Genomic DNA, 121,896 nt, shown 5'->3' with positions numbered 1-121,896 from the left:
TTATCATCTCATTTTTATCTTCACTACACGACAGGATTAAGCTGAGATATGTTTCAAGACTTTCGTTATATGATTTTCTCTCTATATAGGCCTCACCTATAACACCCAGTGAATGACTAAATACCAAGTTGTAGTACCCCAAAGTTAAGTCAGGCATCATGATAAGTTGAATTTTAAAATCTATGCAACATGCAAGCAAGTCACTGCCTGGCCACATGAATTTGCAACACTGTTTCAAAGTACGGTGCAAAGTCAGTTACTCTCATATAGTTAATATTCAGATGGCTGAAAAGTCCATTTCTCAAGTTATATGCAAAATCAGCTGAAAACTATTTAGCTAACACTTGCAAGCAATAAAAATGCTTACTACTCTAATAGAACAATCATTAAGTGTTCAGTGAAGAGAAAGTTTAGATCACAGGTGTTCGGGTTACTGATGTTCCACTATAAGTGGTTATGTTAATTCAGCATTCACCCCAAGTAGGTAGATCATACTGAAGTGCATTTCCCAACTTTTTACCGTTTGCAAACACCTGTATAAAACCTCATGTGATGAATGGCTCTTTAAAATTGTACCTTAATTATACTAGCTGCATGGTGGTGTCAATTAGGTCCTGAAGCATAGATACCCCATATGTATACCCTCATATGGGGAATCTTACACTATAGTGAGGTCAGGTTTGTATAACAGGTGCTGCACATGGCCTGGTATAGCTAATGGAAAACTGTTGTGCTTAGCTGGAATCCATACATGCACTATTATACATTGTAAACATCATATGCACAAAATGTGCATGTACATATTTTAACTTTCTGTATGTGCACATTTTTTGTGTATGAAAGGTTTTTTATCATTGCTATCCCACACAATAATGGCTGTAATAGAGTGAGTCATAATTCTGACTGACACTGAAATTCTAATGAATGCAGAATAAATCCCTAGTCTGACTATATGACTTCTCTTTTGATTCCCTTGTTTACTGAGGGACTTTTCTTATTCATCAAAAAGGGCTTCTCATTTATGAATATACACCAGTGGTAGCTGTTGCATATATGAATTTGAGGGCAGTATTTTTACCGTTTTTGTAGATATACCACAGGTGTCCTAACTTATAGCTCTGGGACCTATCATTCAAGTTTGTTAATAGTGAGTATATAGGTGTCATTACGCTTTGTTGTTCAGGTACACATGTTGTTAAACCCTCAAAACTATAGTGTAGCTATATTGAAATTTTCATGTTTGAATTTTCATATTAGCAATACTTCAAGTTTTGGTATATACTCTTACGTATCAATGCCTTTTGTAAGTTGAAAAAGTAGTCTATTTGCACTTATTCATAATAATGTATAATATAACAGAATGCCATAATGTTAAGTTATAGTCTGGCATTGTAGCAAGCTAGAAACAATGCACATTGGCTATACTGAGTTATGCTGCATGTTATCTGACTTGCATTGCACTCTGACCCTTGCCATCCTGGTTGTCTGTGTTGCAAGCATGGGTTTAATTTGCCTTTGAAAAAGTCTACCTTCTGGGATTCCCTCTGTTTGCAGTGTGGATGGCTTTCCTCTTGTTTGCCCACTCTAGTGTGTGTTGTAAGGGCTTTACAGTTGATCATGCAATGAGCCGCCTTATATATATACTGGCTATACCTTCTGCCATGGCAAGTTATGAGATATTGCAGCTTCCATCCTTACTGAATTATGTGCTGATATGAGAGTTAACCCTCAGCCTCTTACTAGTGAACATCTTGCATTTGTCAATGCTATATAATGTTGAGGATGTTGCCTGTGTTGTTGCATTGGGATTCTGCACCGTCAGAAGGCTTTTTTGATGTAAAAGTATTTTAGTACATATTCTCAACTGTGAGGCAAGACTGATAGATATGCTCATTTGGACTAATTGCTCTGTTAGCAAGGATTGTTCCTTTGTTCACTTTATCCCTAATGAATTAACGTACGACTACTCTATCAGAGTTGGGACAGATTGCAAAAAAATGTGTGCGATTGTGCAATATAAACATTTCAGGGTAGTTATAGTGTTACCAGCCAAATTAACTGTAATCACAAGACCATTCCAATCACAGACAAGGCCTGCAAGGTCAAGCCCCACTTCCTTCCTGGCTCCTCACATACACATTATAGTGGTTAGAGCTTGCACTTTAAACAGGCTGTAAGGCTGTCCTCATTTGCTGGACACCAAGGAAACAAGCCTCTTAATGATGCATTGGCAGCACGGCCCATATACAGGCTAACAACTGTGACACAAGGGGGTGAACAAGCTCATTTCAAATTTTCTAATGCATTGTCCATAATTTTCCAATCAAAGTAATGATAGCTACAAGGAAAAGACTCTATGGCAGGGGGAGGGGGATGGGTAAGTCTATCCTTGCAAGCAATAAGCTAGAAAGTAGGTAGCTAGGCTTGCCCTTTCATTTGTATCATTGGGAAACACCCTTGAATGAGTCGGTGTAGCCAGACAATTTAAATTAGACTAACATAATAAACTGATTAAATGCTAGGCATCTACTGATTAAATGCTAGGCATCTATATATGGTAATTCGTTCACTTAATTGAGTTGCCGCTCCAATAATTCAAGTGCTAGCTATCAGTTACTCAGTTAGCTACTACCCATCAGTCAAGATGGACAATAGTGTCAAAGCAGCAAACAGAGAACACGTTCAAGAGAGAATTGTGAGTGATTATTGCGGCTCAGTGTGTGTTTTGTACGAGGTTTTGAAGTAATTAAGGACCATAAAGCTAAGTCTGCTTCGCAAGTGCCATAGAAGCTTGGAAAGTCAATGTTAGCCTACATTTATTAGTCTACGATATGCCCGGCTTGACTCGAGATCAGGGATTTAATTTTGATAGCTATATGCCGGCCGTGTACTACCATAGATAGTAGAGTATGTTTTCAAATTCCGGACACCACATATTAACGGACTGCATCTAATTCCGGACACTACTACCTAAGCACCGTTGGGTATCTATTCACAGTGTGGGTGGGAGGTGACACATAATTGTCTAGCTAATAATCACGCATGATGCAGCGCTACAGTGTCGACAAGTGTAACTCATTAGGGCCTTAACTTACGGCAAAAATTGTTTGCTAAGGAGTGGTCGTCGTACACATTGGAGTGAGCTGGTTTAGCCTTTGAAGCAAATAAAACAATAGCTGTGACATTTAGGAGTGGAAGCCTACAAAAATTTTACAGAATTGCAGTCAACTATGCATGTGATTAGCTAGCTAATGCAGCTATTGTACTAATATGTATGCATTATGAAATCTTGCTTATTAAAATGTATTATTGATGAATTCAAATGCCATAACAAGCCATTTACCAAAGTTATGTTCAGGAATTTGTGCATTTTGTAGCTGGCTATAGTCCGTGCATTGAGGGTTAACTACTTGGTACCTTTATGGCTGCATTAAAGAGGAGGGAGGGGCTGACTACCCCTTGCCAACCACAGGGGCTGACTATATAGAATGATGTGCATGGATTGACATGTAGTTAGCTAAAAGGATAACGTTTCTTTACAATGTGGAAGTAATTCCTTTGTCGTCCAGTATATGCATCACTGCTCCGTTAATTGATGGTCTGGAAGGCCTTGAAAAGTGCAGCTCTATAATCTACAGTGGCTGCGCTATGCTCCTATAATTTTTAAGTAAGAACAAGTAATGCAAGTACTTCAAAGTAGTGCAGTTTCAATTGCAGCTAGTAGCCTGGTCCGGCTGATATAACGATGTCCATGTGATGGTGTCCATTGAATGACCAGTTACTCTATATACCTACGTACTATCTATGGAATGACTGAGTCACTGAATGTATGCGGTAAAATGTGTCGGGAAAACAGTGCTGCACAGCTGCATGCAGTTCGATACTATCAGTATAATAACTATAGTAGCTATTTTACTTTTTTAATAACGAGCTTAATAAGCAAATGGACACTTTACCAGACGGCATGTTCATGGTAGCATGTGGTAGTAAACAAATAGTCTCGCGTGGCCAGATCGCTTTTTCTCCCACACAAGTCATTGATACGCAAGGTGTTGATAAAGGTGCTGAGAATGACTTGCTGATGCAAACTGGACCGGACCCCTTTTCGGAGCAGACGCTTATATATTTCCAATCGATACTTTGGAACCCTCGCGTGCCAGACAGTTTGTGTGGGAGCGACAAATAAACTGTCTGATCACTGCATGTTGCACACTTTCTGTGAACTCACTGGAATGATTACATCACGGTATTGTTTTGTGTCAAGGATGATGTAATAATAGTTCCAATCACCTCAGAGAGCAGACTAAGACGAAAATTGTACTGGTAGTGTCCTGTTGATGTATTTGAAACATTGCTAATGTCTTCCTTGACAATTCCGCCATTTCACAAATCCATAGCGAACCATAATCATACACTTTTGAAGATCCTAAGCCCATGGCATTGTTAAACTTTCAAAAAAGTGATCTGTATTCTAGATTCAGTTCTTTATTACACTAAGAATTTGAATAATTGGTGTTTGTTTTGTCACAGAGTCCGCAAAGCGATCTGATTGGCTCTGCCAACATTCCGGCAGTGGTCATGAAATGTGTGCAACAGTGACCAGATGGTTTATTTACCACCCCCACACAAACTGTCTGACACACGAGACTACCCCCTCCCCACCTGCATAGTTAATTCCCCTTCCCTGGATAATTTTGTGATAACTTAAGTAATTATATCTGTGCGTTACTATAATAATTTGGGATTTCTGCACAGTAAAAACAAATAATAATAAATGATAAGCGCCGTGGGAGAAAAAGCGGTCTGGCCACGCGAGACTAGTAAACAGTGTGATGTAGTGAATTACATTAAAATTGTGTTGTCAATAAACTAGCTAGACTATGCCTGGGTTGCAATAAATGAAGCCCATTGTATCCACTGATGAGTGATGATGAGCTGCTGGGTGGCTATGCTTTTCTTTGTGACAAATGACCAATGCCTAAAAAACTATTTTTAGGGATTCGTACTGTGCTGTTGATTTATGTTTGTCCAGCTATCTTTCTACCCTCCATAGTACCTCTGATTTAGTATCCTCCATCCTATCACCTTTGGGCATCTCTGCTGAATCTCCTTTTCTGCATGAGGCTCTAGAACAATGGTCCACTGAGTTTCCTATGCCCCGTGAGAGCCACAGACATCTGCAACATGGCTGAGTCTGGTGCATGGCTCGGCGCACCAGACTCAGCCATGTTGCACTAAGCTAGATAATGAGTCCAGCTTAGTGCAACTCCTATTCCTTCTTTCGGCACTAAGCTGGATAATGAGTCTTTGAGGATTGCTCTTGGTCTGCATCTTGGTGTTCCCATTGTTGTTGAGCATACTTTTGTTTATGGTGGTAACGTTGATGTAGCTATATGGTACTCATGGTTTGTCATGCAGAGTGTCTATCACCTTCAAGCATCTCTACTGAATCTCCTTTTCTGCATGAGGCTCTAGAACAACGGTCCACTGAGTTTCCCATGTATGCCCCCTGAAAACCACAGACATCTGCAACATTGCTGGGATGAACTGTGCTTTTTGACTCTTTTGAACTCTGCTTCTGATGCTAAAGCAAATTAAGGCTTGCTTACTATCAGTTGTGTCCTCTGAGTCTGGTGCATGGCTTTGGTGCTCTCCCTGTTGCTTCTTTGGGCACTAAGCTGGATAGTGAGTTTTTGAGGATTGCTCTTGGTCTGCACCTTGGTGTTCCCATTGTTGTTAAGCATACTTGTGTTTGTGTTGGTAACGTTGATGTATATATATATAGGGTACTCATGGTTTGTCATGCAGGCGTAGCTTCCCCAACATGTTGCAGTAAATAAAACAATTCATCGTGCTTTGGTGTCTGGAGGTGTACCTGCTGTTTTGGAGCCAGTTTGTGTATGCCATGATGATGGGAAGAGACCAGATGGAATGTCCTTGATTACTTGGTGGAGGGGTTTACTTTCTTCGGGACTTTACTTGTTCAAACACCCTTGCTCCTTCAAATGTGTCTACCTCTTCTGGTGGCTGGCAAACTCTGCTTAAATTGCGAAGCAGAGGAAATATTCTACTTTGACTATTTCTTTTCACTTCTCTCCCTTAGTGTCGAGACCTGGGAGCTAGGGGTTCTTGTGCACGTTCGTTGGTGCGGCGGATAGATTCCAGGTCATGGAGCAGACTGGAGACAATAGGGCTATATACACAATTTTTAATTCAGAAGATTTCGATTGATGTGCAATGCGGTAACGCTGCTTCAGTGATGACGACCATTCCATCGTCTCAGGATTGGGCAGAGTTTGCTTCTTTGCCCACAGATCGGTAGTTGGCATGAATTGCAAATGATGACCTACCAATGTAGTGTTTAACCGCCTAGTTATTAGTGATTCTAATGATTTTTTTTTTATAAGAGGTAGGAGGGCAGGGAAATTTTCTGCACATGTGTAGACACTAAAGTGGTACAATGAGCTGTTGTGTAGTCAGCTTAGGTAGCACAAGATGGTGCTTTTCTCTTGAGCTTTGAAGTCATCATCAAGGCAACAAGGAATATGTTCAAGTATAACTTGTTTCCCTACACAATATTGGAAGGATTTGCTCCTTACCACAGAAGCATATCTTTTTGATACTTTTTTTTATTCTGGTACCACTTGCCTCTTCGCTTAAAAGGAAGCTCTGGTAAAACACAAATCGCTTTCAGTTCTAGAACAGAAATCTGCTCTGTAGGAACGTGACGATGCCAGGGTTGAAACTGGATCACTCTGATGACCCACTGACCTGGATAGCAATTTATAACTAACGATAGATTAGTGAGTATGGTTCCATGTAGGCATACAGACAGCAAACATAGGTGGGCACTGCTTCATGCATTCTACAGACTGACCCACTTTATAGAATATCTAGAGGAGCATCATAATCCTATGACATATCGCTACGCGTGATATTACACAACCAAACATAGCATTTGAAATTATTATCAATAGTTATGAAGTCCTTTGTCACATTCACAAGAAGTATGCATAATGTAGTGTTTGTTTCTTAGCTAGAAAAGCCATGCAAAGTGTTGGATGGTTGAAATAAGGGCTGTGGGAGATCAAATTCAGTTTCTGCATTAGAATACTTCACATTGATACTGAGGTGCCTGGGTTAAATGGGTTGAAGTCTTATTTCGATGGTTGATGATGCCAGAGCAACCTTCTCTGAGCTAGGTCAGACCCGGCTTGAATCACATGTGAATTAGCTTGACAGTATGGAACAGTGTGGATGTGTATGCATGTGTCATACATAATCAGTTTTGCAGCAGTGCAGCTACTTTGATGAGTCATGCTCACTTGTGCTACTGTCTGTAGGCATATGTTATTTATCAGCAAGCTGTCTGTAGTCAAATTTGATTGACATAAACAAAATGTGATGCAGTTGACCCAAATGACATGACCTGATTTCAACTGGATTCAACCTGCTTGAATCACGTGCTAGTAGGATGATTTCATTCCTGCAGAACTTCTATGGGACCAGTATTCACTAGACCCTTTGTTTTGTGCAAAGGGGCAGGCTAACTGTCTAAGTGCTCTACATTCTTGCAGGAAAGTTATGGTTCTGTCTTGCTTGCACAGCACTGTGAATCATTAAAGCATATTATATGCACAGTAGTGTGTCATATGGCAGTATGTCACACTTACACAGATATGAGTTTTAAAAGTAATGTTTGGCACACTCTAATAGAACAGTCATACATTTCGCAATTGTCAGGTATATACATCAGGTGTAACGACTCAACACACCAAAATTAATGTTAGTCAGTGGTGGATCCACAGGGGGGCACATCTCCCCTCCCTCCCAAACAATACAAGCAGAGAACTCGAGATGATCTCATAGAGCAATCAATCAAATACTCTAATAGAACAGTCACTGCATTAAGAATCCTACACAGTTGCTGAGTATATATGAAAACTGGAATCTGCAGCACCATCCCATAGGCACATTCAATGGGCACATTTAACCTGCTAGGAATTTTGCAGATAAAGTGCACATGGTCCTTGTATGCCATTCTATATGACAATAGGCTAATAGCTAAACTATCATTGATCTCTACAACTCTACATGCAGACCACTTAGAAAGCATAAATTGTGACCAAATTTAACAAAACAAGGCTTCCACACACATCCAATTTTCTGACTTTGAACAACTGTAACTTGACTACTTGGACCTAAAATTTTCACACAATTCTTCCATAGCATTGTAAAATACCAGGTCAAAATTTGAAATTAATGGCGTACTCATATATTGAGTTATAGTGCTTCTAAGTGATAAAATGGATGTGTGTGAAAGCCTTGTTTTGTCAAATTAAGTCACATAATATATTATATATTTTTTATTAATAAAACTTGCTCTACTCAAAAATTTCATTCCCGAAACATTTAAAGTATCTTTTGACTAACCATTACATACTATTTTATCGTAATTTCGCATAATACTCTCGCTCTTACTGTGTTCTTAGGATTAGTAACAGCATCCCTAGAGTTAGAAAACACCCCTAGGATTAGGAACAGCACCCTTAGGATTAGGAAGAAGTGTGAGTAGGATTAGGATAATGTTGTAAACCATTAGGTTAGAGTTAGTTTTCTTTTTCTTTTTTTTTTTTCGTTTTTTGCACCTTTTCATATTTTTTAATGGTAACATACTGTACATAACGGCTTTTGTATCTTTTGCCTTTGGGGGCTCTGGGGGCTGTGCCCCCCAGAGGCCCTCCTCCATATGCCAACCACCCTTTGTGAACCCCCTTGCCCGATCCACCCCTGAGACTATTTTTCTTATCAAAGAGCACCATGCAGCTGAGTTACATAGACTATATTAAAAAATTCATTTATGGAGTGCAAATGAGCAGGCTGTAGGACCAGGTGTCCTACAGACCTTCAGCACTTGTGCTGTAAAGCATTAATAAAAAAATAAATAAATAATTTCACAATATACCAATACAGGAACAACCAATGGAGGTATATGAAAGTTATGAGGAGTCTCCAGTCAACCTGCTAAAACTTCCTACAGAATTGTTAGTTTTTATCATCTCATTTCTATCTTTGCTACATGACAGGATAAAACTGAGATATGTTTCAAGATGGTTGAGGTGTGTTACTGAAGGAACACCATCACTGTGGGCAGAGTTTGTGTGGCCTTATTATGACAGTCGTGAGGAATGTAGTGTCAAGGAGGTGTTGAAGGTGTGTGGGCAACATATCAAATTATTGTCCCTTCCTAACTGTAGAGTGTCATCAATACCACTACAGTATTGTAGTAATGTACAACATCTTAGTCTACCATCAACCAAGTTAGATCCTGATCAACTAAGAAACACAATACATCATATGGGATGTCTGCAAACACTAGAACTTAAGGTGGAAGATGACAGTAACATTGAACATTTACTTTTGATAACTTCAAACCTGAGAGAAATGGTAATTCACATTCACCCTTGTTCTGATCTTGTACGCTACTTGAAGTTTTGGAAGGAAGGAAAGCATAAGCCACCAAATTTTGGAGTTGTCGTATGTTCCCAAAATATGATCACAAGTGTGGTTGACTATGTTGTTAATCTTAACTGGCCTACCACTATTCCAACTGCTGCCACTGCTAACTTCAGAGTGTATAATAGATCTAGTATAGTACCTTTGAAGTTTTCTCCAACATTTAAATATCTTCAACTGCAGGTTAAAGAATCTAGTCAAGTGGCCATTCCATGTGTGAAACTTAGTGACTTTGGTATATTGGGGTTGAGAAATGATTTATCAGTGATGACTGATTATAAACTTGATGGAAGGACGATGTATGCATTTACGTATGGAACAAATATTGCACTCAACCTGAGCTCATTGCAAATTGCCAAATTTAGCAATCTTAGTTGTGCTACTCATTTTGATCTTTCTCGCTGTAACTTGCTTCATTCTAGTCACTTGGAAAAACTAGCTATTGCTTGTCCTAATCTTAGGAGACTCAACTTGGGTTATTGTGATTGCTGTTTGCAAAGCCTACAAGGTCTGCAGGCCATTGCCAGCCACTGTCATAACCTACATGGACTAAACTTACTTGGTATACATGTTTCAAAAGTGAAGAATCATATCCTATTGTGGGAAATATTGAGTGATATGAAGTTGACCCACTTGGCAGTAGATGTTTGTATCTTAAAAACAAAAAAAACAAAAAGTAATAAACTTGTATCAAAAGTGTCGGCCTTTAATAGCATTAGAGACTAGATGTGATCGTTGTGTCTGTTCACCTTGTGACAATCTACGTGGTGAAGATGATGTGCATGCATTTCTGTTATCCTATTTTCCATCACTCAGCTATTACAAAATAAATTCCTACTGGAAGTTACCCACTGTTGTGCAGGATGTGCTTAATAAATGCAAGAAGCTCAAGTGTGTTAGGTTTGATGATTGTGAATGTATGGTACCCAAATATGGCAGATCTGAATCTGTTGGTAGTAATTTCAATACATATTTCTTGTCACCCAACCTAGCCCCTATTCACCACTTAGAACAGTTATGCATCAGTTCACCACACACTTATGTTTGTGATGACTTTATGACCTCAGTTTCAGTTCATGGTGGACTGGTACATGTTGTGATGGATGTAGAGTCATTGACAATTAAAGGTATAATGTGTCTTGTGGCAAATTCTCCTAAATTAATCACGTTTCATGCTTATACTCAAAATTTATGTGATTCGAGTACAAAGTGCTGTAATATACCAGACTTTAATGCTGCATTGGAAAAGATGTTTAGTTACAGGAAGCTATTCACAGATGTTGGTAGCTATTTTTTAGACAGTACATTAATGACAAATGCAAGGCCACATAGCAGCATGGCAGCAGCGTATGGCTGGCAAAACATAGAAGAACAGAATGACAGATTAAGAATGGAAGAAGTACTTTACCAGACAGATCTAGTTAGTTTATTTTAATAGAGCTATATAAATCACTGTTCAAACATTAGCCTATAGATCACATAGAATAACGCATATCCTATTTTCTTTACCTTGATGTTACATACACACATGCACACACAAACAATTGTCGTATTTACCTGCAGTATGTGTATATAAGGGTATGTACGTTTGCTTGTTGTATGCATGCACGTGCATAATATGTCACCATTTATAAGGTACTCTCGTGTGCTGAAATGAGCATGTATTCAATAGTATTATCAATTAAGTTTTCACGATAGTTATGTGCATGACATGCTTTCTAACTGGCATCAACACTGAACAGTGGGCATCCACTGTATAATTCCAAGAGTGTATACTTGTATGAACAAGTTAGGGGCAGAAGTTTCTGAGGTTTCCAGAAACTGGTCAAGTATATTCAGGCAATATAGCAATGATTTTCAAAGATTACTATAATAGAGCAGTCAACTACCCTAACAGAACAGTCAAATTTTGTGTTTTTAAAAAGTTACTTAGTTTACCTGTACCAACACAGTCAAAAATAGTCTAAAATAATATCTCTATTCAGGGGCGTAGGAAGATATTTAACTTATGGGTGCCAAGTGGTAAAGCTGAAGACCAAAAAAAAAAGAAAAAGTCACGACTGCTTTATTAGAGTCATTGACTGCTCTATTAGAGTATCTCAATCTTCTCAGTACTATATGTGCTACAGTGTACTGACACCCGTTTACGCAACTGGAAATATTTATGGGTGCCCAAGCACCCATGGCACCCATGCTTCCTACGCCCCTGCTATTAATACTTGAAATTTTCCTGGGGGCATGCCCACAGAATGGCATCCATGTCTTGTACACTTCAACTTCACATAGCTAATTTTAGCCTGCTCCTGATATACTATATGATAGCTATCAGAAGTAAGCATAATTCCTAACATATGTTTAAAGTGCTAAGATTTCTAATACCAGATTCAATCTCAGAATACATAACTCTCAAAAATTTCCTGGGGGAGTATATGGCTAACTCAGGTGTGCAGAGTGCATGCAACAAAAAAAATTTGGAAACCTGTCATCAAAATTCCTGGAGATGCCCTTGAGCAAGAAATACCATGAGTGTAATCTATTCAGTTAGATTAAGCAAGTTTCTAGTGAGAATTTAATTGCGTGACTATATACATGCACAAAATGCTATGCATGCTCTTCCTAATCTGGTATATTTTACTAATGGGAACTACAACATTGAAAATGTAGATGGTATGACAATCACATGAAAATTCATATTTCACACACATACATTCTAAATCATCCTGTCTTCTACATATGTGTGTACAGGAATTTTGATGAAATTGCTAATGTTTCCCTTTCTAATTCACTGCATGCATAGCTTATTCACCAAAGGACTTGTCATTTTACAAATATCATGCATGAATTTGAGCAGATTTTTGTATAGCAATTATCTAGCTAATGACCTAAGCATCATTTCACTGCAAACTCTCTTTGTACACACTGTTTCACAACAGGTTTTCCTTAGAACATTTGGTGTTTTATATGGTCTTTTTAGGAAATTGTGGCAGTGGTGGCATGCATAGGAATTATAATGCTTAAATCAGCAACTTAGTTATAGACCACAAGCTGCGTGCTATTATTGTTGCAGCATACATATCAAAACTATATGATCTAGGTACAATAAATTATAATGATGCATTCATGCACCCCACTGGCTCTATAACGACACAATAAGGACTGCCACGTAGCTGCTACTAGGCACCCTGTGACCCCAGGATTTATTGCCACTTTTTTTTGCAATTGCACGTACCTGTAGCTTCTACTAAGAATTGATCTCGGTCATAAGTAGGGAGTAGGGATGTAGCTTGGGAACACTAATACATGCATATATGTGTGCACAGGAATCAGACTAGCATTTTAGTATTTTGTTCCTCTAAAGCTAGGGTTCATCAGGGAATTTCAATTAATTGTGGACCTATCTTTTCAGATACAAAAATTCATCAGTATGGTGTAATCCTTACCTGTGACCTCCTTGAGGTTGCTTGTAGGACATGATGTATAAGAGTGTTATGACTGCTAGTGAGTTAAGACACTCTGGGGACAGGTAGGACTGCAACACCTACTGTATCCCATTATATTACATTATGTGCTTGTTGCACAGCATTAAAATCCAAGGACAGTAGAAGGAATCCATAACCTGTTCCGAAGGGTCATACAGTAAATGATACGGTAGATGGTAAGCTATAGTGGTGCCCTTGGAGTTGATACATAAATTATTTGTTCACATAATTCTATGCTTATAGTGATGCTGTTCCCAGTAATAAACTACAGGGGAAGGATACGAAGAAAACTAGCCAGTGTATTTTGGGTATCTGGCTTTTCTAACGGTAGTAGAAATCCTCCTACAGCCCCTAAGCTGGGGAGTTAGGGGTTAAGTTCAACAGTTGTTAGATAACGTACTATTTTTTAAAAGCCATCATAAATAATGTCTTGAAGTCTACAGGCTATTGTTAATCATAGTCACAACATAAAAGTATTAAATTAATGTGGTATTTCTGTTCCACTGTAGGAAATATTGAATTGACCTAGAGTAGCTACTGTGTTTTAAGATCACTTTCCAAAGCTTTAGTTACCAGAAATTTCGAACCATTAGCGAATTACAATATAGCAAGGGCCTGGATTGTTGTGAAGCTTTAAAATGTTATTGTTGTCTCATTTCCCATCCCTTTGCTTTGGTGAATTATATGTCAGTTTGTTTGCTGTCTGATTAATATCTGAAAGGAGTTAACAAGCTGCAGTTTCAGACTTTTTCACCCGTTATACATTATACAATATCGTACAAAGCATAGTGGAGCATTTACACATAGTAAGTGGCTCCTCTTAATTCTAAAAGTTTGGCATGCTCACGATCACATTTTAATTACTGTTCCAAAATAAGACTAGCATTTATTTTGTTCCTTTAAAGGCTTCATCAGGGAATTTTCAATTAATTATGGACCTCCCTTTGCACAGCATTAAAAGCCAAGGACTGCAGTATAAAGGAATGGGGGCAGCCCCAGATGCTGACAAGCTTTAATATTGCAAAGATTAAAAACTAACAAATCTATGCTCAATCTTAGCATTGTGTATACACAACCTTTTGCTCAACTAAACAATTTCAGTTATAATAGCACTGATTGTCGTGCTCATGGGTATACCATTTTTTCTCAGTCTTCATCAGCAACTTTGAGCTTACGAAGTGCATCTATAGCAATGATGATATTATCATCACATGGAAGCATCCTATATTTTTAGAAAGCGTTAACCCAGTTTTAACTATACTTCTTGGAAAAAGCCCCATAAAGAGTAAATAAGATAACAGTTTATGCCCATACAATTTAAAGTTGCATAGCTATATGCACGTATGGCGACATGACCAACTTCACTATTATGTTTCTCCACCATTTAACATATTTTTAATTTCACATTGCTGGAAGATCAAAAATGTGACTGATTTTTTCAGCTCACTTTCTGTAAGGGTTTTTCTTCATGGGATTTGGATGTTAGATGTACTAAGACTATTCTGTAAGAGAATAATTTTCATCGTGTGTATTTCTATATGATGGTTATAAACAGCAACATTTCAGCAGGTGCCCTTTATCATACCAGTTTCCAGGGGAATTACCCTACTAAACAGTTTTACCATAGTGTTTGATATAGCAGTCCTGAGTTCTATATCCCTTGTTGTCATTGCTTATAATCCTCAAGTAATTCTGTTAGCCTTGCAATGTGATATATTGATTATTCAGCAATTTATGTACTTTTGATACTTGTAAAATAATTTATGGATACGTTATGAATATATGGGGCAAGACTATAATAGCCTGCAGGAGGCCATGTCTCACAGGTGAAGATGTGGGCACCCGAAGTCCAGAGAAGCTTTAGTGAATGCAATGAATGTATAGTTTTAACTCTTAATCGCTCAAAGTAAGCTTGTATTGGAGGGGAAGAATTTGATAATGTCGATTTGATAATGTCGATATGATAATTATAGCACTACATAACTTCAGTAAATTCCTATAAGGGGTAACCATTTAACAATGCGATTTTACGCATATTTTTTTAAAGATTATAGCTACTTGCTGGATTCAATTGATCGTAACATAGCTTTTGTCAGAGATTGATAAATGATACATATTTGTTCATGATTTCCTATTTGTGAACACATGTGTGTAGCTAGCTTCATGTACATAGCTACACACAATAAATGATACATATTAAATTGGTTCATGATTTTCTATGTGTGAACACACGTGTATAGCTATGTACATAGTGCATGAATGAAAATTAAGTTATTAGTATATTCTTGTTGGTATGACTGACTTATGCATTTCTTAATTATTCTTAATTCACAATTTACAAGTTTTGTGATCTTTTAAAACACATGTCATATTTTAGAATTAGATTGGAGGCATGCAAGGTATAATTACTAAATAGAAATGCACACTGATTATATAAGCTTGACAGCTGTCCTAATATGAAGTAATACTTGATGGGCAATGAATGCATGACTGACAACACACATGCATCACACAAACCAGTAGCACATGCAATACTATACTGAGACACAACAAATGACTGTGTAACATATATACATCTACGCAACATATGTGGCCCGTATATGGTAATTGTTACATGCTTAATACACACATAATACTGTGCATATTGTTATGGTGTAAATTATGTTTACCGATCATGTGTTTCTTTGTAGCTCCCACAACTGACAAATGGGGCATGAAGGCTATACTGCTAATAGTTGTCATTAATTAAAATACCTGTGACTTAAAACTGGTGCTGTAATTGCTAGAGTAGAATCTTTGTTCAGTTCCAGGGCTAATTCCGGCCCTCCTTCATCCAGTATTTATTCATTAAATTAAAATATGTAATACACACTAATTATAGCTAAAGTATTTACAGAATGACAGGCCCAGCCTGTTCACCCTGATACATGTTCTAAGGATACGAAAAAATAAAAATCATAGAACATAGCTACATTGGATTACATAAAAACATAAGAGCTTAACTATAAAACTACACACAGGTATAAAAATGCACAATAACACACTATTTTAAAATTATAATTCTTATAATTCAGTTTCTTCTAACTGTTTTACTGATTTGTGAGGAAGGGTAACTGCACCAGCAGCAAATCTCTGGCCAGGAAGATTCGTGGATAGCTTCCACTCATGATCGATAAGACTGTATACTTCTGTGCTGTCCAGGTAATCTGACCCATCGGAGCCCCCCATCACATAAATTTGAGTACCCAGCGAAGCTATGCATAAACCAACTCGTGGAACATTCAGCTTAGCTTTGAGGCTCTCCCAGAGATTTTCCTCGGCATTGTAAACCTCCATGCTATCAAGAATGGCATCATGGCTTTGCCCCCCGCAAACATAAATGTCTTGTCCAACTAAAATGGCACCTGCCCCCGCCCTTGCGACAGTCATACTGGCAACCATCTCCCACTGCTTGTTAAGTAAGTCATACCTCTCCACTGTCTTATGCTTGGTCTTGGAATCCATGCCGCCTATAGCATATAATCTCTTGTCTAAGAATACAGCTGTGAGTTCTGACCGGGCAGACTTCATTGCTAACTGGTGGGACCAACTATCTTCTTCTGGGTCATACAATTCAACAGAACGAAGGTACACTGACCCGTCAAAACCTCCCATGGCAAGCAGCTTATTGCCAGCCACTACTACTGCACAACTTCTGCGTGGACTATGCATGGATGCAATAGGGATCCACCTGTTGTGTCTAGGACTGTACTTCTCGGCAGTGTCAAGACAGCCATCAACTCCAGATCCTCCCAGGACATACAACTCATGGTTCATCATTACAGTGGTGACGTGACCTCGATGGGTGCTCATCTTGGCACCATCACGCCAAGCTTGGTCATGTGGACTATAAAACAATACTGAATCTAGTGGCTCACTAGAGTCGCCCAGACCTCCAAGAAGACAGATCGTACCGATGACACAACTCCTTGGCTGAGTTTTGGATACATCAGACAATATTAAATTACTAGGATCGTGGTGGTATCTGATTGCCTCTGCAAACATTAGCTTGCATGACTCTGAGTTCATGTAAGAAGACTTAGCGACCACTTCATTAAGGTATGAAAGTGAAATTACAGGAAATTTAACACCAGCGAACAAATCTGCAGCACAGTCACATCTTGTGGACGGCGCCACATCCAGCCAACGGATAATGGCTTCAAATACATCCTCCTCTTGATTAATGTTGATCTGTTCGTCTAACATGAACTCCAACAAATCTATCTTTTTCAGTGTCAGGAACTCTTCTGATTCTTTAGCAACCTCAACAAAGTTGTCCTTGGCAAATTTTAAGGCAGCTTCCTCTAGATCATAAACATTGGAGGCTTGGGCAAACTTGTATATCCCTACACAGTTCATTACATTGAGCTGCTTCAAAATGAAGTTGACCGCAACTGTAATAACCCCAGGTAGCTGCAAAAAACTGGCGGCCGACAAGATGTTTTGTGCAGTTTCAGGTGTAATCACCAAATGGCCTGTATAGGCAAACTTTACCATTTCGTATAAGCTATCAGGGTGTATGCTTTTAAGATGAACTTTGAAAGTTGTCGACTCATTCATGCCAGACAGGAACATGGCTTTAAAGTAGGGAATGTTTGCAGCAAGCACAAGTCTGTGTGCTGGAACAACTCGCTTTGTTTCATTTGGATATTGGGCAACCAGTTCAACGTCGCACAGCAGCTCTCCCTGCCAGAATTGCTCCAAGGCAGCGCAACAGTTGTCTGTGAATTGCTCTTGTTTGTACACGCATGGCTGGTCCGTATCGTTGTCCAGATTAGGATGGTTTGCAACCCTGCTTACTTCATGACCAGGCTGAACACTGAGCATCTATAGAAAAAGGACACACTTTTATGAAAATGGAAAGTTTGATTCGTGTACAAGCAAATTAACAAATGTGAGATTTGTTTCAGTCACATGCATTCATGACATATTCACGCTTTGATAGTCTGAAACTAGCAAAACGAAATGAGTTATGTACAAATACTACTCAAACACTTTAACATTACTTACAGTCTTACGGTTAAATTGTAATGAGCCAACAGCGGTACAAGAAGATCGACTGGAAGCAAGGAAGCCCAAGACCTCACCTACTCTTAATCAAATCACGTGATCAACACGTGATTGGTGCTTTAAGTGTAGACATAGGTAATATACCCCGGCGCAGGGGTATGGTGTAGACTATGTAGTGCACTTCACGGTAGAAACGTGTGAGAGAGCAAACCGATATATCTACGATTTGACCTTGTGTAGTTGACGAGGTTAATTATGATCACGTGATTCATTTAATGTTGCAGTAGTCTCGTGCCCATCCGGGCTCGCGCTAATGCGCAGCGTGAGCCCGGCTGGGCACGAGACTATGTTGCAGTGCTTAATATAAGCGCCTGCGCGAATCTGTTCTACGCTAAGCTCGGCGTGTAGATACTGTAATCAGCCTACCCTGTGCTCGGAGTTTCAGCAGTAGATCTACTTGTTCATAGATAATAGACACCCAGAACGAGAGAGAGTTTTGGAGGTTCGTAACCTGGGTGCCAGTCGGTATAACCATAGATCCTTTATGGTATAACGATGGTTAAAACTCTCTATGACTGGTGTTTGCAGTGTATTGCGAGCAATTTGAAGATGCTAAATAGTCCAGGAGATCATCTGACACATTGTCAAAAGGAGAAATTACTGGAGCGGATGTACTGGAAAGACCAGTTTACTGAAGATAACTTACAAATTATTAGAGACAATTTGCTGTCAGATAATCTGAACAGAAACTGTTTGCCTTGCCTTGACGGTCAAGTAATGAAACTACTGTGTCCTAATTGGTCAAGCACTGTGAAAAAAGGACAACATGGCAGTCACAAAATAACCAAAGGTGGAGTATTTAACTTGTTAATCATTCTTAGGCTCTCAACTGTTACTGTGGGTGGGGCATTTGCCCACTGTTTACAGCTATAGAGTCACTATATCCTGTACCCCAATCTTTGTCCTCAGTCAAAGTGAAAGTCAAAGAAATTTGCAGTTGGTCAAAAGACAATCATTGCTTGAAAGGTGTATACCACTATCAGTACTTTTTAAGAATAGCAACGTAAACATGAATACAAAATTTTGGTCAAGAGTCGAATGCAATTTTTAGTGAAAGTCAAAAGCCAATGCTTATTTTTCAAATTTAACCACTTTGACCAAGGACAAATATTGGTGGAATACAGTATATTAGAGTGCCACCACCTTGCTATGCATGTGTTGTAAGTGCTGCAAATGGTTAGTGTTCATATTCTATGCTGTCATGCTGGCTATAACTGGTCTCTAAACAATTCATATTTGGTCCCTGGCTACTGAAAGTGGTGCCCTTGAACTATTTGCAGTACAGTCCTCTCCCTGCTCCTACTTGATGGTCAACCACTTCCATAGCAGGTCCCCATATAGTACAGCAATATTTTGTCTGCTCTATTAGTTTGTTTATCGTCATTATGACTTCTATATAATTATTTCAGTTGTTCTTGGCTAAGCCTGCTGCTGCTACTAGCTATTGTTGTTGCCAATTTCTGTTGCCACTTGCTGCCAATTTCTGTTGCCACTTGCTGCCAATTTCTGTTGCCACTTGCTGCCAGTTTTTGTTGCTGCTGATTCTGTATGCTACTGTTTGCTACTTCTGCTGCTGCTGTTGCTGTTGTTGCTGCTGCTGCTACCACTGCTGTGTGCCGCTCCCTTCCTTCTCCTCTTCCTCCTCCTGGTGATGCTTTGGCTCCAGATATTATTATTACATTAACTTCATACTTGAAAATTTTTATCTGTGCAAAAGCATTCTATCTTGGATTGAACAGGCAACAAAACACTACTAATGTTAATATTTTATTATTTATAGTGCTCAATTTTATTGATACAAGTAACTAGAGTATTTGATCATTTTATTAGAGTATCTTAATGTTATCACAGTGAAGTGATGTAGGCTAATTCTAAGAACTGTTTGACATAGAATATTGGGGGCAAAGGAGAACCACCTGTGGCAGCTGTAGATGGTCCTGCAGTGCAGACCATCTATGGTGTGATAGTGCACATAAGTTTCTTTGGGTAGTAAAACATTGGTGTACCTATTGAGCAGCACACAGCACTAACATGCATAGGGATTCCAATGTAGAAGGTCTTGGGAGAGTGTTTTCTATGGATGGAGGAAAGAGATAATATGACAATTGATTTACTGACAGTAATTAATGCAGCCTGACAGCCAGTTTGTTAATTAGAAGGCGTGAAAGTGTATATGTTGTATTTATTGGTTACGTCTGGTAGGAATCGACTTTGGGTATAGTGAGAGCCACACAGGTGAGCATCATTTTTCAGATGAGCTAAACCTGGTAGTGACATTAAAAATGTGTACAGTTGGTAATGTCAAAAAATGTTATTATGGTTGGTACATACAGCTATACTGAGCTCTTTCTAGTCACCGTTACTAATGTGATAGTTGTCCTAGTTGTGCCCTAGCATACAGGTTGACTGGCCATATTACATTTTGTAGGTAATGAACCTATCCTCACCAAGTGGCTTTATCAAGTTGATACACTGAAGTTAAGATTGTATGAAAGTCTGGATGATACAGTTTTCAGCTACTTTGGTCAGTGTGTTGGTAGAAGACTAACACATCTTGACCTGTACGGATGTTTAACAGTCACTGATACTGGACTGATAAGTGTTCTTAAGCATTGCCCAAACATCAGCATCCTTGATGTTTCATATATTAGAAAGCTAACAGACAGAGGAATGCAAGCAGTTGCTTATTGCCTCAAAAAGAAACTTGTTAGTTTGTGTTGTTATCTTTTACTTTAGTGTGTATATGTTTTGTTTCAGATAGAGTTAGAGGCTAGAAGTTTGTCCATTACTTGTGCTTCAACAAAGACAATTGCAGATTACTGTCCTAAATTGACCTCGTAAGAAATTAGAATATTTCCTGTTGCTAAGTAAATGTCTTTTCACAGAGCAAATTTTTCTCAGTGTCGTGACTTGGATGGTACAGGGATATATGAAGTTAGTGTATACTTGGTCACATGTGTTTGCATGTATGTGAACAGGTACAGCCTTGAAAAATATTAAAAGGGGAGATCCTTAGTTGCGGACATAACAGATTGGTGATGATAGCACTGTTAGTAGTGACATGCCTTGTTTAATAATGACATCATACAGGCTGGAATTGGTGGCAGAAAAGGGGAGGGTACTAGGGGCTGAATTCCTTCTCAGAATGAGATCTGGCCAAATTATATTCTAGGAGTAGAGTGAAGAAAGTGTCCAGGGAAGCATATTGTGGAAGGTCATTTGTTAAATGGAGCTATTCTAATAAAGCATGTACATTCTCTAGTATAATTTAACCCATTTTTGGTATTTTGATAATTGACCATTTAGTTAATCAATACATTACAGCATTCTATCAACCACCTCTCGGTCTACAGCTTGTGTATTTTACTACCATCACAATACCGTGCCAAGTGTTACGTATGCACTGCCTTCAAATGTTGTATAAGACTCTTTGTCCTAAGCTACTAAACTTTGTTTTTTGTCAGGTTCATGAATATTATCAGTGAAAATTTTTACCATGCACATCTACAAGTCTGGTGTACTTTAGTATAGCCAACTTGAGATTCATTGAGGACCTCTGAAAAGTATACTGCATGTATTATTTTGCATGCATCTACAGTATTGTCTGATGTTAGTTGCAGCACTAGTTGTCATACAGATTTCTCAACATTGTATATACTGATTTCACTACAGATGGCTCAAAAGTGCAGTCTGAAAGTGTTAAAGGTTTCTGATTTAAAGCTTCAATCTCTACTGTGCTTAGATAAACTGCAACATAATCTGATAGAATTAGAGATCAACTCAGTATGTAGCAGTATTGATCGTAGTACTCTGTTACATGTGGGAAAATTTAAAGTTATTTCAGAGCTGACATTGTATTCAGTGACACTGCTAAATGATGACATAGTTGCTAAGGTACCTGCCTATATATGTACATGTACATGTTGATATAATGTTCATGTATATTGACTAGATCTTTAGTTCTATTGGACATCAACTCACGAAATTGCACCTCTTAAATTGTCCGGAACTAAAAGATATATCAGAATCATTAGTGAAGTACTGTACCAGTCTGCAAGATCTGCTAATAACAGGAGATTGTTTATCTATCCAACTTACTTCCTTGTTCACTGACAAAAGGAAAGCTAGTTTGTTCAAAGCTATCCAGCTCTACAACGACACAGTATGATTAATGCTATTATGTTCAACAGGGTGTATTGCTTAATTTGCATGTTAGGTGCCCATTGAGGTGGTAGAAGCTGTTGCTGCAAGTTGTCACAATTTAGAGCATCTGTATTGTGAAATTGAGATCAATGATGTGATAGTGTTCTCAGTTGCAAGGCACTGTTCTAAATTGAAGGTGTTACATCTTAGTAATTTGACAGATGCCAATGTTTGTGAGATAGCCACACATTGTCACAAACTGACACTTTTGTGCTGTCGCTCTGATGGTCCATCAGCATTAACTGACAAAAGTGTGATAGCGTTGGCTGGAAATTGTCCCAACCTCGAGAAGCTTGTTCTACCAAAACATCACAAGATTACAGCTGTTGCTATCAAGTATCTTAAAGTAGGTTACAAATAGAGTTACATGGTTGATATTTGTGAGGGAAAACAATCCAAATCGCACATTAGAAGTTTCGAGATAAATGGTTTTAAAGAATTCAAGTCAGCATAACTTGCCAAGGATAGCAAACATGCATATGAAATTTATACAAAGGATGCATCGATCTGTTATCTTTCAGACCAATTCCAGTACTTATAGCTGCTTGTAGAGTTTCCTGCCAAATAAGAGAAAATCTGAGCAGTTAGACAAGCGAAGTAGTATCACGACTGCTCACAAAGGGGTGGAGGGTGGTGGGGTAGGCAAGAGATAGACTTCAAAATGGAGGCAGACCACGATTTGGAGTCCAGACACGAGATTACAGGGCTGCGCTGGCTCCTTAGTGGCTGATATGTAGCAAAATCAACAGAAAAAAGTGTGGCCAACATTATCAGGCCATCCACCAGTAAACCACTGATTCTTACCAAGCCAGGCCTTTCACAATGCCTTTTGAGATCTCTACACTACCCAGAAAAGAAGTCTGTTAAAACAAGCCTCGAGTAGTTTGAGTGTCAAAACTAGTAGTATGATAGTGTAGCTAATCCACTGGTGGTGTTAGTGTGATTTTGCCTGATGTGAAATGTGGATCGGTTTTGTAAAATCTGGTCACATTTATCAATATCTCTTCATATTGCTTACTACATTCATGTAAGAAATGATTATTTTAAAATATTTTAAATTATTATTGTTTTCTACGTTTATGCATGTAAGAAACTAGTAATGAACAAAGCACATTCACTGTGAATTGCTATGCTCCTAACAACTAAGTTTCGTACATTATTGTGTAAAGGTTTTGTCAATTATCATGAAACATTATTTTCTGTGATTAATGAAGTCCGCACATTTTGTATGGGAGTTTTATAGTTTACATTGAGTGTCTTGCCTCCTACAATAAATTTGATTACCAAATATTCATAATTTCAATGCACATGTTTGTTGGTCAGTCCATCAAAGTTTGTACCCCTTGAATAATTCTGTGTTGAAAAATAGCATGGAGCACAAGCTGCAACCCTAGTAGCTATATACTGTGTGTCTGATCTTACAGTGAACCTCTCTTAGCAAACTCCAAATTAAGGACACAACAGAAAAACATACATAATAAGGACCAAGTTTCTGGTCCCAACAGATCTGACTACACACATTTTTTTGACGTCTCAAAAAATTATTGCAGCAAAAATTAATGTGGTATAAAATTCTAAGTCATAAAGTGTTTGTGAGGTTCCAGTATAGTTGTATGTGTATGCATTATAAGCATTCAATTCACTGATCAGTGGATGCCTCCAATTAGCCTCCAAACGGTGATCAGGTGTTTTGTTTTCCAATGACTGTCAAGTATCTTATTTTTGTAATCTATTGAAAGATTTCCGATTGTTGTGTAATGCACTTTAATACATATATTTTTATATTTCTGTTTAGAATTCTACTGTAAGAAGAACCAGGGTGTTTACTTCAGTTCATATTTGTGGTAATCAGGAACTATAGTGTACAAGTAAAGTTGAATTATTTTTTCTGTGGTAAATGAGTTATACAAGTGTTCAACAAAGTACACATTATAAAAATTCCTGTGTTAAATCGTTCTTATAACTGTAGGAATTCATTCGTCAAAGCATGTACAATGGATAGGAATACCAGGGGAATTTAGTTCCTCTGGAATAAAACGTTTTGCAGAGATTCAGATAATACTTGTACTGAAAGACCCATTGTAAAAATACTTAACTAGAAGACGAGAATACATGTATTAGTTGTTTATTTCAAGGTTTATTTATATTTCAAGGGTTATTTATATACAGGATGCAACCTTTTAATGAATTGGATGCAAGCCGACAAAGCTGTACATGCATATTAGGGGTTCCATGCATAGTTGTGTCATACAGTAAAACCTCAGTTACCCAAACTTTCAGTTACGTAGCCAAACTCAGAAAATGATTGTTCTAATAGAGTAGTGAGTGTTCTATTAGAGTAGCCAAAATTTCATTGTCAATAACATCCATTTTAGGGATGATTTAAGGTGGGATTTTTCAGCTATCTGGACACAAAGTATTCCTCATGCAGGGTTGTGGACAACTGACATTGTACCACAAGTATGTAGCACCTAATTAATTATACATGATGGTGATTTTTAGTGAAGTCTATACCAGCTAACTAACTCATTTTGCCTGTATGTTCCACTGAAAATAGAGTTCTGTTCTATGGATTTGCAATGATATATATATATATATATATTACATCTAAATTAGCAATAAAATATACACTCTAGCTATAGTGTGTCTGGAACAAAAAAAGCTCATGGGTAGCACAATTTCTGAGTACAATATTGGAAGTTGCAAATGGAGTATGTTAGGTGTAATTTTTGTACATTTATATTTAATGAGGAAATTAGTTAGGGGAGGTCAGAATACACTAGTTATTACATTGCTCCTCAAAAGATTTGCTAAACCTTAGCAATAATTCAGTACCTAAAATCAAGTCTATATATTCCTAAACTATGTGTGCACATATCAACACTGTGAAAAAGGTGCATTGTATATGTATGCTTCTACATACACGCATTAATATATGTTTCATGCAACAAGTCAACAACTGCAGTTGTAGCTGATATCTTCATACATTTACACGTTAAATGTGTCTGTGTCAATTCCAATACAAAGAAAACCAGCCCAGTCATACCAGTGGTAGTTTTCTTTTTGCAATTTTCTTTTAGCAGCTTGTAAAGCAACAGATACTTGCATGCCACACTCAAAGACATAGTGGTAGAAGTGTAAGGCCATCTTGTGTCCTACTTCATCAGATACAGGCCACAGGGTAGCTACTACAGTAGATGATCCCGCAATACGAAATCCTTGAGCCAAACTACTGAGTGCTTCTCCACGTCCAATAAATCCATATGAAGATCTGCAACATGATAAGTAGACTAATTGTGTGCCTGTTAGCTTCATTCCACAAGCAGCCAAGGCAGTTAACTCTCCGGTACCGGCTTCATCAGTGATCAATGTGTATTTTTCTTTCTTTTCTTAGCACCAGCAAGAAGTAGTCCTGATTTAGTGTCGGACCAGAAGTTGTGATACTGATAATGAAAATCAGGGCTGGAAAACCCATGGGTGGCAAAATGCAAGACTAGGGGAGACTGTACACGGAGAACTTTGAACAGTGTTGCATCATTACCTATGGAAACATTGATGTTTAATGATTCGCCCCTGGCCTGTGCAGAAGTTACAAGAAGCTGTTAAATTTCATGTGCCTCAATTTCAGAGTTTGGAAGAGAAGCAGCAGTATTATTAGCTTTTGTCTCAGAGAACAAAGATGACATAAAGAAACTCAGCAACCCCCAATGGCTTTCACTTTGGCTAGCCACTCTTTCTAAATTAAAATTAGGATTGGCAAATATCGCACATTCAGGCTTAGCCGTGTTGTGATTAGATGCACTCAAAGAAAGAGAAGAAACATATGATTCTCTTAAAAGTTACCTGGCTGAAGAGAGATATGTTATAGCAACCTTTTCACCAAGTAGTTGACCATTTTTCAAAGGCAAGATTTCTATTGGAAATTTTGATAAAACTTGGTCAGGGCAAAAATATATACGTTTTATTGTAGTATCATTTATGAGCATTTGAAGGTCACCTGGAAGCATGTGTTGTAACAGATCACTTGCTTTCCTGTCAACAGTTTGCTGTAGTTCCTTCCAAGGTTTTCCAGAGTCCTTTGCACTTACCACTTTCATTAACATATTATGACATTCTACAGCCATGTCTTGAATGCAGCCAAAATCCACAATTCTAACATTGGGAAGACCATCACTTCTTATCCCCACAACAACTCCTTTCAAACTCAAAACCTTTGGTGGAATGGGCACAGGAAAGTAGTTAGTGTCATATAAAGGTGACATGCAGTACTGCAGGAGAATTAAATTGATCAGGTGCAAGTGATTTCTGAACACTTGTCCAAGACTGTTCCAATAAAGCACTAATAGCCTTTCCACCCCATTCCTGTGTTACCTTCATACATTCCCTCTGATGCTCATCTTGAATATTCAAAAGTGTTTTTTCACTTTGTCTCTTCCCAGCAATCTTAAAAGCCTCTATCTTGTTGAATGTAGTCATGAGATTCTCACTTAGTCCCAGTCTGGCAAGTAATGCATACAATTCAGTAGCAAGACATTTCCATTGGATGAACACATCAGCTAGCAGACTATCATCAATACCAGCCAAGAACAAAGCATTGCACAACATCATCGTCTGAGGGTGGAAGAAGCATTCAGCAGCATCATCAATTGGAAGTAGCTTATTATCCAGTAAATGTGTAATCGCTGCTTGATACAATAACCCACTTTCCTTCAAAGCCATCTTAGCACTCTCAATTTCACCAACATGCACCAATCCACCTATATAATAGAAACACACTAAGTGTATTTATTGAACACAGGGTATCAAATCTTATACTAGTGATCCTCTGACATAAATGGGTAACACATTAACACATACAGTGGTACCTGTTGCTAGTACAAGAGAATCCATGTCTCTGATGTGAAGTGAGCCGTTTTCCTTCAACTTCACTTTTAGAGCCTCGAGTTCTTTTGTCACCGCATGTTTTAGCATTTCAGAATCCTCTTTGGTCAACCTTTTAGATTCAGCAGGTGCACCATCAGAAGAAAACAAGAGACGCATTACTAATAACTTCTTGGGTAGATCTCTTCACTTCTGCATAATCAGCTGAAGAAGGGTTGTAATGACTAAGTAGAACTTGAAGCTTTTGTGAAATTGTTTTTATTTCTGTAGCCTCATCCTTTTTGTTACCTACAGCATGGCCGCTCTCCATACAATACGAATTTAGTAATAACTGCATAGCATGGATTTGAATCTTGATGTACTCTTCAGTACAAAGAAGTGACTCAGTATAGAAAACTAAACATGCCTTTGTCAAAATTTGTATGTGATTTCGAAAAGACAGTACGTGACCAAGGTTTGAAGCACAAGTTAACATCGCCACAGTGAAAAGAGCAACAATGGGGCAAAGCATTGGATACAATATGTGGTCCACTTCTGTATCAAGCCATTTAACCAACTCTTTCAACTTTGTTTCTTGCAATTCAGTAATCATCTTGGAAGCTGCGTGTGTACGAGGATCCACTTTAAGGGACTCTAATAAAGCAGTCACCCATTCACTCATATGGCTTGAAAGAACATGACCAAACTTTTCTAATAACCATTTAAGCTCTTCAATAAAACTAAACATGTAGGTTTGAAGAAATTCTACTGTTACTCCACCAGAGCTTGAATTTTGTTGTTGTAGTGTGCATAGTAACTCCATGCATTTCTTTGTTACAGGGGAAGTACCTTGGGGAATGTCATCCATTTTATCTACTTCTGGTTTCAACACTGCTGAGGATGCTATCAGCCATTCATCAATGCAATCTTTGCAAATACGGTCACTGGCACGTAACTTATATCCTTCTTCAGCCGATGGCATAGCTTTACTGTACATTTTTAGTCCATTAAGAGCTGCAGCCCTCCTTAAATGCCCTCTTGCAAATTTTGGCTCCAGAGTGACGCATTGGTCAGCATCAGCTAATGCCTCTTGATACTGTTTCAGTTTTATGAAGGCAGCACTTCGGTTACTAAAAAGCACATGGTTTTGTGGCTGCAGAGCTATTGCCTCTGTATAACAGGCAACTGCTTGGTCATAAGCACTGCTTGAAAAGTGTTTGTTGCCTTTCTCTTTTAAATCTAGGAATGACATGGAAATAATTCCTCTAGTCTCGTGCCCAGACCGCTTTTTTTCTTTTTGTGTGGGGGCGGAGAAAAAAAGGGTCTGGTGGATCTCCAATACATTTTTTGTGCAGCCGAATCTACAACTTTTGGGGATCGTTGATTAGTGGTGATGAACAGCAAAGGCCTGTTAACAAAGCAACAATAGGAATACGGCGCGCGTCTGCTTGGCAAGGCTACATCCTTGGGTACACGCGCCGTATTTCCTATTGTTGCTTCGTTAACAGGCCTTTGCTGTTCATCACCACTAATCAATGATCCCAAAAGTTGTAGATCCGGCTGCACAAAAAATGTATTGGAGATCCACCAGACCCTTTTTTCTCCGCCCCCACACAAAAAGAAAAAAAAGCGGTCTGGGCACGAGACTATAATTCCTCCGTTGAGAAAAGATCATAGAGCGATAAAATAAACGGTTGACCTTTGGTAGTGGTGAACGCCCTCTCCTTTCGCAGTAAACAGATGAAAAGCTGAGCACTTTCTATTCACGTGATTGAGTTCAGTAAACCCTGAGCGAGAACAGCGTCCGTGAAACACACTACAAGCACCCAGTAAAACGATTACGTAGTTAGACGCACATAAGTAATTGTTTCTTGGTGCTTAAAATCTTCAATTTAAACGCACTTCAAAATACATTATATTTATGATCTTTACCAGCTGACCAGTTGGGCACTGGAGGGCGAGCACGGTCTGCGATGGTTAAAACTCTTTATGATTGTTGTTTGCAATGTGTTGCGAACAACTTAAGGGCACTGAATCGTCCAGGAAGTTATCTAACGCGTACACAAAAGGAGGACCTGCTAGAACGGATGTGCTGGCACGAGCTATTTACTATAGAAAATCTACGAGCCATTTCTTACAACCTGTTGTCAGACGAGTTAAACAGAATCCACATGTCTTATTCTGAGCAAGTAAACGACGAGTTACTAAAACTGTTGTCTTCATGTAAATGTTCTCCTAAATGGCTGACCATTCACAAGTGCAAGGCAGTCACAAGTGAGTTAGTATGTAACAATTATTGTTTATGATACGCTCGTCTACATTTGCCCTTATGACACAGGTAAAGGGTTAGTTCATATTACTGGGATGCTTAGCCAAGTGGAGACTCTACAGTTGAGGAAACTGCCTGGGTTGATTGATTCTGTCACGGTTTGTTTCAATGTTGGAGAGTTGCTAACTCATCTTGATCTGCGTGAGTGCGAAGCAGTGACAGATGTTGGATTAATGGCCTTGCTAAAACGATGTCCGAACATCAGCATTCTCAATGTAGCGTATTTGTCACAGCTTACCAACAAAAGTCTGCAAACAGCAGCTTCATGTCTTGGAAAAAATCTGGTTAGCAATGTCATGTGTGTTTAGGCTGTATCTTTAATTGCTCTTGTATTGTATGGGCCTGACCATTCTATTGATAGTGAAGCACTAGAAGGATTTCAATCATCAGTGTACTATTGCTCTAGCATAAACTTAGGAAATGGCATGGAAGTAGCAAAGAAAATTGCCAACTATGAGTATGGCTTTCTCCATGATTCCACGTACAACCAAATGCTACACTTTAGTGGTCAAACCTTCTTGTGCTAACCTCTATATGCTATTATATAGCCTGAGGTAGAAATTTTTTGGTGACTTCAAGATTGGGGGTAGCAGTGAAAATTTAATATTTAGACCTCCATATAGTCTAATACATTTTGGGATTGTTTGCGAATCCGCGAAATATTTAAATGAGGTAACATTGCTCAGCCTTGAAAGATTTTCCCCTTAGGCTATATATATGATATCATTTTCAAACTATAATACCCACACACAACAGGTGTTATGTTCCTAGTGTGTTTATTTTCTAACTTAAGATTATATCTGAACATGTTGTCTTAATACCACTCCAAGTCATACCTTGGTTTCCTAGGTAACAAAAGTATGTAGGCAGGTGGATGATCAGGACTTCGGGACACTCGTAATTTTGCACCAATTATTCCTAGAACTCGCAGAATATTCTTAATTCTTTCTGCCACTAGCATTTTCAAAATTATTCTGTCATAATAGATGCATGCCTACCAATGTCTCACCATTGCATCATAACACAGCATAATGCGTAGGTAAATGGTTTGTAGATGACATTAGGGTGACCCCCTGAACCATATTAGAGCACATATACTTTCACAATCTCCCGACTGGTAATCTAAAATCACCATCTACAGTGATCTGAAGTGGCATCTTGTTTAACCTAAGAGTTTATATGCCAGGAGTGAGAGTTTACAAATTTGAAGCTAAGGAAGAAAAAAATTAATGGATGCTAGCTTCTTCTGAAGTAGGAAAAAAGTTGGTGGCAAATCCTTCTATGAATAGGAGAATATCATACTCATACATAAGTATGTATTCCAGTGAGACTACACTACTATTGGAAAGGTATTTTGTAGTATGAATGTGATTTCCACAGTTGGAGTTGGATGCTGCCAAAGTGTACCATATTACTAATGTTGCAACTGAGGCGATTGCTGACAACTGTCCCAACTTAACAATGTAAGTTAACATTACATTTTGTAGATAACAAATGTTCTTAATTTCAGGGCTAATTTTGATGACTGTTTAAAACTTGATGGATTAGGTATTTGCAAAGTAAGTAAGATATAAAATTAGTCTGTGTGTTGGTACAGTACGTGGTTTATTTTTTAGATGGCTCGACAGTGTAATTTAAAGGTGTTACAGATATCATATTGCTTCGGCATCAAATCTCAAGCTCTTGGACAAATACTGCAATCAGATCGACTGCAGGAGAATCTGGTGGAATTAGTATTATTTCGTTTAATATTTGATCCTAGTGTTGCAACGCATCTTGAAATGTTTAGCTCTTTATCAGAGTTGTCATTGTGTGGAATGATATATCGCACCAGTGTGGTGGCTATGAATGTAAGTGTGTATTTCTCACAGCTTATATTAATGTAGAATGTGGATAGATATTTACAGCGATTGGACATCAACTGAGCAAGGTAGATCTCTCAAATTGTACCCAATTAACCGACGACGTATGGGATGTGCTGGTCAAATGCTGCACCAGCTTGGAAACTTTGTGTATGAAGGCTATTCGTGATTTATCATCGCCCAAACTTGCAGCTTTGTTTACGGACAAGAAAAGAGCCAGTCTCTTCAGGTGCATTGACTTCTCAGTCTGCAAAAATGTAATTTGGTAATTAAGTATATTTTGAATTATGTATTAGTGTTTAGCATATTTATAATTTTGTGATGACTGAGTATATTTCTAATTATGTATTGTATTTATAATTACTTTGTCTATTTACAATTCTTTTGTTAGCTTCCCATTGAAGTGATAGATGCTATTGTTACTAACTGTCACAATCTAGAAACTTTGATGTTGGCTTATTGTAAGGAAGTGGATGATACCGTGGTACTCTCCATAGCTAAGCATTGTCCAAAATTGAAGAGGCTTAGTCTCAGGCGCTGTAAAGTGACAGACTCAAGTGTCTGTGAAGTAGCCATCCACTGTCATGATTTATTGCTACTGGAGTTGGCTCGTATCCACAAGTTAACCGACAAATGTGTGATTGCTTTGGCAGGAAATTGTCCTTACCTGGAGGAACTGTATATATCTGGCTGTACTATGATTACATCTGCCGCAACAAGATACTTGCAAGTGAGTCAAGTAGAAACAATATAGTGGAAGGAACTATACATAATTTAAGCTCCATATTTTATGTGGTATTAGCACATCATGAAGAGGTTCAGGCCAGTTTTTAGTACACATTTCCATGCATGTCTTTAATGCTCTTTATACCTACCCTGTTTTCTCTTCCTTTAGGATTGTAGTGTTAGGAAAATATTCATCCTCCATAGTGCCGCCAATTTGCCACCCAATGCTATAATGGCCAAGGATCTTGACACTGGAGAATACACATGTATGGATAATTCTAATTATACCACCTTTGTATAGGTATTGTTTTACATATTTCTGTATATAATAATTATTCCCAATTCTGTAAATACAATGCAAATATTCCAAATAAAAATATATGATTTACATGGTCATGTCAATCTTATGGTGTTGGTGGTGCTTCATTAAACAGTGTCTTCATATCCAGTTCCACAAAAGGTCTATATAGCAATGGAAGGTAATAAAAATGTTGTATACGTGGTACTAGTTATGTACCTGTCGTAAGCCATGTCTGGTCCGGTCTCCTTGTCAGCTCGAGCATTGGACACATACATTAGCTCATTCTGCAGATCATACACAGCAATATGGAGATCACCTGACTGGACTACTGGTAGGATATCATGGATGGTGACATCAGGTGTGAGTTGTCCATGATAGTTGTCCAGCTGTTTTGCCAGTACTGAACTATAGCCAGGACACAACCAGTCCATCCCTAAATGATGCATGGAAAAGGTTGTTGTACAGTAGGAATTTTGGTAGGGGTCAGCATTTGTTGTGTTAATGGTGATAGCACCTATTGAAGGGCTAAATTTTGGGTTCCCCACCAAAATGTCCAGCACTTTCATACCCCAGTATACTATTCCAGGTATTCTTGGGTGCCAGTCAGCTGTTGGCTGTAAGTTCTCTGGTGTGAAGTAGTTTGCCACAGATGCAGAATATTCAACTCCACGGAAGCTATCCATCTACACAGTACCATCATTACATGTAATATATTTTAACAACTTGCCCACTTTCCCATCACCCACACCAAGAATGAGGTTACACGTACGATGAGCATTAGTCATTCTCGTCATTGAGTCAGTAAGTGTGTTATCAAATTGTAGAATATCCCTTAGTAGGTACTGAGAACACACATGTATAGATGTATTGCAATGTACCATCAACTACTTACAGTAAATGGTACACCAAATCGTGACTCATGACCAAACGTGTCATCAGGAAATGATACACCAATCTCACTAATTGCCATCTGAACTGAAGACATGCCTAAAGAAAAGGATTAGGTTGACACTAGTAACTTGGAATAGTGACCACTCACCAGTGATTGATCCGATCCAGCCAGTCCAGCCAACATTTGCAAATGTATGACCATTACCCTTGTTGGGGTGGTAGATAGTGACTTGCGGGTAGTTCTTAAATGGACCTACACACAATTAATTGATCACACACACACAAAAGCAAAGCCTTCAGCTGCTGCTATGCGGTCACGCTACCCAGTGGCCAACACTGGGGCAATACTCAGGTGCTATGAGTCAGTGCAGGAATGCCCTCCTGGGGCAGGACTACTAACCTGCAGGAGGCTGTACCATGTCTCACAGGTGAAGGTATGGGCACCCAAAGTCCTACCTGGACCTTCAACTGCTATAATTATGAGACATGGGCTAGTGCCTAACATGGACAGTTGAGCATTTGCTTCCCCAGTTGACACCAGCCACCAACTCCTCATTTTAACACACACACATGTGTACAGTCGCACACACAAACGTTGCCTTACCGTCTATATCCCAGTCCAGAGCTCTGAGTTGTAGTGTCCCACCTGCAGCTGTAGCAGTCTTGTTAGCACCAAACATGGAACACTGTCCCTTACTATTACAGTTACAACAAAATCTATACATACGTTTAGCTCAATTGTCACAGACACATTCACGTAAGTTCCCCAAGCATATGAATCCTTTTAATTTTCTATAGAAATATTTATATTAATTTGTACCATTTCAGTTTAATTTCATACTATTTCTTCCAGTCCTGTGGCTTCTGCCATGCCCTTTATTTCTTCATTGAAGTAATCACCAGAATATTTTGCTGTTATTGCAATCTCAATGTCCAGTGCTGCATCAAGCCTAGCAGTGAATTTTATACTGTTTAAATTAAGCAATTAACAAACAAACGGTTTAAGTAATGGTAATACAGGAAAGTTGTCAGAATGAACAGAACTGAACTATGAGCTTCTTATTTTTTTCCATCCATTACTAGTCTATCTCAAATATGCCAAATTATTTTTTGGTCTGTAACTTCTATCATGAATTGACCAAGATTCACTCTGCAAAATTTTTTCCCCAATTTAAAATATTAAAAGAACTTACCCCATGTCTTACCCCCTAGTGCTGGTTCGTTTTGCAGCAATAAATGTGTTTCGCACGGCTGCTAGAGGCTTTACTGTGTGTGTGGGTGCATGCGTACATGTTAGTGTAATGTGTGTACATGTAACGTGCGTGCACGCACATGCAATGCCTCTGTATACATATGTATGTATGCACATAGAAATATACATGGGTGCAATACAAATATACTCTCTGTGTGGCATTGTTGTTTTATGTGTCCTGTTAGCTATCATGTGTGCCTAGACATTATCCCTTTGCATTGGTATTGTTAAGTGTTGAACTGTCAAGTGTTAATATTGTTTGTCTTATTTTAGAATTTCTGGACATCACTAGTTAGCAGATAGACTGATCGAGTGTCAATATGAGTTATCTGATAAGTTATCATTCTTTCTGTGTAATCGAAAGCCACAACATAATATTGGGGAGCACTACCTGATACCCAAACCTGATAAACCATTTTCACCACCAGCCCAGAGTGCCAATGATGCTCTTATCAAACTAAAAGAGGTGTGTATGTGTGTATGCTTGTGTGGGCAATGTTGCTATGTGTATCTGTGTATAGTAGTGTTTTATTGTACGGTGGTAGGATTTTATGGACAATCAGGAAATGTTAATTCACATGCAAGGTGACACCTTAGTGTGCTAAATTAAAGATTAATAGTTGACCAATTTAGCAATTTGTTGAGTAGTTTGTCTGTCAACTGAACTACTTAAGCTACAAGAAGTGAATTTGATAATAGTGTCCGTATTCTATTATGTGAAACTTTTTGGAACCAAAATTGTCTTACACGGTGAACCTCTAGTACAGTGAGCCCAGGGACCCAGACTCCATTTACCAGCTACATTTGTGTGGAGACTTAGTAATGTGAAAATTTACTTCAAATACTACATGATACTGGTGAAAGAGAGGGATCTAACAAACTAGCCTAGACTAAGCGTTTGGTGTTTATGTACATAGTGTTCACTTTGCTATTTGTATTATCCAATGAAAAAGGGAGAAAACATGTCTGATTGTGCGAGAGTTGTTTTGTTTAATTTTCTTGGATTTGTGTTTAAACAAATATCGTGGTCTTAAGCATTGACTGTAAACATATACCTGTTACGCGGTAGGATTCGGCTTCAAGCGGTGGATCAACGCTAGCTGGCACTTCACTCGTGTTATCACTTATTAAGACTCTAATACGCATGCGCAAAATACCATGCTATAACACTCCCCCCCCTACAAAGCTCCCCCCACATGCATGCAACATATCACACATACACACATAAATACAAAAAGGAGGTAGCTACTAAAATACTGAGGGAATGCAAGGTAAAGCCTACAATAAACAAGTTACCAAATAGTTCAAAAGTTCAAGCACGGTGTGATCAAACGGCCCGAGACAAGGCATCGGCAATAACATTGTCTCTACCTTTAATATGCTCAATGTCTAAGCTATACTCCTGCAAGGCCAAGCTCCAGCGAACCAAACATTGGTTGTGATTCTTCATCTTGTTAATAAACACCAATGGATTATGGTCAGTGAAAACTTTAACAGGAGTAACAGTTGACCCAACATAAACTTCAAAATGTTGTAGAGACAGCAAAAGTGCAAGAGTTTCCTTTTCACTTGTTGAATAATTCCTTTGGTGGCAGTTCAACTTCTTCGAATAATAGCACACAGGATGGTCCACTCCAGAAGGGTCTTCTTGAAGCAGCACAGCTCCAATACCAACATCGCTGGCGTCCACAAACAATTTAAACTGCTTCTGAAAGTCAGGTGCCTTTAGAACAGGACCAGAAAGTAGTATTAACCTAATCTTCTCAAAAGCACTTCTACACTCAGGAGACCAATGGAACTTCTTGCCCTTCTTCAGCAATGCAGTGAGTGGCTCAGCAATAGTAGAGAAGTTGTGGCAAAGCTTCCGGTAATAACCAGCCATCCCTAGAAATCGTGTCAGCTGGCGCTGGTCAGTAGAAACTGGAAATTTAGCAATAGCTTCCACCTTGGCAGTAACTGGAGTTATCCAGCCTTGTCCTACAACATGTCCAAGGAACTCTACACGAGCACGACAAAACTCTGTCTTCACTAGATTCACAGTCAGTTTGGCCTCTCTCAAACGGCACAAAAACTCACGAAGTTGCTTTACATGATGGTCCCAATCATTACTATACACAATAATGTCGTCAATGTAGGCCTGGCAACCTTCCAAACCACCAATAACACGATTAATCATGCGCTGGAAAGTGGCAGGAGCATTCTTCATTCCAAATGGCATGACTGTGTACTGATATAAACCATCAGGAGTAACAAATGTAGATATCTCTCTTGCTCTCTCAGTAAGTGGCATCTACCAATAACCCTTCAGTAGGTCAAACTTGGTGATATAACGGGAGTGACCAACAGAGTCAATACAGTCTTCCACTCTAGGTAATGGAAAGGAGTCTGACTTGGTTACTGTATTTACCTTCCTAAAATCGGTACAGAACCGATAGCTGCCATCTGCTTTCGGGACCAGCACACATGAGGAACTCCATTCACTCTGGCTTCGTTCTACAATACCACGTTTTAGCATATACTGCACTTCCTTCCTCAAGGCTGCTAGTTTACTTGGGTGGAGTCTGTAAGGGTGTTGTTTAATAGGAGGGTGGAGGGTGTCTATCTTCAGGTAGGTCTTGATATCAGTTGGGAGACAGTTCTTGAATTCCTCCATTAGCACTAATTGCCTCAGTTTACCAAATTCCTTCTGAACTTCCTTGGATACACACCAACGGTCAAATAATGTCTCCTTAGATCGTGCAAACTCAACATAAGTCTGGGAGTCATTCTTCCTGCTGTTCCTAAACTTCTGTCTGTAGGCCTCCGGTACTAATTCATAGGCTCTGAGGACAGCACTCTTCACAGTGTCATATTCTGAACTTTGATCCACTGATAAGGCTGAATAAGCTTCACGTGCTTTACCAAGCAGAGCACTTTGGAGCAGGAGTGTCCATACTTCTCTGGGCCAAGACAGGCTTGAAGCCACCTTCTCAAAGTGTAAGAAGTATTTATCCACTTCTGTTTCTTGAAAGGGAGGCACAAAACGAACATGCTTACTCACGTCAAAATCACTACGACGGGGGGTGGGGCTTGCTGTGGCAGTAGCTGCCGCTAACTCTAACTCCTTTATCTTTAATTGTATCGTCAAGTCACGCTCTTTTAGCTCCATTTTCTTCAGCTTTAGTTGGCTCTCGCGTTCCTTTTCCTTATCTTTCAGTTCGAGTTTCTTCAGCTCTACCACATTAGCACTAGTTAGCGAATCTTCATCGTCGGAAACGATTTCTTCTTCCACTAAATGCTCTACAAGCAGTCTTCGAATATCGCTCTTCTTCATAGTACTAGTAATTTCCAGCTTATAATGTTGAGCAAGAGCGGATAAGTCTGCTTTCTTCAGTGGTACTAAGGTTGACAATTTAGGAGAGTCCACAAAAGATTCGACGCTAAACGACATGATAACTCGTAGATACAACAAGGTAATAGTAGTGAAAATACGAAACAGTTTCGTCAACCAGCAATTCTAGTAATGTAATAATACAATTCCAAAAGTTGCCCACCGCCGCTGGTAACAATCCGATCCCTAACAAACGAGAACACAGAAAGAAACAACGCCAAATAACAAAATTCACACCTGTTCGGGCACCATTCAACCCGGTGCCAAGGAATTCAAGTTTGGGGTTAGAAGTGTGAAGTGGTACTAAGTGGCGTAAACTGGCCACGACAATTGGCGATAATTCAACAGCAAATACAACTTCTGTACTCCAAGATCTTCAAAAGATCAAGCTTCTGGTTCTCCCGGACAAGCCCCCAAGTTGTTACGCCGTAGGATTCGGCTTCAAGCAGTGGATCAACGCTAGCTGGCACTTCATTCGTGTTATCACTTATTAAGACTCTAATACGCATGCGCAAAATACCATGCTATAACATACCTCATACTGAAAACTTCAAGTAGTTAGCATGTATGGTGTATTAACCAGTTTACAGTGACTTGGCTTTAATGCACTCGCTTTTCATTTTCATATTGTCCAATCTGTACATTGCTGCACAGAATTTTTATTGGCCATTATTTTTTGGTGGTCCAGATATCTAATGGACAACCACTTCACTCTCCATTCAGTGACCAATTCAAAGTCAACAATTTGGGGCTTACTTCATGTCTAATGGCTTACAAGGTGTACTCAGAGGCCATATGACGTGTGCGCTATTGTTAGGACTATAAATTTCATGGATGGGTAAAGCCAAATTGTTAAAGGAATATACATTACAGCATAACCTAATGCATTTTACATTGATTTTAAGGATGGCCAGTTTGTTACTGTAAATTGAAGCCCATTAAATCCACTAGTTAAACGTGTATACTCATACTTTTGTGTGTACATGTAAAAGCAGGTAGGAATGTATGTACTAGTTTTTCTCCTCCTTTTAGTTGAGTAATAAACTGTTTGAGGAACTGGTTGCTGATATTTATGATGAAGTGGATCGTAGAGAAACAGATTCCTGTAAGAGATTTTTCCATTAAGCACCTTAATATTACTTGTATATCTGCTGCACTTTATATAATCTAAAGAAGTTGTGTGAGTATGCAAAGTTCAATTGACTATTTCTAAGTAAATTCTTTGCTGACTGCTCTGTATTTGAAAAATACATGGCTAATCATTTCCATGTAGCTATGCTTTATCATTTTTTAAATGTTGTTTTAGTAATTTCCTTTTCTGTCATTTAAATTTCATTTGTTGAACTTTAGGTGCACAGTCTGCTATTGTGTAACAATACAGTTGTGCCATTGAGTTGACTGGGTGTTGATGTATTTTTTGTCTATTGTTATAGTGTGGCTGACTACACAGCAACAACAAAGTTCTGTAGCATTTCTTCCTGTTAATCCATTACTAACACCGTTGAGAAATCAGGGCAGACAGAAACTTGCCACTTTAGATGCATCAGACTTTCGGCAGTTGTTAATTGATCTACTGAGTGATACTAAGAGATGGCAAACATTAAGTGCATCTAATGCTGGTATGTTCAGTGTGTGTATTGTGCATGCATGCACATGTGACATGTGCACACAAGTTGGTACTAGCAAGCCCATGTGATAGTATCAAGCTTTTCAAAAATTATATGTTAATGACCTCTATCCGAAATGACGTCACAAACATAAAATGGCCACCAATAGTAGGGGGACTTTAATATTTTCGAGTACAGATGCCTATGGAGAAAAAATTTAATCGGTCATATTTCAGACGAGAAAAGAGATACGGAGCTACAGCCAACAAGTATGGTTATAAGACATTAGAATGAATCATTTATGCATCTTTTGGAAGCTTTTTGATCGTAAATTTCGACTATAGTGTAAGTTCATCCTTACATTATTTATAACCATACCTGATAGTTAGAGCTCCGTATCTTCTATCTCGGCAGAAATATGATCGATCAAAAAATTTTCTCCATAGGCGCCTGTACTCGAAAATATTAAAGTCCCCCTACTATTGGCGGCCGTTTTATTCCATGATGTCATTTCGGATAGAGGTCATAGTTGTTGGAGGATCCAGTCCATCTTCCTTGTTGAATCTCCCATTGTTGTTACTGAACTTATTTATATACCACAGCACATGACAAGTGATTGTGGGATTTAGTTTATACATCGTTAAACATGTTCATTTCTTTTGTCAGTGCTAAATTCTTATTAGTTAGTTTTGACTTGACATGAATTTCATCAGTAGTTGCCTTGCTAAGATAGGCTATAGTGTCAATGTACACATTAGTGTGTTTAAAGTAATGTAATTTTTTTTGTGTACCCGTAATTTCCCTTCGTTACATGGAACAATTTTACAAAGCTGGCACTCCACATATCAAGTTAGCCCAAATCATTCCTACTACAATAACATAAGCACTGCCTACGTTTGTGTGTATGTGCAAAGAATTATAGCACTCAGGGGTGTCTCAGGACTATTACAGCACTTGGCTTCACCTCATGTTGTATTAGTCTCTTGACATACACTGTTGTGGTGAGTCACTTTGTTGTAACTCTTCTCTAATTTCATTTTATGTACATAAATAGAAGTTCAACATTACCTTCATGACCAAAAGTTGAGTTGGTTGGACGTACAGTATCTACAGGTAGGTAACCAACCGTCTTAAGGAAAAGTTGTGTTTTAGCAAAAATTTTAGTGGTACAAAGCCTTATGCTAAAGCTATATAGTGCAAGACCATCATAACTTTCCAAAAACGTAACGTGTTATATAATTTGGTTGACCGCTACATAAATAAACAAAGTGTTGTAATTTTCATAGTATTGGTCCTATTACTACGCAATTAGCATCACTTTACTCGTGATGTAATAAGGATTAAAATGATACCTAGGGATTTACCCTACAATGAAAGTATGAAGACCAAAACAATGTTGATGAGTACTACACAGATGGATCTTGTAAAATTGTGTACAGTGAAGATAATGGACAAGTGGTATATGAAACAGTTGATCTCAATAGGACGCAGTGGCTACCCTGTTCTAAAAGAGCTAGGAAATTCGTTCCTCTTGAGACAGATCCGGTCACCAGTAAAGCTAAATGGAGGCCTTCATTGAAAGTAGTTAACTCCAGTGAGCATTCAGTGATGGGTTATGCTGATGATGTTGCGTTGGTTTCTGATAACTTTGATATACATGTTAGTGTTCTTCAAACAGTTGACCGTAGAGCATGTGACCTGGATCTATCTTTCAAACCTGTGAAGTGTATATCGTACCTATTCGACGGCTCTAAGTGTTTGCAGAAAGGAATAGTTCTATCTAAAGGTGTTACAAGGTCAATTACTGAAGGCGGCACAAAGTTTTTGGGAAAGCTCATTGGTGTATCATTAAGTGCTACAAAGAGATCTGCTAATAAACGTATGGTAGGCCGGATAACAGAATTACTATCAGCTACTGACACCCTGCGCATACGTGGAGAATACAAACTTTGGATTTATCGAAACTACATTTTATCACTGTTGCGTTTCCACCTTAGTGTGGATGCAGTTACACCTACTGCCATATCGAAGATGGAGTCTATGGCTACTCGCTACTTGAAAAGATGGCTACATCTACCAAGAAGTGCAACACGTGTAGTCCTTTATTACCCGGGGATATGCTGTCCAAGTGTATCTAATGTTACAAGGGCGGCCAAGATTAGCTTGTTGTCATGTATCAGTGCTTCCTCAGACCCTAAGCTCCAAGAGCTAGGTGTGCATCTACATTTAGGGCAAGAATTTCTGCAATTTCAGGATTGTGATTATTCCATCCTATCTACAGCCAGGAAGCAACTCTCTTCATTACCTACTGCAAGATCATTGTATGTGACAGCTAAGACTCAGCTACTTAGCGAGGTTAAATCTACCTCTGAGGATCACCTTCAAACACTTTCTGTTCAGTGCAAGTTTGCAGACTCTGCCGAGCTTGAGACCTCTTGTCGAACTTGGAACCGATTGCTATCCAGTATGCATCCTGGTCAGCTGTCGTTTCTTTTGCGGGCGGCTTCGGACACTCTGCCAACTGCCATGAATTTGCGAAGGTGGAATATACAATGTCATGCAAAATGTGTACTTTGTGATTCCTCACGTCCGACTACTGCTCATGTCTTGGGGGGTTGCCCGGTTGCGTTATCTCAGGAAAGGTACACTTATCGACATAATTTAGTCATTCAGTCTTTGGTCGACAGTTTCATCAGGGTTTACATTGACTTGCCCTATATCCGGGTTTATGCTGACCTTCCTAACTTGCGAGCCAGTGAGTCACCCCCATCTACACTTCCACCTAATGTGATTGTGACCCCCTTTAGACCAGACATTGTTATCCATAATACCGTCACTTCTAGTATACTTTTATTTGAACTGACATGTCCATTGGACAGTGCCCACCATCTTGAGCAGGCTAGATCCCGCAAACAAAATAAGGCTGAATACCACCAAATTCTATCAGAGCTAGATCGGTTAAATGTTACCAACTTTTATGAGGCTCTTGAGATCAGCGTTTTAGGTCACTTCCAGCAATTTTCAGTCACTAACACTTACAATGTACTACATTTTATTGATAAGGACATCAATATCACAAGGTCACTGGTTCGACGGATGCTGGATGATGCCTCGAAGGTTTGTATGACTGCATCCCAGAGGATTTTTATGGCAAGGGATTGCCGAGAGTGGTTGTGATAATGTACTTGTAATTTAATATTTTTGTTTTGTTTTGTAATTGTTGTTTTTGTTTGTAATTGTAATTACTTTTCTCTCTTGCCATGCCCACGTTGGTATCACTTGATCACCAGCCTTGTGGTCGCATGTGACCGAGGGTTACTGAATTTGTAAATGTATATACATGTCTCATTTATCATGATGGTTTCAACAACATGCTGTGAAAATACATTTCTGTTTATAAGCACGCAAATCCCCTACACACCTTTAGAAAATCATCCATAAGTCATCGCCAGTTGATCCTATTCATCCCAAATCACTGTTGGCTGATTCGCCATTCAATGGCGAGAAAGGCCATATACAGCTCACGTGACTGAAATGTTAATTAACATGGCGGACGAAACGTGGAATGTAGCGTTGCGATAAAACCAGTCGCCATTCTTTATCGCTCTAACAAGTAAGCCTCTGTTGTTACAGTGTGTATTTAGCCTTCCCTTAGTAGCCCAATGAATAAGCTTTCTTTTAATGTCTGGTATTAGGCTAATGGAGTTAGACAGGCCAAGTTACCTGGCCATATACTTAAGCCCGTTTGAATAAACATGCATTCATCAAATATTTTTGTGTGGCTTAAAGGTTAAGGCCGGTTCCTCTGTGTTTTAAAAGCTATAATTCCTGAACAAATTCGTTTTTTAAAAATCTGTCTTACAAATTTTTTGCATATGCAGCATTGTATGTGTGTACCAAATTTCATGAGTATTGCTGGCTGTCTCACTGAGAAAAGTTGTCCTGTGTGTTATGCTTCAATTCACAATAGCATCAAAATAAATGAAGATATCAAAAATCTGTCTTACAAAAAGTTGGAGCTATAACTGTTCTCCTATCCCACTAAGATTTAGCTTTGTGGTGTACAGCTACAGGGAGAAAAGTTGAAATATGTAAAATGTTGAATCTGCTTGGTTATTACATCATTGTGCGAATAATTCACATTGGTATGGCTTCAACTTCCTGTTGTGTAACCACAATGGTTACATGCTCCACCTGTCCAAATTTCAATGACATAGACCAAACCCACAAAAAGTTATGACATTGCAAACTCAGAATACATGTTTTGAAAACTTATGATGTCTTGCACTATATAGCACTATATAGCACTATACAGCAATAAAAAAAGAAACACTCAGTCTAATGGCTGTTCACAAAATGGTTCTAAAAGTGCTTCTTGAGATGGTTTGATGTAGTAGTAGAATACAAAAGCTATATAGTGGAAGAAAATGTATCTTAACTACTTGTTTGGATGTGCTTAAACTGCTCTATTAGAGTATGTCATCTTTAGCAACCTAAACTGATTAGCTCTACTTATGTGCATCAGTATTGGATTGATACCATGCAGCTGTGAATAGAAATACACACGTGTTAAAAAAGGAACAGATTTTCGTACATGTGATATTACTCACTGGTATTGAAATGATTCTCAGCTATTTTGTCAGTACAGAAAGTTTTATATGCGATAGAATTGTGCGAATTGAAACAGTCAGTGTAGGCTTGCAAAAAGCATCTCAGTATTTATTTTGGTGGTGTAAAACTCGTATATTGATATATTGTATATAGCATAAAACATTTTAAATTGGAAAAGTAAACAATACAGCTGATCCCCTCCCCTCTTCCGTTTGTCAGAAATATAGCAATTGCTCAGCTAGAGCCTTTGTAAGTATACAGGCTCTGCCTTTACCAGGTACTTTAATCATAATAGAGTATTGGGAGTATAGGTATTTTGAATTGTAACTCTGCATGTAAAATAACTGGTTTAAAACAGTTCACTTTTGCTTGAGTTTGGATAACTTGAGGGTCTACTACTGTAATAGTGACTGCTGTGTTAGGGAGTTTAGGGACTATAGCCACATACAGTACATGATGGTAATTGTTGAACACTGATAGATTAACAAATGATTTTACTTCCTTATACTGTGTTTTTCATGAGTTCTATCTCACAGTAACAACTATCTATGCATAGTGTTCATATAATATAGAAATCTTTATGTATTGTTAAATATGTGAATTCTTGGATTTCTTGGTTGACATATTGACTGGTTATTATCACATCTTCTCCTCAGGTGATGAGACTGGTACTAAGGTACCCAGTTATGATACAGAGATGTCACAACATAATTATGATGAGGTGGCTATAGATAAGGTGGCAACATTGTCCCCTCCTGCAGCTGTTCCTCCTCCTGACACTGATGTGTGTGTGTGTGTGTGTGTGCGTGCGTGTGTGTGTGTGTGTGTGTGTGTGTGTGTATCAGTGATGTGCAATACATACATATCAAATGTGTGAGACTACTACAGTGGATTATTCCTTGACAAAACATTACAGAATACTTTCTTTTGTCGGTTGGAACATTGTTAGCATTGCTGCATAGCCTTTGTAGGCAGCCTGGACACAATTTGCACTTTGAGCAATGTTCAAATACATGTGCAATCAAAACAGTCTTGTGTTTAGCCAGTGCACCATCTGAGAGGTGATTCACTTGCCACGTCTGTGTGCTGCATGGGCATGAGAGCATCATCACAAGAAATTACTTGTGCATGAGTAGTCCTAAAAGCCTTGGTACGATTAGCTGGCTAAAGTTATGATGACCATACTGCGTTTACCAATATTTTTTTTGCCAAGTTTATTAATCACACAGTAATTCGTCAAAGTTTTTTTTGTCAAAATTTCCCATCTCCGTTTTTGTTATCACATAATTACTGTTACTTATACATTGGTACAACAGTTACAACTCGCTACAACTAGTTCACACATAGAAGATAGAGTATAATTGTCTTTCCCAGTCACTAATTCTCCTATTGACCATGTTTCCTGTTCAACTGGTACTACAATAGTCTCAGTACATTTCATGGACATGTTATTGTTCCTGCAACTGTGTGTTGTTGTGTACATATGGTCCTAATGGTACCTCCCTGAACTGGTAAATAGAAATTGGTGGAATGATCGGTTGAGAATAGTCTGCAACTTGTACTGGACTACTTTTTTCTGTCATCAATGACGAAGCATTAACAATCAAAAGATTTATAAGTACATATAATTGCTACGGTAGAACAATAATTGACATGTAAAGATGTGTACACACAATTTATAAAGTGTCATACACAATTTTCAGACCTCAGACCTCTATGGTAGTACCTGTTATCTTAACAAGAGATGATTACTTGCACACTTCAATTCATCTACACATAGGCACCAACTGATACAGTCCAGTAATGTAATGATGATAAATACTCACTCAAAATTATGATAGAGTGAAATAATAAGTTATATTAAGTATTACTAAAATGGTTAAATGGAAACCAAAATGGTTAGAGGGAAATCATGCCGGATAGAGTGAAATGGTTAAAATGGAGACCAAAATGGTTAAAATGGAGGAAACCATGCCTGGTTAACATTAGTCTCGTGCCCAGACCCCACCCACTGTGTTGAGTAGGGTCTGGTGACTTACATTATGTTTTTGGGCCCGCCGCCATATTGTTTACGTATTTGTATCCATAGCTATAGTCGGCCCTTTTCCTAGTTCCACCCTATGAAATCACGTTGTACCTGAATCAAGGCGTCCGATTGGTCAGAAAAAGAAAAATGGCGTAGGGCCCAAAGCTCCTGCAAATGTCACCAGACCCTATTCAACGCAGTGAGTGGGGTCTGGGCACGAGACTAGGTTAACATAAGCCATGAAGGGGAATAATGAGGGTAATACCGGACTTTCCATTTTACTTCGTATAATTATGAATTACCTTATTGGTTTGAATTGTGCAAAGTACAGGAGTAAACTATATAGTAAGGCACTTTTTTTGGTACACTTTTTTGCTTGCTGCCTGGTTGGCCAGTACTAGGATGTATGTGCATCCTTGTGCACTCAGTGTGATGCACCTGGAGCAATGTGATTAAAGTTTCTTGCTCAAGGGAACACAAGCACAGAAGCTTGCCTTAACCGGGAATTGAACCTGGAACCTTTCAATTACCAGGCCGATGCTCTAGCCACTTCCCTATTTTACCTTCCTTAGAATACATAGAGAAGTTGCATTTTTTACCCTTCACATGTGCAAGGAGTAAAGTTATCAAGTTGTGTCTGTTGTCATCTGCACAAAAATTCCCTGTTTCCAAAACCTACGCAACTAACACACTCATAAATTTTATAATGAATACCTTTCCCAGAAATATAAAGTTTTGCTATCTTAAAGTAGTCTCAGAATCCTCAGTGTTTTCTACAAACAATATAGGGTTTATTGTTCTACCATAAATGACTAAACTTCAGCAACATTAAATAATTGTGAATCAGTATCACATAAATGTGCCAACAGTTGTGGATCTGAGAAGAGACCCAAAGCCTTCGCTTAGGCTTCTTGGACGACATGGAACTTAACTTGAAACAGTAGAAGCTTATATACAGCCATTGGAAAAGAAGTTCAATGTTGATATCCCTGAAAGGCCATTAGTACCGTCAGCCATATCCAACTAGAAGAGCAGGTACCATTCCACAGAGTTGTCATCACTGTTAAGCTAGTATTTCAGTAACTAAAGAGGTTCAACATTTTATTCAATACAAAACCATTAAGTTCACATGCACACTTCCAACCTCAAACAATCAATACTCACACACTTTACCTGTTAATTGATTTTCAGAGTAGCAAGCAAAATATGTAACAATAAGAAATAAGTGACTTGCACAAAAGTTTCTACTACACATTTATATTGTATGTAGTGATGCCATACAATTACAAGTGAGTGTCCCCACTAATTTATATGAACATGTGGAAAGGAAATAGTGTAATCTTCTCATCCGTTAATACATACAGTTTGGGTAATTGAAGCCACACCAATCACAGTTAACAGGGTTCTGTTGCTGCCCGTTTCTTATTCTTCCTCTTGTCAGTCATACTGTTTGTGTGGCTGCTATACCTACCCCCACAGCTGGTATATGTTTGCCAACCAGAGTATGTGCATACTACTTGTTAGTGTTATGTGTTTGCATATTTGATGTAGCATTTTTTGTTAACAGTTACCATACCAAGAGCCGATACCCTCACCAGTACTTGGTTCAGAGGAAGGATACACCACTCTACTTGAGAAATACCAGGAGAGAGGAAGAGAGATAAAAGCTTTGAGAAAAATCAACAACCAACTAGAAGTGGAGCTCAAACAAGCCAAAGCTGAAGTAAACACCAAATATGGCAATGTGTTACTATGTATAGAACATACTGTGTCTAATTGTAGTTAGAAACACTTAGAGCTGGTAAGAGAGTACCAAAAGTTAGTGACTCTGGATATGCGTAAGTTGAACCATTCATCTTCTAACTAGACTTAATTTTACCACTGTTTGTAGTGCCATTACTGACAAGGACACGGCAGATTATGCAGAAGTCAATACATTAGAGGAAAGATCACCAACACCAGTAAATCACCAAATATATAACCTTTTTATTCCCTGTTACTATTTTTAGCAACAAGATGAGGTGCGTATAACTTCAGAACACTGTAGCAGTCCTTCTGATAATGAAAGTTTACCAACTAGTCCCATAAAACGAAACAGTCTACTGAGTCCTACATCAGAAACTACTGCTATTCATCTTCCTTATGCTCGTGTTGACCTAGCAAAGAAAGCATACGAGAGACAGAAGAAAGAAGAGCTAGAAAGGAGATGGAGACTAAACAGTAGTATGTTGATATGATGAATTAAGTTAAACTACACATGATTGTTTCCAGTCCCCACTACGAGAACTTAAAAAAGATTTTTGAACTTGCAGATTTTAAATCTTGGATTTGCTAACATGATGTGACTGGAGGTGGATGTTTTTTAGTAGACCATTGCTACTCATTAAGTAGTCATGAAATTAAAAAAACTTAGACAAAAAGGGTCCCAATCGAAAAAGAAATGCAACACTTTCAAGGATCGAACCTGAGACTTCCTACATTAGGCTACAGTCCTACCACTATGTTACACCACTACTAGCTACTCATCTTTCTTAATTTGTACCGTATAAATGTGAACCAATAAGAATGTACATGTACACCCCCTTGTATATTAGCTAGCTACACCTGGTAAAACCTCAAAACTGAATCCAACCCTAACGCTGGCTTTAAGTTTGCCTGTTAAGCATAATGATGTCTTTCAATGTCAAGTTTTTGGTGAGTTCAAGGGTAGGCCTGGCTTCCGCATCTTCCAACTCTAGCTCTTGAACTCACTAAAAGCTTTCCTTCATACAACTAGTGTGTTTGGTTTTAGAGTTATGATGGATGAATGCCGTACAATATTAAAAAAAAAACAAAAACATCTCTATGGTAATGGAATACCACTCCATGTTTTGCATGCCTTTTATGGATATTGAGAAACTAACTGCTTATTTAGTATTTTATTAGCTTTCTTTTTGTGATTAGCGGATGAACCAAACAAGGAGGAACTTAACGCATGTGTGAAAAAGATCACTACAAATATATATGCTTTGTTGGAAGCTTCCAAGGGTCAAGACAAGTAAGTTATTTAGGTGATAATTATGATACATGTGTCGTCAATAATTTACAAGTGTTATCATGATGCAATTTTGTTAATTTATAGTTCCAGTGACTTGCATGAAATTGTTCGATCAAATTGTGTGTACTGTTTTACAAACTACCAGCCTATGATCATGTCCTTAATCACAAGTGACCTATAGGGCGGGGCACCAGTACCAATCTATTACAATACCTGAATGTATGAAATACTAGCATAACTCCTGTGCCGTACAGTGCTAGAAGTTTGTCCATTACTTGTGCTTCAACAAAGACAATTGCAGATTACTATCCTAAATTGACCTCGTAAGAAATTAGAATATTTCCTGTTGCTTATTAAATGTCTTTTCACAGAGCAAATTTTTCTCAGTGTCGTGACTTGGATGGTACAGGGATATATGAAGTTAGTGTATACTTGGTCACATGTGTTTGCATGTATGTGAACAGGTACAGCCATGAAAAATATTAAAAGGGGAGACCCTTAGTTGCGGACATAACAGATTGGTGATGATAGCACTGCTAGTAGTGACATGCCTTGTTTAATAATGACATCATACAGGCTGGAATTGGTGGCAGAAAAGGGGAGGGTACTAGGGGCTGAATCCCTTCTCAGAATGAGATCTGGCCAAATTATATTCTAGGAGTAGAGTGAAGAAAGTGTCCAGGGAAACATATTGTTGAAGGTCATTTGTTAAATGGAGTTATGTTCAGCTATTCTAATAAAGCATGTACATTCTCTAGTATAATTTAACCCATTTTTGGTATTCTGATAATTGACCATTTAGTTAATCAATACATTACAGCATTCTATCAACCAGGATAGACCCACTAACCTCTCGGTCTACAGCTTGTGTATTTTACTACCATGTCAATACCGTGCCAAGTGTTACGTATGCACTGCCTTTAAATGTTGTAAAAGACTCTTTGTCCTAAGCTACTAAACTTTGTTTTTTGTCAGGTTCATGAATATTATCAGTGAAAATTTTTACCATGCACATCTACAAGTCTGATGTACTTTAGTATAGCCAACTTGAGATACATTGAGGACCTCTGAAAAGTATACTGCATGTATTATTTTGCATGCATCAACAGTATTGTCTGATGTTAGTTGCAGCACTAGTTGTCATACAGATTTCTCAACATTGTATATACTGATTTCACTACAGATGGCTCAAAAGTGCAGTCTGAAAGTGTTAAAGGTTTCTGATTTAAAGCTTCAATCTCTACTGTGCTTAGATAAACTGCAACATAATCTGATAGAATTAGAGATCAACTCAGTATGTAGCAGTATTGATCGTAGTACTCTGTTACATGTGGGAAAATTTAAAGTTATTTCAGAGCTGACATTGTATTCAGTGACATTGCTAAATGATGACATAGTTGCTAAGGTACCTGCCTATATATGTACACGTACATGTTGATGTAATGTTCATGTATATTGACTAGATCTTTAGTTCTATTGGACATCAACTCACGAAATTGCACCTCTTAAATTGTCCGGAACTAAAAGATATATCAGAATCATTAGTGAAGTACTGTACCAGTCTGCAAGATCTGCTAATAACAGGAGATTGTTTATCTATCCAACTTACTTCCTTGTTCACTGACAAATGGAAAGCTAGTTTGTTTAAAGCTATCCAGCTCTACAATGACACAGTATGATTAATGCTATTATATTCAACAGGGTGTATTGCTTAATTTGCATGTTAGGTGCCCATTGAGGTGGTAGAAGCTGTTGCTGCAAGTTGTCACAATTTAGAGCGTCTGTATTGTGAAATTGAGATCAATGATGTGAGTTGCAAGGCACTGTTCTAAATAGAAGGTGTTTCATCTTAGTAATTTGACAGATGCCAATGTTTGTGAGATAGCCACACATTGTCACAAACTGACACTTTTTGTGCTGTCGCTCTGATGGTTCATCAGCATTAACTGGCAAAAGTGTGATAGCGTTGGCTGGAAATTGTCCCAACCTCGAGAAGCTTGTTCTAACAAAACATCACAAGATTACAGCTGTTGCTATCAAGTATCTTAAAGTAGGTTACAAATAGAGTTACATGGTTGATATTTGTGAGGGAAAACAATCCAAATCGCACATTAGAAGTTTCAAGATAAATGGTTTTAAAGAATTCAAGTCAGCATAACTTGCCAAGGATAGCAAGCATGCATATGAAATTTATACAAAGGATGCATCAATCTGTTATCTTTCAGACCAATTCCAGTACTTATAGCTGCTTGTAGAGTTTCCTGCCAAATAAGAGAAAATCTGAGCAGTTAGACAAGCGAAGTAGTATCACGACTGCTCACAAAGGGGTGGAGGGTGGTGGGGTAGGCAAGAGATAGACTTCAAAATGGAGGCAGACCACGATTTGGAGTCCAGACACGAGATTACAGGGCTGCGCTGGCTCCTTAGTGGCTGATATGTAGCAAAATCAACAGAAAAAAGTGTGGCCAACATTATCAGGCCATCCACCAGTAAACCACTGATTCTTACCAAGCCAGGCCTTTCACAAGGCCTTTTGAGATCTCTACACCACCCAGAAAAGAAGTCTGTTAAAACAAGCCTCGAGTAGTTTGAGTGTCAAAACCAGTAGTATGATAGTGTGGCTATCATGGTGGTGTTAGTTTGATTTTGCCTGATGTGAAATGTGGATCGGTTTTGTAAAATCTGGTCACATTTATCAATATCTCTTCATATTGTTTACTACATTCATGTAAGAAATGATTATTTTAAAATATTTTAAATTATTATTGTTTACTACGTTTATGCATGTAAGAAACTAGTAATGAACAAAGCACATCACTGTGAATTGCTATGCTCCTAACAACTAAGTTTCGTACATTATTGTGTAAAGGTTTTGTCAATTATCATGAAACATTATTTTCTGTGATTAATGAAGTCCGCACATTTTGTATGGGAGTTTTATAGTTTACATTGGGTATTTTTCCTCCTACAATAAATTGGATTACCAAATATTCATAATTTCAATGCACATGTTTGTTGGTCAGTCCATCAGAGTTCGTACCCCTTGAATAATTCTGTGTTGAAAAATTACATGGAGCACATGTCAAGCTACAACCGTAGTAGCTATGTATATACTGTGTGTCTGATCTTACAGTGGAACCTCTCATAGCAACTCCAAATTAAGGACACACAGAAAAAACATACATAATAAGGACAAAGTTTCTGGTCCCAACAAATCTGACTACACACATTTTTTTTTAACGTCTGAAATGGGAAACCTTATTATTGCAGCAAAAATTAATGTGATATAAAATTCTAAGTCATAAAGTGTTGTGAGGTTCCAGTATAGTTAAGCATTCAATTCACTGATCAGTGGGTGCCTCCAAACGGTGATCAGGTATTGTTTTTTTTCCGATGACTGTCAAGTATCTTATATTGCAATCTATTGAAAGATTTCCGATTGTTGTGTAATGCACTTTAATACATATATTTTATATTTCTGTTTAGAATTCTACTGTAAGAAGAACCTGGGTGTTTACTTCAGTTCATATTTGTGGTGATCAGGAACTATAGTGTACAAGTAAAGTTGAATTATTTTTTCTGTGGTAAATGAGTTATACAAGTGTTCAACAAAGTACACATTATAAAAATTCCTGTGTTAAATCATTCTTATAACTGTAGGAATTCATTCGTCAAAGCATGTACAATGGATAGGAATACCTGGGGAATTTAGTTCCTCTGGAATAAAACATTTTGCAGAGATTCATATAATACTTGTACTGAAAGACCCATATACTTAACTAGAAGACGAGAATACATGTATTAGTTGTTTATTTCAAGGCTTATTTATATTTCAAGGGTTATTTATATACAGGATGCAACCTTTTAATGAATTGGATGCAAGCCGACAAAGCTGTACATGCATATTAGGGGTTCCATGCATAGTTGTGTCATACAGTAAAACCTCAGTTATCCAAACTTTCAGTTACGTAGCCAAACTCAGAAAATGATTGTTCTAATAGAGTAGTGAGTGTTCTATTAGAGTAGCCAAAATTTCATTGTCCATTTTAGGGATGATTTAAGGTGGGATTTTTCAGCTATCCGGACACAAAGTATTCCTCATACAGGGTTTTGGACAACTGACATTGTACCACAAGTATGTAGTACTTACATGATGGTGATTTTTAGTGAAGTCTATACCAGCTAACTAACTCATTTTGCCTGTATGTTCCACTGAAAATAGAGTTCTGTTCTATGGATTTGCAATGATATATATATATATATTACATCTAAATTAGCAATAAAATATACACTCTAGCTATAGTGTGTCTGGAACAAAAAAAGTTCATGGGTAGCACAATTTCTGAGTACAATATTGGAAGTTGCAAATGGAGTATGTTAGGTGGTGTAATTTTTGTACATTTATATTTAATGAGGAAATTAGTTAGGGGAGGTCAGAATACACTAGTTATTATACTGCTCCTCAATAGATTTGCTAAACCTTAGCAATAATTCAGTACCTAAAAATCAAGTCTATACATTCCTAAACTATGTGTGCACATATCAACTGTAAATTAACACTGTGAAAAAGGTGCATTGTATATGTATGCTTCTACATACACACATTAATATATGTTTCATGCAACAAGTCAACAACTGCAGTTGTAGCTGATATCTTCATACATTTACACGTTAAATGTGTCAATTCCAATACAAAGAAAACCAGCCCAGTCATACCAGTGGTAGTTTTCTTTTTGCAATTTTCTTTTAGCAGCTTGTAAAGCAACAGATACTTGCATGCCACACTCAAAGACATAGTGGTAGAAGTGTAAGGCCATCTTGTGTCCTACTTCATCAGATACAGGCCACAGGGTAGCTACTACAGTAGATGATCCCGCAATACGAAATCCTTGAGCCAAACTACTGAGTGCTTCTCCACGTCCAATAAATCCATATGAAGATCTGCAACATGATAAGTAGACTAATTGTGTGCCTGTTAGCTTCATTCCACAAGCAGCCAAGGCAGTTAACTCTCCGGTACCGGCTTCATCAGTGATCAATGTGTATTTTTCTTGATGATATGTATTAGCACCAGCAAGAAGTAGTCCTGATTTAGTGTCGGACCAGAAGTTGTGATACTGATAATGAAAATCAGGGCTGGAAAACCCATGGGTGGCAAAATGCAAGACTAGGGGAGACTGTACACGGAGTACTTTGAACAGTGTTGCATCATTACCTATGGAAACATTGATGTTTAATGATTCGCCCCTGGCCTGTGCAGAAGTTACAAGAAGCTGTTCAATTTCATGTGCCTCAATTTCAGAGTTTGGAAGAGAAGCAGCAGTATTAGTAGCTTTTGTCTCAGAGAACAAAGATGACATAAAGGAACTCAGCAACCCCCAATGGCTTTCACTTTGGCTAGCCACTCTTTCTAAATTAAAATTAGGATTGGCAAATATCGCACATTCAGGCTTAGCTGTGTTGTGATTGGATGCACTCAAAGAAAGAGAAGAAACATATGATTCTCTTAAAAGTTCCCTGGCTGAAGAGAGATATGTTACAGCAACCTTTTCACCAAGTAGTTGACCATTTTTCAAAGGCAAGATTTCTATTGGAAATTTTGATAAAACTTGGTCAGGGCAAAAATATATACGTTTTATTGTAGTATCATTTATGAGCATTTGAAGGTCACCTGGAAGCATGTGTTGTAACAGATCACTTGCTTTCCTGTCAGCAGTTTGCTGTAGTTCCTTCCAAGGTTTTCCAGAGTCCTTTGCACTTACCACTTTCATTAACATATTATGACATTCTACAGCCATATCTTGAATGCAGCCAAAATCCACAATTCTAACATTGGGAAGACCATCACTTCTTATCCCCACAACAACTCCTTTCAAACTCAAAACCTTTGGTGGAATGGGCACAGGAAAGTAGTTAGTGTCATATAAAGGTGACATGCAGTACTGCAGGAGAATTTGATCAGGTGCAAGTGATTTCTGAACACTTGTCCAAGACTGTTGCAATAAAGCACTAATAGCCTTTCCACCCCATTCTTGTGTTACCTTCATACATTCCCTCTGATGCTCATCTTGAATATTCAAAAGTGTTTTTTCACTTTGTCTCTTCCCAGCAATCTTAAAAGCCTCTATCTTGTTGAATGTACTCATGAGATTCTCACTTAGTCCCAGTCTGGCAAGTAATGCATACAGTTCAGTAGCAAGACATTTCCATTGGATGAACACATCAGCTAGCAGACTATCATCAACACCAGCCAAGAACAAAGCATTGCACAACATCATCGTCTGAGGGTGGAAGAAGCATTCAGCAGCATCATCAATTGGAAGTAGCTTATTATCCAGTAAATGTGTAATCGCTGTTTGATACAATAACCCACTTTCCTTCAAAGCCATCTTAGCACTCTCAATTTCACCAACATGCACCAATCCACCTATATAATAGAAACACACTAAGTGTATTTATTGAACACAGGGTATCAAATCTTATACTAGTGATCCTCTGACATAAATGGGTAACACATTAACACATACAGTGGTACCTGTTGCTAGTACAAGAGAATCCATGTCTCTGATGTGAAGTGAGCCGTTTTCCTTCAACTTCACTTTTAGAGCCTCGAGTTCTTTTGTCACTGCATGTTTTAGCATTTCAGAATCCTCTTTGGTCAACCTTTTAGATTCAGTAGGGGCACCATCAGAAGAAAACAAAAGAGACGCATTACTAATAACTTCTTGGGTAGATCTCTTCACTTCTGCATAATCAGCTGAAGAAGGGTTGTAATGATTAAGTAGAACTTGAAGCTTTTGTGAAATTGTTTTTATTTCTGTAGCCTCATCCTTTTTGTTACCTCCAGCATGGCCGCTCTCCATACAATATGAATTTAGTAATAACTGCATAGCATGGATTTGAATCTTGATGTACTCTTCAGTACAAAGAAGTGACTCAGTATAGAAAACTAAACATGCCTTTGTCAAAATTTGTATGTGATTTCGAAAAGACAGTACATGACCAAGGTTTGAAGCACAAGTTAACATTGCCAAAGTGAAAAGAGCAAAAATGGGACAAAGCACTGGATACAATATGTGGTCCACTTCTGTATCAAGCCATTTAACCAACTCTTTCAACTTTGTTTCTTGCAATTCAGTAATCATCTTGGAAGCTGCATGCGTACGAGGATCCACTTTAAGGGACTCTAATAAAGCAGTCACCCATTCACTCATATGGCTTGAAAGAACATGACCAAACTTTTCTAATAACCATTTAAGCTCTTCAATTACATTAAACATGTAGGTTTGAAGAAATTCCACTGTTACTCCACCAGAGCTTGAATTTTGTTGTTGTAGTGTGCATAGTAACTCCATGCATTTCTTTGTTACAGGGGAAGTACCTTGGGGAATGTCATCCATTTTATCTACTTCTGGTTTCAACACTGCTGAGGATGCTATCAGCCATTCATCAATGCAATCTTTGCAAATACGGTCACTGGCACGTAACTTATATCCTTCTTCAGCCGATGGCATAGCTTTACTGTACATTTTTAGTCCATTAAGAGCTGCAGCCCTCCTTAAATGCCCTCTTGCAAATTTTGGTTCCAGAGTGACGCATTGGTCAGCATCAGCTAATGCCTCTTGATACTGTTTCAGTTTTATGAAGGCAGCACTTCGGTTACTAAAAAGCACATGGTTTTGTGGCTGCAGAGCTATTGCCTCTGTATAACAGGCAACTGCTTGGTCATAAGCACTGCTTGAAAAATATTTGTTGCCTTTCTCTTTTAAATCTAGGAATGACATGGAAATAATTCCTCCGTTGAGAAAAGATCAGATGTGATCATAGAGCGATAAAATAAGCGGTTGACCTTTGGTAGTGGTGAACGCCCTCTCCTTTCGCAGTAAACAGATGAAAAGCTGAGCACTTTCTATTCACGTGATTGAGTTCAGTAAACAGCGAGAACAGCGTCCGTGAAACAAAACACACTACAAGCACCCAGTAAACGATTACGTAGTTAGACGCACATAAGTAATTGTTTCTTGGTGCTTAAAATATTCGGGATTCACTAATCGTCGGAGATCTGATGTCATGACGTCAGAGAGGTTTCTAAACTGCAGTATCGATAAATGTCGGCGCCCCCCTCTGTGAGGACTTCCGGCGCCGTTTAGCTCTGGCTATCTGAGTTGTTTCCTTTTAAAGTGTGAAACGCAATCCCATGTCTTGACTCTAGCTCTCCATACAAAAAGTTAACCCAGTCATCAATACTCTACATCCCCCCAATGAAAAATGATCTTTCTCCTTGTTTGACTAAAGTAAGGTGTATATGTCCCCTCAGTTCCCTCCCCAAACATGTAGCTACATGCACACAAATTAAACTCAAAACACACTAAGAATTAAATGCTGCAAAAGTAATGCATGAAGCTTGAAAAATTAAATCATTACCATATTATTATTATGAACAGTTAACACTTTGAACAAAACCAAAATCTGTTTTTTTGTTTGAAAACATAGTCTGGCACTGAAATGCAACTTCTGTGATACCACTGATGACACCGATCACATTCTGCCATCTGAAGTTCCCTGACTTCATCATCACTTTCAAAGTATGGCATTCTACACACACAATATACAGGAATTTCTATCAGTAGCTTGCATGGTAGGTTATGCTCATGTTCACCTTCTACCTTTGGGAAAGGGTGATCAAACTTTCTGCTCCTAAGACAACAATGTAGGTATGATCTCATTTCCCAACATCGAACATGACAGCAGTGGGATCGCCATCAAAGAGAAGTTCGACAAGGAACGCAATTGCAAATACACCACAGTCACTGGTATTCATCTGTTGTTGGACAGACTGCACAGAGAATATAATTTTATCAACTGATGTACGAAGAATTGATGCTGTTTGTTTCTGAACACTTGATGATATTTTACCATGATAGTTACTATCAAACAACTTGACAGCTGGGTGAGGAGAACCAAAAGTGGACACAAGGACCCAGTGATTAGAGTCATGTAAAATCTGGTGGAAAACCTCAGCTTTTGGGTAGGATAAATGAGGGCCTAGAGATGTGTCATACAACCCAGGTAATTCAAACTGGGTGTGCAAGCAGTTCTGGGCAGTATTGATAATAGTATCATTCAGCCAATTTGAGCTTAGTATTATCTCAAAATCACGATCAGTCATTATTCGCCTCTTATAAGGATCGACAGTACACTGCATGTAAATACCAACAATTTGAATATCTTCTGTAACTTTTTTCTCCTTTTTTTTCACTGCTGCATCCTTCATTGAATCCTTTTTATTCCCTGGCTTTTCTTTCTGCATATTCTGATACTTTTTCACAATTGTTTTTCTTTTAACCTGTTTCGCTTTAGATTCAGGTATAGAAATATGAGAACTAGCTTTCACAGTATCAGCAAATTTACCAACACGATTTTTGTATCGATCAAACAAACTTAGTCTTTTCTTGCGTTTACGAGAAGGAAGACATCGTAGCTTGTTTGCTTTTTGTTTGCTCACTTTCCTTCGTTTTTCAGGTGTGGGTTGTAGAATAAGCCCACCTTCTCTTTTTAGAAAAGAGTTTGCAGTGTGTAAAGCAGATTCAATGCAATTATTAACAGTTGTAAGAGATGCTTTTTCTTTGCATAAATAAGAAAAATCTTGAAGACATTGAAGGTTAGACCTAAGCGATACTGCCAGTGAATTTATAGCCTTAGAATTCCTTTCATCTTGTGGCAGTGCAATCTGAGGTGTGTGAGGTGATGATACTTCTAGATCTATTATGTCTTCTGTACACATGATATCCATTGTGTGATCTTCACCAGTAGCATTAGTCTGATCATTCAACTGATCACTCAATCCAACAGAATTTTTCTGATTGACTGGAGTAGTCTGACTGACTGGAGTAGAAAGATTGTATACCAGATCTTGTTTCTGGTCTGCAGAAAACACCGATTCATCAATATTGTAAAGTGGACTAGTACTAAAACAAACAGGTAAGGACTCCCATGAATAGCCTGGAACTACTGTTAAGATAGCAAACATGTGCTTACAAGGTAAGCAGTGTAGCTTGAAATCTACACATTCACAGGTTGGGTACTCATCATCAGACCCTAGGAACACCTTATAAGAATTTCTTTCATTTGAATCTTGCTGCTGTTTGAAACTCTGACCCCTGACAATGAACGTAGATGCAGTTAGTATCTGAATATCTTCACCAATGAATCCTGTAGCAGCATGTAGCCGCCGCATACAGTGCTTTACAAACCACTGTGGTCGATTGTGTAAATATGGAGGAATACTTTCATCATAAAGCTTGAAATCTGAAGAAAATTTCACATTGTCAATGGTATATCTGTGAATAGTATCGGGAAGAAAACTATCCCGCATGATTTGGCAAAGACCAGTAACTGTTTTGTCTGTGCGCAAATTGTTGTAACAGTGCTTAAACAACTTATTTAACGATTCAACCCCATTGTTGGTCTTCACACTGGAGTGGTATCCTGGTCTGCGAAAAGCATCACACCATCTCTGTAAATAAAATGTTGATATAACATACACATCTCGTCTCAGTTTTATTAGTTGAAGAGCCTGATGAATTAGTTTAAACAAATAGTAAATTGCTAAAGATGGCTAATGATTTTGTAGGATGAAAATTTCACCTTGCCATTACTCAAAACCGTATTACATTGTCTTAAAACGAAACGGAAATAGTTAATTGATGATTTATTTATTTACAAATTAATTAATTAATTAAGCTTGAAATGACACTCACTTGTTGTCCTTAGTAGGCCACTAATTATAAAAAGATTTTAGGACATTCTCACTGTTTGTATTACATATACGTATGCAAGCCTTTGCCACTTTCAACTGGATAAAAGGATCATTTACAACACAATTCATACAACATGAAGCTTGTATATACATACATACACAACATACACACAGGAAATGTCAGGTATGATGGAAAACCCAAACAACCTGAACCAGCACAGTAATGATACAGTTATAACCAATATCATCATTTAATACTGAGCTACATTTGGATATGGTAAAACAATGTACAAATTGCACTAATGATTATCTGGCAACAAGCACTAGACCATATTATATACAGTATATAGCTAAAACTCAAGGAATACACCAAAAGTTGGATCACATAAAAGCACTTCAAGGTGGGAATTTATTTTTGAAGAACACCCAGACATGGGAATTTACTGTCAAAGAAAAGGGCCTCTTCGAAATATCCAAAAGTAAAAAATAAAACCTTCAAAAATTACCAGCTAATGGTACACAAAAGTATTGTATGTGTGTATGTATATATAGATATACCTATATAATTTTGCTAACCGTTGTACAACCAAGCCACTTGGTTGTTAAATAGCGTTGAACACGGGAATTATTTTTGTATACACTACTGGCCAATAGAGCATCCAAAGTTGCCTGATACTGCCTTTGTGTTCCAGCAAAAGCTACTTCTCGTAGCAAATGTAAAAGTTGCTCTCTTTCATCATCCAGAAGGCAGTTCTTTCCTATACATAGGCAGAGTAACAATGCAATTCATGCACATTCAATATTATTACCACTTCTTATCCATCGACTCCAAGCCTGTTCACGGTGGAATTCACAAAGATACACTTCAGCTTATGGAAACACAGTGGTGATGGCGTTCAACTCAGAATCACTGTAATCAATCATAAAGTATGGTGGAACCCAACCACTATTCCAATGTGATATGATCTTTAGAGCTTCAGCAATATGGAAGGCACTTTCTTGTTCGACAATAAAATGTGCCACGGGTATGTAACCACAGTTGCTTCTCACACATAAAAGAAAGAGTGGTAAAGCATACTTAGTGGTTTTGTACGTTGCGTCCATCAGAGTTAGTATATTTCCATACTTCAGAAGTAATTTCTACTGCCATGGTTCTTGATATACAAAAAGAAAAGTACTGCCTGTTGTAGAAGCTTGAGAAAGATCAGTCTCATTTTCCTCATCTTCACTTTCTGTGTCATGATCAATATCACCACTAAACCCTTGTTTCGAAACATCTGCTATGTCTCTATAGTTCCTATAACAGCTTCAACAGACGACAAAGCATCACCTTCAAATTCTGTGCTGGACTTCCTATAGTATACTTTAGTCCTCTCTTCAATTGGTTTAGTTGTATCACTAACTATCCAGTCTGTGACTATCTTCTCCAAATTTAATTGATCTAAATGGGAATATTTACCAGCTGACATGATACTGTGTACACAGTTGGTAATGTCCCGCTCATGTGGATAATAGGAACGGTCTGTGACATGTGGCTTTACAACATCTGACGAATACTGGCGTTGCACGTACTTTCTTAAAAGTCTTTTAATGAGTTTGGTATTAGTGATATTGTCAGATACGAACTCTTGGACTTTATTTCTGATGTCAGAATTCATGCGCCTTGTTGCCCCTATCAGTTTGTGGTTATGTACTGACTCCATAGGAAGAGTAACAAAATAAGTGGGCAATCCCTCCACTGATTTGCTTGCCAGCTTTTCTTTCAAGTCATTAATAACCCGCTGCTTTTCACTTCTTTTAGATTCTACTGGAATGGTATGTGAAGGGAACCTATAAAGACAAACCTTCTATAAAATGCAAAACTAAAGCTACAGCTGTGTGATTATATCAATTATGCAATTAATCAATTGTAGCACTAATCATGATAAGTAATAATCACAAAAAACTGAAATAATTGAATAATTGAAAATGATATATATAGTCAAGAGCCACATTAGCTAATAAACTCCAAACCAATTTCTATCACCCTAGAGTCTACCTGTATCACAAGTAATGCTAGTAAAGGAAGCCTCAGGTCACAAAATAGAGACGAGTGACTGTTAAACCTTTCTAAATGAAGGCACACAACTCAGAATACACAGAATGCAATTAATTGCATAATCGTGATTACTGGGCAGTATAATCACTTGCAATTGTAGTCATAGTCGTACAGCATTAAAAATATAAGTACATAACATTAGTGATGCATTGATACAGATACTAGCATTGCTTTCGGCCCTACTTTGGCAGTACCAGACTTCCTGTGTATGCAGTAGGTAAAGCTATAAATGCCTGATACCACCCAATACTTCATATGATGTAATTAAATTGGTTTTCAAGATGGTGGCATATGTAGCATGTCAAATGGAAACCTAATAGTTAGATAGGTATGAATTCTAGAAGACAGCTATTATAGTACAGTGGAAAAAGCAGTAAGCCACGAAATAAGATTTATTGGTTAAGTTGGTGCTGTAACTGTTTCTTGTGAGTAATGTCATTGTGGCAAAGTATTGGTAACAGATCAGTATCTGCCATTTCCACCTAAAATGTATTTGGTATCAGATCAGTAGTAAGAAAAGTGATATTACTACACTACATACTGTATGTAGAATTTTGGACAGTCTTATTATATCAATAATACCTCTCACTTCAAGAGCTTTTTAACACATCCTGTGGCTGGGCATCCTTCTTTTCTTCCTTTCTGCAAATGAGTTCTTGGTTTCTTATCATACACATGATCACTGCGTTCTTCCTGCACAAAAATGTACAAAAACTAGCTAATCATGTTAGTACAGTTAAGGTATTAATTAGCATACTTCTTTGACATGATACTTTTTTGGTTGACCACGTTGACACTGGAGCTCTTGCGAACTGATCACAATAAATGGAGTGCCATCGGCTGGTATTGTGCCATAACTCCAAAGTAATCTAGATGACTCACCTCGGTTCTTGTGCCGTTTTTCAAAGTTGTCAACATGACTAAAACAACAATGGTAAATGGCCATTCAATATATGCCACACTGGAACCATAGATAGGTGACAAAAATCAAATTCCGGCACTATGATCCCCAATCTATCATACCTATATCTATACACATGACTCACACTTTAGAAACATATGAGGTATACTTAACCCACATGTTCATGCAATCAAATATAAGTCACAAAGCTCACACAGACAAATTACTACCTATAATTACAAAGAAGCTTAAATGTGTCTTTAGCTTTGAATACAAACAGTGTGGTTAACTACATAGTTATGGAATGTGTATGCACAAATATTTTACTATCACCATACTGTAGGTAATTTAGAGTAGCGTAGAGGATTTGTGGCACAGAGGAAAAATGCTTATGATAAACTGTGACCATGCAGTGCACATTGTATGTATTAAGCGAACTGAAGGCTATTCAGACAGTATGGAATTTCTCTATTACACCAGTTGTTAGCTATTACACATTTTAATCTGGAAATTAATTTGGAATGGGTAGGCTGTACAACCAGGTTAAGACGGTTCCAATACTGTGTATGAAGTGTAGCCCAATTTAGACAGGGGAAATAGCTCTGCCAATAGAAGGACTGTTTTCAGCTGTGTGTCAACAAACAGTAATAATATGTGACCGGGCCTGCGAAAATAGGGCATGTGGGCACAAACTACATCCAGTCACTCTACAGGTCATATCTCAATACCGGAACAGAATATTAGCATTCTGGAACTTGCATCATAAAGCCAATTAAATGCTTACTAAGAGCTGAAAATTACATTGCCATAGCACAATGGTGCAAAAAGCTATGTACAATGAAAGTTTGAAAAAGTAGGCAAAAATCATGTGCCCACATGCCCTATAATCGCAGGCCCAGTCACATATCATGATGTCATAAACATAATGTGACAATGCGACATCAGATCTCCGACAATTATTAGTGAATCCCATATCATATCATGGTTATATATACAAATTGGTTACATATGTAGTAGAGGGTGCAATGCGCCTTCTACTACCTAAGAAACCAGTTTTCACAATTCTGTTAGTCTAAAGTTAGGGTTTGACCATTAAATTTTATTTGTAATATCGGCTATACTACCATAAGATTTAACTATATCTCAGATTCAGGGTTTCAGCAGCTAGCAGCACTGGTACAGTGGTTAGAACTGACCAAGAGTTCATAATATAAAGTAGTAAGAGATTGAGTACCTTAATATTGTATATTATAAACTCTTGAACTGACGCATTACAAAAAATGACGAGATTAAGTACAGAAATCTACTACTTGCTTTTTCTAAAGGCATCAGCTTCCCATGATCATGAATGTCTTTGCAGTAATGTGCCTATCATTTGGAACCCCCCGTATGGGATTCACTATATGGGATTAACTTACAAATTATGCCCAAGTAGTGGGGCTTTTAACGCAACTGTTTAAAATTTTAAGAACAATTGAATTACATGTACTGTATTACTACGTATGCATAGCCCCTCTGAGCACCATGACATCACTTTGTACATACTTCATGCATGCTTGTCATAAAGTGGCAGAATACTTAAGGGGTTGGTAAGGAATTAGATAAGTGCTTGTTCCCCAGTTGTGGGGCTTTCGCTCTAGCAAAATTGTCAAATCCCTACATAGCCGGTACTGGGAACGGGGGGGGGCTTAACATTGATAGGAGCATCAACACACACACACACACACACACACACACACACACACACACACACACACACACACCCACCCACCCACCCACCCACACCCACACCCACACACAAACACACACACACACACACACACACACACACACACAAAATACAATGCAATATAAAGTCCTTAACAGTTAAATAGTCGCAGCTAGCTACATGCTGAATTGTTACTTAGTTTAGCTGTTCCATTAAACATTTACCTCTTCACATAATCCGTCAGACATGCCCGCCCATGCAGATCAAGTACTTTGTCAATGTCAGCCTCCGATAGAAATCCATTGACGAAACCATCTTTTACGTGCACATCATTTAAGAACAAGCCCCAAGCAGGAAGAGTTGCGGGAAGAGTTGACCTCGTGGTTGACATAACACCGAATCGCGTGGTACCGCACGTGATTGGTGGCGGATATCGATCACAGTGGTTTTGACGTCATGACATCAGATCTCCGACGATTAGTGAATCCCAAAATATTCACTTTAAACGCACTTCAAAATATATTATATTTATAATCTTTACCAGCTGACCAGTTAGGCACTGGAGGGCGAGCACGGTCTGCGATGGTTAAAACTCTTTATGATTGTTGTTTGCAATGTGTTGCGAACAACTTAAGGACACTGAATCGTCCAGGAAGTTATCTAACGCGTACACAAAAGGAGGTACTGCTAGAACGGATGTGCTGGTACGAGCTATTTACTATAGAAAATCTACGAGCCATTTCTTACAACCTGTTGTCAGACGAGTTAAACAGAATCCACATGTCTTATTCTGAGCAAGTAAACGACGAGTTACTAAAACTGTTGTCTTCATGTAAATGTTCTCCTAAATGGCTGACCATTCACAAGTGCAAGGCAGTCACAAGTGAGTTAGTATGTAACAATTATTGTTTATGATACGCTCGTCTACATTTGCCCTTATGACACAGGTAAAGGGTTAGTTCATATTAATGGGATACTTAGCCAAGTGGAGACTCTACAGTTGAGGAAACTGCCTGGGTTGATTGATTCTGTCATGGTCTGTTTCAATGTTGGAGAGTTGCTAACTCATCTTGATCTGCGTGAGTGCGAAGCAGTGACAGATGTTGGATTAATGGCCTTGCTAAAACGATGTCCGAACATCAGCATTCTCAATGTAGCGTATTTGTCACAGCTTACCAACAAAAGTCTGCAAACAGCAGCTTCATGTCTTGGAAAAAATCTGGTTAGCAATGTCATGTGTGTTTAGGCTGTATCTTTAATTGCTCTTGTATTGTATGGGCCTGACCATTCTATTGATAGTGAAGCACTGGAAGGATTTCAATCATCAGTGTACTATTGCTCTAGCATAAACTTAGGAAATGGCATGGAAGTAGCAAAGAAAATTGCCAACTATGAGTGTGGCTTTCTCCATTAGTGGTCAAACCTATTATGTTGCTTGTGCTAACCTCTATATGCTACTATATAGCCTGAGGAAGAAATTTTTTGGTGATTTCAAGATTGGGGGTAGCAGTGAAAATTTAATATTTAGATCTCCATATAGTCTAATACATTTTGGGATTGTTTGCGAATCCGCGAAATATTTAAATGAGGTAACATTGCTCAGCCTTGAAAGATTTTCCCCTTAGGCTATATATATGATATCGTTTTCAAACTACAATACCCACACACAACAGGTGTTATGTTCCTAGTGTGTTTATTTTCTAACTTAAGATTATACCTGAACATGTTGTCTTAATACCACTCCAAGTCATACCTTGGTTTCCTAGGTAACAAAAGTATGTAGGCAGGTGGATGATCAGGACTTCGGGACACTCGTAATTTTGCACCAATTATTCCTAGAACTCACAGAATATTCTTAATTCTTTTTATTTTCAAAATTATTCTGTCATAATAGATGCATGCCTACCAATGTCTCACCATTGCATCATAACACAGCATAATGCGTAGGTAAATGGTTTGTAGATGACATTAGGGTGACCCCCTGAACCATATTAGAGCACATATACTTTCACAATCTCCCGACTGGTAATCTAAAATCACCATCTACAGTGATCTGAAGTGGCATCTTGTTTAACCTAAGAGTTTATATGCCAGGAGTGAGAGTTTACAAATTTGAAGCTAAGGAAGAAAAAAATAATGGATGCTAGCTTCTTCTGAAGTAGGAAAAAAGTTGGTGGCAAATCTTTCTATGAATAGGAGAATATCATACTCGTACATAAGTATGTATTCCAGTGAGACTACACTACTATTGGAAAGGTATTTTGTAGTATGAATGTGATTTCCACAGTTGGAGTTGGATGCTGCCAAAGTGTACCATATTACTAATGTTGCAACTGAGGCGATTGCTGACAACTGTCCCAACTTAACAATGTAAGTTAACATTACATTTTGTAGATAACAAATGTTCTTAATTTCAGGGCTAATTTTGATGGCTGTTTAAAACTTGATGGATTAGGTATTTGCAAAGTAAGTAAGATATGAAATTAGTCTGTGTGTTGGTACAGTACGTGGTTTATTTTTTAGATGGCTCGACAGTGTAATTTAAAGGTGTTACAGATATCATTTTGCTACGGCATCAAATCTCAAGCTCTTGGACAAATACTGCAATCAGATCGACTGCAGGAGAATCTGGTGGAATTAGAATTATTTGGTGCAACATTTGATCCCAGTGTTGCAACGCATCTTGAAATGTTTAGCTCTTTATCAGAGTTGTCATTGTGTGGAGTGGTACATCTCACCAATGTGATGGCTATGAATGTAAGTGTGTATTTCTCACAGCTTATATTAATGTAAGATGTGGATAGATATTTAAAGCGATTGGACATCAACTGAGCAAGGTAGATCTCTCAAATTGTGCCCAATTAACCAACGACGTATGGGGTGTGCTGGTCAAATGCTGCACCAGCTTAGAAACTTTGTGTATGAAGGCTATTCCTGATTTATCATCGCCCAAACTTGCAGCTTTGTTTACGGACAAGAAAAGAGCCAGTCTCTTCAGGTGCATTGTCTTCTCAGCCTGCAAAAATGTAATTTGGTAATTAAGTATATTTTGAATTATGTATTGGTGTTTAGCATATTTATAATTTTGTGATGACTGAGTATATTTCTAATTATGTATTGTATTTATAATTACTTTGTCTATTTACAATTCTTTTGTTAGCTTCCAGTTGAAGTGATAGATGCCATTGTTACTAACTGTCACAATCTAGAAACTTTGATGTTGGCTGCTTGTAAGGAAGTGGATGATACCGTGGTACTCTCCATAGCTAAGCATTGTCCAAAATTGAAGAGGCTTAGTCTCAGGGGCTGTAGAGTGACAGACTCAAGTGTCTGTGAAGTAGCCATCCACTGTCATGATTTATTGCTACTGGCTTTGGCTGGTCTCCACAAGTTAACCGACAAATGTGTGATTGCTTTGGCAGGAAATTGTCCTTACCTGGAGGAACTGTATATATCTGGCTGTAGTATGATTACATCTGCCGCAACAAGATACTTGCAAGTGAGTCAAGTAGAAACAATATAGTGGAAGGAACTATACATAAGTTAAGCTCCATATTTTATGTAGTGTTAGCATATTATCTATCATGAAGAGGGTCAGGCCAGTTTTAGTACACATTTCCATGCATGTCTTTAATGCTCTTTATACCTACCCTGTTTTCTCTTCCTTTAGGATTGTAGTGTTAGGAAAATATTCATCCACCATGTCACCCCCAATGTGCCACCCAATGCTATAATGGCCAAGGATCTTGACACTGGAGAATACACTCGTATGGATAATTCTAATTATACCACCTGTGTATAGGTATTGTTTTACATATTTCTGTATATAATAATTATTCACAATTCTGTAAATACAATGCAAATATTCCAAATAAAAATATGATATACATGGTCATGTCAATCTTATGGTGTTGGTGGTGCTTCATTAAACAGTGTCTTCATATCCAGTTCCACAAAAGGTCTATATAGCAATGGAAGGTAATAAAAATGTTGTATACGTGGTACTAGTTATGTACCTGTCGTAAGCCATGTCTGGTCCGGTCTCCTTGTCAGCTCGAGCATTGGACACATACATTAGCTCATTCTGCAGATCATACACAGCAATATGGAGATCACCTGACTGGACTACTGGTAGGATATCATGGATGGTGACATCAGGTGTGAGTTGTCCATGATAGTTGTCCAGCTGTTTTGCCAGTACTGAACTATAGCCAGGACACAACCAGTCCATCCCTAAATGATGCATGGAATGTTTCTGAAAAGATTGTTGTACAGTAGGAATTTTGGTAGGGGCCAACATTTGTTGTGTTAATGGTGATAGCACCTATTGAAGGGCTAAATTTTGGGTTCCCCACCAAAATGTCCAGCACTTTCATACCCCAGTATACTATTCCAGGTATTCTTGGGTGCCAGTCAACTGTTGGCTGTAAGTTCTCTGGTGTGAAGTAGTTTGCCACAGATGCAGAATATTCAACTCCACGGAAGCTATCCATCTACACAGTACCATCATTACATGTAATATATTTTAACAACTTGCCCACTTTCCCATCACCCACACCAAGAATGAGATTACACGTACGATGAGCATTAGTCATTCTCGTCATTGAGTCAGTAAGTGTGTTATCAAATTGTAGAATATCCCTTAGTAGGTACTGAGAACACACATGTATAGATGTATTGCAATGTACCATCAACTACTTACAGTAAATGGTACACCAAATCGTGACTCATGACCAAACGTGTCATCAGGAAATGATACACCAATCTCACTAATTGCCATCTGAACTGAAGACATGCCTAAAGAAAAGGATTAGGTTGACACTAGTACCACGGAATAGTGACCACTCACCAGTGATTGATCCGATCCAGCCAGTCCAGCCAACATTTGCAAATGTATGACCATTACCCTTGTTGGGGTGGTAGATAGTGACTTGCGGGTAGTTCTTAAATGGACCTACACACAATTAATTGATCACACACACACAAAAGCAAAGCCTTCAGCTGCCGCTATGCGGTCACGCTACCCAGTGGCCAACACTGGGGCAATACTCAGGTGCTATGAGTAAGTGCAGGAATGCCCTCCTGGGGCAGGACTACTAACCTGCAGGAGGCTGTACCATATCTCACAGGTGAAGGTGTGGGCACCCAAAGTCCTACCTGGACTTTTTAACACACACACACCCACCCATGTGCACAGTCACACACAAAAACATTGCCTTACCGTCTACATCCCAGTCCAGAGCTCTGAGTTGTAGTGTCCCACCTGTAGCTGTAGCAGTCTTGTTAGCACCAAACATGGAACACTGTCCCTTACTATTACAGTTACAACAAAATTTATACATACGTTTAGCTCAATTGTCATAGACACACTCACGTAAGTTCTCCAAGCATATGAATCCTTTTAATTTTCTATAGAAATATTTATATTAATTTGTACCATTTCAGTTTAATTTCATACTATTTCTTCCAGTCCTGTGGCTTCTGCCATGCCCTTTATTTCTTCATTGAAGTAATCACCAGAATATTTTGCTGTTATTGCAATCTCAATGTCCAGTGCTGCATCAAGCCTAGCAGTGAATTTTATACTGTTTAAATTAAGCAATTAACAAACAAACAGTTTAAGTAATGGTAATACAGTAAAGTTGTCAGAATGAACAGAACTAAACTATGAGCTTCTTATTTTTTTCCATCCATTACTAGTCTATCTCAAAATTGCCAAATTATTTTTTTGGTCTGTAACTTCTATCATGAATTGACCAAGATTCACTCTGCAAAATTTTTTCCCCAATTTAAAATGTTAAAAGAGCATGTTTGGTAAACAACTTACCCCATGTCTGCAACATCCTTGAGAAACCAATCTGGAAACTGTAGGTTTGTGTTTGAGCCATTAATAAACTGCTCCTGAAAATCAAAACACACGTGAGTCTATAGCCAATCAGTGAAACATCCTTTAACAGGGTTGGGGAACATGTGCTATTTAGACAAATTGTATAAAATTGAAGAAAAGGGCTAGGTTGGTACATGCCTTATGGCTGCCGGCTAGGCTGCTTCATGGTGCATTATTTTGAAAATGTTGTGATAAATCCTTACCACTTGAGACTCCATATATGACCACACGTCATTAATCAGACCTCTTGCTTCGTTCACCATAAGTGAGCCATGGGCGTGTCCCATTTCATATGGTGTACCTACAATGTGTAATGTAGACGAGGATGTTACTTGGAGGAGTGGCTCTGCAGCTCACCCCATACGTGCACAATCGGGATCGCTTCTTCTCCAGATCCAGCCGTGTATAGCTTTCCGTTCTTCAAGCTTTTGACGAACTGTGGAGTACCAGTTTGTATCGGGTTCGCGTTTGGCTTTGCATTCGGATCAGGCTACAGGAATAAAGTAGCCATGAATGTAATGCGCCATATCGATTAATTTAATCACCTTCCCATGACATTCGGCAGCATCAGAGACGCGCAGAATGAGAAGAACAACTAATACCACGAACTTCATTTTTTGTATGGCATTTCATTGAATCATGTGACCTCTCGTAATAGATACCACGTGCACGTGATAGCATACGCGTGCGCAAAAAGGATGGTGTGTTTTGTTTGAAGTAAAAAGATTCGTCAACAAGAATGTTCAAGAGGGCCAGTATTGTACAGATTTTGGGTGGGGAGTTGATATGTGCCGACTGTAGTGCGTCGGGTGAGTATTTTGTGTGAGTTAACAAACCGTTTCACTGGTCCGTTATGACAATGGCAGACCCTACATGGGCGTCCATTAATCGTGGCGTTCTGGTATGTGACGAATGCTGCAGCGTCCACCGCAGCCTAGGCAGACACATATCACATATACGATCAATGCACAGCAGCTGGCCGCCTTCTCAGAAAGAGGTATACATTTAACGGAACTTTGCACATGTGTTTATAAACATATCCGTTCACCCTCTAGATGGTAAACACACTAGTACAAAAAGGAGCAAATTCTATATGGGAGCATGCACTTCATGATCCCAGCATTAACTTAAAATCCAAGCCAAAGAAACCAGTCCCAAAAGATAAAATACGGTTAGTTGATTTCATGTATACAACTGTTTTGTAGAACTTTCAATGTTTTTACATTGGAATTTTTAATTTGGGTGTGTTAATGTCTCTCTATGTTCATAGTAGTGGAACACTTGTTCTCATAGTTGGTTGTAGTACTATTGTTTAGTGTTATGGTTAGTTGAACTGTGTGGCTTAACTTGACATTGTTCCTTGTTTGAAATTAATCATTCTCACTTTACCAGCCCCACAAAACATGATTTCATTGTTGCAAAATATCAACATCTTTTGTACATTCCCCGTCTAACTCGGGAGAAAGACGACGACGATTCAAGGAATGATTTAAACAAAGTATTTACCTAACCAATTGTGTATTTTTGGTTGTAATATTGTACATTACAGCAACTACATGCTAGTGCTAGGACGAGCAACTTGGAGACATGTTTGCGGCTATTATCACTTGGTGCTGATCCTAACTTTTATAATATAGACAAGGGGAGTACCCCACTACATGTTGCCAGTCAGGCTGGGCAATCAATGCAGGTATTTGTGTGGGAGGCAACTCATGTTGTATTACCATAGTGATGTGGTGTGTAGGTGGAGCTACTGGTAGCACATGGTACAGACCCTTGTACTCTTGATAGGCTTGGTCACATGGCAGATGAGTGTGCCAGGTTAGGTGTTAACTGTTGGTTGATTGGTGATCAATTAGCTAAATCATTAACTGTTGTAACGCCTTATGGGATAAAGTGTTTGTGCGTGCGTGCGTGTGTGCGCTGCTTTGCTTTTTTTGTTTTGTGCGCTGTGTAGAGTGTACGTAGTATGTGTGTGTGCTTAGTGTGTGTTTGTGTGTGTTTGTGTGTGTACATAGTGTATATGTGTGTGCATGTGTGTGTGTTGTGAGGAATTTGGGTTTGAGGGTTATAAATATAATATGTACATGTATATAATGCATGTGTATACATGTGGGAGTATGTGTAGCATATGCTATGAATGATGTTGGTACATGTCAGTTGTCAATATAAGGGACACAATGATATTCTAGCTGTATCAATAATGAAATATGATACAAGGGATTAATTTATAATGTTTGTATATTGATACTCTGATGGCGTATGACTACACAATAGTGTGAGAAGCTAGGTTCATGTCTTATAGCTATGCAATGAACTAAAATAAATTATTTATTGTACCGCCCAAATGCAATGTTGCGAGCACTAATTGTGGGCAATTAAAAAGCTCGCTCGAAATATGCAATTGTTACTCGCGATGTTGTGTTTGGTCATATAGTTTCAGCTATAAAACAGTGTGTTTAGCAAGCTGTGTCTATCACCTGCTGTCATAAATTTTTGTTGGTGTTCAGTGACCGTGGTTACCAGGCCATTTGACTGTTGCTGCCTCAAATAAACCACACCACACTACAGGCATGCAACTGCACTACACATGTGCATACCTTTGTACATGTGATCTGTTATTTTGGCACCTTTACCAATAGTAAACAAAGTATACAATGTTGATTTTGCTGACTAGTCTACTTCATTATTCCTGTTTACCCAATTACTATACTGGCAGTAAATACCAAGCTGTCCTCATGTAGTGGAAGTTCACCTTTATCCGTGAGACTCAGCGATCAGTACATTCTAGCACGTGTTGCAGGTAGAAGGCGTTTGACTCCTAGAACCTGAATTAAGTGTTTCAGTGTGCTCTAGAGAGTGATGTTGTTTGACTTGACTGCTCAGGCCTTGCTGGTCTACATGCGCGCGTGTGTATGTGTGTGTGCATGCATGCACATATGTGCGTGAGTTTGTGTGTGTATGTGGTGTGGGTGTTGTGTAGCAGCATAGCCCAAGTGGCTAAAGCAGCAGCCTGATGATTGAAAGGTTCCAGGTCTGATGCCTGTTTATGCCAAGTTGGTGTTGTTGTTTTCTTGAGCAAGAAACTTGACTCTAGTCTACCCAGCTATACAATGAGAACCTGGTAGTCAGGTGTCAGGTGTCAACTGGGAAAGGGGAAGCAAATGCCCAACTACTGTATCCTGGTCTTGCTAAGCAGTGTTACACAACCAACCTCCATGGTACCTGGACAGTGCTCCTGAGAGTTGCTAGTTCTGTCCCAGGAGGATTTTCCTGCATAACACTCGAGTGTCTAAGTGGTGCACAGGCATCCTAGTGCTGGTTTGCTTTGCAGCAATAAATGTGTTTTGCATGGTTGCTAGAGGCTTTTCTGTGTGTGATTGTGTGGGTGCATGCGTACATGTTAGTGTAATGTGTGTGCATGTAACGTGCGTACACGCACATGCAATGCCTCTGTATGCATATGTAATATGTATGTATGCACATAGAAATATGCATGAGTGCAAACTCTCTGTGTGGCATTATTGTTTTATGTGTCCTGTTAGCTATCATGTGTGCCTAGACATTATCCCTTTGCATTGGTATTGTTAAGTGTTGTACTGTCAAGTGTTAATATTGTTTGTCTTATTTTAGAATTGCCGGACATCACCAGTTAGCAGATAGACTGATCGAGTGTCAATATGAGTTATCTGATAAGTTGTCATTCTTTCTGTGTAATCGAAAGCCACAACATAATATCGGGGAGCACTACCTGATACCCAAACCTGATAAACCATTTTCACCACCAGCCCAGAGTGCCATTGATGCTCTTATCAAACTAAAAGAGGTGTGTAAGTGTGTATGCTTGTGTGGGCAATGTTGCTATGTGTATCTGTGTATAGTAGTGTTTTATTGTACGGTGGTATGCTATTGGGGATTTCAAGGACAATCAGGAAATGTTAATTCACATGCAAGGTGACAACTTAGTGCGCTAAATTAAAGATTAATAGTTGACCAATTTAGCAATTTGTTGAGTAGTTTGTCTGTCAACTGAACTACTTAAGCTACAAGAAGTGAATTTGATAATAGTGTCTGTATTCTATTATGTGAAACTTTTTGGGACCAAAATTATCTTGCATGGTGAACCTCTAGTACAGTGAGCCCAGGGACCCAGACTCCATTGACCAGCTACATTTGTGTGGAGACTTAGTGATGTGAAAATTTACTTCAAATACTACATGAGACTGGTGAAAGAGAGGGATCCAACAAACTAGCCTAGACTAAGCGTTTGGTGTTTATGTACATAGTGTTCACTTTGCTATTTGTATTATCCAATGAAAAAGGGAGAAAACTCTGATTGTGCGAGAGTTGTTTTGTTTAATTTTCTCGGATTTGTGTTTAAACAAATATCGTGGTCTTAAGCATTCACTGTAAACATATACCTCATACTGAAAACTTCAAGTAGTTAGCATGTGTGGTGTATTAACCAGTTTACAGTGACTTGGCTTTAATGCACTTGCTTGTCATTTTCATATTGTCCAATCTGTATATTGCTGCAGAATTTTTATTGGCCATTATTTTTTGGTGGTCCAGATATCTAATGGACAACCACTTCACTCTCCATTCAGTGACCAATTCAAAGTCAACAATTTTGGGCTTACTTCATGTCTAATGGCTTACAAGGTGTACTCAGAGGCCATATGACGTGTGCGCTATTGTTAGGACTATAAATTTCATGGATGGGTAAAGCCAAATTGTTAAAGGAATATACATTACAGCATAACCTAATGCATTTTACATTGATTTTAAGGATGGCCAGTTTGTTACTGTAAATTGAAGCCCATTAAATCCACTAGTAAACGTGTATACTCATACTTTTGTGTGTACATGTAAAAGCAGGTAGGAATGTATGTACTAGTTTTTCTCCTCCTTTTAGTTGAGTAATAAACTGTTTGAGGAACTGGTTGCTGATATTTATGATGAAGTGGATCGTAGAGAAACAGATTCCTGTAAGAGATTTTTCCATTAAGCACCTTAACATTACTTGTTTATCTGCTACACTCTATACAATCTAAAGTTGTGTGAGTATGCAAAGTTCAATTGACTATTTCTAAGTAAATTCTTTGCTGACTACTCTGTATTTGAAAAATACATGGCTAATCATTTCCATGTAGCTATGCTTTATCATCTTTTAAATGTTGTTTTAGTAATTTCCTTTTCTGTCATTTAAGGTATATTTCATTTGTTGAACTTTAGGTGCACAGTCTGCTATTATGTAACAATACAGTTGTGCCATTGAGTTGACTGGGTGTTGATGTATTTTTTGTCTATTGTTATAGTGTGGCTGACTACGCAGCAACAACAAAGTTCTGTAGCATTTCTTCCTGTTAATCCATTACTAACACCGTTGAGAAATCAGGGCAGACAGAAACTTGCCACTTTAGATGCATCAGACTTTCGGCAGTTGTTAATTGATATACTGAGTGATACTAAGAGACGGCAAACATTAAGTGCATCTAATGCTGGTATGTTCAGTGTGTGTATTGTGCATGCATGCACATGTGACATGTGCACACAAACAAGTTGGTACTAGCAAGCCCATGTGATAGTATCAAGCTTTTCAAAAATTATATGTTAATGACCTCTATCCGAAATGACGTCACAAACATAAAATGGCCGCCAATAGTAGGGGGACTTTAATATTTTCGAGTACAGACGCCTATGGAGAAAAAAATTTAATCGGTCATATTTCAGCCGAGAAAAGAGATACGGAGCTACAGCCAACAAGTATGGTTATAAGACATTAGAATGAATCATTTACGCATCTTTTGGAAGCTTTTTGATCGTAAATTTCGACTATAGTGTAAGTTCATCCTTATATTATTTATAACCATACCTGATAGTTAGAGCTCCGTATCTTCTATCTCGGCAGAAATATGATCGATCAAAAAATTTTCTCCATAGGCACCTGTACTCGAAAATATTAAAGTCCCCCTACTATTGGCGGCCATTTTATTCCGTGATGTCATTTCAGATAGAGGTCATAGTTGTTGGAGGATCCAGTCCATCTTCCTTGTTGAATCTCCCATTGTTGTTACCGAACTTATTTATATACCACAGCACATGACAAGTGATTGTGGGATTTAGTTTATACATCGTTAAACATGTTTATTTCTTTGTCAGTGCTAAACTCTTATTAGTTAGTTTTGACTTGACATGAATTTCATCAGTAGTTGCCTTGCTAAGATAGACTATAGTGTCAGTATACACATTAGTGTGTTTAAAGTAATGTAATTTTTTTGTGTACCCGTAATTTCCCTTCGTTACATGGAACAATTTTACAAAGCTGGCACTCCACATATCAAGTTAGCCCAAATCATTCCTACTACAATAGCATAAGCACTACCTACGTTTGTGTGTATGTGCAAAGAATTATAGCACTCAGGGGTATTACAGCACTTGGCTTCACCTCATGCTGTATTAGTCTCTTGACACACACTGTTGTGGTGAGTCACTTTGTTGTAGCTCTTCTCTAATTTCATTTTATGTACATAAATAGAAGTTCAACATTACCTTCATGACCAAAAGTTGAGTTGGTTGGACGTACAGTATCTACAGGTAGGTAACCAACCGTCTTAAGGAAAGGTTGGTTTTAGCAAAAAAGTTTAGTGGTACAAAGCCTTATGCTAAAGCTATATAGCACTATACAGCAATAAAAAAAGAAACAGTCTAATGGCTGTTCACAAAACGGTCCTAAAAGTGCTTCTTGAGATGGCTTGATGCAGTAGTAGAATACAAAAGCTATATAGTGGAAGAAAATGTATCTTAACTACTTGTTTGGATGTGCTTAAACTGCTCTATTAGAGTATGTCATCTTTAGCAACCTAAACTGATTAGCTCTACTTATGTGCATCAGTATTGGATTGATACCATGCAGCTGTGAATAGAAATACACACATGTTATAAGTGTTAAAAAAAGGAACAGATTCTCGTACATGTGATATTACTCACTGGTGTTGAAATGATTCTCAGCTATTTTGTCAGCACAGAAAGTTTTATGTGATTGAATTGTGCAAATTGAAGCAGTCAGTGTAGGCTTGTAAAAAGCACATCAGTATTTATTTTGGTGGTGTAAAACTCATATATTGATATACTGTATACAGCGTAAAACATTTTGAACTGGATAAACAAACAATACAGCTGACGTACCCTCCCCTCTTCCGTTTATCACAAGTACAGTAATTGTCCAGATAGAGTATTGGGAGTATAGGTATTTTGAATTGTAACTCTACATATAAAATAACTGGTTTAAAACAGTTCACTTTTGCTTGAGTTTGGATAACTTGAGGGTCTACTACTGTAATAGTGACTGCTGTGTTAGGGAGTTTAGGGACTATAGCCACATACAGTACATGATGGTAACTGTTGAACACTGATAGATTAACAAATGATTTTACTTCCTTATACTGTGTTTTTCATGAGTTCTATCTCACAGTAACAACTATCTATGCATAGTGTTCATATAATATAGAAATCTTTATGTATTGTTAAATATGTGAATTCTTGAATTTCTTGTCTGACATATTGATTGGTTGTTATCACATCTTCTCCTCAGGTGATGAGACTGGTACTAAGGTACCCAGTTATGATACAGAGATGCCACAACATGATTATGATGAGGTGGCTATAGATAAGGCGGCAACATTGTCCCCTCCTGCAGCCGTTCCTCCTCCTGACACTGAGGTATGTTGTGTGTGCGTGCATGCGTGTGTGTTGATCAGTGATGTGCGATACATGTATATCAAATGTATGAGACTACTACAGTGGATTATTCCATTCAGTTCTCCAACAAAACATTACAGAATACTTCCTTTTGTCAGTTGGAACATGTCTAGTGTTGTTAATAGCCTTTGTAGGCAGCCTGGACACAATTTACACTCTGAGCAATGTTCAAATGATGTTCAATCAAAAGTAGTCTTGTGTTTTGCACCATCTGAGAGGTGATTCACTTGTCACGTCTGTGTGCTGCATGGGCATGAGAGCATCATCACTGTAAGAAATTACTTGTGCATGAGTAATCGCAAAGCCTTGGTACGATTAGCTGGCTAAAGTTATGATTACCATACTGTGTTTACCGAATTTTTTTGCCAAGTTTATTAATCACACAGTGATTCGCCAAGGTTTTTTTTTTCATCAAAATTTCCCATCTCCGTTTTTGTTATCACATAATTACTGTTATTTATGCATTGGTACAACAGTTACAACTATTTCACACATAGAAGATAGAGTAGTTATATAGTTGTCTTTCCCAGTCACTAATTCTCCTATTGAGCATGTTTCCTGTTCAACTGGTACTACAATAGTCTCAGTACACTTCATGGACATGTTATGTTCCTCCAACTGTGATGAGTTGTTGTGTATATGTGGTCCTAATGGTACCTCCCTGAACTGGTAAATGGAAATTGGTGAACTGATCAGTTGAGAATAGTCTGATACAGTACCCAAGGTAACATGGATACAAGTGACATATATACATACAATGACATAAAATTCCTACAGAAACGGATGTGTATCATGTAGTCAGTACATAGTGTAAACACATCACATGGTATTGTATTTCACTGTAATACATTTATAGAAATTCACCAGGTGAGTTCATTTGTAAGTTTACACACAGAGAATCACACTAACCTCTTCTCTTCCAATTTCTGGTTGATCCATTCTTGGAACTTGTAATGGAATACTTTTTGTTGTCATCAGTGAAGAAGCATCAGCAATCAAAAGATTTAATAAGTGCATATAGTTGCTACAGTAGAACAATAATTGACATGTAAAGATGTGTACACACAATTTATAAAGTGTCATACACGATTTTTAGACCTCAGACCTCTATAGTAGTACCTGTTATCTTAACAAGAGATGATTACTTTGCACACTTCAATTCAACTACACATAGGCACCAACTGATACAGTCCAGTAATGTAATGATGATAAATACTCAACATTGTAATATGATTATACTCAAAATTATGATAGTGGTAATTAGTTGTTATAACCAAAAAATGACAATGGTAGTAAATTATGAGTTATTAAAATTATGAAATATCAAATGGTTGATATACATAATTTGTGGTTTTAATGGTAGTTATGAAATATCAAATGGTTGATATACATAATTTGTGGTTTTAATGGTAGTTATGAAATATCAAATGGTTTATATACATAATTTGTGGTTTTTCATTAATTTAAAAAAATGTTTATACATAATTTTTTTTTCTTGCTGTAGTTTATATTTTTGTTTTTTTTTTGCTTGCTGTCCCATTGGCCAGTGCTGTGTGCATCCTTGTACATAGCATATCCTCCTAGGGCATAACTGGTAAGCCACAGGAGGATGTCTGTGCACTTAATGTGATGCAGCTGGAACAATGTGATTAAAGTTTCTTGCTCAAGGAAACACAAGCACAGAAACTTGGCTTAACCGGGAATCGAACCTGGAACCGTTCAAGTACTAGGCCGATGCTCTAGCCACTTCCCTACACTACCTTTTTAGAACACATAGAGAAGTTGCATTTTTATCCCTCACATGTGCAAGGGGTAAAGTAATCAAGTTGTGTCTGTTGTCATCCACACAAAAATGTCCTGTTTCCAAAACCAATACTACTAACACTCATAAATTTCTTAATGAATGCCTTTCCCAAAAATATAAATTTTGCTATTTCAGAATCCTCAGTGTTTTCTACAAATAATATAGGGTTTATTGTTCTACCATAAATAACTACACTTCAGCAACTTTAAATATTTGTGAATCAATATCACATAAATGCCAATCGAAAAAGAAATGCAACACTTTCAAGGATCGAACCTGAGACTTCCTACATTAGGCTACAGTCCTACCACTACGTTACACCACTACTAGCTACCCATCTTTCTTAATTTGTACCGTATAAATGTGAACCAATAAGAATGTACATGTACACCCCCCTGTATATTAGCTAGCTACACCTGGTAAAACCTCAACAGTTATGGATCTGAGAAGAGACCCAAAGCCTTCGCTTAAGCTTCTTGGATGACATGAAACAATAGAAGCTTATATATAGCCATTGGAAAAGAAGTTCAATGGTGATATCCCTGAAAGGCCATTAGTACCGTCAGCCATGTCCAACTAGAAGAGCAGGTACCATTCCACAGAGTTGTCATCACTGTTAAGCTAGTATTTCAGTAACTAAAGAGGTTCAACATTTTATTCAATACAAAACCATTGGGTTCACTTGCACACTTCCAACCTCAAACAATCAATACTCACACACTTTACCTGTTAATTGATTTTCAGAGTAGCAAGCAAAGTATGTAACAATAAGAAATAAGTGACTTGCACAAAAGTTTCTACTACACATTTATATGATATGCAGTGATGCCATACAGTTACAGGTGAGTGTCTCCACGAATTTATATGAACATGTAGAAAGGAAATCGTGTAATCTTCTCATCAGTTAATACATACAGTTTGGGTAATTGAAGCCACACCAATCACAGTTAACAGGGTTCTGTTGCTGCCCGTTTCTTATTCCTCCTCTTGTCAGTCATACTGTTTGTGTGGCTGCTATACCTACCCCCACAGCTGGTATATGTATGCCAACCAGAGTATGTGCATACTACTTGTTAGTGTTATGTGTTTGCATATTTGATGTAGCATTTTTTGTTAACAGTTACCATACCAAGAGCCGATACCCTCACCAGTACTTGGTTCAGAGGAAGGATACACCACTCTACTTGAGAAATACCAGGAGAGAGGAAGAGAGATAAAAGCTTTGAGAAAAATCAACAACCAACTAGAAGTGGAGCTCAAACAAGCCAAAGCTGAAGTAAACACCAAATATGGCAATGTGTTACTATGTATAGAACATATTGTGTCTAATTGTAGTTAGAAGCACTTAGAGCTGGTAAGAGAGTACCAAAAGTTAGTGACTCTGGATATGCGTAAGTTGAACCATTCATCTTCTAACTAGACTTAATTTTACCACTGTTTGTAGTGCCATTACTGACAAGGACACGGCAGATTATGCAGAAGTCAATACATTAGAGGAAAGATCACCAACACCAGTAAATCACCAAATATATAACCTTTTTATTCCCTGTTACTATTTTTAGCAACAAGATGAGGTGCGTATAACTTCAGAACACTGTAGCAGTCCTTCTGATAATGAAAGTTTACCAACTAGTCCCATAAAACGAAACAGTCTACTGAGTCCTACATCAGAAACTACTGCTATTCATCTTCCTTATGCTCGTGTTGACCTAGCAAAGAAAGCATACGAGAGACAGAAGAAAGAAGAGCTAGAAAGGAGATGGAGACTAAACAGTAGTATGTTGATATGATGAATTAAGTTAAACTACACATGATTGTTTCCAGTCCCCACTATGAGAACTTAAAAAGATTTTTGAACTTGCAGATTTTAAATCTTGGATTTGCTAACACGATGTGACTGGAGGTGGATGTTTTTTAGTAGGCCACTGCTACTCATACAGTAGTCATGAAATTAAAAATATGACTTAGAAGGGTCCCAATCGAAAAAGAAATGCAACACTTTCAAGGATCGAACCTGAGACTTCCTACATTAGGCTACAGTCCTACCACTATGTTACACCACTACTAGCTACCCATCTTTCTTAATTTGTACCATATAAATGTGAACCAATAAGAATGTACATGTACACCCCCCTGTATATTAGCTAGCTACACCTGGTAAAACCTCAAAACTGAATCCAACCCTAACGCTGGCTTTAAGTTTGCCTGTTAAGCATAATGATGTCTTTCAATGTCAAGTTTTTGGTGAGTTCAAGGGTTGGCCTGGCTTCCGCGTCTTCCAACTCTAGCTTGGCTTGAACTCACTAAAAGCTTTCCTAAGCTTTCCTTCATACAACTAGTGTGTTTGGTTTTAGAGTTATGATGGATGAATGCCGTACAATATTTTAAAAAAACAACATATCTCTATGGTAATGGAATACCACTCCATGTTTTGCATGCCTTTTATGATATTGAGAAACTAACTGCTTGTTTAGTATTTTATTAGCTTTCTTTTTGTGATTAGCGGATGAACCAAACAAGGAGGAACTTAACGCATGTGTGAAAAAGATCACTACAAATATATATGCTTTGTTGGAAGCTTCCAAGGGTCAAGACAAGTAAGTTATTTAAGTGGTAATTATGTTACATGTGTCATCAATAATTTACAAGTGTTATCATGATGCAATTTTGTTAATTTATAATTCCAGTGACTTGCATGAAATTGTTCGATCAAATTGTGTGTACTGTTTTACAAACTACCAGCCTATGATCATGTCCTTAATCACAAGTGACCTATAGGGCGGGGCACCAGTACCAATCTATTACAATACCTGAATGTATGAAATACTAGCATAACTCCTGCGCCGTACAGTGCTAGTATTGGATAAACTGATAAATGTAGTTGATCCGATATGTGCAGATGCGTACTTGTGCTTCTATAAATTTCTGGATAAATTTGGTTGTAAAGGCCAGTTCAGCATGTTTGCAGTGGCAGTAGTACAACAAAAACGACATTTTAACATTAATGGTAGTGTTGAAATCTAATCTATGACAAGGTGCACACTAGATTGTATTGTATCTGCTGCTGTTTTGCTTCATGCCAATGCTGATATGCTAAAGTACAGCTGATGTAGGGTTTCTGATAACTGTTCACATTATCGATGTACCACTATCACAGATCAGCTTTGTAATCTAGCTACAGTGAAATGCTTTACTTAGTACAAAGCTAAGCTTTAAAGTTTATACTAGGGGTGGGAAATATACCAATTTTTAGTTGTTGTGCAATACCGTATAAGCAGAAATTTTGGCGAGCAGAATGTTTGGTGTTTGCTTAATAATTTGTATTTGGCAAGAGTTTAATTTGATGAAATGCAAAGTGAAGTCCCGCGTGGTAGCAAATTGTATAGTTGACTTCTCGTTTACAAAGATGTATGTATGTTTACTTCATTAGCCTGCATACTGGAGAGACTTTCATGGAGAATCTCCACGATAGTGTAACAAAAGGAAATGAAATGATTGTCCATGCCAAGTAGCTAGTTATGATCTTCGTTGCGTGTTTCTCAAGGTGTATCTTCCGTAAGCGGTATCTTTGCTTCACTATACTTGTATAAGACCTCCTTAATCTGTGTTATTTATACAGGCAGTCGTAGAATTGTTTGGTTATAACCGTAGGCTGACCTCCAGTACATATAGATACACCACCTTGCTCCTTGCTTAAAGTTGCACCTGTTCAATCCGTTAAAATATTAGAAACACTAATGGCAAGATTATAATTTGGTGATTTTGTAAGCATCCGCCAATTTTAATTCCACGCCAAAATTTCTCATATGGTGTATTTTTAAAACTGAATCACTAAATATTTAACATTTAGTAATACCGCATACCGACATACCAAGAATACCGGGAGAATACCAGAAATCACCAGTTTTCAAATTATTTAAACAGTATTATGGCAGAACTTGTTAGCGAGCGTGGAGCAAAGAGCATAACATGGGAGTACTAGAAAGGTACTAATGGGAGACCAGTCAAATATGGAGTGCTATTTGTCACCCTGTCCAATTTGTTTTCCCACTTGAAGAGTAAGCATTACAATGAGGTTATTGATGCAATGGAAGCTTATACATATGTAGTGGGTATTTAGTAACACCGCAATATTTATAATTAAACTACTGTGGTATGATATTGATCAACGCCACCCACCCCTAGTTTATACTAAAGGATAGTAATGTACTAAAACAATACCTACACTCCTGCACACTAACCTACAAGCTAGTGCTATGCAGTTTAGTGGGCGATGCAACACTAATTCGTGAGTATTTTCACCTTCCATAATTTTGGATCATACGGTATCTGATACCTATTCAGATTCATGAAATTTTTGTCCACTAAGTTTTTCACTGCTAGCTTGTTACAGTGTCACATTTGTTATGGAGGAATTAGTATAGTTAGTGCAACTGTATTGTGTCTTGTGTAGGAATCAGATTGTACTGAAGTTTGAAGAATACACATTTGGAGTAGCACAAGCTGTCAGTGAACTAGCGACATTGTTCCCTGAGGTCAGTGTGTTTGTAATTGTTGTATGAAAACTGTTTTTGTCTTACAGTATATATGGAGTTTATAATAATTGTACTTTGTTCATTGGAGTAGTGGGTCGGGTCAATTGGGTCACATGTTGTCAGGTCTACAGAGTTATACAGTGGATTGGATCATGTGTAATATGAATTAATCATGTAAAAATGTAGAAGTCTATTTATGGTTATAGTCCAGTCCTGCTGTAGCCCAGCTTGTTTTGTGAGCCCCACCCACTTATCAGAATTGCTGCCTGTGGCATTTGAGCTAGATTTGTATAAATCCATGTCTGTTGTTGTCTGTAGGCTTATGTGGAGCCACTCCCATAATCAATTGTTATTGTATGTGTCATAGTCTTCTTTTATGAGTCATTCCCACTTTAATATTGGTAATGTGTGAGGTACCACGCTAATTAGCAGTGCAGTGTGCAAAAAAATGTGTCGTACTGTCTGTGGAACCACGGATCGTTAATTGGGGGTGAGCCTGAGCAAGCCCCACACTGGCGGTAGTTGATTCGACCGTGAATTGTGGACCGTCACGTAACAAAGAACACAGAAATCCATCAACTGCCATGTACGGTTCTCATGCACGTGGCATGTGGCATGTTCTCGTGTAATCGGTAGCAATGTACCAAGAAGTATTGAAACTGCAAGTGAAAGAAAGAGGAGAGGCTCAGAAAAAGAAGAAAGTGTGACAGACTTAGGAAACCAATGAAGAAAGATAAGCAATTGCAAGGTTTGTAAGTGTGTGCACGGTGGATCATCACACCTCAATTTACACAGCTTCCGCCAACCATAGTATTTGTTTCATTTAATAGTTTAAAGGGTTCAAGTAATATTTTTAAATTTTAATATTGATTTGATCAGAACCATTCATTTCATTTAACTGTCATTGTATGTTTGGTTGGTTGCATTAAATAGCTAGCTATTTGTAATTACTTTAATATCAGGCTCGCCCCACAATGCTTTCAGCATCTGTCTAGTTATAAAACTTACCTGATTAGTTTCTATATGGTTACTTGTGTAGCTACTTAACTAAGCGTGCTAGTTGAGCACCCAAAGCGTATCTCTTGGCGCATGCCTCAGTTTTAATTAATCTACTAAATCTGGGTCAGTGGGCCATCCAGGTCAGTAGTAGTGACCCGGTTTCAATGCTGGTATCATGGTCTTTGTATGTTGCTTATTACATATGGTCCAGGAATGAAAGCTAAACGTTACTATCTAGGATGACAAACTTGCTGTGACACTATGCATTACTTGAAAGAGGTGCCATTTGCATAACTTCACCATCTGGCTTAAAAATGGGTCGGATCATCCTGGTCACTTTTTTGTGTGTGGGTAATCTGGGTCTGACCCGCTTTATGGAATATTCGGATCAAGTGTGAATTGCATATATAGAAATGTATTAAAGTGGATTTACAAAAGTTAGCTGAGCAGGATGTTTGTAGTCATGCACAAACAAACTGGAAAGCCATAAAGCTTATCGAGCCTTAGTAGAGATTCTGACTGAGACTCTGAATTCACTTTTAGAAGGCTTCAGTTTGTCAAAGCTTCAGTATATTTACTGGCAAATAGATGATGATGTCATGTGACTAGTGCTTAAGTATGTCCTTGCTAGTTACTAATATATCTTCAAAATTATGTGACATATATACTACTTATCTCATAATCATTGTGCAACACGAGCTTGATAACTCTTCAACCATGAAAACTGCAAAAACTTGAGGTGCCATTTGCATAACTTCACCATCAGGCTTAAAATTGGGTCGGGTCATCCTGGTCACTTTTTTGTGTGTGGGTAATCTGGGTCTGACCCGCTTTATGGAATATTCGGATCAAGTGTGAATTGCATATATAGAAATGTATTAAAGTGGATTTACAAAAGTTAGCTGAGCAGGATGTTTGTAGTCATGCACAAACAAACTGGAAAGCCATAAAGCTTATCGAGCCTTAGTAGAGATTCTGACTGAGACTCTGAATTCACTTTTAGAAGGCTTCAGTTTGTCAAAGCTTCAGTATATTTACTGGCAAATAGATGATGATGTCATGTGACTAGTGCTTAAGTATGTCCTTGCTAGTTACTAATATATCTTCAAAATTATGTGACATATATACTACTTATCTCATAATCATTGTGCAACACGAGCTTGATAACTCTTCAACCATGAAAACTGCAAAAACTTGAGGTCCGTGATCTGTGAAAATTCAATTGTGAAAAATCCTGTTTTGGTAATATAACTGTGAAAGTTTCATACTGTGAAAATTTGCCTGCATATTGTGGTAGCAAAACAGGTTTATTTTATTTGATGAGTTAGCATGGTTCCACAATATACAGACAGCAAAAACATGTTTCCTGTTAGTACTGTACAAACATTTCCTTTGTACAGTGGGGATGGCTCCACTTAATCCATAGACAGGGATTCAGGCATACCTACAGACGGCAACATACCTACTGATAAATGTGCATAGTTCCACATACGGAGTAACTTACTATTCGATAAGTGGGTGTGGCTCATGGAGTTGCTATAAGACTAGACTGTGGTGCTAAGGTGGTTTCTAAAGAAGCCATACAATTCCCATTTAGCGAGTGCCTGCTTTCACCCATGCACTTAATTGAAGTTTTTAAATCATTCTATATATTATATATATGTGACCGGATCTGCAAAAACCCGACACATACTTACAGTGAGTGCCCGTGTGTCACCCCTTGAGAACAGTTCAGCACAACACTCATGATAGTGCAGGAAAACAGCAACATGCATGATAGTGACTCTTTGTTGGATAGTCATTCTAGTAACACCAAGGTCGCTTTAACTTTGCTGTCTGATCATCCTAGAGGAAAGCGTTTGCACCTGGTGGATACGACTGGCAAAATTGTGTGACGTATTTGTTTATGTCCCGTCGAAGCAATCGTACGCTATTGATTTTTCTTCACAAATTCCGCCTTTGTATCCAGTGAAGAAAGGCAATAAAAGAACAAACTTACCCAGTAAATGATTCCCCTATTCATGGCAAACACGATGGTGAAACTTTCAGCCCAGTACGTCCATCCTTTCGTAAGTTACAACCGTTTTAGTAAGCACCTGTAATTTATTTTCCAAATACTTGCTGTACAAATCGATTTTTCTGTTGTTGCTACTTTGTAAGGCTGTAACTCCGAAAGTTATTGGCATGTGAGGCTGAAACTTTGCTACAGAATGCACTTGGCTAAGTAGATTATAAATATTTAAACAGGAATTTGTAAAATGCGCTTAATGAGGTACAATTTACACTACTGGTGCCTTTACTAGCTGTCAAATTCAGTGCAAGGATTGTTGTTATACACTTAACTGCATTATTAGAGTATTTACTTGACTGCTCTTAGAGTATCTGGATAACCCGCCCACGTACAATAATCACGGAGCGAATTTTAGCACAGATTAAGTTTCCTGACCTATACTGAGTTTAATAAAGACTGATTCTATTAGCCACAAGCAGCACACACCAAAAAACTTAACTCTGAGCATGATCTTGTATGGCTTCTCATGCATAATGGTGTTTTGGCAAGAAGAAACGGCCTGGTTTGGGCTGTTTCCATCTGAAAACGAAATCAAAAATAGGTCATGGACACGCACAATGATGCATTCAGAAAGCCTTGCTACTTTTTATCCCAGGATTCTCCTTGCACTTCGTTATGTCTATGAAAGAATAATAATATTATAATATGAACAAAATGGCTAATTTCAGTATTGTCTGAAATACACATACTGTTTCCTTTTCACTTGATACTTACTAGTGGACCATACTCATTGCAAAGAACCACTAGAGGGTTGTTTTGAGTTGAAGGATGCTTTTTCAAGGTGGTTTTTAGGTGTACATTCTATTAGGATTTTTGCAAAAAAATATGGGCAATCCCTATTATGAACCCACTATCGTGGTTCATGATTCTATAGGAATTGGTATCCAAACAACCTAATGCCATTTGCATTACCAGACAAAATTGTGTGGGATAACAATACATATTGCATGAATTATTATAGAGCTTTACAGACCAGCATACTGTTTGAGATATAAACATTTCTTACTTTGCAGAACAATATGCTGTTTATGTATAGGTGTATAGGAGTAGTGACTTTGGCATAGGATAAACACCCTGTAAACAATGATCTCAAAATCTCTTTGTAGCCTTTTAGAGATGCGTTTTTCCAGCTATATATACCAACAATTTGTCTATTTTCTACAGAGACCTAAATCCAGTGTGGTTCAAGAGTCACTGCGTAAGATGGTACTAGCCAGTCAGTGTCTGAGGACTGAAGTACAAAAGTCAGACCAACAAGATATGGCTGCCTACACTGAAAAGGTCATCAGCTCAGCTACTGAAGTTGTGAGGGCTGCTCAGGCACTAGCTGCCAGTCTGGAGAACAATTGATGTGATTTGAATTAGCTTTTGTAAAATTAATGATTCAGGAATTTTATTGTAATTGTAGTTTTTTTTTTGTTTTTTTTTTCAAGTTTTGTCACCAACTTTTAGTGTATACAGTAAGAATGGTGGTGGTTGTACACAATATTTTTTATGCCATAATTATATTTATTAATTTTTTCAAGGAATTTACAGCGTGATAAAAGTTAACATGTGTTTTACTGCTGTTTCTCATACGACTACCGTGAGTATAATTCACATCTGCACTGTTATGATAGCTAGAAATTTACTTTATATTGTGTATGTAATTCTCCTAGGGAAGCTAGTGGGTGATCAACTATCAGACCTATATAATTATAGCTAAAAGATGATATACTTGCAAGTAGTTATCTTATAGTGTGACCGTGTGCAACAGTTTGAGTAATGTTCCTACTGATCAACTTTACAGTTTCATCGGTCTCTCCATCACTCATGGTTATTGATCTAAATGCTTTAGTGCATGGACATCATTGTGGATTGAGTCGTACTGTCTTAATTTTGAGTTGACATTCTTCCTCTGTTGTGCCACAATTAAGTTATGGAATGTTTACTTCACTTCTTGTAACACTAGTACACATGTAAAGGAAGGAATCCCTATTGCAATGCAAGCTTTGTGGACTTACCTGTGTCCTCCTTTTTGTTATCGTGCTTGCATGGTGTTGATGCATGCGTGATGGCTTCCCTACAAATCATCTGCGTTTTTATGGATTTATTGTAAAGGTCCTTTTCATGTATTCTTTGTATGCAATGCACTGCCACTTTGCTATTAATTTTTAGTAATTGATAGTTGGGGCACATGTTCAGACAAAAACAATAAGCCTAGCACCATTCTAATGTGGGTTTACCAGTCATCATAATGTCACAAAATAAGTAAACAAACAAGCAAAGGAAAAAATTTGTTTGATTAGAAATCAAAGAAATAAAAAGCAGTGAAACAAGGGAGGTCACCAGGCTATATACTAGTGGACATTTAATCCCTATGGGTAGACCGAAGCATAGGGATTAAATGTTAACTAGTACATTTTCAACCTCCCTTTGATCCCTAATTGAACTTAAATTCCAAATTTTTTTACTACTGACAATTCGCTAATACAAATAAATAGAAAATCAGTCTGTGAGTGGATTGGCCATGATATAGGAGTGTGTCTTTTGCAATTAGAAGTTGATGTCTTGGCTATAAAACAGCTTCCATGAAAGTATCATCTGAAAAACTGGTTTCATTTTTCCTACATGACAGTTTGCAATTGGCAGTATACAATCAAACCCAAAATAATGTGTCTTCAGAGCAACCGTATAAATGCTTCCAACAAGTTTCTATGAATTTTCTGCTTATGATTGTCTTATTGTGTTTTCAGCCGAACATAACTTGTTACACTTCATCCTGAGTTGTGTTCTTTGTGTTCTCATATTATTCTCTACTACCATGTAGCACTGCTAGCCCACTGGATTGATTGCAGAGGTGCTTCTTGTAGCTACTGTTCTTCATTTTGTATAACAGGTGGAGCAAAGCTGAAAATGAAGCAGAATAGTCACATTGCTTTAATAGATAGTGTGCACATTCATTTGAGCTATATAATAAATTTATAATGTGTGTAGTGCCAATATTTCCTTTGCTGTGATATACGTTCTTTAACATCACGTGTTGTTTTCCGTGCACTTTTTATATTGCCAAACTTTAGCCATACGTATGTCATAGAGTGACTACATATATTATAGGAACAGTGACCACAATTTAATTATCTATCACAATAGGTGACCACAATTTTAATTTTAAAATGTGCCTTGTGGATGCAGAGTTGATGGTTGAAGTAACCACAGTTACTGTTTCTTCCTTCCCTTGCAGCACAAACAACATGTGCTATACAGTCGTATAGTTGTAACTAGTTCACAGTGTGAAGATAAAGTGTTAATGTATCTGTCTTTCCCGGTCACTAATTCTCCTATTGAACATGTTTCCTGTTCAACTGGTACTACAATAGTCTCAGTACACTTCATGGACATGTTATGTTCCTCCAACTGTGATGAGTTGTTGTGTACATGTGGTCCTAATGGTACCTCCCTGAACTGGTAAATGGAAATTGGTGAACTGATCAGTTGGGAATAGTCTGGAACTTGTAATGGAATACTTTTTGTTGCCATTAACTATATTAAAGATTCTTACTTTCACCACTGCAAATAAAATAATAATAGAACAAAATCATATAACCATTTACATATTATATTATTGTTATTAACACTTTACAGTGACCGGCACTGAAGGTCTGACAGCAACATGTGCTGCAGCCTTAGGATTACCTAACCTAACAAGAACTGGAGACTTTAAATGATTACTTAACCTAGCTAACAGTAAGGTGAAACAGAAAAGGGCCAAAGAAAGGAAAAAATCCCTCCTACCCCAGGATTCGAACTGCAGGCCACCCAATGTCTATTCTAATGCACAATGCAATTAGTTGCATGTACTTATATCAAGCTTCTTGTACTTGACCATGCATGCAAGGTAGTTGCTAATGATAATGTCCTTTGCAGTGCACTGCATTGATAATGTACAGGAGATAAGTATATTTGCAACATACCTTCACAGACTCCATATGCAACTTGACTGCAAAAATCTATCAACTGTGACTACACTTTTAGGCTATTCAAATGATGCTGTGCATGGAGCAGTTCAGTATTTTATATCATGTGAATAAGTGAAATGCTTAAGTCCTTGTATGTACTTTTGTTTGTATTAGGAAACCTTACTGTGTTTTGATTCACGTTTGGTATAAAATTTCCCATGATATGTAACTACATTTGTACAAAAATGCAAATAATCAAACAAGAATCAAACTTTAACTACAGCAAGGTTCCTAATACAAACTGACAAAAGTACATATAAGGACTTATGTGGTTTTATTATCTATGGTTACCATAGATAGTAACCATAGATAATTATCTATGGTAACCATAGATAATAAAACCACATAAGTACTGGCTTATAAAACCACAATAAACCATAGACTGGCTTGTGTGGTTTTATATAGCCATAGCCATAGCCAGTACCATAGCCAGTACTGGCCATAGCCATAGCCCTGGCCATAGGGTTACCATAGATAATAAAACCACAGAAGTCCTTGTATGTACTTGTATTAGCATGAGTTCATAATATAAAAAGAGAGGAGAGTGTCCTACTACAGTATAGCCTGTATAAATGTGTATCTCATCTCGAAGTAATACAGTAAAACTTTGATTTCTTTAGGATATCATGTCAACACGTAAAGTGTTAAGGAGTGTTGACAATGCCATCAATGGACTGCTTATTGAAGCCATAACTACAATGGTTATTGAAACTTAATGCTGAGTGCATGCCTGACCAACTAACACATTGAAAGTGACTATAGGTATTGCATCATAACTTCGAGATAGGCGTTTATACAGGCTATACTGCAGTAGGACACTCTCCTCTCTTTTTATATTATGAACTCTTGGTATTAGGAACCTTGCTGTGGTTAAGGTTTGATTTATTATTTGCATTTTTGTACAAATGTAGTTACATATCATGGGAAATTTTATACAGAAGTGATCTTGATAATAATAGAACCGGTGACAGCGTTAGCACCAGCCTATTATGCTGGCATAATTTTGAGCATAATAGGTGCCTGAAAGCATCAAGCATAATGCTAGCATAATAGGCAGAATAATTGTCATACTGTAAGCAAAAATGCATGCCACAGAAAAAGGTTGACTTACAATACTAGAACAGTTGATGCCACTGATATGGCATTAAGTAGTTATCTGACATAACTGTTGTTATAGTTCACAGTGCAGCCAAATTCTTAATGCACGAGTACTTTTTACATTTAATCGGTTGTCCATAGCCAAAGTTTTTCATTATCCATAGAAGTAACAAAACATTGGAACTGTGGCAAAAATTTTGAGCATAATTATGAGCATAATAGGCAAAATTTTTGAGCACTGCAGCATAGCATAATAGGCTAAATTAAAAGCATAATAGGCTGGTGTCTAGTTGGCTATAAACAATGCTGGACCAGCAGCTGTTGTTACTGCTAATGTAACCATCTTAACTCCTTCAGGTTAGTGGTTATGCTGAGTAATACTTGATGATACTGAGGTATGGCCAAATGTGTCCCATAATATGAGTTCAGTCTCCTTCCTGATAACTTTAATTTGTGTTGAACTTTGTATATTACAGCTTTACTAACAGTGCAAAGCATTGGAATATTCTGTATCTAACCATGTTGTAATGGGTATGGTATCCAGTGTACTACTGGTACCAGCGTACTTCTGAAGGTATTTAGCAAGTATCTAACCTAAGTGATAATATCCCAGAATATGCTGAGCTGTCAAGGAATTGAACCAATGGTTTTGTGTGAATGATGGTTTCATATATCAATGAAAAATAAAACAGCCACGGTGTAGTCTTATTTGCTTGATATATTAATCTGCAATGTACTAAGTATGGTACCGATATATATAATACAAGTAGAAAGAAACAAAATAGAAATTTTAGGGATCAAAGCCTGAAAAAGTAGTAATAGCAAAAAAGTAGTGAAACAATATTCAAACCATGACTGAATTCAGTAGGGATTGAATATATCTGCAAGTATTATTATCTATGCTATATAGATAGACAGCCTCTCTTGCTATTCCCTTGTTTCACTACTTTGATCCATAATTTTTCCTTCTATTTGTTTGTTTGTTTAACATAATTACAACTAATGAACCTGTTCATATCATATCAAAAGAAAGAATGGTGACAAGCATGCTATAAAATTGATTTTGCATCTGAATGCATGCCCCTGAAAAAGTGCAATTAGTTAGTCAGTCAGTTAGTAGAAAATTTAGTTATTAACAGGGACATGCCAAGGGGGGTTTCCAGGGGTTTCAGGAAACCCCTGCTGAAATTGTCAGTAGCAAGAAAAACTGTGCTGCTGCTGCTGTTGGCAAACGCAAAATCAGGATGAGTACATCAGTCTACATCATTACAGTGATAATCTGTGGGGGCACAGCCTCCATCCCCAAGTAACTCCCCAAAACAATATTATGGCTATAAAAGATTAAGATACTCTAATAGAGCAATCAGTGATAAAACTCTAATAGAACAGTCACCACATGTAACAATATTCTACAGTTGGTTAGTGTGAAAACTTGAATCTGCAACACTATTCCATGGGTATACACTTAGCTTGCAAGGAAAGTCAGACATGTATAGTGGCCTTCACTAGTTTGCTTTTACTGTGCTTAGCACCCAGACTACTGGCATTTGACAATCTGTAAAATTAAATCTTCTGGGAACTTACAACTCCAGACTCTACAACCTGGATCTACTTTCCAATGGAACCCCCTTTGAAAAATCCTAGGCACATCCTGGATAAATATGAATTTGTTTAGAAACTTGTGGAAAGATTTGGGGTTGCTCTGAAGGCAGTTTTGGGCTTGGATATGCCTATTCAATAGCTACCAGCTGTACATGCATATGTTTTGAAGGAAAACTGAATGGACTGTTTTTCAGGTGATTTTGAAGGCCAATAAAGCCCAAAACTCCATGATCCATCCTACTACTGTAGTGACTACTGTACTGTATATAATACAATCTAATTATCATCTTTTATTTTGTTTTCACCACGTGAAGTATCCAAGGATGGATTTGGTAGGGAGGGACCCTCCCTCCGTCCATTAATGGATTTAGTGAACAAATAAAGATTGCTAAAGACAGGATGGGGTTGCTGGGTTGATGTAAACTGCATCCCTATTTTCGATTTGTGGTTTATGTCATTTTGTGGCTGATCCGTATTCCAAATTGCAATGCATTTTGTGCTCATAGGTAGTTACTCTGTGGCCATACATCAGTGGCACAACAAACATTTTAACATTGTGGCCCATAAATATTTACCCCACGTGCTCATGTAACTGGTCTATAAGTGTGCTGTAATATTCAGTATATATAGCAGCAAAGTACAGTTTCATTACTTATAAAGGTACATGGACACAGGGTACACAGTATGTTTTCCCATCGCTCACACTGTCATCATTTAAAATGATTGATATTAGCATCATTACAGCCATTTCTTGGCTGTCATCTTTGATTGCCTAACTTTTCACCCTGGCATTTTTAGAGGGCAGCTTCCTTTTTTACAGCTTGGCTTTTTGGTATAAATTATACTGCTACAATGCAGTAATTGGTTTAATATGCAATAATACCACCCATTACTTCAACACTTTACTGCACAACAAGCTAATTCCCATGATAACAGACCACAGGTTAATTTACAGATAATTACATTATTCTGTGAATGCTACCCCACTAGGGACCTGTGGGAAGACTTAAAACCTGGGAGTCAGAAACATGTAACTTACTTTGATGAACCTAACAAGGAAGAACTTCATTTGTGAAGAAAAAGAATGCTACAAATATACCCTGTTGGAAGCTTCCAAGAGTCAAGACAATTAAGTTCTTTAGCAAGTGCTAGCTACATGTCCCATAAACAATTACAATTGGCAACTTTGTTATAAGCAGCCAGAGACTCATCAATGCTCAATCATACACTTTTAAAACTACTATAGTCTGGCAGTTTATAATGTTCACCTGAGCCCTCGTTTTTTGTTATAGCTCCTGTTACATGAGCCATGCAGCTGCCCCAATATTTAGTAGCACTGTGAAGCCTTTAATTAAATGCCAGGACTGTTTATCAAAAAGCACTTTGATACAGGCAAATGCCTATCTTTGTCACTATAGTCACTGTATAATCTATTCCTTTGCTTTTAATTTCCTACTGTCTAGTGCTAAAGTTGCATCACTATAATGAACTGAAACTTTGGCAACCCATTTCTTCAACACTGTAGATAGTACTGAGGCAATTTAAAATCCAGAAATGACTATTCACAAGTGTATATGGTCAACAAATACAGAGGATGGACTGTGTTAAAGTTATATTGATGTCAGCTGTTTCAAGGCACATAGCATTGCAGCTGGTTGTTGTGCTGGTATCATACGTACACACCTCAGGGTGGACATTACATTGTGATTATGCAAAAACAGCATATGCAGCTCAAAGGGGTTAGACTCTCAATTGAATTGTTCTACAGTACAATGCTATGGTTGCTATGCTTACAAAGGTTAAATAAACAAAATACACTGTAAACATATCTTAATCTTTTGTGTATGTTTCCTGTTCAACTGGTACTACAATAGTCTCAGTACACTTCATGGACATGTTATGTTCCTCCAACTGTGATGAGTTGTTGTGTACATGTGGTCCTAATGGTACCTCCCTGAACTGGTAGATGGAAATTGGTGAACTGATCAGTTGGGAATAGTCTGCCTATCTTCAAAATTATTTTAACCTTTTACTCTTCTAGGTTAGGAGCTCCCTAAACCCATTGAACTACATATTTACTGATAATTATTCCTAAAATCTTGTAAGCCATTTGTACACAACTGTAGTTAGTACTTAATTACCTTTACAAAATTATAAAACTTAACTGTTGTAAGTTGTAACTAAGTCACATGGGATGTATAAAAATAATGAGTAATTACTTTTCTGAAGTACGTAAATAGAGTCGTGTATATACAAATAATGACATGTGATAAATGAATCATAAATGTACAGTGTACAGTAGCTGTGATAATTTGAACACAAAAATTACTAAAGTATGTCAATGCAAGATTCAACATAATCATCATTGATGACACAACTTTACTTGGGATTTTAATGTGTTGTATTTCTCCTCCAATAAATTCCTTTCATCATGGAATTTTCCAGATGTAACATAGTTAGCAACTATCTCTATATTGGGTGACCCAGTCAGTAAAGCAGTGTGCATTTGTTTAAGTAGCCTAATAGATAATTTAACAAATGATAAAAGCTTCAAGTTATTATGGAATTGTGGTAGTAATGAGTGAAAAGTTTCAGATTTTTCCGCAATGAAGCAGAGCAGTTCACTACTGTCAGAACATGACATGATGATTTCATTGAACAAGTCAATACATTTTTGCACAGTGGGTGTGAGTGGACTGTTTGCACAGTAGTTTTCAATATTCATGACAAAAGTATCATAATCTCTTTCATGAAGGTTTCGTTGAGCTGTTTGACGAAATATTCTGGTTGCTTTTTGGCTGTCTTTCAAAATTTTCTGGCATTCAGACATTAGTGATTTAGTTTGCTCAAGAACTGATGACAAAGCAATTTTCTTGTTCTCCTTATGTAATATTAACAATGCCTCTTCTACTTTAATCAACCCTATAATAATATAAATAGGGTCACAAATTGAGCTCTTATTGATCAGCCTGAGATGATATGGCAAGCCAGAATGTTCGATGTCGCTTGCTAAAAACCGTACATATTCTGGCAATGACTTATAATACACTGCGTATAAATCTTTAATGCCATAGGACTTTTCAAAGGATTTATTCAGTGCATCATCCATTGACACATGAGATATTGCAAACACATCTCTGAGATTTATCCACTCTAAATTTTCAACAATAAACTGACCTACAACAGAATGAACCTCTATGCAACACTGTGAACAGTTATATGGACTTATTGCAACATCAGTAAACTGGACTAGACCATACGCCCAGAGTGCATCAGCACTCTTCATTGCTTCCTGCTTAGAAACACTCCATAAGCTCCCTAACACTGGGGTTGGTAGTGAAGTACCAATACCAGTGTACAACACCAATATTGTGACACTGCGTAATAATGATTCAGTCAATAAAGCTAGAGTAGCTTCAATGCAAACCTTCACTGCATACTTGCGACTTCTAAAAACATTCCCAATATTGTTTTTGTCAAAAGCAGTCAACCCTCTATCATAAAGCCTTGCTTTAAGATTTTGAATAGCCTCATAACAGGGCATATGACACTGTTTAATGCTATGAGACAATTGTCCTTTCACAAGAGCTAAAAGCAATGGCCACAAATGGACATCTTGAGCTAACTCATCAAGTAAATCCATTTCACTTTGTGAAAGCTGACTTGTATCAATAACTCCACAGGTCAGTAATGTGATAGCTTCACTCATTTCCATTGGACCTACTATGACAGTATGCTTTGTAGATATGTATAACTCATTATCATTCATCCTGCTAGTAATAACTATGTTACAGTTACAAAATGCTTTTACTATAGGCTCTGCATCTTCAACAAACCAGACATCATCAATTACCACCAAAAGATTACAAAAATAGTCATTGGTAAGCCTCTGTATTTCCTGTTCAGCGTAATTTACGTCACCTTGTTTAAAGGATTGGCCAGTTAACAAATGGTACAATTGGCTTAGCTTAACACTGGGGTCAGTAGCCTGTGGTCCAAGTTCCACAAACACAAACCCATCTGTAAACTTCTCCTTGACAATAGGGTGATGACATAATGCAGTGGCTATTGTTGTTTTACCAAACCCACCGGTTCCAGTTATAGTCACACTTGTACTATATGAATTAGCATCAATGAGTGTGCTACACAGTTTGTTTGCAATCTCATCTAGTAATTTTGCTCGACATACGTAATTGAGTGGTAGAGGTGGAGGCTGCTGGTATTTGAACTCTGCAGAAAATGAATAAGTGTGAATATACATATGTTAATTTACATGAGTATGGATACATGTATATGCAACAGTTAATAGTCACAATTATGCAACTCCAAGTTAAAGGGTGTATAACATACATGTGTATACAATTTTGACCATCTGGAAAAAAATGAGTCAGCATACGTAGTTCACACTTAATTGGGATATTTGATTGTATAAATCACAATTGTAACCAGATTTGTGGAAAATGGTCTCAAAGATTTCTAAGTGATATTTTTGTGAGAAAATGTAAATTTTCATGATCCCTAATATACAGTACAACTGTACTGTAGGGTATAGCTAGTTAGTTGTGAAACATTAGAATTTATGGGATACTTGGAGCATTGACTTAGTCTATTAGAACAGAGTACTAGTGTAAACTTTTAATTATCAGCAGCACTCAGCAAGGAGTGTCACGTTAGGCATGCACTGTAGGTCAACCCATGCAGTCAAAGTAGGTAACCTTTTGGATTACGTTAGACTGGAATGCCATTAGACCATATGCATACAAGAAACAACATAAATGATGACACTATGGATACTTTGAGTCTTGATAATGGATAATGACAACCATTGTTGTGTGTGTTTTGTTTTCAGATTTATGACATAGAACATACCGCTTTCTCCGAGTGTGATGCATTTGTGGAGATGGGTACAAATGCAGAGATTGTTGTTCTGAGGAACATCTGAGGAATTTGTAGTCTCTTAGTATTGTAAATTACATGTTAATGTGTAATTATAGTCTCCATTGTTATGTGAAATGAAAGTGATGTTTATGCTATTGCATACATTTTCAGAATTAATTATTGTAAACGTCATGTTTAAAATTTGTATTTCCACTGTTGAAGGTTTTTACAGTGTGGTTAGTAAAACATGTGGGACTTTTGCCAATATAGTGACTGCTGCAAAAGTGCCAATAACTGAAGCATTAACAGTAATTGAGTGCCAATAATAAGGTACGTATGCTAATAATTGAAATCATGTGTACACCTGTAACTATACAGGTACACCTGTCACAGTAATGCGTGCGCTTGTGATCAGAGTATATATGTGGAGGCGCTCCATACTTTCAAACAATGTAAAGTTTTAACTTACGTGACACTCTTATCCAAAGTCGTAAGGATGTGGAAGTTTACAGTGTGAGCTTCATTTATATTACTTAAATGCTTTCGTCACTGAATTAGCACATAACGGCTAAGGTAATGGAGTGCGCTTTTATACAAATTGTTGAACTTACAGATTTAATATTAGCTACTTTATCTCTTACAATCTGTCACTCTACAAATATTGAGTGAAACACTTATGAGAAAAAACAGCTTGACCATAAATAGGATGCAGGTGTAAAGTAAAAGTAGCTGCATGTGACTAAAAGAGCTGAAATCTATATAACAACACTAAGAATGAGGCATTGGACATTTTATTTATCATTGACTCATCTTCTGCGTTTGGTCTTGTTGCATTCCCAATGAATTATGATAGGCTAGTAAACTTTTGACTGCCAATGTACACAAATCTTGTGTGGTTATCTGCCAACCTTTCTGAGTCCGTGCCTGTGAGTACCTAATCTGCTCTCGCAACTGATTCCTTGAGGGAACTATAAATGAACAAAAGCATAATTTATCTGCTATACATGCTTGATATTTTACCCTTACCAATTGAAGCTGCTGCATTAGCAGTGTTAGTCAGTGGGGGTTGTACAGTTGATGTAGGATGAGTTGAGACAATTCTGGTATAGCCTGGAACATTACGTTTGTATGTACTGGAATCGATTTGATTACTTGAACTTCTATTTGACATAAAAGGTGATCTTAAAGCTTTAACAAATGCTAAAAAAGAGAATGTAATTAATCCAATTCAACAGAATGGCTATATGCTCACCATGCCTTAAAAACTGCAGAAATTTTCTTGATGCTGCACTATCAACTAAATCATTTATGACATCACACACAACTAATACACCTGAGTCTCCAGTTACACGTTCTAGCAGAGAATCAACAATTGTTTGATTAATCATCTCAACAGTTGGAAGTGTTCTCAAATAAGACAAGGTATTATCATATGTCCGTTCATTTCTAAATACTCCCTTCAGTCTAGTGAGGGTCAACACATAATCTGAAGACAAGCACTGACACAAGTTTTGATAATTATCCTCCAGCACTGTCAAAACTGTGAAAATTATCTAGTTAACTACATGTGCAAAATATGGTTCGTATTGATGGTGAAATTCTATGTTAGACGAAGCTCTCATAAAGGCAACTCATGATCATTAAGTCCTTGTGCACATATATCAGGCATGTCCTCATACCCATGGTATAAATATTACCTTGATGACATTAAACTTCAAAGAAGCAGCTGAGCTTTTTGTGATAAACAATGTGATACCTTGCATCTTTGTTACGAGTGGCAACCAACTGGCATTAAGTGCCATCCTTTAAGGGTCATTTAGGGTATAGAAACATGTTCTGATTGTTAAGGACATGGTCACCATGCATTCATTTAAAAACACTTTACAGTAGAGTATGCACTTTAAATGGCTTTGTGACATCTAAATACGCTTCTCCGAAGAAAGTGTCAATACATACTAGTTAAAGCACCACGGTAAGTGCAAAATGGAAAGTAAGTGATTAATTCAGTTTATCATGGTGGCAGTGAGAAATACATACACACACGTACATACATACATACACACACACATGCAAACACACACATGCGCATGTGTACGCACGCACGCACGCACACTCACACATACGTACATACATACACGTACACACACATACATATCTCCACAAGTGCATTGAGTGCACAGGCACATTAACAACATTAACAGATCAATTACATGTCTATACAATGCATCCTTGCATGGCAATAGCTATGGTTAGTATTAAAAATACCTTTGCAATTGGAAATCTGTGGAAAGCTTGTCACACTCCAAAACCCTCAATAAAAATCACATAGCAAATTAATTGTTTATGGTCTATGCACAGCTACTTACCAGGATTAGAAGCATCTGTAGTGCTGGAGGAAAACTGAATGCTGCGCTCAACTCCTGGAAAATAACCATAATATGGAGAGGTGAGAGCCATAATAGTGACAATCATTGGATGACAGATATCTCTGTGAAATGCTGTTATATGGCCACCAGAAAATGTGCTTAAAGCGGATGGAATTATTGCAAATGGCCACACTCTAATACTTTTACATTTCATTTTTATGAATGACCCTGCCTCCAAAGCAATACCTACCTACATTTCTAAAATAATTTATTGCCATAATATGTATTAGTTAATGATGTTCAATATATGCATATGTACATCACATAGCTATCAGTCACATAATCAGTAAATGATATACATACATAAAATTCCTGATACAAGGGCAGTAAAGCATACCAAAGAGTGAGGGGGCCAACTTTGGCAATGAAAGTTAGACACTGACAATGGAATTTGAAATATACAACAGTTAAAGATGCCATTTTGTGATGTCTAAACTCTGGAAAAATTCAGATTTTAAAGCTCTATAAAATAGTACTTTAGACTATTTCTTTGTTACAGGTAAACAAGTGGGTTGAAACACAAATGCAACTTTTAAAAGTGGAAGGGGGTATGGTTTCACCATTTCCACTGCTCATGACTGAAAATGATAGTTATAGGTGTGAATGAGCTAAAACATACGTATTCAATTTATGTGACACCTCACTGTGAACAGTATGCACCTTAAATACATCATTTTCATACCATACATATTGACTTTACCTACTTACTATTCTTAATGAACAGTGAATGTGAATCTGATTGTATATATATATATGTACATATTAATTCTCTGAAATATTGCTTACCAGATCTGATTTTATATGTTAATATGATTAATTCATATGATTTAGAGATGCTTTCCAGTTGATCACAAAAATCTAAAATTTCTTCTTTATTCCTGATTTTGTCTATCAAACAGTCTAGTATTGTTTTATTAGCTATAGCTGAACTACCACTGCTTAAAATTAAACAGATGCTCTCATCAGATAAAATTTGCTGGAGTTTTCCAACAGAACATTCATATTCATTTGGCATTAATTGTACCATAGCATGGTAGAATTGTCTCAGCTGTGCAAAATCTGCAGAGATATATATGTCAAATACTAATTCCAAGTTTAAGAGACATACACATAATATTTAATATGCATGATTAATTATTCTTGCATACCTTTGTTATCATTTAATTTTGAGGGGATCTGTAGCTCTTCAGGAGACAAGTCAGCCCCTATATATATATATATATATATATATATACACATATAAATGCACATACCAACAAATCACCAACTATCTATATAGCATGGGCATTCAAAGGCACCAGTCAGAGCTTAATTTGCATATTTCCTGGGAAATATCATGGGAATGCAGTTTGCTTATGACTTTGATACCCATCTAATTCAAAGATACAATGTGATTTGATGAGTAACACACAGCATTATTTGGTATACAGGTTAGGCTAAAGCTCACTAAGTTTCAAATAGTTGATAGTTACTAAGCTATTTCTATATATGTAAGACAAATATCAGTAAATAATCATCTGGGCAATGCATGGATACGTATTTCTACTGCCGCATGTAAGCCATTAAGCAGACCACGGATCAACACAAAGACGATGACGAGGTTTGAATAGGTGAGTAGCTTATAGTCTTACACACTTAACTTAATGCATTACCTTATTATATCCTTATCATCCCAATAACAAAGTTATAATAGGGTTAAAATAAAAACTAGATCCCACAGTTGCAATTTTCTGGTATTGTGTTTAGAAGCATATGACCTATGAAGAGGGCTATTAGCTCACACTATCAAAACCACTATCAATCATCAGATACTGATGTATTTAACAAACAGGGTGAGGGCTGCAGATCCGAGCACTAAGGGTGTGCATATATAACAGTAAAAAATTTACAGTATTTCATATACGCAAATGCTAGCTGAAGTATACAGTATGTGTAATGTCCACTATCTGAAAGAATCAGTTATTTGAATATATAGTGCTCCCTCAGTTATCCGAACACTCAGTATCCGAACAGTAAAAATGACTGTTCTATCAGAGTATTTTGTCTAAAGTGCGCAGTAATTAAATAGGGCTCTGTATATAAATGAATGGTGGGCTTTGATTATCCAAACTCTTCTTGATTATCTGAACATGTCTTGGTACCAAGGGAGTTCAGTGGCAGATCTAAGATTTTTAAAAGGGGGTTTCTGAAAGTTGGTATAGCTGAATAAGGCATCTGATGACATTACTCTGGAAAATTTTGACATTATAGAAGCACTGAGATCGGATTTTAGGCTATTTTTAGTTAGCAATTACAATAGATCCAATGCTTTAAACTGTAAATAGTTTAGCTAACTATAGGGCAAATATGTGACTGGATTTACGAAAAGGGGTCTTCCACACACATTCAATTCTATGAATTCGAAAGACCATACCTTAGTGTTCAAGGAACATGTTAAGCTGAATATTTTCCCATACACTAAGTGATGTTGGTGCTCACTGCTGACCAATTTGCAAGTTGATAGCCTTTTGCAATCTGAAGTTATGAGTTGTCCAAGTTGGTAATTGGATGTGTGTGGAAGACCCCTTTTCACAAATCCAGTCACATATGGTGACCACAAGCTGCTGCTTTGATTGCTCTATTAGAGTAGTTACTTGACTGCTCTATTAGAGTAGTTACATGACTGCTCTATTAGAGTATTTCGATCGTTTTTAATGCAGTGGGAGATGAAAAGTGAAGTGTTGCTGAGGGTTTAATAGCTATAAATGGTGTTAGTTAAGTGCAACTGCATGCATGCTACTGAAATACAGTGGTATATAGTTGTTTGCTATGGCAAATTGTCAGTGCAACAATGTTTGTGTATTTAGACTGCCACTGAGCTAAATTTAAAAGGGGGGTTTCTGTCATAACCCCAGAAACCCATCTAGATCCGCCACTGATCAGATGACATATAATCAAAAGCAACTGAGCTAAATTTAAAAGGGGGTTTCTGTCGAAACCTCAGAAACCCATCTAGATCCGCCATTGGAGTTGATAGTTGCCGGAGGAGCACTGTAAAACTGAAATTAAAGTCTTAGATTGAAAGTTCTTCTATAGCACTTACAAAGCCTATATAATTATTTTTGGAAGTGGTTACTGAACTGAAAGGTTTTATTTTTGCATCTAGTAGTTGCCCTGAGCATTTGACTTTAGGGGACACATCTAGTAGTTGCCCCGAGCATTTGACTTAGGGGCAATGAAAAGTAGTGTTAGGGTTAGGGTCGGGTTCAGCTTTGGTATCTTCTTCACCTTTAGGTTATGTTCTTCTTACTGTATATACTGAGACTGTACTACTTGAGTAATATACAAGATTGAAAAGTAAGGGAGGTGGGTAGCTAGCAGCGGTAGCACAGTGGTTAGCACACTTGCCTAAAGCTCCCATAGCCAGCTATAGGGTTTGAGCCCTCACTGAGTTTTGTGGGTTTTTTTGTTTTTTGTTTAGTGACCCATTTTTGTCTAAGTTTTACTGTCAGTTCAATAGCTAGTATGGCTTATTGAACCAACTTTTGGTTCAGTATCCACCGCCTTATCTTTATCCCACTGAACCCTGCACCAAACTAAACAAAAAAAAAACTAGATGTAAGCTCTGGGAATGGAATTAAATCTCAATAGGTAAGAATCTTAAACATGAAACACAACATCTTTATGCATTCAGTTGGATCAAAGGAAACATGAAACCATGTTATATCCTAAAACTGCAAGCACAGCAAATATTGAAATCACACACTGTTTTTTCTTGTATAGTTAAATTCATACTTTTGTTCTCCCTAAAACCTTTTACAGCAAATTCCTATTACATACACTGGTCTATTCTCATCTTTCTATATATATGTGCAGCCAAACTCAGGGGCGGATCCAAGGGGAGGGGCATGAACAGGCTAAGTTGTAGGTAGAGCCAGATTATATCGTCTTGTTTGCTGCTGCATTTTTTGAAGCAGCAAATAATCACCTCTTAGCAGTGTCTCACTGACCATTTGAGCCTTTGCAGATGGTTGTGAAATCTTACCAGCTGTTTAAATGGTTATGAATGGCTTGACTGTCTTAAACAACAGCGAGAACAACACGATAATTAATTTTAGAGGCGCTTAGTAACCAGGAAAGCGCTAGTGACAATTTTACACCTACTTAGACAGGTGAATTTGTAGTAATGCTGGTAAAATGTGCACATTTGTATGACTTGGTCTTGGCCTAACTATAACTTTTATGTTCACGTACAATTTATTATTTTATTTTATGACAGTGTATATTAGGGACCATGAAGGTTTGCACTTCTCACAAAACTATTGACCATAAACCAGCTACATGATGGTGCCTTGGCAATATTGGTTATAGAGACAAAATAAGTCTAGCCCAAAAGTGTCCAAAAGTGCTTTCAATAAGTTTCTACGAAATTAAAAAATATATTTAACTATGATCCTCCCTAAATTTTCCTATAGCTACAGTTCTGTATAAATCATCAAAGGATCATCAGACAGCTATTTAAGCCTAGTACCAGTACAACATTTAAATGGTTTGTTTCTCTATAGACACTCTATAGCTAATATTTCTAGCTCTTACACTTTCCCTTCTAGCTACTCTAATCTCAAATTCTAAGCTCTACAGAAAATTTGAATTTCAGTTTGAACTAGTCATTAACACAATGAGCCAAACTGCATCCCAGAAGCCAATACCAGTGTACCATTACATAATTTACATGGTATCCGGGTATCCCTCAGCACAACCATACATACATTTGCCTTGTAAAATACTAGAATTTATCCATAGAGTGCCATTAAACTAATTTTCTCACCAGCAGCCAAATGTGTCATTGAGGACTGTACAACACTAGTGGTCACATCGGAGGGAGAATGATTGGTGCTGTCATCATGTATAATATTCAAACTGGGAGAGAGTATTGTTGAAGTGCTTTGTTGTTTATATTCCACCTTGTGCAGTTGAATAAGGAGACTGCTTAAGGGTACTTCTTGGTTGTGTGAATAATGGTCTTTAGTGCTTGCTAAGGATGTTTTTGGTGGTGAACAACAATTTTCTAAACCAAAAAATAATCAAGAAAAAAATAGTACACACAACATTTACTTTTATCATTTCATAATAACTTTGTGTTCACAAGTTTGCACGTGCAAAACTATACACCACACAAAATGTTACAATGATGTTTGAATCATTGTAATTAAGTTTGCACATTACAGTGTATATTCTATTCAGGCCTTTGTGTCACTCACAAGTCTATTTCAGTTGTTTTATGAGTATGATATATTATAGAAAACAAAATGCACCAGTTGTGAGGATGACAATAATGTTCGAGGTTGCTGTACAAACTCAACTATATTTTTCTGAATTATGAATGGAATTTGTTAAATTTACAGTAATTTACCATGTTCATCAATTTTGGTTGATTTTAAAATCTGCCTGTTTCTCCTGTGATAAATCCTAGCAGGACGCCGAATGGCTTTGTGCTCTGATGCTTCTGCATTCATAATTCCAGTTACAGCATACTCAGCCTTATCTAAGTGTGCCTGATCAGATTGACGGTCTGACACAATACATGTTCATACAAAAGCATCACACCATAATGTACATGACTATAGATGCTAGTAACTCACTTTTACATTTTTTGTCTGAGGAAAGAGGTTTGGGTAGGATTTGTTTACACTGGGCTGGTGTGTTGTGTCTCCAGTGGCTGCTCTTTTGAAATTCTGTTTATAAGAATAGTTCTGCATCATGAATACATGTACATACATCTAGACATGCTACATGTTTTGAAATGATTACTTGTGCAGTATACAAAGTACTGAGAGGGTTCAGTTTACATTCACTTGCTAAGTTTCTCCATTCACACCCAACATCACTGGTTGACTTGTGGTGATGATTTTTAAACCACATCATCTTATTATATATATCACATACGTACATATATACGGATTTTGCCCTTGGAAATATCAGCCTCTGTTTGTTTAAAAAAAATATGGTGAGCCATTACAGTCCACATCAAAGCAAATAATGGAGCTAGATACATTATAACAAGTAATTATTCAGCTGAATGTGTGCCCTAGCTACATAATGTCAGTGTGGAATGCTATGTGGTCATTCTGCTTAATTTTCAGCACAAGACGTGCCTCCTCTGTAATAAATCCAACTACAGAAATTACAGCACTATACTGCCTACTGTACATAGTATATATATTGTATATATATAGTGGAGAAAGAAACAGGACGCAAAAAAGGACAAAGGTACGTAAGTCCATGATAGTTACTGCTCAGTGTTGGCAAAACTGAAGGCAAATCTGCAATATCAACTGTCAAGACATCAAGCCCATAGTATTAGCCAGAGTGGAGCCAGGTGCAGTCATAGTGTAGTAAGGCAGTCGTCAGTCAGCAGACAAAATACAATTAAACTTTTAATTGCATAGAAACTTGTTGGAAGGCTTATAGTTGCTCTGAAGACATTTTTTGAGCTTGATTATGCTTGCCAAGCTGGCATCAAGGAAGAAAAAGTGAGACAAGTTTTTGTAGTGATATTATAATCCCAAACCTCCATGATCCCTACTATACAGTACTACTGTGCTGTGTGATATAGAGGTCATATTATTATTATTGTGTATAACAGACCTGCTATCAGTTTGTGTGGAAGAGCAGTCATCACTGAAATTGCATTGAAATGGCAACAAAATTGCATATAATCCTTGTCAGAATAAAGACAAATCAGTAGGAAATCGAAGAGCCTCTGACAACTTTTCCTTCTACTTCCTGCATTTGCAATATATTCCTCTACACTATCACTAATAGAAATATGTTGACGTAATGAACTGATGGCTAATCTGTAGTTTGGTATTAAGCTCTGATACAGTAAATTGTAGGAACTCATCAAAAATGAGAACTCTGGTAAGGAAAAATATTTATTAGTTAGGAACTATAGCTACAGTCTTAAACTATTATACCTGGTTTATTGATAATCACATCAAATCTTGTAGGTACTGCAAATTTAGCCACTTCATGGTGGTGATCACTGCTCACTGTATCTGGTTGACTCCTAGCCATGACATCTATGCTATACAAACTGTCAGAATAAAGCTGCATTTAGGAAATAATCTTTACCATAAAAGGGAATGAATCATGGGGATTGATGATGAATCCTATCTCAGTGTACCTAAATGAACTCATTGGTTATGCAGAAGAAAATATATTCAGAGATTTTATGGTTTCAGTTCATGATCACTATACAAGGCTTCTACATGTGACTGTATTCACTACAATTTTAAACAGACATAACTAAACCTAATTAATTTATATAAATTTATACAGGATATTAAATCACATACTTTTGTGAACAACTGCTGTACTATTATTTTAAAACAACAGCTCTATAGTAGCAACAGATATGTCTGTGGCACTTTCCAAAGGTTAACACAAATTTGACTTGTTAATTACATGGATGCAGTCAAAGTTACTGTACACATACTTAAAGAATTTGCTGTTATTAACTCTAAAATTTTAAACTCTGCTACAATGTTTAAAGTCCATTGGGGGCTGAGCAGAGATCACAAGCAGCTATTTCAGTACCAATGGAACATGCAAATCCTTTAAAAATCCTAAACTGAGGTGCACTATATAATAGTTAGACACCAAGACCAAGGGAACTAAGCGATTTAGTAACCCCAATGGCCCGAGGCTGTAGCGTCCCGAGCGCAGCGAGGGCGCTACTAAGGACCAGAGGGGTTACTAAATCGCTTAGTTCCCGTTGGTCGCGATGTCTAACTTATTTAGACTAGTATGGTTTAAAGTACATACCTTTATAGCCAGAGCATTAGGGTGGCGTGAAAGAGCAATGTAGAACGGCAGAACGGTTTCTTCCTGAAGTCCTTACAGTGCCCACAAAAATAATTATTCTACCGCTAACCAGAGTAACGGCTAGAACTACAGTAGATACGCCGTTTAGTCTACTATTTGTCCAGAATTATATCGCAGAACACGGAGAAGAATTGTATTACAGTATTATCAAGTACTCCAGTGTATCTTTCGTGTTATAATTATTTTTCAAGTACAAATTGCCTGAGGGCGGGTTACTAAATGGACATGTGTAGGTGACTAAATGAGCATGTCAGGTGACTAAGTGATTTAGTAACCCTGTAAATGAGCTGTATCATAGTCTAAGATAGATCAGTTAGACTCACTATATATACATTTGACTGCTTTACTACATACTAGCTTCCTCCTAAAAGTCATTGTGATTCAAACACAACTTTATATTCACAACATTTTATTTCGTTACTAATGAAAGGAATGTAATAATTCAGTCGGCATGACAGTTTATGTGTCATAGGACCACACATCTTATGATCTCTAAGAGTTAAAGATATGCGACCGGTTTTGCGAAAAGGGGTCTTCCACACACATCAAATTCAACAACTTTGATCATGGCACTTCATAACTTCAGATTGTTAAGTTATTGCCTTGACATTTGGACAGTAGTGTGTTCCAACATAGGTTAATGGATGGAGAAAACTTCAGGTTTGTATCTTTCTTGAACACAAAGTTATGACCTCCCAAGATAGATGTGTGTGGAAGACCCCTTTTCGCAAAATCCGGTCACATATAGCGCTTTGTTTGTATTTATCATTGTTGTACCTGACATTGTACAGATCACACAGCTGCATTTTTAATATCAGTAAATGTCCTACTGTACATCAGTTAGTACCTTTTGTAGAGTATAGATATAGCAGAACCCTATTTTGTAGTTGTAAGAATGCAAATCGTATAATTATTAAATAAAACTTCAAGCAGCTACATAGTATACCAAATACCAATTCAGTTGAAGATTTCACTGAAGAATTATCTATTTTTGGGCCACATTACAGCAGTAGAATATTTCATGTCATGTTGATTGTGTTGTGAATAGAGTGATTACTACATTGTAATGTCAGTAGTGTTAGCATTACCCCCACTGTATAGTTAAATATCTCCTGTCTTCTAATAATGATAATTTAATTGTTTTTTTTCAGGCACTATCTTAATAAGTTTCTACAGCCTGAATATTTTTGTTTCCTCAATGTCAAGTAAAATTATATAACTATATATATGTGTGTATGTATTCATGAAGCTTTCATGGAAGTTGTATAAATGTACTTACAATTTTACATATAATTCTTCCCATGTCTATAAAAATAATCCTTTTAACCCATAGAGTGCTTCTGTGTTACCTGAATTATTAGTTCCCATGGACAAGGAAATAAGCCATACAATTATACAAAGCATGTGTGTGGCTATTGGAAATGGAAACTGGAAAACGGAAATGGTAAACTCATTATATATACAGAGGTAAAAAGCTCACTTAGTGGTCACCTCTTAAAAAAATCTCCTCTATACAAAGACCACCTCTGTACAAAGACCACATTGTCATTATAGATTCCAAAGAGCTAAGGCATACTTAATGATCTAGTGGTTTAACTACCTCATGATAAAGACCATCTCTTTATGTGGTAATATCAAGACACACAGTAGTGTGTCATGCGGCCAAGAAAGCCGGCAACCACACTGTGAGTATATTTATGGGAAGAAAGAACTGAAACAGCCTTTTCATGTGTGCATAGCTCCATGGCCCCTTCTCAAAAACACACCACTTTTGCATTATAGCTGTCCCCCAGATAGGGTACGCCACACAGCAAATTTGATTAAATTCGTAACAGCCATTTGTGAGATATGGGCATTCAAAATTTAATTTTAATTTGTTTTTTTCTTCTTATGCCGTATGGGAGCTTCAATAGTTTCACACACTTTGCAAAAGTTGCTATAAAATGCAAACGTTTAATTCGATTGCCTCGATCTTTGGCACAAATGAAGAGTGTGTAACGGTGGATTCACATACCAAGTTTGTTGTGAATCTGAGTAATATTCAAGGAGTCATGAATATGAACGTTTATTCACATAAAAAAAGATCAAACTTCTGTCATGGCTACAGGGTAAACCAAGCATAGAAATAACTTGAAAATTGGTGTGTAGATAGACTGATCATCATAGCAGTGCCTTTTGATAGTTTGAATAGTAATAGAGTTACAGCGACAAAGTTATAAAGCAAAAACTAAGCAAGTGTAAAATCGCGGGATCAAGATACTCTAATAGAGCAGTCACCACAAGGTAAAAAAAAAAAAAAAAAACTTACCAGAGTTCGAACCAGGGACCTCCATACCTAACACCTGTATCCTTAACCACTGAACCATTGCTACCTTGGCTGATTACTTCACTTAATTTCTGCCTTATAAATGAAGTTTCTAGTTGAAATCTGCTTATAATCAAATGTTTGTAATTTCATAGACCTACCAATAGAAGTACTAGATTGTTCTAGAACATTCTATATATGTTCTATTAGAAGTCCTCAAAAAATGTTTACTCTATTAGAGTATTATAATAATATTATCAAATATTGAATTAAATCATGCAATGAAATACATTTAGAAGTCTGTCTTCAATAATCATCATTGTATCTACATAGAAAAGAAGAAATGAATAAAAACAAACCTCAAAGTCAGTCATAGGCTGATTTTGGGGCCTTATAAAGTACAAAAAGGAGTGAAATCCACACAAAAACAGCCAAGCTGTGAAAAAATGGTGCAGCCTTAAAAATCCTGCGTGAAAAAAGTTGTGAAATCAAAGGTGGTGGCCAAGAAATGGCTGCAATGATGTTAATGCTTAAAAAGTGTGCATTGTTAGCATTAACATCATTGCAGCCATTTCTTGGCCACCACCTTTGATGTCACAACTTTTTTCACCCAGGATTTTTAAGGCCGCACCATTTTTTCACAGCTTGGCTGTTTTTTGTGTGGATTTGACAAGCTCCAAACATATTTCATGACTTATAGAAAGGGGTCAATGTCATATCCCATATTTTGGTCCACATTTCACTCAAGCCATCTGGCTATATAATTATCAGTTTCTTTTTTTTAAAAGGAAAGATTGCATCAGTAGAAAACTAATGCTTTTCAGCAGTGCCCTTTACATAACATACAATAATATTACATACACACATTAGCTATAGCAATTACATTAGCATACAATTACGAATCAACTAAAGTAAGACTTATTTAGTGTAAATTGAGGCGCTTAGTGAATTCCAAATTTGCGTACCTTTACAATAAAAACAATTTTTTCCAGTTTTGCTTAGTTTGTACCAACCCAAATAGTCCATACAAATGAAGTGTAGTTGTTACACTGTAACCTACTGTATCAAAGAAAAATGAGGTCTTACAACCTTAAGAGCCTATATAGCTTTTTAGTTGACCTAGCCATTTTGATAAAATCATGTATTACAATGTGAAGAGGTGGTCTTTGTAAAAAGGGTGGTCTTTATAAAGGTGTATGATCATTATTTATAATTAGCATTCCTTTTCCACCTTTGAGATGTAATTATAATGTAGTCTTTTATAGAGGTGGTCTTTGTAAGAAGGTGGTCTTTAAGAGGTGGCCAATAAACAAGGGCTTTACTCTAGCATACATTTATTTGACAATTTGACCATTTCTGCTTCCATTTCCACTTTCTGTCTCCGGTTTCCATTTCCACTGTTTCCAATTGTCCCTTTTGGGTGGCCTATAGCCAATAGACTTGCCTTGTGCATCACTTTGATCAAGTCATTTATTTTTGTCCAAATAGATCACATATAAGAGTAGCTGGCTTTTGAAAATGGTCTACCTTCATGCAGGCTACTACACAACTTTAAGAATATGCTAACAGCTTGTAACAGCTTGTAACAGCTGAACTTGGCGGTTCCAAAATCCTAGCTATACATTTCCAAAAAAGCTAGAAAAACTGTGCAAATATATAATGATAAATACAGAGAGCTTCATGCTAGCTTAGAATGTAGCACTATAGTTTCTGATTAAGGTCACTTACAATGATTCCCACTAGTGACTTATGTGAACACATGGATTTATGAAAACTATTCAAATTACACATCGGTACTATAATAATTTTCATCCACTGCAAGCATGAACTTTACGTCACAATTGGTGTAACCTCTTGATCGAAATTAAAGTGATAGGCAAGGCACAGAGGGAAGACACTCATCAGTGCTAGGCCTGTGTCAAATATGTTAGCATAAACAAAGCATAATAGGCTGGAGCTGTTTGAGAATTGAATTATTGATAAATATTCAAGAAATGATAAATAGGTATTATAACCAAGAAATATTTGGGGAAATAAGTGAGGAAATAATCAAGAAGCTTGAACAGTACAAACACATTGTTTTTCTTTTCCTAACTTTGAAGACAAGGGGTGGCATCAATGAACACTGGTGAGCAAGCTGGTGAGTGTATACCAGGGGCAGATCTAGGGATTTTTTGAAAGGGGGGGGGGCTAAGCTGGACAGGGACATAGGTAACTAGCCAGACATTTAATAGAAGATACCAAGCCTTCTCACAAGGTCCTAGTTGTAAACCATGTAGTATCCATGGTCAAATTAGCTATTTGGAATAGTGACTACATTAGTGTGATACATTAGTGTGCAAATTCGCATGCCAACCTAGGAGGGTCTGGGGGCATGCCCCCCCCCCCCCCCCCAGGAAATTTTTGAAAATAAGGCCCTCTAAAGGTGAATCTGAGAGTACGTTTAGCAGTTTTCAGTGGAAAATAATTGAATTTTAGTTTATTATATATCATTCAAATTTTACTTTTCCATTAAATCAAGACTGATTGCAAGTAATATAGCTATCATGCATGCATGATATTCATAATCTTTTCATTTGTAGCTACCAAACATTTAGATATAGCTAGCTATATGCCATAATGCATCAGCTCCTCTTAGCCATGCTCTACTCAGCTAAATCTGTGAGGCAGAAACATGTATAGCTGAGTAGTAATGGTGTTGAGCATCACAATTATTAGTATGTATGCTCCTTAGCCTAGTGACACTTCGTTAGCCATAACACCAATAAAGTGTACTGAAAAGCAGAATGCAGTGAAGAGTACTAGTAGCTATTAGCTAGTCCACTGGCAATCCTTAGCAAAGTGTAACTATATTAATTTTTGTGACCAGATTTTACAAAACCAATATGACATTCTATATGTACATGTAGCTATAGATACCGTATTTGGTGAACAATAATTGTTGAAGAAATAGTTGCAATGATGTTACTGAAAATAATGGTTGTTCACTTCACACAGTTCACAGCAGTTATATGAGCGGTAATCGGATGGCTGCAGGTTCAAGGCTGCCTAGGTCCAGTCATGGATTTTTTCTCCTTTCTCCACCTTTTCAAACACACTTTCTGTAACAACTTTGGACAGGCTGTAGGACCAGGTGCCCTACAGACCTTCAGCACTTGTGCTGTAAGGCCTTAAAAATATATATATATGTATATATATATGCATTGGAAGAATCAGGGCCGCCAACAGGGAGGGACAATTGGGGCAAATTGCCCTGGGCCCCCAAAGGTGGGCCCATAGCTATACATTGTTCATGCATACAATAAAAGAACATACAACAGTGTAAATCTTCTCTGTAGACTCGAAGACACAGGAAGTCTCAGGTCTCAGTAACAGTACTAACAGATAGCACCAATTAGCTAGCAAATTCAATATCCAGCATAGTTCCAGGGTCAGCAAATCATTGCTCGTAATAATACACCCGGGGTCCTTCATGGGGCCCCTTTCAGGCTGGGGCCCAGGACAAAATGCCCCCACCCCTGTGGGCGGCCCCGATGGCAATTCAGTTTGCTAGGTTAGTCACTTAGGATGGTTTTGGTCAAAGCCATCTCACAAAACATTTAAATTCTTGAATTCATGTGTACAAAATTGCTTCTGTGAACCTAGAATTCAATATTACTTTTGTTTCTAACCTAATCATATCTTCTGACAGAGATAAATGTATTGGGTAAATTGAGGTGAGCAAACAAACATGTTTGCCCCATTCTGTGTACCATTGAAAAAGACCTCACATATATGCCAGTGTAACATTATGAGTAATAATATGCATATACCCAAGTTTATGACAACTAGTATACACCACCACTAGAGAATAATGATTCAACACAGCTATAAGTGACTCACACTGATTATATGCTTACTCAATAAAATTCAGTCAAAATTAAATTTCAGAAGGCTAAATTTGCAAAATCTTCCTATGGGGACATTCCCCCATGCTCTGCATGCTGAGCACATGTGCATGCTTTGCACTAGTTGTATCAAAAATTTGTCACTTTTTTTAGTTCCCATTATAATAGATCTGCCCCTTCAAACAGATTGAAAAGAAAACTAGGCTACAATGTCCATAACTAAGAATAACATGCTATGTCTGCAAAATACATTACAGTGATTACACCACCTCTAGGCTCCTTTCATCTAACCAAACTTCATTATGATTAATAAGTACAAACCAATGACCAATTTGGGCTGTCCAGACAATGGAGGTGCCTAGCATACCCAGGGGGGTTTCAGAAACTAAAACTCACAGGTTTCCAGAATCTGGAATCTATCATGAAACAGGACACATTTTAAACTTTTATCTTAGTTAAATAATAGTTTCTTACATGATAGAAACACTTTTAACTAGCGTTGTTCTGAATTTGGTGAAAAGATTGAGATACTACAGCTAATAAAGCAGTCAGGTAATACAAACTACTCTAATATAACAGTCACTTAACTGTAGTGGAAACCCCTTTTCAAAATTCCTACATACGATGCCCCTGCAGATAATAGAGGTCCAAGGTTCAACTGTACTGCATTTTCCATGTAAGAGCAACAGCAACAGCTATATTATACATTTTTAATACAATTCTGAAACTTTCCACACAAATTGCACTCCTTATGGCATTTATTTTGCCATCACAGATTTGATCTTTGGTGACTTTTACAGCCATCTTCGCATTGCAAATTTATCCTTTTCTCCCTGAGGTATTGTTTTACAAATTAGTGGTTGGGTCTTGTGTAAAGCAAGAGTATTTTTATAATACTATATTGCTTAAAGTTACAACTTTGAAGTCAATGGGTGAAGTTATGACCATTTAATTATCCATGAAATTGTAATTTAGACCCCACATGTAAGGGTAAATAAATTTCAAAAAAGTTGTCACTATACATAATTAAAATGATCATAACTTGAGTGGAATGAGCTAGCTATTCACAAACAAAAGTCAAGTTGTTTCTTAGGCCAAAACCTTTTAATTTGTTTAACTAAGAGTAAAAATAATGCCTCATGGAAATAAATACAGAAATGGTCCAATGTAAAAATGGCTGTAAAGGTCAAATCTGCTTGGTACTTAAATTAGTGCCATAAGGAGTGTAATCTGTGTGGAAAGTTTCATAACTGTATCACTATAAGTGCACGAAATGCCCCTTTTATTTACACTATTATGTGCTGCTCTACTATTCCTTATGCAGCCAAAGTAGCTACAGATGGGGCGTCACTGGACTGAAATTCTTAGTTTGCTACCGGTGGTCTAAATGTAGTGACTCACAGTAGCTATTTACTACTTATTTTTTTACAGTGCGTGTGTGTCTTGATGTTGCACGGTTCTGGTTGCTGGAACAAGAGGCTGAATGCTGATTTCAGTTTGACCATGGCAGCTTTGGTTACGTAATAATAATAATAATATATATATATATATATATATACACACGTGACCAACCTAGCTCCTTTGGTATTTTTAATTTTTTTCCAGTTAATTGATAGGTTTTTAGTAAACAATAGTACAGTACATTAACACAGTCCACCAGAACCAGTAGGGAAAGGGAAGGGTGTGGCAGGGAGGGGTGTGGTGGGGATAGTTGTGCTTGAACTTTGACATATCAATGCATTGCTAGAATGAGGGAAAGATGGCATCCAAATCGACTCTACTTGTCACTGAAGGTAGTTAGGAAGATAGCAGTGTTGGGCAGGAAAGGGTTGAAAAGTGGAAGAAATAGATGGAGAAAAGTTAGGATGTGGTCTCCAATGAGCTAGTTGATTGGACCGGTGCTGGTGATGGACTCTTGGTGAAAGAGGTTTGGGAGGTGAAGGTGTTATTGAAGGTAAAATGGGATCTGGTTCCACTGTAAATCTTGTAGCCAAGGATGGAGGAGCAGCCCCCTCATGTAACACCTCAGAAGCAGGGTAAATGGCCATATTAGGTAACCCTGATGAAGCAGCTTCAAAGTTGTCCATCCTTTTCTTCCCAATAGTTCTCTGAAGCTGTGGATAAGGCACCAAATGAACTGGGTGTGGAGGCTCTAAGTATTGAGAATTCTGAGGAACCTCCTCCATAACATGTGAAGAAAACTTGTTTGTAAACAGGAACAGCAAAACAAACACTACAATCAGCAGAAAGCAGGAGAATCACTACTGTCACAATCATTATCTTCTAACTTGGAATGAGAGAATTCTTGTACCAGTACACTACAAACATCCTGCAAGACCTCCTCACCATCAGTAACACAAAACCTGGACTCTCATCGCAATGATCATCAAAGGAATTGTCCTCTTGACTTGAGCAACTCTCCAACCAATCATCCTCTAAATGAGGATGAAGTATAATTATGGTTAATGAGGATGAAGACCACATAGGTTAATGAGGATGAAGACTATATGCTGTAGGGTTTCCACTCAAAACAGGAAGGTGCTTCATTTTGTTGTTTCTGGAGATTTTCACACAGATTTATCTTCAAGTTAAAGCAAACAAGTGCTAATTTGTTATTGGAATGTTTGCAGCAGTTTTAACATGTGTAAATATCAGAAAAGTAGTCATGTGACCAAAAATCCCTTCATAGGATTTCCACTGCAAAATAAGATAATGCCTCAGCCTTTTTCATTGTTTCTGATGATTTTCACGCAGGCTGACCTTAAGATAAAATAAACAAGTACTAATATATTATTAAACTGTCTATTACTTTCAGTATCAGTGTAGTTTTAACTGTAAATACCCAAAAAGTGGTCACATGGTCAACAATCACATTACAGCTATAAAGGATGTACTATAACACTACAAGATGTAGAAGTCTTCATTATAAGGCAAGAAAATGCACTAATTGTGACATCAGTAACCCTACAATATAAAGATTTTCTATAAGCTGCCCAATTTAACTATTATAATATTTTTGGTCACATGACCACTTTTTGTATGATTTATATGTTAAACTTATGCTGATACTCAATGCTACAAGCAATCCGATAATAAATTAGCACTTGTTTGCTTTATCTTAAAGGTCAATCTGTATGAAAATCACCAGAAACTACAAAAAGAAGCACCTTACTATTTTGAGTTGGAAACCGGTAAATGATTTTATGATTTTGGTCTCTTACAATGGGCGTTACTATTCAGTGGACTGGACTGGAACACTGGACTGACATATATTTGGTTTTTGCACATTCTATGGTTGGATTTATGGAGTCTTGTTAGTTAGCACCCTTAGGGCACCTGCAGCCCACTTGTAAATGCTGAAGACGAACAGTGGAATATGCAAAAACTGTCTCTATAGTCTTGGTAATTTTGCTATTGTTCATTATGCCACAGGTAGGCAGTGCAGAGAATATGACAACAATAGTTAACCTTCGATCATACTCCTTCAAGATATCCTTAGAGCAAGCTTGAGGAACAAGCTAGTCTCACTAGTCTTGCTGCCAGACTTCTGTCGGGATTATCAATTAAAGATTATAAGCATCCACGCTAAAACTCTCTAAATGGTAAGCCCCTGCACTGAATTAGAGGCGAGTCTAGAGGTTGGCCATGCTGGCGAGACTAGCTTGCACCTTAAGCTTGCAGCTCTAACAAGGATATCTTGAAGGATATTGTCTACTGGCAAGTTGATTGCTAGTGGACTATTGCTGTCCCATTCAATTCCCTGCACTTATACCTGCAGCATTACTAAATACTGGGAAGTGGTGTATAGTGGCATAATGAACAGTAGTGAAATTCAGAGACGGCTTTCGCATATTCCACTGTTCATTTTCAACCTTTAGAAGTGGGCTGCAGGTGCCGTAAGGGTACTCACTAACAAGACTCCGTAAATCCATCCATAGAATGTGCAAAAACCAAAAATATGTCAGTCCAGTAGTCCAGTCCACTGAATAGTAACACCCTCTTACGATCTATATTGCTTGTTCTTCTACTGCGCGTGGCCGGCCAAATAGCGGTCTGGCCACACGAGACTACCGTACGCAAGGAAATTTTGACGTCAAAAAAATTTGACGAATTGGTTTAATTTGTCAAATTTAAATTCGTCAAAATATTTAATGTTTATAAGCGCCCTTAAAAGTACAGGTTTTGCCTGCAATTTTTTGATTTTCGTCAACATTTTATTTGTAAAATCTGCCGAAGTTTGAATTCGTCAAATTTTTTTGATGTCAAAATTTCCTTGCGTACAGTATTACTGTTAGAAATGGACTTTCGGTGGGAAAGTTCACCACCGAAAGTCCATTTCTATCAGTAGAAGAACGAGCAATAGATCGTAATATTTCTATGCTAGATGGTGTCCAAAATTGTTCACCACAAGTGGTAAAAACTTACCACCTGCAGCCTCCACTAGGTTGCGTTTAGCTTCCCGGTTTAGGCCACTCCAAATAAATTCTCTGTTTCCCATCCACCGCCCGCATCTAGTTACTGTCAGCTCTAAATATTCCATTATTCCGTATTCTTTCATTATTTTCCGGTTATTTTTGCATACTGACAGGCTCACTTGAAACCATGTCAGCTTACGTGTCAGCAGTGCTATCAAGTCGACACAAACTTCACATTTGTGCTATTTTTGCTCCTTAAAAAAGGGAAGCAACAAGCTTAAGCATTCTTTTATGCAGCTTTTTATGATTGTGCTAGACAAATGATGGCTTAAAAAGCTGCTGATCTTATAACTGAGGCCCCTATTCGGTGATTATTAGTTTCTCATCCAGCCTTTCTAATTATTATGATGCGGGCGGGAGGGTATTACCATTATGCCATTATTTTATAATATTAATACACTGATGTACAGACCTTGTCCAAATTGTCTTTCTTTCTTACTCAATATTTCCTTCACCAGCTGATTCTACTTTCGTGATCGCCAACTGCTTTTCGACAGTCAACTGAAAGCCTGCTTTGATGAAGTCGATAGAGCACGATTGCAACTGGCACTGCAGCAATTTGCTAAGGAAAACAACAGTTCTCCTGGTGATATATAGCGCATTGTAGCGTTCATCAACAAAAATTAAAACAGTTTGGTATCACGTGTTCTTCTGAGCATGCGCAGAGTAAATAATGGCTTACCATGCGGTAGCCTAAGAAGGATGCGGGCGGTGGGTGAGAAACTAATAATCACCAAATAGGGGCCTAATGAATAATGGAAATGGACCGCCCGCCCGCATGCAAATGTGCTGGAGTCCACGACGGGAAACAGAGAATTTATTTGGAGTGGCCTTAGCTAGCATCCTCCTCCACATGATTTCACCCTGAAAGCGGCTGCAAACCCAGAAGTAGAGGCGGAATGAACTAGAACACCAGGATGGAGTGCACTTCTCACTGATACAATCTGGAACAGCCCCCAAAGTCTACAGGGGTTCTAACTACTTCTAAGCCAGTTGCGCATGTTGCATGACAAGTGGCCTGACCGCTTTTTCCCGTGTATTGGGGGTGATATACACGGAAAAAAGCGGTCTAGCCACGCAAGACTACGACAACAAGACGTCACTTGCGATAATAGTTTTGAACTCAAATTTTGATTTGATTGGACGAAATCTTGTGCACGTGATTTCGCTTGTTTTTGTTGTCGCGCAAAAAGGTCTCTTAGAAGGAACTGCTGCAGTCTACTTCTTGGTGGCCAACTACACTGAATACCTCTTCTGTGGTGTGAACAAACCTTCACTATGAGCGAAGGTCAGTCAGTATGTTTAATGATCTGACACATCATTTTGACTCGTCACGAGCTCAGAACCGCGTGAGCAATAAATTCAGTATTGCGAATTATAGGCTGTGTTGTACAAGATTCCCGTTTAGAGCAATATATGCACGTACTAAGCTATTTAATACTTTAGAGTAGGTGTCCACAACCTGCGTACCGGCCAGCTTCATAGGCATTAGTAGCGTTCGATCTTCACTGAGGCCTACCAGAAACACTATGTAGTGGTATATTTGTCCATCGACGGGCCACTCATTAACTTGTCAATTCCACCCGCACTTTCTATGATTCATCAATCCTTACCAGCCGGCGTCATCATGGCAGTCTGTAGTTTCGTTAACGCCCCGTT

General features: G+C 37.7%; 14 protein-coding genes and 1 non-coding gene across 35 annotated transcripts; 7 read left to right on the top strand and 8 right to left on the bottom strand.

The window, feature by feature from the left end:
* Positions 1–1,054: 1,054 nt before the first annotated feature.
* On the top strand, positions 1,055–11,190 carry LOC136268740 (uncharacterized). 2 transcript variants are annotated; one of them, XM_066064200.1, is made up of 2 exons: positions 1,055–1,147; positions 8,974–11,190. In XM_066064200.1, exon 2 carries the CDS (start codon positions 8,983–8,985, stop codon positions 10,240–10,242), a length of 1,260 nt encoding a protein of 419 aa, XP_065920272.1. In that variant the 5' UTR covers positions 1,055–1,147; positions 8,974–8,982; the 3' UTR covers positions 10,243–11,190. The 2 variants fall into 2 exon arrangements, with proteins under 2 accessions (XP_065920272.1, XP_065920271.1); XM_066064199.1 differs by lacking the exon at positions 1,055–1,147 and adding an exon at positions 2,571–2,695.
* Positions 11,191–12,932: 1,742 nt separating this feature from the next.
* On the top strand, positions 12,933–13,076 carry LOC136237387 (U8 small nucleolar RNA). Its single transcript, XR_010692451.1, has one exon. It is a non-coding gene; the product is annotated as a U8 small nucleolar RNA (small nucleolar RNA).
* A 2,723-nt stretch (positions 13,077–15,799) lies between these two features.
* LOC136268739 (kelch-like protein 1) lies at positions 15,800–18,149 on the bottom strand. Of its 2 annotated transcripts, none has more exons than XM_066064198.1 (2): positions 18,053–18,149; positions 15,800–17,861 (listed from the first exon to the last, which is right to left on the bottom strand). In XM_066064198.1, the coding sequence occupies exon 2, from the start codon at positions 17,859–17,861 to the stop codon at positions 16,059–16,061; it is 1,803 nt and encodes a 600-aa protein (XP_065920270.1). In that variant the 5' UTR covers positions 18,053–18,149; the 3' UTR covers positions 15,800–16,058. The 2 variants fall into 2 exon arrangements, with proteins under 2 accessions (XP_065920270.1, XP_065920269.1); XM_066064197.1 differs by having other exon boundaries at positions 18,045–18,143.
* A 255-nt stretch (positions 18,150–18,404) lies between these two features.
* LOC136268731 (F-box/LRR-repeat protein 2-like) lies at positions 18,405–24,272 on the top strand. Of its 4 annotated transcripts, XM_066064183.1 has the most exons (9): positions 18,405–18,546; positions 18,633–18,894; positions 20,533–20,810; positions 20,862–20,941; positions 20,990–21,038; positions 21,777–21,998; positions 22,057–22,266; positions 22,321–22,653; positions 24,103–24,272. In XM_066064183.1, the coding sequence occupies exons 2-9, from the start codon at positions 18,654–18,656 to the stop codon at positions 24,166–24,168; spliced, it is 1,479 nt and encodes a 492-aa protein (XP_065920255.1). In that variant the 5' UTR covers positions 18,405–18,546; positions 18,633–18,653; the 3' UTR covers positions 24,169–24,272. The 4 variants fall into 4 exon arrangements, with proteins under 4 accessions (XP_065920255.1, XP_065920254.1, XP_065920257.1 ...); XM_066064182.1 differs by having other exon boundaries at positions 18,405–18,894; XM_066064185.1 differs by lacking the exon at positions 18,633–18,894 and having other exon boundaries at positions 24,103–24,270.
* Positions 24,273–24,870: 598 nt separating this feature from the next.
* Positions 24,871–28,491, bottom strand: LOC136268735 (uncharacterized). The gene is made up of 2 exons (XM_066064189.1): positions 27,173–28,491; positions 24,871–27,064 (listed from the first exon to the last, which is right to left on the bottom strand). The coding sequence occupies exon 1, from the start codon at positions 28,417–28,419 to the stop codon at positions 27,325–27,327; it is 1,095 nt and encodes a 364-aa protein (XP_065920261.1). The 5' UTR covers positions 28,420–28,491; the 3' UTR covers positions 24,871–27,064; positions 27,173–27,324.
* A 322-nt stretch (positions 28,492–28,813) lies between these two features.
* LOC136268730 (F-box/LRR-repeat protein 20-like) lies at positions 28,814–34,932 on the top strand. 4 transcript variants are annotated; one of them, XM_066064180.1, is made up of 9 exons: positions 28,814–29,441; positions 29,506–29,780; positions 30,877–30,959; positions 31,007–31,055; positions 31,113–31,346; positions 31,394–31,615; positions 31,750–31,965; positions 32,012–32,088; positions 32,254–32,390. In XM_066064180.1, exons 1-8 carry the CDS (start codon positions 29,141–29,143, stop codon positions 32,057–32,059), a joined length of 1,428 nt encoding a protein of 475 aa, XP_065920252.1. In that variant the 5' UTR covers positions 28,814–29,140; the 3' UTR covers positions 32,060–32,088; positions 32,254–32,390. The 4 variants fall into 4 exon arrangements, with proteins under 4 accessions (XP_065920252.1, XP_065920253.1, XP_065920251.1 ...); XM_066064179.1 differs by adding an exon at positions 34,802–34,932 and having other exon boundaries at positions 28,816–29,441; positions 31,750–32,088; positions 32,254–32,350; XM_066064178.1 differs by having other exon boundaries at positions 28,817–29,441; positions 31,750–32,088; positions 32,254–32,488.
* On the bottom strand, positions 32,427–43,052 carry LOC136268736 (protein dcd1B-like). 6 transcript variants are annotated; one of them, XM_066064192.1, is made up of 9 exons: positions 42,927–43,052; positions 34,118–34,226; positions 33,881–34,068; positions 33,425–33,529; positions 33,278–33,372; positions 33,117–33,227; positions 32,954–33,068; positions 32,602–32,899; positions 32,427–32,546 (listed from the first exon to the last, which is right to left on the bottom strand). In XM_066064192.1, exons 3-9 carry the CDS (start codon positions 33,999–34,001, stop codon positions 32,489–32,491), a joined length of 903 nt encoding a protein of 300 aa, XP_065920264.1. In that variant the 5' UTR covers positions 34,002–34,068; positions 34,118–34,226; positions 42,927–43,052; the 3' UTR covers positions 32,427–32,488. The 6 variants fall into 6 exon arrangements, with proteins under 6 accessions (XP_065920264.1, XP_065920265.1, XP_065920267.1 ...); XM_066064193.1 differs by having other exon boundaries at positions 32,602–32,818; XM_066064195.1 differs by having other exon boundaries at positions 32,602–33,068; positions 33,881–33,928; positions 34,004–34,068.
* On the top strand, positions 34,821–52,887 carry LOC136268733 (uncharacterized). Its single transcript, XM_066064187.1, has 14 exons — positions 34,821–34,994; positions 38,931–39,003; positions 39,332–39,517; positions 44,773–44,900; positions 47,710–47,865; positions 47,925–47,980; positions 48,034–48,103; positions 48,152–48,365; positions 49,086–49,179; positions 49,551–49,599; positions 50,363–50,584; positions 50,643–50,852; positions 50,907–50,987; positions 52,666–52,887. Exons 4-14 carry the CDS (start codon positions 44,814–44,816, stop codon positions 52,729–52,731), a joined length of 1,305 nt encoding a protein of 434 aa, XP_065920259.1. The 5' UTR covers positions 34,821–34,994; positions 38,931–39,003; positions 39,332–39,517; positions 44,773–44,813; the 3' UTR covers positions 52,732–52,887.
* LOC136268734 (uncharacterized) lies at positions 36,817–40,753 on the bottom strand. Its single transcript, XM_066064188.1, has one exon. It carries the CDS (start codon positions 37,956–37,958, stop codon positions 36,819–36,821), a length of 1,140 nt encoding a protein of 379 aa, XP_065920260.1. The 5' UTR covers positions 37,959–40,753; the 3' UTR covers positions 36,817–36,818.
* Positions 52,888–53,482: 595 nt separating the features above from the next.
* On the bottom strand, positions 53,483–57,219 carry LOC136268726 (uncharacterized). The gene is made up of 2 exons (XM_066064172.1): positions 55,715–57,219; positions 53,483–55,606 (listed from the first exon to the last, which is right to left on the bottom strand). Exons 1-2 carry the CDS (start codon positions 56,961–56,963, stop codon positions 53,844–53,846), a joined length of 3,012 nt encoding a protein of 1,003 aa, XP_065920244.1. The 5' UTR covers positions 56,964–57,219; the 3' UTR covers positions 53,483–53,843.
* A 364-nt stretch (positions 57,220–57,583) lies between these two features.
* LOC136268728 (calcium-responsive transcription factor-like) lies at positions 57,584–65,118 on the bottom strand. 3 transcript variants are annotated; one of them, XM_066064176.1, is made up of 6 exons: positions 64,870–65,118; positions 62,794–62,956; positions 62,626–62,729; positions 60,748–61,768; positions 60,515–60,696; positions 57,584–59,695 (listed from the first exon to the last, which is right to left on the bottom strand). In XM_066064176.1, exons 1-4 carry the CDS (start codon positions 65,034–65,036, stop codon positions 61,219–61,221), a joined length of 984 nt encoding a protein of 327 aa, XP_065920248.1. In that variant the 5' UTR covers positions 65,037–65,118; the 3' UTR covers positions 57,584–59,695; positions 60,515–60,696; positions 60,748–61,218. The 3 variants fall into 3 exon arrangements, with proteins under 3 accessions (XP_065920248.1, XP_065920246.1, XP_065920247.1); XM_066064174.1 differs by having other exon boundaries at positions 62,619–62,729; positions 64,870–65,088; XM_066064175.1 differs by having other exon boundaries at positions 64,870–65,088.
* A 26-nt stretch (positions 65,119–65,144) lies between these two features.
* LOC136268729 (F-box/LRR-repeat protein 2-like) lies at positions 65,145–68,537 on the top strand. The gene is made up of 8 exons (XM_066064177.1): positions 65,145–65,528; positions 65,593–65,867; positions 66,933–67,015; positions 67,063–67,111; positions 67,169–67,402; positions 67,450–67,671; positions 67,806–68,144; positions 68,316–68,537. Exons 1-8 carry the CDS (start codon positions 65,228–65,230, stop codon positions 68,445–68,447), a joined length of 1,635 nt encoding a protein of 544 aa, XP_065920249.1. The 5' UTR covers positions 65,145–65,227; the 3' UTR covers positions 68,448–68,537.
* On the bottom strand, positions 68,451–71,229 carry LOC136268732 (protein dcd1B-like). Its single transcript, XM_066064186.1, has 13 exons — positions 71,078–71,229; positions 70,890–71,022; positions 70,736–70,833; positions 70,473–70,546; positions 70,104–70,212; positions 70,020–70,054; positions 69,867–69,958; positions 69,495–69,599; positions 69,348–69,442; positions 69,187–69,297; positions 69,024–69,138; positions 68,662–68,878; positions 68,451–68,606 (listed from the first exon to the last, which is right to left on the bottom strand). The coding sequence occupies exons 1-13, from the start codon at positions 71,144–71,146 to the stop codon at positions 68,549–68,551; spliced, it is 1,311 nt and encodes a 436-aa protein (XP_065920258.1). The 5' UTR covers positions 71,147–71,229; the 3' UTR covers positions 68,451–68,548.
* LOC136268727 (ARF GTPase-activating protein GIT2-like) lies at positions 71,187–89,231 on the top strand. The gene is made up of 17 exons (XM_066064173.1): positions 71,187–71,341; positions 71,399–71,529; positions 71,588–71,703; positions 71,925–72,030; positions 72,082–72,222; positions 72,277–72,353; positions 74,166–74,358; positions 75,448–75,520; positions 75,851–76,036; positions 78,127–78,254; positions 81,218–81,373; positions 81,433–81,488; positions 81,542–81,611; positions 81,660–81,873; positions 82,601–82,694; positions 84,551–84,632; positions 88,867–89,231. The coding sequence occupies exons 1-17, from the start codon at positions 71,272–71,274 to the stop codon at positions 89,050–89,052; spliced, it is 2,079 nt and encodes a 692-aa protein (XP_065920245.1). The 5' UTR covers positions 71,187–71,271; the 3' UTR covers positions 89,053–89,231.
* Positions 89,232–96,469: 7,238 nt separating this feature from the next.
* On the bottom strand, positions 96,470–109,842 carry LOC136268725 (uncharacterized). 6 transcript variants are annotated; one of them, XM_066064167.1, is made up of 15 exons: positions 109,511–109,842; positions 108,818–108,869; positions 108,661–108,779; positions 108,332–108,601; positions 107,326–107,418; positions 107,097–107,255; positions 106,512–106,751; positions 102,853–102,909; positions 102,491–102,763; positions 101,645–101,698; positions 101,544–101,588; positions 100,531–100,818; positions 100,305–100,478; positions 100,187–100,246; positions 96,470–98,630 (listed from the first exon to the last, which is right to left on the bottom strand). In XM_066064167.1, the coding sequence occupies exons 2-15, from the start codon at positions 108,835–108,837 to the stop codon at positions 96,763–96,765; spliced, it is 3,720 nt and encodes a 1,239-aa protein (XP_065920239.1). In that variant the 5' UTR covers positions 108,838–108,869; positions 109,511–109,842; the 3' UTR covers positions 96,470–96,762. The 6 variants fall into 6 exon arrangements, with proteins under 6 accessions (XP_065920239.1, XP_065920241.1, XP_065920242.1 ...); XM_066064169.1 differs by having other exon boundaries at positions 108,661–108,770; XM_066064170.1 differs by lacking the exon at positions 108,818–108,869.
* Positions 109,843–121,896: the final 12,054 nt, after the last annotated feature.

Source organism: Dysidea avara, chromosome 10, assembly GCF_963678975.1.
Source record: "Dysidea avara chromosome 10, odDysAvar1.4, whole genome shotgun sequence".
Classification (NCBI taxonomy): domain Eukaryota; kingdom Metazoa; phylum Porifera; class Demospongiae; order Dictyoceratida; family Dysideidae; genus Dysidea; species Dysidea avara.
Note: the sequence above shows the minus strand (reverse complement) of the source record. Positions and strands in the feature narration are given on the sequence as shown.

Bases quoted from the DNA above. Each gene is read 5' to 3' on its own strand.
- LOC136268740 (XM_066064199.1), top strand. From the start codon at position 2,645: ATGGACAATAGTGTCAAAGCAGCAAACAGAGAACACGTTCAAGAGAGA. The intron at 2,696-8,973 runs GTGAGTGATTAT...ATACCAATACAG, and splicing joins AACACGTTCAAGAGAGAATT to GAACAACCAATGGAGGTATA.
- LOC136268726 (XM_066064172.1), bottom strand. From the start codon at position 56,963: ATGTCATTCCTAGATTTAAAAGAGAAAGGCAACAAATATTTTTCAAGC. The intron at 55,607-55,714 runs GTACCACTGTAT...TCTATTATATAG, and splicing joins TTCTCTTGTACTAGCAACAG to GTGGATTGGTGCATGTTGGT.
- LOC136268734 (XM_066064188.1), bottom strand. From the start codon at position 37,958: ATGTCGTTTAGCGTCGAATCTTTTGTGGACTCTCCTAAATTGTCAACC.
- LOC136268736 (XM_066064190.1), bottom strand. From the start codon at position 34,001: ATGTATAGATTTTGTTGTAACTGTAATAGTAAGGGACAGTGTTCCATG. The intron at 33,373-33,424 runs GTGAGTGGTCAC...CCTTTTCTTTAG, and splicing joins CTGGATCGGATCAATCACTG to GCATGTCTTCAGTTCAGATG. The intron at 33,228-33,277 runs GTAAGTAGTTGA...GTGTGTTCTCAG, and splicing joins GATTTGGTGTACCATTTACT to TACCTACTAAGGGATATTCT.
- LOC136268732 (XM_066064186.1), bottom strand. From the start codon at position 71,146: ATGAAGTTCGTGGTATTAGTTGTTCTTCTCATTCTGCGCGTCTCTGAT. The intron at 69,600-69,866 runs GTAAGGCAATGT...AATTGTGTGTAG, and splicing joins TCTGGACTGGGATGTAGACG to GTCCATTTAAGAACTACCCG. The intron at 68,607-68,661 runs GTACATAACTAG...ATTGCTATATAG, and splicing joins CCAGACATGGCTTACGACAG to ACCTTTTGTGGAACTGGATA.
- LOC136268735 (XM_066064189.1), bottom strand. From the start codon at position 28,419: ATGTCATTCCTAGATTTAAAAGAGAAAGGCAACAAACACTTTTCAAGC.
- LOC136268739 (XM_066064198.1), bottom strand. From the start codon at position 17,861: ATGCTCAGTGTTCAGCCTGGTCATGAAGTAAGCAGGGTTGCAAACCAT.
- LOC136268733 (XM_066064187.1), top strand. From the start codon at position 44,814: ATGTCACAACATAATTATGATGAGGTGGCTATAGATAAGGTGGCAACA. The intron at 50,585-50,642 runs GTACCTGCCTAT...TATATTGACTAG, and splicing joins ATGATGACATAGTTGCTAAG to ATCTTTAGTTCTATTGGACA. The intron at 50,988-52,665 runs GTGAGTTGCAAG...ATTTCTGTTTAG, and splicing joins GTGAAATTGAGATCAATGAT to AATTCTACTGTAAGAAGAAC.
- LOC136268730 (XM_066064178.1), top strand. From the start codon at position 29,141: ATGGTTAAAACTCTTTATGATTGTTGTTTGCAATGTGTTGCGAACAAC. The intron at 31,616-31,749 runs GTAATTTGGTAA...TTCTTTTGTTAG, and splicing joins ACTTCTCAGTCTGCAAAAAT to CTTCCCATTGAAGTGATAGA. The intron at 32,089-32,253 runs GTGAGTCAAGTA...CTCTTCCTTTAG, and splicing joins CCGCAACAAGATACTTGCAA to GATTGTAGTGTTAGGAAAAT.
- LOC136268731 (XM_066064182.1), top strand. From the start codon at position 18,600: ATGGTTAAAACTCTCTATGACTGGTGTTTGCAGTGTATTGCGAGCAAT. The intron at 20,942-20,989 runs GTAAGAAATTAG...GTCTTTTCACAG, and splicing joins TACTGTCCTAAATTGACCTC to AGCAAATTTTTCTCAGTGTC. The intron at 21,039-21,776 runs GTTAGTGTATAC...ATTTCACTACAG, and splicing joins ATGGTACAGGGATATATGAA to ATGGCTCAAAAGTGCAGTCT.
- LOC136268728 (XM_066064174.1), bottom strand. From the start codon at position 59,554: ATGCGGGATAGTTTTCTTCCCGATACTATTCACAGATATACCATTGAC.
- LOC136268727 (XM_066064173.1), top strand. From the start codon at position 71,272: ATGTTCAAGAGGGCCAGTATTGTACAGATTTTGGGTGGGGAGTTGATA. The intron at 71,342-71,398 runs GTGAGTATTTTG...TGACAATGGCAG, and splicing joins TGCCGACTGTAGTGCGTCGG to ACCCTACATGGGCGTCCATT. The intron at 74,359-75,447 runs GTGTGTAAGTGT...TCCTCCTTTTAG, and splicing joins CTCTTATCAAACTAAAAGAG to TTGAGTAATAAACTGTTTGA.
- LOC136268729 (XM_066064177.1), top strand. From the start codon at position 65,228: ATGGTTAAAACTCTTTATGATTGTTGTTTGCAATGTGTTGCGAACAAC. The intron at 65,529-65,592 runs GTGAGTTAGTAT...CTTATGACACAG, and splicing joins CAAGTGCAAGGCAGTCACAA to GTAAAGGGTTAGTTCATATT. The intron at 67,672-67,805 runs GTAATTTGGTAA...TTCTTTTGTTAG, and splicing joins TCTTCTCAGCCTGCAAAAAT to CTTCCAGTTGAAGTGATAGA.
- LOC136268725 (XM_066064167.1), bottom strand. From the start codon at position 108,837: ATGATTCATTCCCTTTTATG. The intron at 108,780-108,817 runs GTAAAGATTATT...TTATTCTGACAG, and splicing joins ATGATTCATTCCCTTTTATG to TTTGTATAGCATAGATGTCA. The intron at 102,764-102,852 runs GTATGCAAGAAT...ATATCTCTGCAG, and splicing joins AAAATTAAATGATAACAAAG to ATTTTGCACAGCTGAGACAA.